The 117184-nt window shown below is 40.1% G+C and overlaps 3 protein-coding genes and 1 non-coding gene across 5 annotated transcripts; 2 read left to right on the top strand and 2 right to left on the bottom strand.

The window, feature by feature from the left end:
• Positions 1-9650: 9650 nt before the first annotated feature.
• On the top strand, positions 9651-83266 carry matn2 (matrilin 2). Of its 2 annotated transcripts, none has more exons than XM_062980151.1 (23): positions 9651-9985; positions 19390-19546; positions 25029-25595; positions 27389-27514; positions 37360-37482; positions 55621-55743; positions 56718-56840; positions 58984-59106; positions 61280-61402; positions 62383-62505; positions 62978-63103; positions 67633-67755; positions 67844-67966; positions 68056-68178; positions 68268-68390; positions 68484-68606; positions 70192-70314; positions 72807-73220; positions 77173-77325; positions 79555-79617; positions 80431-80541; positions 80743-80841; positions 82968-83266. In XM_062980151.1, the coding sequence occupies exons 2-23, from the start codon at positions 19432-19434 to the stop codon at positions 83021-83023; spliced, it is 3306 nt and encodes a 1101-aa protein (XP_062836221.1). In that variant the 5' UTR covers positions 9651-9985; positions 19390-19431; the 3' UTR covers positions 83024-83266. The 2 variants fall into 2 exon arrangements, with proteins under 2 accessions (XP_062836221.1, XP_062836220.1); XM_062980150.1 differs by having other exon boundaries at positions 9652-9985; positions 25026-25595.
• A 1391-nt stretch (positions 83267-84657) lies between these two features.
• On the bottom strand, positions 84658-90810 carry rpl30 (ribosomal protein L30). The gene is made up of 5 exons (XM_003219521.4): positions 90666-90810; positions 90526-90576; positions 87454-87599; positions 85712-85842; positions 84658-84754 (listed from the first exon to the last, which is right to left on the bottom strand). Exons 2-5 carry the CDS (start codon positions 90544-90546, stop codon positions 84705-84707), a joined length of 348 nt encoding a protein of 115 aa, XP_003219569.1. The 5' UTR covers positions 90547-90576; positions 90666-90810; the 3' UTR covers positions 84658-84704.
• Positions 84946-85079, bottom strand: LOC134299078 (small nucleolar RNA SNORA72). Its single transcript, XR_010006217.1, has one exon. It is a non-coding gene; the product is annotated as a small nucleolar RNA SNORA72 (small nucleolar RNA).
• A 9304-nt stretch (positions 90811-100114) lies between the features above and the next one.
• On the top strand, positions 100115-113878 carry erich5 (glutamate rich 5). Its single transcript, XM_003219503.4, has 4 exons — positions 100115-100438; positions 105773-106402; positions 108548-108658; positions 113390-113878. The coding sequence occupies exons 1-4, from the start codon at positions 100348-100350 to the stop codon at positions 113407-113409; spliced, it is 852 nt and encodes a 283-aa protein (XP_003219551.2). The 5' UTR covers positions 100115-100347; the 3' UTR covers positions 113410-113878.
• Positions 113879-117184: the final 3306 nt, after the last annotated feature.

The raw sequence follows: 117184 nt of genomic DNA, 5'->3' as shown, positions 1-117184 counted from the left end.
GTTCCTGCAGAAATGACAGTAGCTATCCTTATAACAACTAAAAGAGGCCTTTGGGAATTCTAACACAAACATTTCTGCACTTTCCTGACACATTGCGCATGCAGCCATGGAAGCTAAGAACATGGTTTTAGTTTTTAAGGCAAAGAATGCAAATTCTGTCTTTTTGGTGATTATTTCATTTTAACTTACAAATTTCTATACTGTGACTTCATATCAAATTTCAAGGTGACACATATTTTAAAAAATTAAAATGCAATACAATAGAACAAAATCTATAAAATTACAATTCAGGACCCTACAATGTGTGTGGTTAAATCAGGTTCACAATTTAGCCTATCTGCAACATTGCTCATCTGTTTTATGTTAACTTGAATCTTGTGTTATTATATGACTCCCACATTGCACTGTATTTAACACTCTTAATTTCTCCTTTTATATAACACAAGTTCATACCTACTTCATTGCAGGTTTCTCTTGGCAGAGCTTTTTTTCCAAGCACCTCATTCCAACTTATATAATTCAGGGTGTTTGAAAAAGAACTCCCTAGTTTTAATGTAAAATACATTAAAACTAGGGAGTTCTTTTTCAAACACCCTGTACATTACTTCACTTGGGTGTGCACATGCAATTTTCCCCCAGGGCACCAACTTTTGTAGATCTCCTACATTCTGAATTATGTATCTCATCTCTATGATCCCACAGGACTATTCAGAAGATCAGCATGGAATTCATGGAGTCATCCCATTTCATTCATTATACATGTGAGGTATATTAGGCTGAAAGATAAATAGTCCCAAAGCTAACTGAGGGAGGTAAGGAATGTAGTTCTATCACATGGATAGAAAAATAAGGAAATGTAGTACTGCAATTACCAGCATTCATCACCATGATCTAAACTGGCTAAGGATGATGAGTCTTGTAATGCTCATGGTTTTATATTTAGCCGCTTTGAGTCTCCTTTGGGAGAGATAAAGCAGGGTATAAATAAATATAATAGTAATAATTATTATTATGTGGTCGAAGGCTTTCATGGCCAGAATCACTGGATTGCTGTAAGTCTTAGGCTATATGGCCATGTTCCAGAGCTTTCTCTCCTGATGTTTCACCCACATCTGTGGCAGGCGTACCTCACAACCTCTGAGGATGCCTGCCACAGATGTGGGCAAAACATCAGGAGAGAAAGCTCTGGAACATGGCCATAAAGCCCAAAATACTCACAGCAACCCAATAATTATAGTCCAACTGCATCTGGAGGACCACATCTTTCTGTTCTAGGACTTCTGTAAAAGCAAAAGACAGTATGGATATCTCCACACTAATTAATGCAATTTCACATCACTTCAACTGCTATGGCTCAGTACTAAGGAATCATGGGATTTGTAGTTTGGTGAGACCCCAGAACTCTTTGGGAGAGAAGGTTGAAAACTCTGTAAAGCTACAGCATCCATGATTCCATCCCATTGAGCCAAAGCAGTTAAAACGGTGTCAAACAGAATGAATTCCACAGTGTAGATGCATCTTAGATCACGCTGTGGAGTATCGGATTTAGCAAAGGACTATCCTACCTCTAGAAAGTGAATGAGGTAAAAGCAGGCTTTCAGAAATTTTTACAGAGAAGCTGAATATTTTCTTTCCTTTTATCTGATGCCATGACACATTAAGCCACCTGAGCTCTTAAGTCATCTGATCACTTAGTTTGTGAAAAGTGTTACAATATTTTTTCTTCTTTCTTTTGTATCCTAACGTTCTCTCATACAGGACTCCATGGCATCTTACAACAAATTAAAACACAGTATAAAATAAAACAAACCTATCATAATCTACATAGGTTTTTCCCCTCTCAGTTGTTGCAAAAGACAAACTTATTAATAATCGTAAAACGGCTGGCAAATGACATTGCTGAAGGGATAAACATTGTAGCCAGCAAGACCATATTAAAAAAATGTCCTCAATTTTATTCCTCAAAACTATTTACAAGACATTCCCGAAAGGGTAAATCTATATTTAGTGCAGCCTGGTGGAACTGCTTCATTTTCTATTTCAAAAAAGCCAATGTCAGCATTACCCTACATTTTAACAGGTCTGTGCTGTATTTAAAGAAGTGGGTTTATATCCACAAAAGTTCATGAAGAATAAAAAAGGGCCTTTAAACTGCAGCTACATTCCTCTCATCATCTCTCCCCATCTTCCTCCTTTTTATGCTGCAAGAGATTAACATGGCAGTTACTTTGAAAACTGTCTGGAAAATAATCCACTTTTAGATTCAGAATCTGTGATCTCTCATTTTAGAAGGTCTACAGAGTATGGACATGGGTACTCTTTATGTATTTTGTTCATGTAACCATTGCAAAAATAACAGCAGTGTTTGGAGTAGATTAGTCAGTCTAGGGCAGGCATGGGCAAACCTTAGCCCTCCAGATGTTTTGGATTTCAACCGGCTGTTAGGAAAGTTGAAGTCCAAAACACCTGGAGAGCCAAATTTGCCCATGCCTGGTCTAGGGAATGCAGGCAGTTTAAATAGGTCTTCTTCCAGCTTGCATCCTGAAGGAAATTAGGACTACCATCTTCAACAGCACAAGTACACATAGTCAATAACTGGGAATGTGAGGCTTGTAGATTAAAATACCTGGAAGGCATAAAGTTGGGAGCCTAACACACATTTCCATAATACCCAGAGAGCTACATTTTATGTCCCTCTGCTCCAAATAATGCAACTACCAACTCAGTATTAATATTTAAAATTTGTATCTCAGCCTGAAACATTGAAAATGCATACTAATTTGAATGTTCTAAAATAGGAACTGACACCATACGAAGGACATCTTGGCTTTGGTACATGTGTCTGGAACTTGCTGCAAAAACTGGCTAGATTTCCATTTCTTGTTCCAGCTGGAACTGGAGAAGACAGATCTGTGACTTTTCTCCTCCATGTTCACCCATTATAGTATAGATAGTATCTTGTATCACCAAGCATTGGAGCGTAATTATGGTACTATTCAGTTAATACATATAAAATTACTTAGAAGCGTAAACAAACATTGTAAACAAATGCCATTTATCTTAAGAGCTGCATGAAAAAACTGCTTGTCATTAGATTAACTGCTGTTAAAACATGAACAATGTCCATGAAGGTATTAAAGTACCCACTTAAGAAAAGAAAAAAGAAAAATACATAAATAAAGGCCACCCTTTAAGACAATGGTTCCCAACCTTTGGGCCTCCAGGTGTTTTGGACTCCAACTCCCAGAAATCCCAGACAGCTTACCAGCTGTTAGTAACTGTAGGAGTTGAAGTCCAAAACATCTGGAGGCCCAAAGGTTAAGAACCACTAATTTAAGTCAAGAGTTTGAATGAATTGCCTTGAAATCTCATTTGGGAGAACTGAACTTTCTGCAAAAGGATCAGTGTCCTCTTTAATCATGATGACAAAAGCCATTCTCCCCAACTTTGCTATTTAGCAGAGATAGTTTCAATTAATCCTTGTAATCCCACTTTTTCCAACTTTTCCCCACTTTTTTCCAGTTGTTTACAAATGTCCCAGTTTTCTTTCCTCGTTGCCCCTCTGCCTTGAGTTTATATGCTGCAAAGGGCAAACGTAGTTTGCATTCCACCAGCTTAGCTAGAAAGAGAAGAGAAGAAGCAGCAGAAAGCTCCATTCCCAACAGGCTCAGGCAAAAGCAAACTGCTGCAGCCCCTCCAAGTGCTGTCTGTTCTTCCTGGTTAATAACTTTCACCACTCATGATTTGGCCACATTCTTTTGATCATGCTCACATGTTGCTTGGCCACATGTGTCTTGGTGTTCAACCATGAAACGTGGAAGGATATGATAATGTCCAAGAGTCCTAAAAAAACAGTTTTAAGACCTATACGTGCTTGTTTTGGTTGTCTGGTGTTGTGTCAACTACTGTATCAATTCTATGAATGCTTAATCAGTATGAAGCCCAATTAAATAAAATGGGAATTACACCTAGCAAAGTGGTTTTGTGGGTGTACTTTCAATATATGACTAAGGCCTCTTTTACACTGCCATATAATCCAAAGTATCAAAGCAGACGATCCACATTATCTGTTTTGAACTGGATCATATAAATCTACACTGCCATATCATCCAGTATTCTGCAATGGTAGAAATTACATTTACAAACATGAAAATGGTCAGTATTGGCTAATAGATCTTCTAAGCAATTTACTGAAGTAATGATAAGATATAACATTAGATTTTTGTTACTTATCTTAATTGGCTTGGGGGGGGGGGATCAATTTTCTGGGTTCAGACCTGTAACAACTTGTGACATCATTTTATACATTTTGTTCTATTTACCGTAACTACTTAGTTCTCCTTACAACAAGGCCCCTTCCTCCATTCTTGAGCTGGCTTGCGGGTTGTGCTAGCAATTGAGAAACAAATCCATTAGGCACCACAGTGCTCAGAATGAGCTTTCCATGTACTTCCATTCACTGCAAAAAGTGTGTCTGATTATCTTTACAGATGGCCACACAATGTGGAAAGATACCATTTCCAGCATCAGTTTTTATAGGCTGGAAGGTGTCAGACCTTGGCACAGTTTTGCTGGAAGATGTCAAAGTTCCTCAGATAAAACAGGGGAAAAATCAGAAGTGTGGCAAGATCAAAAGTAATCATTTTTGTCTATAAGTTTTTCTCTAGTTAATTAAAGATAATAAACATGAAAACAGTTTAGTCATTTAAGGAATCATTGCCAAAGATTGCCGCTTCTAGATTGCACCAAGAATTACAGCACAGGTATTACTTATGGACTGTACTGCAAACAAGAACCCCAAACCTGTAAGGTAATACTCCTGGAAGGAAATCATTATATATCATGCTTTTCTTGGCTGGAATCTCATATCACAGTTTTGAATGAATAACCTGGTGTTATGCACTCAGGGCTGTTACATACGGTAGTATGTCAGTTTCTTCTTTCCCAAGCCCCCACTTACTGGGCGGCAGCTGACTGTCATTGCCACTTTCCAACTACTTACTGTTTTTTTTTAAGGATCCAGAGACTTTAAAAATGCATATTCTAGCCCCTATACTATAGCCCTGTACAGTACAAGATAGTTGTTTTGGCTTACTATTTTTCAGTTTAAAAAAGTTTTGATACTGGTATCTAAATTAACTTTCATGTTGCAAGTTATGTCACTATGATTTTAGTTTTAACTGCCATGGCTACATCAGTTTGGGAAGGGGAGTTTTGAGACTTCAGCCAGAGTTCAAGTCCCTAACAAACCATTCTCCATAGAATGCAACCATAGCAGTCAAACTAGAATAATGGTGCTACAGCTATATAGTGTAACAGGGCCTCAAGGTTTTATACAGTAATGAAAAAGTTGGTGTTGTCAGAGTAATTTGCAGCGCAGCAGTAGTTGGATGGAATCAGTGGAACGCAGAACGAAGAGACATCAGAGACGGATGGTAAAACTATATACAAGTTTTACTGAAAGCAGTAATAAAGACAAACAGACTTGCAGACAATGGAGACAGGACTTGACTTTCAGCAGACAGCACTCGACTCAGAACTGAGAACTGAACTGATGCAATCAGCAATGCACACACACTTGTGTCTGGACACTCAAGGTCATCACAGCTTCTTAGTAATTAACTCTTTCCAGACTATAGTACACTCTGGATGATGCAATCAGTATGCAATACAGGCATGACACAAATTTCATTTAAACACTACCAATACACAAGTCCCACATTAACAGGTGTTGCCATGGATTTGCATAGATCTGGCTGTCCCATAATTTGTTATTGGTGTTGTTGCCATAAGGTTGACTTCAAACTATGACAATCCAATGAATGAGAGGCTTCTAAGGCCCCTTCCACGTTGTCATATAATCCAGATTATCAAAGCAGATAATCCACATTATCTGCTTCAAACTAGATTATACAAGTCTATACCAGGCACGGGCAAACATTGGCCCTCCAGGTGTTAGGAATTGTTGGAACTGAAATCCAAAACACCTGAGGGCTGAAGTTTGCCCACGCCTGGTTTACACTGTCATATAATCCCAGTTCAAAGCAGATAATATGGATTTTATATGGCAGTTTAGAAGGGGCCTAAATCACCTTGTTATCAACAACCCTGTTAGGGTCCTGCTAATTCAGGGCCGTTCCTTCCGTATTGACCTTATTCACCTGCATTGCAGTCTTTCTCTTTTTCTGCCTTCTAACTTACCAAAACACCATTACCTTTTCTATTGAGTCATTTCTTTCCATGATATGTCAAAAGTACGTCAAGTCTCTGCTTCATCATCTTTGCTTCTGGTGAGAATTAAGGCCTGATTTGTTCTTGGACCGGGGGTGTTGTATGTTTTCCAGGCTGTATGGCTATGTTCCAAATGTATTCTCTTCTGATGTTTCGCCCACATCTATGGCAGGCATCCTCAGAGGTTGTGAGGTACATCTGAAGATGGATGCCTGCCATAGATGTGGGCGAAATGTCAGGAGAGAATACTTCTGGAACATGGCCATACAGCCCGGAAAACATACAACAACCCTGTGATCCTGGCTATGAAAGCCTTCAACAACACATTGTTCTTGGACCCATTTATTTTGGTCCAAATAAATACCTCGAGATTATTGTGTCAACCTCTCTGTATCTTAACTTTGTCAAGACTATAAATGCACTACAGAGATCAGAACTGAGATTTTAATGACTGAAGATTTATTGCAAACAGGGTAGGTGTTCCTCTGTATTAGCACCGATTTAATAGTTGTTCCAGATGTACTTTTCATTATGTAATTGCCCTGATTTATTCACAGAATATTACAAGGAGTTCAGCCAACCTTATCTTCAGTTTGTAAGGCCATCTCCTTTTCCCACTACTACTTCTATCTTAATAAGGGGAAAAACTTTGAGGAGAGAAAGCTAACATAACAGCATAGTGTCTTTTAACTGCTGTGCTAAGAACATCTCATCTGGACTCGGCCTCTGTCTCGTCTGTGAAAACAACTTCAGTGTCTCTTGGGAAAGGGCCAAAGGTCTTCCATAGCTTACTTAGTGTCTAGTGATGAAACGATGCCCATTAACTCCATCTGCTCTGTTTCATGAAAAGAAACAGTATATTTTTCCAGTTGATTTCACTCCACTTCCTCAAGAGAACCACAGGATGAACAGAGGGCAAAGTGCATTACAGCAGACTCTCAGTTAACGGCAGTTCAAGCAAACAGAACTCTCAAGCGACTGGCAAAAAATATCAAAGAAATAATGCATACTGTATGCACAAAGCTGTTTTTATAATACAGTAAAATGGTGTTGCATTAAATTACATTTGTCTTTGTCTTAATTTAATTTAATTCTACACCATTTCCTCAATTTTTATTTTTTATTTCAATGTAGTTTTGCTCCACAGCATAAGCAAGATGTTGTTATTATCAGCTTTGGGATTTTTTTCATGTATCTTTTGATGCATCTACATTGTAAAATTAATGCATTTTGGCACTACTTTAACGGCCACAGTGCTCAACACTTGTAGGTTGGTGAGGGGCCAGCACAAGCAGGATTTAGGAATAACTAATTATAATCAACAAGTTAATATGTATTGTCAAAGGCTTTCATGGCCGGACTCACTGGGATGCTATGAGTTTTCTGGGCTAGATGGCCATGTTCCAGAAGCATTCTCTCCTGACATTTCGCCTGCATCTATGGCAGGCATCCTCAGGGGTAATGAGGTATGCTGGAATCTAGGCAAGTGGGGTTTATATATCTGTGGAATGTTCAGGGTGGGAGAAAGAACACTTGTCTGTTTGAGGCAGGTATGAATGTTTCAGTTGGCCACCTTGATTAGCATTGAATAGTCTTTCAGCTTCAAGGTCTGGCTGCTTACTGCAAGGCCAAGAACAAGCCACAGATCCACTCTGTGGAAAAGTGTTCTTACCATACATCAAGGGATGCACTGGCCGCATAGGGAAGCTGATGAAGAAACACAACCCACAAACTATCTACAGACCCACTAAGAAAATCCAACAAATGTTACGTTCAGCAAACAACATGAGGGATCCTCTCACCTCTTCAGGAGTCTATTGTATACTGTGCAGATGTGGACAAGTCTACATAGGGGCCACCAAGGGCAGCATTGCCCAAACATGAATCAAGGAACATTAAAAGGCACTGCAGACTAACTCAACCAAAGAAGTCAGCCAGAGCAGAGCACTTGATGAACCAACCTGGAAACTACATATTATTTGAGAACACAGAAATACTGGACCACTCGAACAGCCACCATGTCAGACCACACAGAGAAGCCATTGAAATCCACAAGCCTGTGGACAATTTCAACAGAAAGGAGGAAACCATGAAAATGAACAAAATCTGGCTACCAGTTGTTTTTTTTAAAAAAAAAACCTCTAAAATCAGGACAGTAAAGAACAACACTCTGAAAACAGAGGAATTTCAGACATGAATCAACCAGGGCCAGCTAACATCTCCCAACAAAGAATCCCCCAGGCAGGAAACAGCCAGGCTTTGAAGGTGCAGGACCATTAAATGCTAATCAAGCTGGCCAGTTGCAACATTCTCACTTCCCTAAAGCAGACAAGAGTTCTTTCTCTCACCCTGGCCCTACCACAGATATATAAGCCCCACTTGCCTAGTTTCCAACAGACCTCACAACCTCTGAGGATGCCTACCATAGATGTGGGCGAAACGTCAGGAAAGGATGCTTCTGGAATATGGCCATACAGCCCGGAAAACTCACAGCAACCCAGTGATTATGGCCATGAAAGCCTTCGATGATTGGCTTTTGCAATAACTAAGGCCCCTTCCACGCTGCCCTATATCCCAGGATCTGACCCCAGATTATCTGCTTTAAATTAGATGATAGGAGTCTCCACTGCCAGACAATCCGGAATCAGATCCTAGGCCCCATGTTATTTGCCCCTAGTCCCCTCGGGGAGATGGGGTGGGGTATAAAAATAAAATTATTATTATTATTATTATTATTATTATTATTATTATTATTATTATTATTATTATTATTATTATTTTATGACACAGCAAACAAGATAGATATGCTGGATTTCATATCACAAAATCACAAGTCGAAGACTTCCCAAGGGTCTAGGACTGTGTGATGTATTTTCGGATGATGTGCGCAGATCCCAGTAGGGTGGCCTTTTGCAGTTGGCAGATCATAATTTTGTCAATGTCTATTGTTTCCAAATGCTGGCTGAGACCTTTTGGCACGGCACCCAATGTGCCGATCACCACCGAGACTACCTGCATTGGTTCTGCCAGAGTCTTTGATTATTATTATTATTATTATTATTATTATTATTATTATTATTATTATTATTATTATTATTATTATTATAGGACATAGGTGTGGAAGGGTCTGCAACTAAGGGCGCCTTTACATGGGAGTTGGAGTTTGGCGAGACCCCAGCCCTTTTTGACAAAGAAGTCTAGTAAGGTAAAGGTTTCCCCTGACGTTAAGTCCCGACTCTGGGGGTTGAGTGCGCATCTCCATTTCTAAGCCGAAGAGCCGACGTTGTCCATAGACACCTCCAAGGTCATGTGGCTGGCATGACTTGCATGGAGCGCCGTTACCTTCCTGCCGGGATTTGAACCTAGGACCTTTTGGTCCGCGATGTTAAACTACAGCTCCGTAGCCTTGAGCCAGAGCAGTTAAAGCGGTGTCGAACTGCATCGGATGCATTCAAGGAAACCGGAGCTGTGCGAATCCACACGGCCCAGATATTGCAGTTTGAAACTCTCCTCCCCTTGACGGCGCAAGGACGGGTCACTCAGCGCCCTCTCGGGGATGGGACCGGCAGGCGCGCCCGGGTTGCCGCTCTCCTTCCCTTCCTTCTCCCTCCTTTGCCTCCCTTTCGTCCTTCCTTCGACCGAGGCCGCCCTCGCTTCCCGCCGCTCCGTCGGAGCTCTCTTTGGGGATTCATTTGGGACTCTAGAGTTGCTGCAGTTGCGCCGCCTCGACAAGAAGGAGAAGACCTGCGCCCAGGTAAGAGGCGCTTTTGCGCTTGGATGCCAAGAGCCTGGGGCGCTGCGCCTCTCACGGGGTCTCCTTCGTCCTGTCCCGGAGAGTTCCGCCTGTGCGTACGTGTTCCTTCCTCAGGGAGGGAAGAGACTCTAGAAGCCTTTGGGGATGCCCAACTTTAAAGGAATCCGTGTACAGGCAGTGCCCAAGTTGTCGGAGGCTTCCATAGCCGGAATCACTGGGTTGCTGTGAGTTTTCCGGGCTGTATAGCCATATTCCAGAAGCATTCTCTTCTGACGTTTTGCCCACATCTATAGCAGGCATCCTCAGAGGCTGTTAGGTATAAGCAAGGGAGGTTTATATTTCTGTGGAAGGAAGAACTCTTGTCTGTTGGAAGCAGGTGTGAATGCTGCAGTTAATCACCTTGATTACCATTGAAAGGCCTTGCTGCTTCCTGCCTGGGGGAATCCTTTGTTGGGAGGTGCTAGCTGGCCCCGATTGTTTCCAAGGCTGGAATTCCCCCATTTTCAAAGTGTTGTTCTTTATTTACTGTCCTGATTTTAGACTTTTTAGATTACCGCTAGCCACATTTTGTTCATTTTCATGGTTTTCTCCTTTCTGGGTTGCTTGCTGTGAATCTTTCAGGCTGCATGGCAATGTTCATAGAATCATAGAATAGTAGAGTTGGGAGAGACCTCATGGGCCATCTAGTCCAACCCCCCCCCCCCCGCTAAGAAGCAGGAAATCGCATTCAAAGCACCCCTGACAGATGGCCATCCAGCCTCAGCTTAAAAGCCTCCAAAGAAGGAGCCTCCACCACAGTCCGAGGCAGAGAGTTCCATTGCTGAACAGTCCTCACAGTGAGGAAGTTTTTCCTGATGTTCAGGTGGAATCTCCTTTCCTGTAGTTTGAAGCCATTGTTCCGCATCCTAGTCTGCAGGGCAGCAGAAAACAAGCTTGCTCCCTCCTCCCTATGACTTCCCCTCACATATTTATACATGGCTATCATGTCTCCTCTCAGCCTTCTCTTCTGCAGGCTAAACATGCCCGGTTCTTTAAGCCGCTCCTCATAGGGCTTGTTCTCCAGACTCTTAATCATTTTAATCGCCCTCCTCTGGACACTTTCCAGCTTGTCAACATCTCCCTTGTTCCAGAAGGTTTCTCTCCTGATGTTTCACCCACATCTGTTACCTCACAACCTCTGAGGATGCCTGCCACAGATGTGGGTGAAACATCAAGAGGAGATGATTTTGGAGTATGGCCATACAGTCCGGAAAGCTCACAGCAACCCAGTCCCCAAGTTGCAAACAAGATAGGTTCTGAAGATTGTTCTTACATTGCATCTTTTTTCCCAACAGGTACATTTTAAAATGTAACTCCAGTCAAATATATATATTTCCCATGCCATCCAAAGCTACGGTATATATATGCACTCCACAGAAGTGTTAACCCTTCCCTGTGCCATCCAAAGCTACAATATTGTCACTTTGGATAGCATAAGGAATGGTTAACACCCCTGTGGAGTTTGTTTTGCTGTCTATGCCCCTGTTCAGAAGATTTCACCTCACTTTCTGTCCCTGTTAGAACTGGGTTTTGAAGAACTTGGCTTGTTGTGGAGACAAGGATTGGTGATAAAGCTTCAGTGGAGAGACACCTTTTCCCCATGATAAGGACTATCTCAGGAGTGAATTTCCCTTCAATTGCGTAAATTCCTCCATTCTCACCTCCATTCTTAACTATGGGTAATTTGTAAGTCGAATGATATGTATATAATTGTTGTTAGAATTATATGTGACTTGTTTTGTACACCATTTTTACCTGTTGTATGTTATATGTGCACCCTTGAGTGCCTTTGTAAGCCACCCTGAGTAGCTTCGGGTGGCATGAGATAAAGTTTATCATATATATATCTCACATATACATATACACATATAGGGGTTCCTTCAAAGTAAGATCTCCTAAAAGGAATCCTAAAACTTCAAGGCAAAATCTTTTTACTTGACGGGAAAGTCAGGATTCATCCACACTGTAGAAGAAATGCGGATTGGCATTGGCACTACTTTTGACTGCCATGGCTCAATGCCATGCAATCCTGGGAATTGTGGTTTGGTGAGGCACTAAAACCTTTGGCAGAGAAGGCTAAATACTCTGTGAATTGTCAACTCCTAGGATTCCATAACTTTGTCATGGCAACAAAAGTGGTGTCAAACTCCATTTATTCTACCATGTAGATGCCCCAGTGACTTGCAGGCAAGAGGTATTTTAATATAGGAGGTCCCTCAAAGTCAAACCTCTCCAAAGGCAAAACTTTTTTCTTGACAGGAAAGCAAAATAAGGGAATAGTTAGATTTTTGCTAAAAGAATGAGTGATAGGGTTAATGCATGGGGGAGTATTTTGAGAGTAACAAATGTATCTAAGGCCCCTTCTACATTTCCATATAAAATCCAGATTATCAGTTTTGAACTGGATTATATGGCAGTGTAGATTTATATAATCCAGTTCAAAGCAGATAATGTGGATTATCTGGGGGGGGGGGGGTTGTGTGTGTCTGAAGTGACCTGATGTGAGAGAATTGGCAATCTGCAAGGACGTTGCCCAGGGGATGCCCAGATGTTTTACCATCCTGTAGGAGGCTTCTCTCATGTCCCCACATGGGAAGCTGGAACTGACAGATGGGAGTTCACCCCGCTCCCTGGATTCAAACCACTGACCTTTTGGTCAGCCGTCCTGCCGGCACAAGGGACTGCTTTGATAATCTGGATTATATGACAACTCAGAAGGGGCCTTGGTCACCCATGTAGACAGTTTTGGATTTTGGAGTATTTTGGGATTTCAAGTAAGGGAGGCTTGACCTGTACTTTGTAATTTTTCCTACCCCTTTTTTTTGGATGTACAGTGTATTTTTAAATGTTCACTGAAATTGTTATGTAACTGCAGTGCCAATTAACTGGGGGCTGAAGAAATTGTCACAGGAATGGCAGAATTCTTATTGAGGGTTAATGCCTTCATTTACCTCCCCCTCCACACCCCTGGAATAGACAACTTTGAAATATTGTGGATAGTGTTTGATCACCACCTGCATCGCACATTGGCTTCCTTGCATGAGCTGTATTTGGAGGGTGAGATCAGGACATAATGCTGCCAGAGGCAGGTCAGCAGTCACCATCATCTCAGCTCCAGTCACACAGTTCTCAAAACTGGTGAAATAGTTTTGGCACCTGTGATACAAAATTCCACAAGTGCCTCCTCCTTCTTTGGCAGTATAAATAGAAGAATAGTAAATGAAATAAGAAATAAATGCTGCCCTTTAAAAACATTCCACATCTGACTTGCAGCAGCCACTTTGCTTTGCCTAATGTTAAGTGGGGCACCCCAAAGTTTCTGCCATTCTCTGAACTCTCCTTTCTTCAATGGTAGAGAATTTGAGCAGTATTTTTTTTTTTGCTGCATTATCTGCTAATGAAGCTTAGTTAGTGCCAGGGCTCCCTGTGACTCAGTCTTGGAACAGATGAAAAGGGAAAGTGGCCTTGAGCAGACCAACTTTCCCCTTGTGTTTATGAGGTTCTGCTTCCAAAGTAATAGTCCAAGTTGATGGGTTGGACCTCTTCATATGGGAACATCCAATTGGAAATGTCATATTAGGGATTAATCATGGACACAGTTTTACTAGAGCTTTTATTTCAGTACACTACAGAAATCTAAAATCCTGTTTATAGATAGATATATCTTAGGGTGCATCTACACTGTAGAATGAACGCAGCACACCACTTTAACTGCCGTGGCTCATGGGAGTTGCATTTTGGTAAGATCTTTAGCCTTCTCTGCCAAATAGTGCTGGTACCTCACTAAACTACAACTCCTACAATTCCACATCATTGAGCCATGTCAGTTAAAGTAGTGTCAAATTGATGTAATTATACAGTGTAGATCAGGCATCCTCAAACTGTGGTCCTCCAGCTGTTTGGGCCTCAAACTCCCAGAAGTCCTAGCCAGCTTGTTCAGTGGTCAGGAATTCTGGGAGTTGGGAGCCAAAACAGCTGGACAGTCACAGTTCAAGAATACCTAGTGTAGATGCACCCTAAGGAATGGGAAATGTAATGTTTCCACATTAAGTCATTTTTACAAGTTTATTTCTGAGTTTTCGCACCAGTAGTTTCTGGCTGATATGACAACAGCAGTCCCAAACCTGTGAACTCCAATTTTTCAGAAGTTAAATCAGTTCCACCCTATTCAACTTGACTTGAATTTGCCAGTTGTATAGTATTGTCAATGTTACATGTTCTCTGGAAACTCTGATGTTGACCACAAATTCATTCAAAGAGATTAGATCAGTCTCTTTGCAAATAATCAGGCTGAAGAAAAGAACTTTTGTCTTAAATAGCTGAATCGGAGTTACCAACAAGGGGAGCACTGTTATTACAAAAACCTTCTTTGGTAAATCTGGCTATTCCACGGCCAGTGGAAATTATGCAGAGTTGACGGAACTGTGGGATTACTGTTTCAAAACCCACAAAATGCTTTTCTGCGGTTCTTGTTTGTACTCTGGCAAGGATCAGTGGCAGGGATTCCGGTAGATCCAGATACAATTGGAGGGAAATGACTTCTGGTTTTCTCAGGGCAGATTGACCAGTGACGTGTAATACTTCACTTCTGGCTTGTGAATCAGAAGCTTTCCCTTTTTTTCTTTTTTTTTGGGGGGGGGGGGTATTTTGGTATTTGAGCAGTAAAGAAAAGTATTTATCATTTGAATGAAATAGATCCAACATCTTGTGCGAAGATGTAGAGTCAACCCTCCATATTCACTGGGGTTAGTGGCGCAGGATCCCCACAAAATAAAAAATATTGTGTGTGTGTGTGTGTGTCTGAGACAACCTCTCTCTAGGAATCTCTAGGCTCTCCAGCATGTCTCAATAATCAGCTTCCAGCAGACCTTGATCATAAAGTTGCACTGGAGGACCTAGAGGTTTCTGGAGAGAACATTTTAATCAAATCCATAAAATCCATAAAAGTCAAACTCACAGGCGTGAAGGGCCAGCTGTCCCCTTGTCATTCAGTTGGAGATGATGTAGGTATCATTCCACATGGTTAAGAAAACACCTTTTTCCAGTTGCTACTGCTGGATATCACTGGGTTATCTCATCAGAATTCAGGGCCGTAGCCAGAAAAAAAATTCTGGAGGGGTTTTGAAAATTTCGGGGGGGGGGGGTTGAACCCCTGACCCACCCACCCCCCGGGTTCAGACCTGTCAATATCTGCTTGAGATAGTGCCTGGAGGGACTCTTAATGTTTTACGTCTCATAGACTTAGCATGGGGGTTTGGTTAACCAGTTAAAATTCATGAGTAAACCAGGTTTTTTTAAAATGAAAAATTTCGGGGGGGGGGGGGGGTTGAATCCCTAACCCCCCCCCCCCCTCACTACAGGCCTGCATCAGATAGTATGTCTGTTATTATGGCCACCTATTTAATAGTGTCTACCATGATATGTATAATGTCATGGATGTTATTTAATAGCTAGCCTGGCCCGAATAACAGACATACAATTCTTACCAACTCCTGGAAAAAATAGTATCAGTACTTATTAGTGATTTTAAAAAAATCCATATTGCATATCTCCTGTCTTGATTTTTTCTCATGAATTTCTAGAACTGGCGTTAACTGGCTGAGTTTTTTCCCCCTGATCCAGAGATTTCCAATGAAAGTAGGAGTAAACTCCCATGCCTGTATCCATTATTTTGTGCCTTCTTCACTTCTGGGTGGTCCCACTTTTGACAGGTTGACAAGGGGCATGACCTTTGCCTGAAAGTTTTCCTCTTAGTTTTCTTCCCTTGTTACATTACTAATTACCAAATTAAACACTTTTGTCACGCCCAAGGCAACGGAGCACTAAGAACCGACACACGGAGGCCAAAAACTATCTAATATCTTTATTAAGGAAATATATAAGAATAATAAAAACAAGTAGGAAATGTAGTCCAGTAAAAGACCTTTCAGGGAAGGTCAAATATAGTCCAAAAATATATTGTTCAATATTTTATATTAGAGTCCAAAGTTAATTCCAAACCGAAACACACTCTATTTACAAGCAATAGAGTGGGGAAGCGTCCAAAGATCTTTCCAAAGTTCAAAGTAAGTCCACGGCAAGAACTGGGAACAAGGCTTGATACTAGAAACAAGGTCCAAGGCTGGAAACACAGCAAGATAGTTCTTGAATACTTGGCTAGGCGAGGCAAGGCAAGGAAACTGGAGTTGCAGACTTTACGAAGTCTACACTTGGCTGGAAACACGAAATCACTCCTGAAGCTGATCTGTTGACTCCGCACGGAATCCTCCGTGTCGGGCACTTTTAACTAAGTCTCATCTTCCTGCAAAGCAGGTGTCCAGAGCTTCCTTTCCCAAGGGAAAGAGAAGCGAAACACATCTCCCTCCAGATGCGTTCCTCCCTAGAATTTCCCAGGGGAACATAGCTAATTAACGTCTTGTTTAGCTGCTAATCTCAAGCTTCTCCGAAACTGCTCTTTTTCTCCCCGACTCGCAGCATAGGACTGTTTCCTAGCAAAAGGGGGGGAGGCAGTAGGAAAGGCCTGCTCAAGGTCTTTTTTAATGGGCTCTTGGGTAGAATCATCAACAACAGGCATCTGGAAAAATTCCGTCTCTTGCTGAGCCGGCAAAAAACCCATGTTTTCGTCATCATCAACCACGATGGCACTGGGATCAGAACTCCAAGGCCCATGGGACATCACAACTTTCCCAGTCCTTTGTTGAATTCACAGTAGGATCTTTTCTCTCTCTTTTTTCAACTTTTGACAAAAAATAGTGCTACAGCAGTGTTACTTCTATGGCATTTTACATTACAACTATACAAATATTTTTAATGTACATGCAAGACCAGGAACATGACTAGGAGGGAAGAAATCCCATTCACACTACAATTAATCACATCTGAAAGCAGGAAAAGAAGAGTGTACAAATCCCCTGTATATATGTATTTGCATTATATGGCAACATAAATGAGGGCCTATGTTAAATAGCATGAGGAAGAAAACTGTGAAGGTTTCCACAGGCCAATAGCCAAAGTGCAACTGGAGTACCACAGCACCACTTTCAGGGCTTATCCATCCAGAGAGAAATAACACAAATAGTGCTTGCAAATTCCATCCAGGAGAACAGTGGTTGATTGTATTGAAAGACATCAAAGATCCAACAGAACCAATAGGAACATAGTCCTTTATCTAATTCCTAGCATAAGTATCAAGGTAACCAGGTCTGTTTCTATCCTATATCCATGAATGCAGACTGAAAATATGTAAATCAGTAATTCCAAAATTAGTGCTCCAGGTGTTTTGGATTTCAGTTCCCAGAAGTTCTCAGTTGACTTGGCCAATGATCAGGGATTCTGAAAACTAAAGTCCAAAACACCTGGAAAACCAGAGTTTGGGAAACACTAATTTAGATAATCCATTGCATCTAAAAGCCTTTTTAACTTGCATGTCAGCACAGATTCCAGTACTATCCTTAGAAATTGAATATTGGTAGTTCGTCTATGGCAGTGGTTCTCAACCTGTGGGTCCCCAGGTGTTTTGGCCTACAACTCCCAGAAATCTCATCCAGTTTACCAGCTGTTAGGATTTATAGGAGTTGAAGGCCAAAACATCTGGGGAGAACCAGGCTGGGAACCACTGATTTATGGTATCAATGGGGTATACAAGAATATTCTTATCACGGTCTCTTTTAGCTCCAGCAAACAACTGACCTCTCCTTCTAATCATGAAGCCAGGCTCAGCCTGGTCTAATTTTTTTTGAGCCAGGAAGGGCAAGGGTCTAGTCACAGATTCTGTCCACATTCTGGGGCTATACAAATTGAAACTTATATCTTATCACTTGATGAGTAGTTGCACTGCATAACTTTGTATAGAAGCAAACTTCCTTGGAGTAGATATGTCACAGTTCAAATCATAAAAATAGCCAAACTGTTGTCGACCGCATTTTTAGGGGATCGGGCCCCTTAAGGAGAGAGCCGATCCGGTCCTGAGAGAACGGACCTTGGCGGAGCCAATAGGAGAATATGAGCCGCAATACAACCTGGAGCCGAAATGAAGAAGGTCCGCCAAAGTTGAAGGAAAATCCGCCAAGGAGTCTTTATTGAGCGATTCAGCTGAAAAGGACTCTAGTAGTGATCATTCAGTCTACTAGGGTACCATATAATCAAAATACAGCCATATTTATACAAAATTTCAGTCTGACAGCCCTTTGAATTTCCCGCCCCGCTCCCCCGCCCATCTGATCGTGGATAGGCTAGAAGGTTGAACGAGGCGGGCTTTCGTTTCCCGCCTTGCTCTGTTGGCCCAATAGGGAGCTGCTTTTTGTCCCCACTCAGGCCAATCAGGAAGGAGAAGGCGGGAGTTATTGAAACAATGAAGTGACAGGGCAGGAAATATCATATTAATTCCTGCTAGACCGATTTCTAAAGGGATTAATGACAGCAATCAAGGGTTCCTGTCACGTATACAGATTTTAGATATGCCTTGGGGTGTCAGAGGTGGAAGTAAGGATGGGTAGTAATGAGCCATATTTACAGGCTCCACAGGGCGCCTTCCTGAGGTGTCCTGGAATTTCCTTAGGATGAGATATGACAATGTTTGCCTTGGGGGCGAATCACCTTTAATTCGGCGACTCAAGCCTTATATTGTCCATGCAATCTGAATTAGATTGGGTTAAGCTGTGGCAGATTATCCTTTTGTTTTTGGGAAGGGAAGCCTGGGTCATAGAAAATGGGACAGGTTCTGGGGTTCAAGTTGAGTTCAAAATATTTCCTATTTGATTTCATGACTTGGCAATTATATGAAATAAAATGAAAAATAAAATAAAGTTGGAATATAAACCCTGCTGGGAAAAATACATATTTTCCGGGGATCCCAAAGAGTACAAATACATATAGGCAGACAGATAGATTTCATGGAAATAAGGGAGAATCCATAAAAGTGAGTTACATTGCATAAGGGGGAATCATGAATGATATAAACAATTGAAAAACATTTGATAAATACGAAGTTCATAACATCTGGGGAACCCAATATGGAAATTCATAAAAGTGGAGTTTTAGCAGCATGATTTTACAATTCATGAAGTTGTTATCTCTTGCCTCAGAGTGCAGGGATAATCCACAGTAAACTCCAGTAAAAAGTCTCAATCACCTTCTACTATAAATATATGGAATATAGAACATAAAGTCTTGACTTTTGAACTATCTTTTACAAAGTCCTGGGGGGGGGAGGGTGGTCATCTCGATCACAAAACCATTGTAGTCCTTAAGAAATCATTTTACAAATATGATTGCTTTTTAAAGCATATTGAATGTAAAAAAAAATTACAATAATTCTAATAGAGACTGCCTGGTGAAAATGTTCATCTCATTTCTTGTTCACACAGTATTGCGTCCTGATTGTATTACTTCACTCTTCTTCCTGAGAAATGGAGAAAATGATCTCATGCTTCCTTTTGCTGGTTGGAGTTTTCCTTATCGCAGCCAGGGAGAGACGTGTTCCAGAGTCACTTTCAAGTCAAAGAAATGATGCACTTTTACTTGGTGAGTTGCAGCAAATTTGTCTCAAAGAAGAAAAAAACCCACGAAACCTTCTATACAAGCCAGGACTTTTTTCTCTCTTAAGAGGATGATTTTATAAGACAAGGAAAGAGAAAAGTAGATAAGTTTTAGAAAGGGGCTTGCTTTGGAAGTATGGATTCAGTATTTAAAGTGCAACAACAACAATTTTATTTCTTACCTGGCTCTCCTTGTGGCTCGAGGCGGGTCACAACATAGTTAAAAACACGTAATCATTGTAAACATTCTAATACAAATATTAAAACATATTTCTATAAAACACACATTTCTATAAAATACATGGTAAAATACACAGAACGAAGATCTGGTTTTTAGAAAGAAAGTTGAAACCTGGCTGTGGAACCAGTCATTTGGGGAGCAGCACAACCACAGTGCAATATACTTCCACAGAGCCAATATAAATGAAGCAGCTTGGAGTATGACTGCGGGACAAAGTAAAGACTTTCTGTATATATTTAAGATTTCAATATTAATGTCAAAAATACATAGTATGATTTTACATAAGATTTGTGCTACATTAGAACAATAAAGACAAATATCACTTAAGTAAAATAAACATTAAATATTAAATAAAAAATCAAATAAGGTGTAAACACTAAGCTAATCTGGGAATCTGCTAAACCACATCCAAAGAAGTGGTTTAAACCAGTATAAAAACAATTGGGATGACTGGGCTGGGCTGTGGCGCAGGCTGGATAGCAGCCAGCTGCAACAAATCATTCTGACCAAGAGGTCATGAGTTCGAGGCCAGCCCGTGCCTGCGTCTGTCTCTGTTCTATGTTATGGCATTGAATGTTTGCCTTATATATGTGCAATGTGATCCACCCTGAGTCCCCTTCAGGGTGAGAAGGGCGGAATATAAATACTGTAAATAAATAAAATAATTAATAAATAAGTACGTTCCAGTCTACTTGGAATACACAAAGCTCATTCCAGAAGCGTGTTTAAGAACTGATCCAAGAGTCCAAAAGAGCTTTGACTCGTGATTAGGTGCAATGTTTTAATATGTTTTTAACAGTTTTTAATTGTATTTATATGCTTTATTTGATTTTATAGTCTAATGTATTATGTATCTGTTTTCTTTTATGTTTCAATGTGGCACTCAATAATTGCCAAAACTAGAAGCTGCTCTGTGTCCCCTTCGAGGTGAAATAGAGCAGGATAGAAATACATTAAACAAATAAATAAAATACAAGACACAAGTTTAAAACTAATCATTAAAACTGACTGGGTAGACCAGGATAGGTTTTCAATTGTGTCTTAAATTCTGACAATAATATAGGTGTTTCCAAACTTTTCTATTTTTTAAAGTTCAGAAAGTGAAAAGAGAATTAAAAAAATACTATTAACTATTGGCAACAATCGGCCCTCAAAAATTAAGAATCCAAGTACCAACTGATCTTTGCAAGCATGACCATGATGGAGTAGAAGTTATGAAAACATTTTAAAGGAAAGAGAGATACAATTCTCTTGAAATATATAGGACAAATACTGCATGCAGTTAACAGTATTCCAATGACCCTTTTAAAACCAAAAATCTTCTTTCAGGATGGCAGTGAGACTGGAAAAGTAGCAAGAGGCTGATGTGGAGCAGGGAAGCAATAGAAAGGAAAAAAGAGCACTCCTTTTTTCAAGCCCTTTTGCATTGGTTTTTACTATTTAGGAATAGTAGCATCAGGCTGCTGCTATGTTCCTCTGTAGTGTAATGTCTAGTTTTACACTTAGAATGAAACATAAATGTTGGGAAAGTGCTGCTGTCAATAAGATTAATTATCTGAATAACCTTGGAATGAATTTCTACAGTGAATCTGTTCTGCCATATGAGATCATACATTTTTCTGCCCTTATTGCTTATGAGATTGCAAATAAACACTGCATTCCCAGTAGAGTTTAAGACTCTAATTTTCAGAAGTTAATTGCATGTTCACAATTCTCTGATCTTTAATATTGCTTTCTTTAGTTCTATCTGAATTATATGAGTCTACACTTAACATATAATGCAGTTCCAAACTGCATTATATGGCAGTGTAGATGGGGCCTTTGTTGAAACGGACTTGTAAACTTAGCTGAGGTTGGAGGAGGAAAGACATTTATTTCTTGTTTCCATAAATGAAGTCAGAGTTAGATTTGTGGGCATTGTCCTTTGAGGCAAGTACTCTTCACTTCCACGTGACATTTGCAATTCTGACCTTGAGGAAAACTTTTCATTTGGCCCAATATCTTCTTATTTCTAAGAATTTGTTTATAGAATCATAGAACATATAAACACTCCTCTGTTTTGGAATTCTAACAGGCCTAGAGGAAGTAATCGTTCTAAGCCCTTTCCAGATGACAATTAGCATTCAAAACCTCAACAATGGTGCCAGCATTCCAGGAGGATGTCTCTTGGAGAAATTAACTAACCCCAAATTCATAAATGTAGCCACAAACCACTCAAGATAGAGTGGAGGATTTTTGTATATTGCCTTAAATGTGAAACCAAATTCTCTATGTACATACATACTCAGGCAAATACATGTTTTTGTTATACTTTTCCTTCCCTGCCCTTCTTGAATGAATGAGACACTGTCTCACAAATACATTCAGAAAAAAACTCATTTCACATTGTGTCATGGCCATTTTTAATCAGTTGTGTTTTTTTTTCATGTTGTGGCTTCATCTAACTCAGGCATGGGCAAACTTGGGCCCTCCAGGTGTTTTGGACTTCAACTCTCACAATTCCTAATAGCCTATTGGCTGTTAGGAATTGTGGGAGTTGAAGTCCAAAACACCTCGAGGGTCCAAGTTTGCTTATGCCTGATCTAACTGAATGTATGAAATGGAACCAATGGTGACTAAAGTACTTTGGGCTCATCTCCAATGGTGACAAGCCAAGACAAGGATGTGTTAATAAATGGTATATCCTTTAAAATGCCTACCTTGGTCTTTACATTTAGCAGAATTTGACCTTATATTATTATTATTATTATTATTATTATTATTATTATTATTATTATTTACAGTATTTATATTCCGCCCTTCTCACCCCGAAGGGGATTCAGGGCGGATCACAATATGTACGTATAGGGCAAACATTCAATGCCCATAAACACATCGAACTGAGACAGAGACAGACAGACAGACAGACACAGAGGCAATTTAACCTTCTCCTGAAGGGATGTTCAATTCTGACTACAGGGGGGAGCAGCTGCTTCATCATCCACTCTGACGGCACTTCCTCACTTCCTCATTCCAACATTGTAAATTAGTTAAACTTGCCTCCCCACTTTTTATAAGTGGTACCTTATTTCTTACTTGATAGATGCAACTATCTTTCGGGTTGCTAGGTCAGCAACAAGCAGGGGCTATATTTTATTTTTAATTGACGGGTGCTCACCCCGCCATGGGCTGGCCTCGAACTCATGACCTCATGGTCAGAGTGATTTATTGCAGCAGCTGTTTACCAGCCTGCGCCACAGTCTGCCCCCAAGTAGTAGTATTCTAAGTAGTAGAATGTTTACATGGTCAGCATGCATGATTTTAAAGTCCATGGCAAGTGAAATGTGAGAGTCACTTTGCTTGGACAAAAGGGGGAAATGCAGCAAAACAGGATAACCAAATGTCCTGGATGGGTTCTAGGTCTGAAGCCATAACATATCAATGAACAGAGAGCTTGTACATAAGGGGGCTGGTTCAAGTTAAAGAAAGAAGATTACCCTGACAATACACTTCTTAGAAGAGAAACATTTCTGTAGGCCCTACAGAAAGAAGTAGAAAGTGCTTCGTTCCCCATGACATCTTGACTAAAAGTTTCATCAGAGACTTCAGCAAATTGGCCAAATGTCCTTACAGTTTTTCCTTCCAGATGTCTATCCCATTGGCAAAGGGAATAAGGAACCATAAACTGACATCTAGTCTTGTAGTTAGTGGTCTGTGCCAACTGCCAGTACATTGACATCATGTCTAATATGGTCCATGTTCTGTACTTGGAGCACTAAATGGTTTCACTGGAAGTGGGTAAGAGAAATGTTTGACCCCAAATCCTGAGCAGTGCGTAAAGCTCTTCTGATTTTTTAAAAATACATCTGAATCAACATAGAGAATTCCAGCTTCAGGCATGATTGGAAGAAGAAACAATAAAGTGGATCCAACTCCTCAGGTTCAGGGCCAGACCTCCTAGTTTGGGCTCATCTCCAGTGGTGACTACATTAAGTGTAGCCCTTCAGATCTGATTTTTTCCTGACTTCATTCCTATAAATATCCCTTACATGTTATCTGTGTGCAATTATTATGCTGTGATCTTTAGTGTTTTATTCTACTTCTATTCCAAAGGAGTAATAATTAGGCCCAGCAGCGAGACAATTATATAGAAAGGGGATAAATATGCCAACATTTCTGCATTGCATTAGAAATGGAATGCCATTATGGTCATTTTGGCACACATTTATTAACCTCCGATTCTGAAAGAGTTAGCAACCTTTCTGTGATCCTGCATCTGAGAAGAAAGCAACATTGTAGCCTGCAAATTAATAAAACCATACAGTTACTTCATAGCCCACAAATAGCGGCCTTGTTCTATGCCCACATATTACTTGAGTTGATGAGAAAATTTTTGGATAAGTCTACTGGAAACAAGGGCATTTCCTGCCTCTCACAGGTCAAGAACCATGCGGTTAGTACATATCTTTCAGCTCCTCATGGCTCAAGGCAGGTACAACATTATTATTGTGGTTATTATTATTATATTTATTTATACCCCACTTTATCTCTCCTGCAGGAGACTCAAAGCGGCGTAATATACACATGGATAAAACACAATACCATTAAAAGACATATATTAAAATACATTGAACAATTATTAAACACCAATACTAATAAATTGAGCCCCTGATGGCACAGCAGGTTAAACCGCTGATCTGCTGAACTTGTTGATCGAAAAGTCGGTGATTCAAATCCGGGGAGCGGGGTGAGCTCCCACTGTTAGCCCCACCTTCTTCCAACCTAGCAGTTCGAAAACATGCAAATGTAAGTAGATCAATAGGCACCGGTTTGGTGGGAATTAAATAGTGTTTCATACAGTCATGCTAGCCACATTACCTATGGACAACGCCGGCTCTTCGGCTTAGAAATAGAGATGAGCACCAGCCTCCAGAGTTGGACACGACTAATGTCAGGGGAAAATGTTTACCTTTACCTACTAATAAATTGGAAAGTTAAAAATCAGAAAATGAAATTTCTTGGGTAAGCCTACTGGAAGAGATAAATCTTTAATTGTGTCTTATTTTGACAGGTCATTTAATTGTCAAATCTCTCCTGGCAGGTCATTCCACAGTTTAGTACATTTCAGTTTTCTTAGTACTAATTTTTTTAAAAAACACTCAGTGGATCAATTCATTTAGATTCAATTTGCCCATGGTTTACGTCATTCATTGCTAGATATTGTTTTATTCTTCTTTCCTTCCAGAAGAATTTTGCAGTGACAAACGTCTTGACCTTGTGTTCATCATTGACAGCTCTCGCAGCGTTCGCCCATATGACTTTGAGAAAGTGAAGGAATTCATCTTAAACATCCTTCAGTTTTTGGACATCCGGCCAGATGTCACTAGAGTGGGACTTATCCAATACGGCAGCACAGTCAAGAATGAATTTTCCCTGAAGACCTTTGCAAGGAAACAGGACATGGAGAGAGCAGTGAGGAGAATGATGTACCTTTCCACGGGCACCATGACGGGATTAGCCATCCAGTTTGCAGTGAACATTGCCTTTTCCGAGACCGAAGGGGCTCGGCCACTCAGCCAGAATGTGCCCAGAGTTATCATGATCGTGACCGATGGCAGGCCCCAAGATCCGGTTGCCGAAATTGCAGCAAAAGCCCGAAACTCCGGAATCCTAATTTTTGCGATTGGTGTGGGAAGAGTAGATATGAATACACTGAAATCCATTGGGAGTGAACCTTACGAAGACCATGTCTTTTTGGTTGCAAATTTCAGCCAGATTGAAACGTTGACGTCTGTGTTCCAGAATAAACTATGTGGTAAGGCTGTAAACTGATCATTTAAAAGACTTCATTGAAAGTATTCAGTTTCTCCAAAGAAAAACAGTTATATCTATATTTGTCGACAGAGATATGCACACAGTGTTTTAAAAAGAAAATAGATATGCTAGAAAGGTTGCATCTTTAATCTCAGTAACAGCAGGTTGTAATCTACTTAGAGAAGAGACAGCTTTCTTGTAATGTACCATGAAGAAGTCCAGATATAACAACAAACAAACAACAAATCGTTTGTCATTATGTGCATAGCTCCCAGGATGTCTGGGACTCAGACTCAATCCTTCTCCTTCACATTTGGGGAAGAAACTGCAAGTTATTGGTTACAGTTTGTAACAAGTCACCTATTTTTATCTGAATATGGTCAAACTGTACAGTCAGCTCTCCACATTCACAAGGGTTAGGGGCACAAGATCCCCATTAATGTGAAAAACCACAAATAAAGAAATCACAGAGAGCTTTTTTACCTGATTGAACACCTCTCTAGGAACTTCTAGATCTTCTAGAACAACCCTGTGGTCAACTTCCACATAGAATCACATTGGAGGATCTAGAGGAGTGCTTCCCAAGCTTTGGTCTTCCAGGTGTTTTGGACTTCAGCTCCCACAGTTCCTAATTGCTGGTCAACTGACTAGTTTCTGGGAGTTGTAGTCCAAAGCACCTGGAGGACCAAAGGTTGAGAACCACTCATCTAGAGGTTCCATGAGAGGAGTTCTCTGTAGAAATCTCTCAGTCCTCAAGTATAATGGGAGAAGGTTGACCAAAAAGTCATGCTGGGAGATCTAGAACTTCCAAAAAAGAACATCATAATTAAATCTGTGAATCATCTAATCACCAAAAGTTAAAACTACAAATTTGGAGTGACAACTGTATTTACAGTTGCACTATAAAACCAAACTATATCTTGATATCCTTGTTTGTTCATTAATTCCAATTTCTGTCAAGCACGATTTCCCAAATTTCAGCTGAAATGGAAAAGTGTGCTTTGTTACAAACCACACCCGGCAGTTTTAAATTTCGTTAAAGAATAAAGATGGCAGGAAAGGGAGGTAGAGCACATGAGCCCAAGGATCCATTTTGAAAGTTTACATAAAGAAAAATGATTTGTCATAATGTCAAAATCAGGTTACGCCTTAATAGAAAATACTGTAAATCAAGTGATGTTATTCATACACCCATATGTTCATGGATTTCTTTATTTTTATCTCTCTGGCTACTATTCAGACATGGAATCTTTGACCTTTATTCCAAAGTGGGATGTGTGTTATTTCCATTTTTCATCCTTCTCACTATGTAGCAATCAAGATATCTTCTGCAGGAATGTCTTTCGTTTCAGAAATGTTTTTTAATTATATTAATCATTCTCATTGTTCATCCTTATGCTTAAAATTTAAATAGTTGAAAAAAGCTATTGAAGATAATAATGATATCCACAGATATTAACACAAAAATTCAAAGAGCTAATGCATTATATACACACTAGCATTTAGATTATCTAAATGCTTTTCCATATATGGAATGGATGTGGTATTAAATATAACCATGTGTATCATATGTTGAATTATTTGACATTCACTGTGATGGAAATTGGCAAAACATAAAAGATTAACAACAATTATATGTTTTTATGCACATATAAATTTATATTTGCATCATACTTAGTGATTATCACATTAATATTTATTTTCTTTGTCTGTTTTAAAATATTTTGGAACTCCAAACTTTCTCATAAATTGTCCATTTGTTGTTCTAACTAGAATATTACTTTTCTTTTTCAGTTCAACACATGTGCAGTGTAATTGAACAACATGGTTGCGATCATTTCTGCATCAACACTCCTGGCTCTTATGTGTGTAAATGTAAACAGGGATATATTTTGAACTCAGACCAGAAGACTTGCAATAGTAAGTTTCATACTGTTGCCTCTTAAATCATATAAACTGGAAAACACATACCATGAATGCATTAATTTTTCATAAAGAATAAGAGAACCAGAATATCAATTTCCTCAAAATATGTCTTATAAACTAAAATGGTTGCATAAAGTGTGTATGTGTGTCCACACTTGTATACATTAATATACAATCTCACATTGCCATCAGTGAACTCAAGGTGACATGCCTTTTGTCCCCATTTTATTCTCACAAGAGACTAGGTCTGCTGGTTGTTATTATTATTTCTATTTCCTGTTTTTATCTCTTAATTGAGGCAAAAATATCATGGAAAGGATAAGGATAATTACTTATGCCTCACAAAAGAAGAGCATTTCAACACATTTCAGCAAACATTTTATTTAGAATTAACAATATAAACACAAGAATGAAACAAGCAGGTCTGGTAAGTCTTGCATAAATAAACAGAAACATTTTGAACTTCATAGAAACTATTTGAAAAGTTCTTTCAAAATATGTCCATGAATAACATTTTCTTTTACCAGCCTCCACTTTTGTTATGGTTTTCATTTTGTTAGTTACAGATATATACTTTTTTTCAACTGGTTGAAGAATGCTGCTGAGTGAGGCTTTGCAGATTTGCTTTTTCTCTGTTTCGCTGCGCACATAAAAACTTCTGGAAATGTTGCCATTTGCTTTGACTATTGTAGACAAGCACACTCTGCTGCTGTAGATTGGCTATTGAAGAAACCCATTTCCCTCATTTGCACTGATTACTACAAACATGCGGCTGGCACAGAAAATCTTGTGTTTCTCTAGTTCTCCTTTACTGCTTTCTTAATGCCAATGCTGCCAGCATACGTATATCCAACTAGACAGAGAAAAGGGGGGAAAGGAGGATGAACAGTCATAAAAAGACTTTGTGTTAAAGTCTTTTGTATAAACAGATAAAATAAAATGTATTATGTATTTCTAATTAATGTATAGAGACTCATAAGGGTACAGTTCAATTATCCGGGTGGAGGCCAAAAGAGGGCGCTAGTGAGAGAAGGATAGTCCATTTTAGAGGGTGTTGAAGGAGTAAGACCATTTCCCCCCTGTTTTCCTGTTATTCCCCCCACCCATGTCACCATTGTGGAAATAACCCTCGCTTATGACATGGGAAGTGGGGAGGGGAAATAACCAGAGAAAAGGGGGGAAATTGTTTTCTTCCTTCTATTCCCCCCACCATAAAATGGACTACCTAGGTCCCCTTGTGGAATGTGCCTGGATAATGGAACAGGACCCAAATAAGTTGCTGGAGTAGGAAATAAAGTTTGAAAGGCAGTATAGCATAGTGGTTTGATTTTTGGGCTAGGACTGTGGGACCATAATTTAGGAAAATAGAATATCTATATATATAAAAGGGTAATGGAATCACGGCACCAGACAAAACAACTAAACTAAACGCCCCACAACCTTGAAAATTGACCACACAACCTCTCATCCATGCCTCTACGTTCATACAAAAAAAAGAAAAGAAAAATTAAGTCCTAGCCACAGCAACGCGTGGCCGGGCACAGCTAGTAATACACACACACACACACACACACACACCTCTGCTATAATTCTCTCTCTCTAGGAAAATATTTTACATTCTTTTGCCTCACATCCACTCTGGTAATGATTCTACACTCTCCTTTATAAGCATTAACCACTCCTAAATGCCATGAATTAGTGGCATTGTTGTTGCTCATCATTTTCTAGAGTAATTAAAGATCTATATACAGTAGAGTCTCACTTATCCAACATAAATGGGCCGGCAGAATGTTGGATAAGCGAATATGTTGGATAATAAGGAGGCATTAAGGAAAAGCCTATTAAACATCAAATTAGGTTATGATTTTACAAATTAAGCACCAAAACATCATGTTAGACAACAAATTTGGCAGAAAAAGTAGTTCAAGTACGCAGTAATGCTATGTAGTAATTACTGTATTTATGAATGTAGCACCAAAATATCATGATATATTGAAAACATTGACTACAAAAATGCGTTGGATAATCCAGAATGTTGGATAAGCGAGTGTTGGATAAGTGAGACTCTACTGTATGTATGTGTGTGTGTGTATGTGTGTGTATATATATATATATATATATATATATATATATATATATATATATATAAAATATTTTTAAAAAAAACTTTGGCCTAGGCTACTCTCCAGTTTTTATCACTTTGCAGAATGACAAAAAAACCTGCAGCAATGTACATCTGTTAACTAGAGCAAAGGGATGTTATGGCACCAAATATTATACAAAAGGTGTCACAGCCTTACTGTAATATATACAACACTGCTGCATATGCACACACAGCACTGAAGTGCCTGAGGAGGCTATTAAAAAGGTCTTGAGTCAAACACAACTAGATTTTTATCCACTCTGTTTAGTTAATGGCTCTTCCTTGCTCTTGGAAGTTTTCCATAAAACCAGCCACAGTCTCCTTCTGGACTGCCTTTCGCGGATGGGACTGAAGAACTCTTTTCTGTAGTGGTTTCAGACCTTCATTGGGAACCAGACTTAGAAAATGATTTGGAGGAATACTTATTTAACATCATGATGATTGGCCAATGGGGTTCCTCTGGGCTTGGTTCTGTCCCACATGATGTTTAATATCTATATGAAACTTCTGGGAGAAGTTACCCAGATATTTGGAGCTTAATGTCCTGAGAGCTGTAACTATACTGAACTCCATAGTTTCGCATTGATGTGGCATTGTGGGCTGTGCAGTGGTGGTTGGAGTGTGGAGGGATGAATGTGTTGTTTTGTGATGTGTGATGGGGAAAGCATTTAATTTTGTTGTACAATGTACAATGATATTATTATTATTATTATTATTATCTGCATTTATATACCACTTTTCTCCCCCCTGGGGGGACTCAAAGCGGTTTACCACATAATGGTGAAATGCCAACCATACATTAGAAAACATAACAGAGTGATCAAATTATAAACAATAAAATGAACAATATCAGGTGTACTTATCGAACAACTAAAAAATAACAAAAATAGAAATTTAAATATATATACAGTAGAGTCTCACTTATCCAACATAAACGGGCCGGCAGAATGTTGGATAAGTGAATATGTTGGATAATAAGGAGAGATTAAGAAAAAACCTATTAAACATCAAAATAGGTTATGATTTTACAAATTAAGCACCAAAACATCATGTTATACAACAAATTTGACAGAAAAAGTAGTTCATTGCACATTAATGCTATGTAGTAATTACTGTATTTACGAATTTAGCACCAAAATATCATGATATATTGAAAACATTGACTACAAAAATGTGTTGGATAATCCAGAACGTTGGATAAGTGAGGCTCTATTGTATATATAAAGCTATTTTGTTCTGTGATATTATGAAATATCTGAAATATTATGTTTATTTATGTTTTATTTTTTGTTATTATTTGGTTAGTCTTATACAGTCTTAGGTTGTTTCATTTTATTTGATCTGATTGAATACTTGTCTGTTTTGGCATTGAATGCTTGCCAATTTGTTATATTGCTGGAAACCTCCCTGAATCTCCTCGGGGAGATAGGGAGGGTTATAAATAAAGAATTGTTATTATTATTATTATTATTATTATTATTATTATTATTCCATTCTAACAGCCAACTCTATCTTTCACTTTCATCTGACTCCAAGGAAGCGGTTTCAGAACAAAAACAGTGTCTACTGTCAGTTGACTAGTAGTGAGAATGAAGAAACCAAGTTAATCTGATACCAATCAATCGTAAGGCAAATCAGGAAATAGGTTTTCATCTTGTGCTGAACAGAGTTACACTTGCCATAGATACGCAGGTTAAGCATACTCCTGCATGTAGACTTGAGGTTGCGTGTCCAGTTTTAGTGGTGGCCAGGGGGTGGCTTTGCTTAGCTAAACTAGCCACATGAACATCTCCAGGGTGCACCAACTGCACAGCTAAAACTAGTGCACCTTGGAGAGATCAATGTGGCTACACTGATACATGTTTTGATTACATCACATTTTGATTGTTGTTGTACACTCTATGAGAGGCTACCTTTGGAAATCGTTCTGAAACTTCAGTACATCTCAAATGCAGCAGCCAGGTTACTAACCTAGGCTGGTGAAAATATCATGTGATTCCCCCTGGCGAAACAACTTCATTGGCTACCAATCCATTTCCACACTTTTAAAGAACTCACCAGTTGGGTCCAGACTGCCTAAAAGACTGCATTTCCTATATGAACCAGCCAGAGGGGAAGGCTTTGCCTCGATCCCAGCGTTGCCACAGGTGCATTTTGTAAGGAGCCTTTGCAGAGATAGCTCCAGGTTGCAGTAGGTTTGGTTGCCTCTTCCTGATTTCTTTTTCTGTCATAGGGCAGAACACTGTTTGAAAATGGTGTGCTGTGCTTTCCCCCCCTTTTTAAATTATGTTGTATATTTTAGAATGTTTTAAATCATATGTTGTTCAACAACATTTATTTATTTATTTATTTATTTATTTATTACAATATTTATATCCCGCCCTTCTCACCCAACAGAGGACTCAGGGCGACTTACAATAAAACACACAAATTGTTGATTAATTGTTTTTTAACTTTTGTAAAGTAAAGTTTTGGCTGCATTTTTAGTTCAAATGATAGTAAGTTGCTTTAGGTCCCATTCCAGGTGAAAAGGCAAAAAAGTCTAAAATGTAAAAATCCATCTATTTTTCCTTTCTAAGCCTACCATTTCTACTTCTGGGTGGGCCACTTGCCATCAGCATTCAAGCAGCCAGATACATAGCTTTCCAAATCTTGCTTTGTGATTTTCCTAGCATCCTCTCTACTCCTTATTTGGCAAACACAAATCCCTGTGCGCCTTTGCCTTTGCCTGTTAGGAGAGCAGCATAGCCAAATATTTTTCTTATCTCTTAAGATTTTAGTTATGGAGTAAAAGCAGTCTAATATATTTTCCAAATAGTTGTCTTTATTTCTTTCCTCCACTTGAAATAGTTATTTCTCTGCTTGTTGAAACAAAGAACCATAGAATTTCAAAGTTGGGTGGGACTATAAGAGCCACATAGTACAGCCCATGGCATTTAAGAATACATAACTAAAGCACTCCTAAAAGATGACACTCCAGCTTCAACTTCAAGATCTCCAATGGAGAATCAACAACCCTCCAAAGCAGTCTAGCCTATTGTCAAATAGTTCTTGGAATACAGATTTCTTTCCATGCCCCATGTAAGCCGCCCCGAGTCCCCGCAGAGAGATGGTGGCGGGCTATAAATAAAGTATTATTATTATTATTATTATTATTATTATTATTATTTCCTATATCCATATTCCCCGTGGATACAGGAGTCTTACTATAAATATAATGTTTTAGAGCTTGAAAATTTTATGGCCAAGATTCTGTATCAGCAATTTAGTTAAGTGAAGTTAACTAATAAGTGTAATTATACTAAGTAAAATATACTGTATAAAGTATACTTAAGTATAAGTAGTGTCTCCTGGCCCAATACTATCCCAAACCTTGTGGAGATCTATTCTGAGGATGTTCAAACACGATTCCCCTGTGACTTGAACACCCTTAGAACAGATCTCTTTCTCAAGTAGTTGGTGCCCAGTAAAGTAGATTGGATGGTACTTACGATAGTGGCAATAATGGTACAGTTGTGACCTCTGCCCTATATCCCAGGATGTCATCCCAGATTAACTGCTTAGAACTGGATTATATGAGTCTCCACTGCCATATAATCTGGAATAAACAGATAACCTGGGATTAGACCCTGGGATATAGGGCAGTATAGAAGAGGCCCGAGTAGCCATGGCACATGGCTACAACTTCATGTTCACAACCACTAATCACCATTGCGACACGATTGCCACAACTGTAACTACTTTACAGCTACAACCTACTTTAATGGGCATGAGCTGCATGAAGAGAAAGAGGTCCATTCTTCTGTCAACTAGAACATAAACTATGGCAATCCTAGTGCTGTGTTCCTCCATGCCAAGGAAAACATGCTTAGTAGCATTGGAGGAACATCCTTCCAACAGCCCTGTTACACCTATTTTACACTGAGGCAACTGTAGAGGATGTGTATGATTGATGCAGATAAATGTAAACAATGTTGTTATTATGGATTTAGGCACAAGTTTATATAGTCCTGGTCAGATTTTTATTGCCTTATTTGTTTTAATCAATCACTTAAAAAAAAACTAACTACTTACTTGAAGACATTTTTCCAGGGTGGTTTACTGAAACGCATCAAGATAAAATACACAGTCTAAAATATGCATTCCAAAAAGTTTATTGGATGTGTCTTTGCTCTTTAACATTCAGGAACATACAAGACCAAAGATGTATTCCTCACTTGGCCTCTAAGCCGAGGCAGAAATAAATCAGGTCTGTTTATATTTTCTGACAATGTGTTGTCAACATAAACCAGATGTATTTAGTTAAATGTGAGCATCAGTTTTCAGTTAATTCTTCACTAAGCTTTTTGTCCTGAAATCATTTATACTCCAATAAACCCTCAAAAACCCTGGACTAAATCCACATTTCATTAAAGTCAGTGGGAAAGTTCACATTGATTAAAATGGTTATTGATTCTGCTCAGTGATTGCATCCTGCAGCCTGTCCTACACTTATAAAGCCCATTGATTTACTATAGAATTTATTCAGTTTGACACCACTTTAACAGCAATGGCTCAATAGCTCTTGCGAGTTGTAGTTTTACAAGCTCTCTAGCCTTTTCTGCCAAAGAGTGCTGGTGCTTCAACAAACTTCAAAACCTGGGATTACATTGCATTGTCCCATGACAGTTAAAATGGTGTCAAACTGCATTAATTTTACAGTGTAGATGCACTGAATTTTCTCAAATATCTTTAACTCTATTACTTTCAGTATTGTATTGTCATTCTTTGATAAGGTGCAATTTGATTTTCAGAGGATTCTTAATGTAAAATGGCTTTTTATATTGTGCTTTTTCTACAGTGAGAAAGTCGGCGAAGCATCAGTAGAGAACGATATAATTTTTTTTGTAATAATAGTTAACATAAAATAAAATACCTTAGAAACAAATGCATTGAGCATTAAGTTTTTCATTTCCTAAGGAAAAGTGTGTTTCATTTATAAAGTACATTGAGAATAAACTTCTTAAATCATACTGTGTTTGAACTAGATAGAAAACAAGCTTATGGCAAGTTTTAATAGGGAAATAATATATGCAGTGCTCTGAGCAAGCCCCATGTTCTTTCAATGTGTATGCAAGCAGCTGCTTTTTTCACCAAATAGTCATATATATATAACTAGTAAGTAAAGGTAAAGGTTTCCCCCTGACGTTAAGTCTAGTCATGTCTGACTGGGGGTTGGTGCTCATCTCCATTTCTAAGCCGAAGAGCCGGAGTTGTCCGTAGACACCTCCAAGGTCATGTGGCTGGCATGACTGCATGGAGCCTTGTTATACACACACATACTAGTTATGGACAATAATAAAACTAAAATTATTTTTAGTTGTAGAAAAACTTCAATGATACAACGTCATGAGAGAATACTTCTGGAACATGGCCATACAGCCATGGCCATACATACAACAACCCTTCAATGATACTGTTTTTTATATATTTATATATATTGAACTAGTGTTTAAAATGACTTGTTTATAACCACGTCTCCCCAACAGTTATCTCTAGATAACTGCAAATATATGGTTAAGGCTGTAAAAACCATCTCAATGTGCAAGGATGAAAACATTTTTAAAGTCACTGAAGGACTTTTGTTAATACAGTAGTGTCTCGCTTATCCAACATAAACGGGCCAGCAAAACGTTGGATAAGCAAAAATGTTGGATAATAAGGAGGGATTAAGGAAAAGCCTATTAAACATAAAATTACGTTATGATTTTACAAATTAAGCACCATTAAGCATCATGTTTTACAACAAATTGACAGAAAAAGCAGTTAAATACATGGTAACATTATGTAGTAATTATGGTATTTATGAATTTAGCACCAAAATATTGCAACATTTATTACAAAAACATTGACTACTAAAAGGCAGACTGTGTTGGATAATACAGAACGTTGGATAAGCGAAGGTTGGATAAGCAAGACTCTATTCTATTGGATTTCTAAACATAGGTTTAAAACCAGTTGTTACTCTCTGCTACTGTAGACTCATTGAATCCATGGGGCTAATATAAGTATCAAATACCAAATTCATATTTATTCAATGGATCTATTCTGTTTGAAAATCACAGTTGAATTCCTTTAGTCCTTTCTACTTTGCCTGGCAACATTTTTTGAATTGCAAAATTCTTATTCAACATCCTTCAAATAGCATTTGTAATACTTGTACAAGTTTGCATTTTGGGTTTGTTGGAGGTAGTTGTAGTTGTGTAGCACCTTGAGTTTTATACTTTTTCCATTCAAGGAACAATGTTTAAACAAATTGCTTGTGTGTATGCTATAGTGGAATTTATGTATGTTACAGAAGATAGAGGGATACATTTTAGTCCTTCTTTCTTCAAACTAACCCCACTCCTAAGTGTATTGGACTACCACTTCCATTATCCCAAGAAAGCATGGTCTGACTACAAATGCAAGGTTAATCAATGCTAATCAAGCTTGCTAACTGCTAATTCACACCTGCTTCAAACAGACAAGGGTTTTTTCTCCCATCCTGGACATTCCACAGATATATATACAGTCCACTTGCTTCACCTCTAACAGACCTCTGAAGATACCAGCCACAGATACAGGTGAAACATCAGGAGAGAATGCTACTGGAACAGAACCATACAGCCTGAAAAACTCACAGCAACTCAATGCCATACTTGTTACAGTACTTGTAGTCAGACACATTTGACTGACACCAGATTAGAAGTTTTAACCTAAGGTACACCAACAGTAACTGGCGGATTCATAAATATTTGGAACAATTATTGGAGAAAGTCAAGGCACTTGAACATTAATAAAGTACATGTAATATACTTATTTTTTTAAAGTAGACATTGAAGTCATTGAAAATGGTTAATCGTTGATCAGAGTGAAGCCAAGAAATTAGAAGATCACTAGGACTTGGAAGGGCAATTGACTTTGACCTACAGTAATCCCATGAATGAGAGACCTCCAAGGCCCCTTCTACACTGCCATATAATCCACTTCAAAGCAGATAATCTGGATTTTATATGGCAGTATAGAAGAGGCCCAAGCCACTCTTATCATCCACAGCCCTTACTGATTTAGGGATATATCTTTTCCAATTGAGCCCATCCATCTGAATTTTTTTCATTGCTTTTCACATTACCAAGCAGTATTGTCTTTTCTAGTGAGTCAGGTCCTCTCATGATACATCCAAAGTTCAACAATATCATCTTGGCTTTTATGAAGTGTTCTGACTTGATTTGCTCTAGGAACCATTTATTTGTCTTTTTAGCATTTACCATATGTTTCCTCAGCATAACATTTCTTATCAGCTTCCTTCACTTTCACAATCAGACATAGAAATGGAAAATATGACGGCATGGGAATTATAACTTTAACATACAATGATATGTCTGTGCACAATATAAACATAAAATATTATGTTGGATCTGTTGAAGCAAAAGCAGCGAATTGCTATAACATTAAATTTATTTATAACCTAAATTCTGGTTAACTAAAATTTGCATTTCATATTATCCTTATCTGACATATTTATACGACTTATTCATGTATCTTTTATTCTCTTGTTTGATTATATATTTCAATTTGCATTTTCAGGCTAAAATGAACAATAGAAAGAATGAGAAAAATAAAACAGTTTGTTATTGACTCTCAGTAACATTATACTCATTTCAATTTTTTGCAGCCCAGAACCTATGTGAGCTCAGAAAGCATGAGTGTGAACAGATATGTGTGAATACACCTGGATCATATGTCTGCCAATGTTATGATGGCTACAAACTCCTGGAAGATGGGAAGAACTGTCTCCGTATGTATGTTTTCTGTTTGCTCTTTACGAATCCACTAGGATAAAAGTGTTAACATTCCCTTTACACCCTAAAAGGGTTCTTATTCCAATATGATGTTTGATCAAAATGTTTGGGATTTTAAAGTTAATGTTGAGTACACTCAATGATTCGTGCAGCAGCAGAAACAATATATTCTTGTCTCCTAACATCAGAAATTCAGTCATATCAGAAATTACTGAAAGTTTTTTCAGTTTCAAAAACAGTTGCTGTGTGACATCAGGTGAAATAAACAGTTGCTGTGTGACATCAGGCTCAATACTATGGAAAGAAGAATGCTTAATATATAATTTATATTCTTCCCTTCTCACCCTGGAGGGGATTCAGGGTGGAACACAACAATTATACAGCAAGCACTCCATGCCAGGACATAAAATAATTATAAATATACACAAATGTTAAAGTCAGTTATATCTAGTATAAAATCAGCTATTTAAACCAACTGAGAACACCATGCTGGCTCCAAATGTCTCTAAAGATCTCATAAAACGAAAACTCCCATGATCCCCTAGCATTAAACCATGGCAATTCAGGTGTTGTCAAGCTGCATCCTAAGTTATTCAATTTTGGAGTTCATATCCATTCTTGGGCAGCATCCTAGTAGTGACATAAGCAGGTGTAACTGGAGGTTATGCTTTTATGTGTACAGCATGCATGTGTATAATGTTTCCCATCATGTAGGATCACATCCTTTAACAACAACCTCTAGCTGAGTTATACTCTAAACAGAAACACCCGAGTAGGTGAGTGTTACTTACCATTAATTGCGGGACCATCAACACTAGTCAAGCCTTAGTATACATCTAATAATTACATTTTATTCTAATGTAAGCATGCATTATTTAAACCCATCATACCTGCTTTTATATGCTCTACTTGTGTGTAGAATGTTAAACAATTACATGTAGAGTATGGAGCTAAATCTGTCAATATATATGTGTGTGTGTACACACACACACACACACACACACACACACTAGCTTGGGTACCCAGCAATGCTTGAGTTATTTGAAAAAGTCATTTTTTAAAATTTGATTAATGGCCCCGTTAAGAAAATGCATAATGTTGTGGGTGAACTCACATCATGCCAGGTTAACCTCCTCAAACTCCATCAGTACTTAAAGTTGGTCATGTTGGGCTTGTGTGGCAAGTCTGCTCCAGATGCATCCTTGGTGGGGTTCAGTGTGCTCTCTGGCAGCAGGATGAATTACAACCCCCACCATGATGGGTCAGTCCCCTCAAAACCTTCCAGTAGGTTCAGTCAGTTGTAGTGATTCTGTGTACGAAGTTTGATCCAGGTACATTGTTGGTGCGAGTCACAATTTCTCTGAATGTAGATGAAATCAAGGTAAATCTCACCCAAACCCCTCCAGTATTCAAATATTGGGTAATATTGGGTATGTGTGTCAAGTACGGTCCAGATCCATCGTCGTTTGGGTTCACAGTGCTCTATGGATGTAGATAAACTACAACTCCTATAAATCAAGGTCAATTTCCCCCAAATCCCCCCAGTATTTTCTGTTGATCATGGGGGTTCTGTGTGCCACATTTGGTCCAGATCCATTGTTGGTGAGGGTAAGAGTGTTCTGTTTTGATGCAGGGTGAACTACAACTTCTATCATGTTGAGTCAGTCTCCCAAACCCCTCCAGTATGTTCAGTTACTGATCAATTCCTGAATAGGAAAGGGTTATGGAAAAGAGAGTGGGCAGGTTCATGCAAATTCCACACCAATGGAGAGGGAGTAAGAAACACTGAAATGTCAGTGGTTGAGAAAACACATAAAATCTAGGATGAAATTATCGCCGTATGAAAGCATTCACATGGTTAGTGGACAGAGTTGTGTTTGTGGAGGACATTGGCCGGGGTTAGTGGCTCTTGAACATGTTCACAGCACTCGCTATAACCTGCAATGTAATTGGAAGGAGGGCCATTGGTGTCTGTGGAAGTGGGAGTCCCACATATACATACATTTTTTCACTTTTATTATGCTTATAGATATAGATTACATTTATTGGTATCAATGTAGCTAAATCTGTCAAATTGTATATGTTCCAATGTAGTCTGTTTCTGTTTTCAGCTGCTATGCATGGTGGAAGGGGCTGTTTTCAATAAAAACCAGATTAGATGATTTAAATATCTAGTACGTTTGGGCTGATCTAGATCTTAACTGGACCACACAAACTTACTTTAGAGTAAAAAAAATCTGGAACCGATTTAGCTGTGTACTATTTATGTAATTTGACTCTTAATTATATATTATGTTCATATCACTGCGGTGTCATGATGGCTTCTCAAAAGTCACTTTCATTCTCATGAAAAAAGTAACATGAACTTTCTGAGTTTATGCCAAACCGATATTTCTGGTTTTCAGTATTCGTTTTGCAACCTGAGATGATCAAAGTGGCTATGGCTGAGTTCCATGAAGTATAAGCTCACAAATTCTTTGTGGAAATGGAAGTCTCCACTGGATGAAAAACGTGACCACAAAAATCTCAAACGTGATATAAACACACATAGTACTTATATGGCAATCGGTGGGGAAAAGGATTCCTGCACGGTAGCAGTTTCCACAAGGAGAGGAAGTCTGGTAGAGGCACGAAAGCCTTACAAACTAACACCTTTGAATAGTACAGATTTCTTGTGCAATGAATAAGAAAGGCTCACGCGGACCCTTCCATATTAAAACTATTGGTCCCTCTCTTTTTGAATTGTTGGTGTTGTCCATAAGGATTGGACCGGGAATATGCTCCATCATTGACATGTAGTATTAACAGTGATACTTAAAATATCATTGCTAATGTCTTGGGTTGATGGGTTGTCTCCATCTCATTGGATTCTTTTATCAGGCTAGATCGGGCATGAGCAAACTGTGGCCCTCCAGGTGTTTTGGACTTTAACTCCCACTATTCCGGACAGCCTCGGGCCCCTTCCTTTCCCCCCTCAGCCGCTTAAGCGGCTGAGGGGGGAAAGGAAAGGGCCCGAGGCTGTCCGGAATAGTGGGAGTTAAAGTCCAAAACACCTGGAGGACCAAAGTTTGCCCATGCCTTTGCTAGATGCCAGACATTTGCCTTTCTCAGGTTCTAGTTTCAAAAAGCATGCAAAAATCTAGTACACCATACTGATTCCATCATGCATTCAAGTGTTTTGTTAAAAAATTAGACTCATAAATTGAGTCACACCCCAAGACTTCTCCAGTTGTAAGCAAAACAGCTGTACATTCTCCTCTGCTATCTTCACATTCAAAGTCTAAAGCCCATAAAATACTCTGCTGTTATAATAACAGCTGTTTTATGTTACCACTTTGCATGAAGAATAGGTCATTCTGAATTGTAATGAAAATCTTTCATGCACTTTCCAATTGCTGAATGCACAAACATGTTTTTATACAAGTGCATGTATTTTTTTAAAAAATATATATGCCTGTGATAGTTTTTCTTGGGTTTTTAAACTATGTACATTTGTTAGCAGTTCGAAAACATGCAAATGTGAATAGATCAATAGGTACCACTCTGGCGGGAAGGTAACGGCGCTCCATGCAGTCATGCCGGCCACATGACCTTGGAGGTGTCTACGGACAATGCCGGCTCTTCGACTTAGAAATGGAGATGAGCACCAACCCCCAGAGTCGATCACAACTGGATTTAACGTCAGGGGAAAACCTTTACCTTTACCTTACATTTGTTAGAATGCACCATGTTTTAGGTCTTGCTGACATTCCTCCAAGACAATATTTTTAATACATGATTTGTTCAGTTTGCATTGAATCTAGTCTTGTTAATCTGCTGGTTGAAACCGTTCTGTGGTACAACTAAGAGCCCATCAACACTGACATATAATACAGTTTGAAAATGCATTACAGTGTTCCCTCACTACTTCACGGTTCACTTTTCGCGGATTCGCTGTTTTGCGGTTTTTCAATAAACTCTAAAAGACTATTATAAATCATAAAAATTACAATTTACAGCCTGAGGAAGGAGAAGCCAAAGGGAGAAAAAAGGAGCCCAAGTGGCAACCGGAGGAGAAGGAGGTGATTTATCAACACACGATTGGTTGAGAAAGACTTAAAATAGTGTAGAACTACTAAAATAATGTATAAATATTAAAATAAATATAGTGTCCCTACTTTGCGGATTTTCAATTATTATGGGTAGTCCTGGAACCTAACCCCAGCGATAAGTGAGGGAACACTGTATATTATTAGTGTAGACCAGGGCTCCCCAAACTAAGGCCCGGGGGCCGAATGCGGCCCTCCAAGGCCATTAACCTGGCCCCCGCCCTCAGTTTTAGACTTCGGCTCGCCCAAAGTCTGAAATGACTTGAAGGCACAACAACAACAATCCTACTTGATTATCTCAGTGGCCAGAAGCAGGCCCACACTTCCCACTGAAATCCTGATAAATTTACAGTTTGTTGGTTAAAATTATATTTATTTTTAAATATTGTATTGTTCTTTCATTTACTAATATTGTAAATAAAATACTGTAAATGAATGATATGGTAATAATATAATATATTGTGTATACATATAATATTGATAATAATATTATAATGTAATACAATATAATATTTATTTATTTATTTATTTATTACAGTATTTCTACTCCACCCTTCTCACCCAATAGGGGACTCAGGGCGGCTAATAATAATAATACAATATAATAATATTGTATAATATAATAATATTAATTATATATTATATATTAAATGTAGTATTACTAATAATATTACGGTATAATGGTATAGTATAATATAGTAATATATAATGCTAATATTGTGCTATGCTAATAATATAATATATTGTATGTACATACAACTTGTAAGCCGCTCCGAGTCCCCTTCGGGGTGAGAGATGGTGGGGTATAAATGTAGTAAATAAATAAATAATTGTTGCTGGGGAGTTTTTTTTTTTTTTTTTTTTGCACTACAAATAAGACATGTGCAGCGAGCATAGGAATTTGTTCATTTTTTTTTAAATGATAATTCGGCCCCTCAACAATCTGAAGGACCATGAATCGGCCCTCCACTTAAAAAGTTTGAGGACCCCTGGTGTAGACTCATATCATGAAGTTAAATTGCATAACACGAGTCTACACTGACCATATAATTTCAGTTTCAAACTGCATTATACAACAGTGTGTAGATGGAGCCTTAGTGATGTGCCAAATTACAGCCAAATCTGTTCTAAAGGGCTAGAAAAAGCTTTTAGTATAGATATTCTGATGGGCTGCTGGTATGAAAGGGGATGAGAAAATTTTGTTATTCTTGTAGACTTCCATTATTGCAATAATGGATTTAATCCCAAATGGACTTAGGGATACAGAGATGGACATTTCTTCAAAATTTTGGATGTCTCACATCTTAATTATATTTTTTATCATCGAAATATCTTGAATAACCACCACGAGACTTTCTGATAGCTATAAAAATTGTAAGTGCATGGATGTGTCAGTTTTTCATAGATTTTGAGGGACTGATTGTAATATCAGTTGATACTTGCCTACTCTTTTGTGGGAAATAAGGACAAGTTTTTAATAATTAGGTAAAGGTAAAGATTTCCTCCTGACATTAAGTCTAGTTGTGTCCGACTCTGGTGGTTGATGCTCATCTCAATTTCTAAGCCAAAGAGCCAGCGTTGTCTGTAGACACCTCCAAGGTCATGTGGCCGGCATGACTGCATGGAGCGCCGTAACCTTCCTGCCAGAGCAGTACCTATTGATCTACTGACATTAGCATGTTTTCAAAGTGCTAGTTAGCAGAAGCTGGGGCTAACAGCAGGAACTCACCTACTCCCCAGATTCGAACCACCAACCTTTTGGTCAGGAAGTTCAGCAGCTCAGTGGTTTAACCTGCTGCGCCACCAGGGGGCCCAAATGATTAAACACCCTCAATACCAAGAGTACCTCTACACTGTGGAATTAACACAGTTTGACACCACTTTAACTGCTACATCTAATTGCTGTGGAATCATGGGAGTTGTAGTTTTACAAGGATTTCTCTGCCAAAGAGTTCTGGTGCCTCATGTACTACAATTGCCATGATTCAATAGCATTGAGCCAGGGCAGTTAAAGTGGTGTCAAACTGCAGTCATTCTATAGTGTAGAGCAGGCATGGGCGAACTTCATCCCCCCAGGTGTTTTGGACTTAAACTCCCACAATTCCTAACATCTGGCAGGCTGTTAGGAATTGTGGGAGTTGAAGTCCAAAACACATGGAAGGGCAAAGTTTGCCCATTCCTGGTATAGAGGCATCCTAAGAAAGCAGGCATTACTCAGACAAGTCCATGCAAACACTATCTGAACTATTATTTACAAGAATATCTCCAAAGATATGTTGCTCAATGGTAATATGTAGAAATCAATTGCTTGAAGTCAAACTATAGAATTCATATGCTACAGCATTCCTTTCAGTTCCATGTTATTTTATCTTGAATTTTATGGATATGTGCACACACATGCACACCACACAAATAATTTATGTGTACATCCTTTTTTATATAGAAAAGACTGAAAATCTGCTAAAACAATAATGATCCAATAAAAAGGAGAAACAGATTATCAATCAAAGAAATACTAAATAAAATAGCAAGACCACAATATTAAATGACATAGGTATGAACCTTGGTTGATGGAAAAAGCAGTGGAAAAGTATTTGAGTAACAGAAAAAGTGTATGACATGTTTGAGCTGAATGCCTTGATTTACTCCATCCTATGAAGGATGTACAGGGTGGTCTCGAATGTTACAGCCCAGTTAGTATCATATTGCAGTGCTATTACTATGAATGGAAATTGTACATCCAGAGGTCATGTTTAGCTGCACTTGAAATGTGAAGCACTTGCCTGAAGGTGATGGATGCCTGGCTTTGCCTGGTATTTTATCCAAGCTGGAGATATGAACAATGGCAGCTAGTGGCTTCCATATGAGTGATGTGGTGAATCCATTTTAGGGTACTTTTTGGAGAAGAAGTTGTAGGTCCTTGTAAAGTACAACTTCCATGATTCCATAAACATTGAATTAGAGTAGTTAAAGAGGTGTCAAACTGTACTAATTCTACAGTGAAGATGTACCTTTACTTACAGGATGCCATTAGTGGAATTAGACATTCTTGTTCAAAATGGTGTTACCCTCATTTCCAGTTTATTACTTTGACCTTCTTCTGACTTAATTTTACTGAAATGTGGCTCTAGTTTGTTTAATGTAGAGGAACTCCATCATTTTTTGCTCCTCTGGGCAATTTAGACTGCAAACATATGCACATCTATATGATAATAAATGGCAATAAACACAATGGGTTTTTCAAGTAAATATGCACAAGATTTGGTCAACAAAGTCTAAACCCTTTTCTAAAATGAACGGTTATGTTTACGTAGGAATAGGTGAATTAATGGGCTACTTCTCAATGAATTTTCTTAGAATTGTGGGTATATTGTACACTTGCTCAAAAGTTTTCCATTCTTTAGATTCCTAATATCCAATCTTGTAGTCCTACCCAAAACAGAACCCAAATGTTTACCTGAAATGCTTATTAATAGCTACTCTTCAGAAAATCATGTCTGTGAAATTCATAGTTTGTTAAATATTCATGCAGCAACTAAAAATGTTTCCTGCCTGAAAATGTCATCAGAAATATGTGCCTGCACTTAGTGGCATAATGTTTACACATGGCAGAAAGCAATACTGATTTAGAACATGTATTCTATTTTTATTATTTTTTGTTAAAATACTTGTTAATGTGGAATCAATGGCTGTTGCGTGGAAAAAAATACTTTAAACAATCTGAAATGATTTCAAATAAAAGCACCAGGGATTGCAGGGAGTTGCTACAGGTAGTTGTTTGTACAAGACTAATTATAAAAAGCTGGACACATTCAAGGAAAATGTTGTTCTCTTCTATTTTTGAATAGTACTTGCTTTCTTTCACACTGGTTAAATGTGCCAAATTAAACATTCTCTGTTAAATATTAATAATTTCAAAGAATTGACTTGAAAGTATGCTTCAACATATCCATATACAGTAGAGTCTCACTTTTCCAAGCCTCGCTTATCCAAGCCTCTGGATTATCCAAGCCATTTTTGTAGTCAATGTTTTCAATATATCATGATATTTTGGTGTTAAATTCGTAAATACAGTAATTACAACATAACATTACTGCGTATTGAACTACTTTTTCTGTCAAATTTGTTGTATAACATGATGTTTTGGTGCTTAATTTGTAAAATCATAACCTGATTTGATGTTTAATAGGCTTTTCCTTAATCCCTCCAAGATATTTGCTTATCCAAGCTTCTGCCAGCCCGTTTAGCTTGGATAAGTGAGACTCTACTGTACCTATCAAAGAAACACTAATCTCTATGAAAGCAGAACTGAAATCCATTGCTTCAATGTGGTACCAAAATAATTAAAATATAGCTAGATTAATGGTTTCTTATTTAATTTTCATTTGCAAGATAATGATGTGGACAAAAATGAAATGCTTTCACAACATTACAAATACACTTAGGTGCAAAAGCCAAAACAGGATCACTTAGGAAATGTAACAAAACATTACTATTGTAGAATGTTTTGTGTGTATATTTTAACCAGCATACCAGTATTCATGTTTTATACTATTTTAAAACTTTTAACCCTAGTTAAAACCCTATTTTTAACCCTAGAAATATTTAACCCTAGAAATATTTTGACCATGACAGAGTTACCATGCGAGGGCCAATTTGTATATTATAATAACTATATGAAGGTTAGCATTTTTTTTAAAAAAAATGGCATTTAAAAGCACCAGGGGGAATATATTCTATGCAGCAACTGCACCAAAATTTGTCTATAATGTTTATCCTACATTATGAGGATATAAAAATGTCCATATGCATGGAAAAATAATAGAGACGGTGTCTGTTAAGAGGATGCATATTATTGTTCAAGTACTGCCAAAATGCTTTTAGAACTTTATAGACTTTTCATTCCATTTATATCTTTGCTTTACTGTTATTAGTTGACTTGGCTGTTGGGGGCCGGGGGGGGGGGGGGGGGGGCAAAGTATCCAACAAACTTGCTGTTGATTATTTTTGTACTGTGTAACATAAGGCAAATCTTTTAAAAAGTATTATTTAACTGTTAGAGAAAGAGCAAGTCAGCAACCTCTTTTGCGGTTTCAGAATAATACTGTGATATATGTTTTCCCATTGATTGGTACTTTAGTGCTGTGGTTAGAGCAGATTGGTGTTAATACCTTTTGGTCTCATGTGTCATCTGGAAATTTGTGCTTGGGTTTTTTTTTTAAGGGAAAGCTCATTATTACTTTTAATTTTCAATAAATGTTTCATGTGACAGTCTTCAGCCTGGAAAAAGGAAGACTTTTGCCAGGAAAGAGGTTACACATCCTTCATGATGGAAAGCCTAAATTGCCTGGATTGAAACCAATTACTTAGTTCAGTGTAAGCAGGAACTCCCATAATGAGATAGAATATCATCATCGGCTTGTCTGATGAAATGAATTTTGGACAGTTCCCCCAAGGTCATGGTAAAGTTATAGTTCTGGGATTATGGGAGAATGCATTAATCTAAACAAACTGACACTGCTAAAAATTAAAAAGAATATAATTTAGAAGTGTAAGATGAAATGTAACAGAATCTAGCAACTTGTTCATAATGGCTTAGTTGGCAATGAAAGGAAAACATCATTCCATGAGGTTTATATGAAACAGAACATGCTGCTTTCATGGGTAAAATTGAAAATGGTGGTTTCTAACTAATCCAGATAATCTTTAAAGAAGTCATTTGGGGATTCTGCATGTAGCCTTTCTTTAACATAAGATATAAATACAATTGTTAGTCCCTAACAAGGGCAAACCTGTTGAAACAATGGAAATTTAGGAAATCGTCATTTACAAAAGTACCACTGATTCAGCGGGACATCTCTAGTTTGAACTAACAAAACAATAAAAACTGACACAGACCTCACAGAGATAAATATAGCTCTCTTTCGAGTGTCCAGAAAGCATGCAAAGATATAGAATTTTCTGCAGGATATGCCATTAACAGTTTAGTGATTTCATCTAGGACTGTGGTTAAGAGGATCTGTGCCTGGTGAGCATAAGCTAAACCAGATAAGCCAGGACAGAGAAACAAACTCATTAGGATGAAGAGAAGCTGTAGAGATTTATTAGAATTCTGCCAAAAGGGATGTGAGTACAAACAATTTGCTTCGAAATGTACAAGCACAAATATACAAAGAAATGCAAGACATCTTATACAGTTCTGACAGCAATTCAAACCTCCTGCTTCCCCCTCCAATAGGCTAAGAAAAGGGCCAGCCAGCATCTGGCTGCAAGCTCTGTTGACGTCACTGCCTCCAGGCGGGGATTCCCTTGGTGAGGAGAATCACAGCAAGGGATTGGCCAAGGTGAGGGCCCAATTAGCCATTGAGACATCCAATTAGCCATTGAGACACCCAATTAGCCATTGAGACACCCAATTAGCCTTGGGAGGGCACAGTCTGTTAAGGAAACAATAGCACAGATATGCTGATGAGCATTTGATTAGCTCAAATGTCTAGTTTCGTGCAACACCAAGATATAGAACTCAGGAAACAAAGGGTCATTCCAGATAGGGCCCAAAATGTGGAATAATTTGAGACAAAACAGGTAAGCCCTGCTTTGTCCCAAATTATTTAAATACCCTATTAGACCCCGGCCTAATCGCTATTCCCCCCCCCCCCCCCCAAAAAAAAAACTGCCGCCCCCTGGCATGTAACATTTATGCGTCAGAAGGGTTGCCGGAGCAGATTCATGAAGACCTGGTAAGTTTTTATTTTATTTTAAAGGTTGGGGGGGGGGGCTTTTGGGATGGCCCGATGCCATCCTGAACGTTTTTGGGATAGCACGAGGATGCCCACTTGGGAAAGCCCAGTTTTTGGGGTGATGTTGGGATTTCTTTAACCTGCTCCAAAGCGGGTTTAAGTCTAGTCTGGAAATGCCCAAAGACTCAAAGGACAAAGGTGTTGATCTTAAGTAATGGAGGACTTGGTTATCAGTAAAAATGATTAATAACTGCACATACTCTAAGCCTCTGTTTCCGCGAAGGAGTGGCAAATTCTCAGCCTCAGGTGAAATGCACAAACATTTTGAGCTTATCTGGCTGGCAAAGAAGATCACTTATTTTTGCATCTACACAATGAATCTGGCTTGGGAAATAGCTAGAGAGATTTTTGCTCAACCTTTTCAATTCCCAGAAGATTATCTAAACAGGGTGACCGGGGGGGGGGGGGGGGTGGCTGTCTCTAGGTTACATTTTGATGTATTTTTAAGAAGCAGTTTATATGCACTTCATATAAGCAACAGATACAGTACACAGTTTAAAGGATACAAGTTACACAGAAATCATCAAATCGATACAATTTATTAAAAGGTTAGACAAGACACAATTTAGAGTTAATAGGGTACAGCTGCTGCTATGTCCATTCCAGATTTTCTGAAGCTTTAAACTTTTGCAACTCCGGACCGCCAGGAAAGGTCTTTAATAAAAGGAAAAAAACATATATTTGTGGGTTTTGGTGAATTATACATCTTTGGGGAGGGGGAGTTACTGTGACTCGATAACAACAGGATATCTGCTTAGTTAGCTTTAGTATGCAGATCACAGGTGGTACAAACCATGTCTTTCAAAAGGTAGTAATTTGGGCACATGTATAAACAACACATATATAAAGAAGATTTTTTTTTATTATCTGTTTTACATGCATAGAGTCTTGTATGATACTTCTTAATCCCAAATAGAATATATCAATTACTGTAAATTTACTGTTGAATGAGGAATCAGCACATAGGTAAATTTCATTGGTTTGGTATGTGTACTCTAATTGTGACTACTGCTTGGATTCAAGTCAAAATCTTCCAAACTATGGGTTTGCGCAGCAGATAAGAATTGTAATCCAAGAACAACAAAACTTTTGCAAAACAAAACTTTGGGTGGGTGTGTTTTTCACACCAAAAACTATTCTTTTCCAACATCTGTCTTACAAGCAGGCTCCACCTTCACTGACCTTTTTAATGCAGTTTCAAATCAATATTGAAGTGCTGGTGACAGGACAGAGAGAATTTTTTCCTGTAAATCTTAATTGAAGGTTGTCATTGGGAGATAGAGTCCTTCAGATAGTCTGGAACCAAGCCATATAGCGCTTAATGGGTCATGGCTACACCTTGATTATGCCTAGGAACAAGGCCTTATCCCTGAAGCTAGTTTAACAGGGGAGTTAAATGCTATAACTGCCTAAAAATAAACAAATGAGAATGATCCATTAAGACATACTACAAAGGATTTACATCATTAGTTTGGCAATACAGAATTAAAGCTATCATTTCCAGTCCAGCAAATGTAGAGTTGCCAGCTCCCAACAGGAGATCGTTGCTCATTCCCTTAAGGGCTCTTGTGTTGGGACAGCATGACAAAATCAAGCTGTTTTTTTCCCTTTTCCACTAGTTTAGTCATGTTCGTTTCTTCTCCACCCCAATTGTTGTCAAGGGTGTCAACCTTGCAGGGAGGGAAAACTGAGGGATTCAAGTTCCCTTTCAATTTCCCCGGAGAGCCTGAGACCACCAGCAGCCTGAGCTGGCAATCTCGGTTCAAATATTTCTTCCAAGAAATCCTGCAACTGAGCTGGAACGTTTAAGTGATTCCTTGGCTGATGTCTCTAAGTTGAAACAAACAGCACTGAGAGGAAGAGAAGGCAATTGAGCCCCTACATTGTCTTATACTCTTTGGAAAGAGAAAAATTTCGGTATGTTAAAAAAAATCAAATAAAGTAAAAAAGCTCAGTTGTGTCTCCATATTAATAGAGTTGGAGGAGATCACATGGACCATCTAGTCCAACCCCCTGCCATTTAGGAAAAACACAATCAAACCACCCCTGAGAGATGGCCTAACAGCCTCTGTCTAAAAGGCTCAAAGGAAGGAGCCTCTACTACACTGCTAGGCAGAGAGTTCCACTGCTGAACAGCTCTTACAGTCAGGTAGTTCTTCCTAATGTTTAGGTGGAATCTCCTTTCCTGTAATTTGAACCCATTGCTCCGAGTCCTAGTGTCCAGGGCAGCAGCAAACAAGCTCCCTCTTCCTTATGACATCCTTTCAAATATTTAAACATGGCAATCATGTTTCCTTTCAACCTTCTCTTCTGCAGGGTAAACAGACCCAGCTCTTTAAGTCACTCCTCATAGGGATTCATGATGTCCAGACCTTTGATCATTTTAGTTGCCCTCCTCTGGACACCTTCCAGTTTGTCAATATCTCTCTTAAATTTTGATGCCCAAAATTGGACACAGTATTCCAAGTGAGGTCTGACCAAAGCAAAATAAAGAGACACCATTGCTTCCCTGGATCTAGACCAGGGGTCCCCAAACTAAGGCCCGCGGGCCACATGAGGCCCCCTGAGGCCATCTATCCGGCCCGCGGCCTACCCTGGGCGGGAGGGAGGAACAGCCAAGAGGAGGAAGGCTGCTGCTGCTACTGTACTGCTTCTTCTTAAGCGGTGCTGCTTCTGCTGGCTTGGCAGCAGGCGAGCAGAGGAGGGACTTTAGGACCTGCTCGCTCTCCTCCTTTTCCTCGCCTTCCTTCCTCTTCTCCCGAAGCAGCCTCCACCATCGCTTTGGAAGAGAAGGCAGGAGAGGAATAGGAATAGGAGGACAACGACGAGCGGGCCCTCCTCTGCCCGCCGCTTTGGAAGATGAGGAAGAAAGGAGAGGAAAAGGAGAACGGCGAGTGGGCCCCTAAAGTCCCTCCCCCGCCCGCTGCTTCAGTCATCAAGACAAACATTGTTTTGAAGGCTTTCATGGCTGGGATCACTGGGCTGCTGTGAGTTTTCCGGGCTGTCTGGCCATGCTCCAGAAGCATTCTGACCTGACATTTCACCCACATCTATGGCAGGCATCCTCAGAGGCTCTGAGGATGCCTGCCATAGATGTGGGCGAAATGTCAGGGGAGAATGCTTCTGGAGCATAGCCAGACAGGCTGTAAAACTCACAACAACCTTTCTTAACAATCACTAAAAGCCTTCAAATTCAAGAAGAACACAGAATTTCAACCCATATCAGACAGGAATCAACTAGGGGCATTTAGCATGTCAAAAATTGCTATAAAGTAATTTAAAATTGGTTGTATAACATAATTATACAATTCTCCTCCCACACTGCAATAGATTAAGAGGAAATTAAAAGTTGAAAATTAATATAAAAACTGCAAGGGAAAATAGGATAAAACAAAATAATATGAAATCAAACTTTTGGGGGAAAGCCACAAAAGCCACAGGCGTCTTTCCCAGACTGGGTTAAACAAAGCTGCTTCTAGTAAGTCAACCCAGGAAATGCAGTATATTGACACAGTGGAGGTGTCCAGGCAAAGGTGATCAACATGGGAAATGGTTATAAACCAAACTATAGATCCCAGTGTTTCATAGGATGGAACCAAGGCAGGTAAAGTGACATCACTCTGCTATAATTACGCAATGCATTTAGCCACTAAGGGCCCTTCCACACAGCCATGTGACCCACAATATCAAGGCAGATAATCCACAATATCTGCTTTGAACTGGGTTATCTGGGTCCACACTGGCATATAACCCAGTTCAAAGCAAATAATGTGGGATTTTATACAGCTGTGTGGAAGGGGCCTAAGTCACCTTTCTTCACATATTACAGGCCCTTCCACACAGCCCTATATCCCAAAACATCAAGGCAGAAAATCCCACAATATCTGCTTTGAACTGGGTTATCTGAGTCCACACTCAGATAATGTGGGATTTTCTGCCTTGATATTCTGGGATATAGGGCTGTGTGGAAGGGGCCTCTGAAAAAAAAGAGAAATACTGAGTTGAGCTTTATCATACATTTAAAATACTATTATTAGTATTTTTTGTTGTTGCTGCTGCTGCTGTTGTAATAGTAGTCATACAGCAGTATTCCTAAAGGAAACACATTGCTAAATTTCTTTGAAGCTGTGAGGTCTGTTGGAAACTAGGCAAGGAAGGTTTATATATCTGTGGAAGGTCCAGGGTGGGAGAAAAAAAACTCTTCTCTGTTAAAGGCCAATGTGAATGTTTCAATTGACCACCTTGATTAATATTGAAAAGCCTTGCAGCTTCAAGGCCTGGCTGATTCCTGCCTGGGGGATCAAATATGGAACTGGACATTGACCATCTTATTAGCCAAAAGCAGGCTCATGAGATAGGTGTAGTGTGCATATACATTTGTTCGTAGTTTTTTAAAAAACTGTAGTCCGGCCCTCCAACAGTCTGAGGGACAGTAAACTGGCCCCCAGTTTAAAAAGTTTGGGGACCCCTGATCTAGACCAATGGTTCTCAACCTATGGGTCCCCAGATGTTTTGGCCTTCAACTCCCAGAAATCCTAATCGCTGGTAAACTGGCTGAGATTTCTGGGAGTTGTGGGCCAAAACACCTGGGGACCAACGTGTTGGGAAACACTGATCTAGACACTATATTCCTTTTGATGCAGCCCAAAATCCCATTTATTTTTTTAGTTGCTGCATCACATTGTTGATTCATGTTCAACTTGTTGTTCACTAAAACGTCAAGATCTTTTTCGTATGTTCTGTTGTCGAGTCAGGCATCTCCCATCCTGTATCTGTGTATTTTTTTTTCTGTCTAATTGAAGTATCCTATTCTTAGCAAAGCTTTACTTAATATGAAATTGCTAAAAATTGCCTTAGATCTGTATAAAAGCAAGAAAAGTTTAACAGGGCCCAAAAGAAATTTCATCTGTTAGCCACATTTGTCTAGATAATTAATGAAACTGCCAAAATTAAAATAATTATTTAAGAAGGTATTTATTTCATTGTTGTAATAACTGTTTTTGTTTCTACAAAGCAAATGTTTGATAGCTTTGCTGCTTTTTTCATGTAAATCCAAGAAGCTGTTAGAGTTCTAAATGATTCTGTCTAAAGTAATGGATGAGAGGGAACAGTGCAAAGCTTAAGCCAGACAAAACAGAGGTGTCCCTTGCCAAATGTAAAAAACACTGAGAATAGGGATTCAGTTTATTCTGGAAAGAGTTACACTTGTCTGAAATGGATTAACAGAGTTTGGATTCAGCCTGAGTCTGTAGGCACAGGTTTTAACACAAGCCAAAAGTAGGGTTGCCACATTGAAAACAGGATAGCACTATTGCTCATTTGTTGATTCTGTGACACACGGCTTCTTAAACGGTGGGTCCTGAACCCAAATGGGGTCCCCTTAGTTCAAAATTGGGTTGTGAAAAATTTGGCAACAATAAAAGGTTTCTCAACACCATCTAGTGGCTGTTTTACACATTTAAACTAATCTGTTGTGCAGTGGTTATAGTAGCCTCTGCAGGAAATGCTTCAGCTGTACTTCATAAAAAGGAAAATCAGTCTTGCAAATGCTGATTATCAGTAAATGTTTGATTTTTATTCCTGTTTGATATATCTATGTATTCAGGGTCACATACAAATTTGTAGGGTGGAAAGGGGTCACAAATGGGAAGTTTAAGAAGCCCTGATAATGAATTTCAGCAAACATTGCTTGTCATGCAACCAGATAATAAACAACATCTACAACTTCATCAGATGGGTTACTTTCGGTGGCATGCACCGGATCTTCTATAGTTTTACGATGGAGCCAGATCATGACATTGGACTACTTCCAGCGGCACTCCATTGTAAAACTGTAGAAGATCTGATGTATGCCATGTGAATGCTTCCCATGCTACATTTTAATCAATAAGGGGAAGCCAGGCAACATCGGCATGGGGTGATGGGTTCCCCATGCCGGGCACTGCCAGATTCACCACAATGCGTGGAGATTCTGGCAGCTCATCTTATGAGGTCACTAGTGAATATCTCTCATCTATAGAACCATTAAAGGTCTGGGATCCCTCTTCATTTTTTGTTCTAGCAACAGTGACCAAGAAATGGCTTTGCCACAGTGCTTGTTCTTGGAGTTGTCTCGTTACTGTAGTGCGATGTGGCTTGGGACCTTGGACCTCATCAGACAGGAAGGGGGAATTTGGGGGAAAGTGGAGGAACTGCCTTCCTTCATTCCCTACCACTTTCCCTGTCTTCTGGGATAGGCTCTCAACCCACATTGTTTCCTCTCCTCTCCTTTCGTTTCCCCACTTCCATCCTGGGACAAATAGAGGCTTTTTTCAAACCCAGAAATGACTGTCAGTCCATTAACCTCATCAGAAAAACACCTTTTCTAGACCTAGAAAGGATGCAAACACCTTGATCTTAAATGACAAAAATCAGAGACATGGGGCACACACAGAGGGCATGATCTTTCAAGTTTCTATGATTTCTTACTCCAGTTGTATGGTGTGATAGCAGACTAATTCTAATAATTGAATCCCTGCTATCAAAGAAGCCATTGTTCTGTTCCAATTGCACATTCATTATCATCTTTCATTCCTTCTAAGCCGTAAATTATCCTGCACAATGATAAATGATATTTTAATATTCCCACCCAGCAATCTGAGCCTGATTCAATTTGCCTGTGTCGTGATATTCAAGGAATAGAGCCCGTTGCTAAGAACTCTGTTAGAATGTCCAAGAAGAGACATATTGTGTGTCAGATGCAAAGCAGGACAATTACTACATTCATGTGCTCTATGTGATCTAAATATTAATAAGGTAGCAGTATTGGCAATCATCTTTCCTTTTTTCCAACCCCTGCAGTCCAGAAGTTAATTTCTCACTAATGTCCTGAAAATCCACAGCTGGTAAGAACCATATGATTCACCAAGTTACCTTCTGCCTCCAACATTCAGAAGGGACATTTCTTTCCTTCCCAATTACACACGACATTAGAGAATCCAACATATCAGAAATCATCATTTGGATATGGCTTAGTTCGTGCATAAATACAGCTATAGATACAATGCTGTGAACAAGATCAGTTTAAATGAGACCTTTGAGTATAATGCAGCTATCCAAATTTGACCAATTCATAATTATTACATTTAAAACAAAAATGTCTGCCACCTTCAGCAGCATCTGAGCCTACCTGTTGCCTAAATGACATTGAGTTTGTAATTTCCATACCCTGGCAAGTATCCCAGATTTGTTCTTGTTTCTTTTCCAGTTGTGAACTACTGTGCTTTGAATAACCAGGGCTGTCAACATGAGTGTGTCAACACTGAAGATTCCTACTACTGTCAATGTCGGAAAGGGTTCATTCTCAATCCAGACAAAAGAACATGTAGAAGTAAGTTGTTCACTTCCTAAGCAATGAGGGACAAATATAATTGCACATGTAAAGAAAGGATGGCAAAACTTAAATACATACTTCTTAAAAACATACTGTACCCCTTTGCATGCAAAAAGTCTCACATTTCCAATGGAAAAGATGTTATAGAGGAGTTATTGGAAGCTTATATTCTATTAGAGGAGACAATACCAGGCTAAATGAAACAAAATTAGCCATTTATGGATGTTTATGCATGGGCTGGGCTTTAGCATGAGCTGGTAAATCACCAGCAGCAATAAGATCTACCAACTAAAAGGTTGCCAGTTCAAAGTTCAGGTCGGGGTGAGCACCTGACTGTCAGCCCGGCTCACTGTTTACCTCAGCATTCGAAAACAGCTTAGAGCTGTAAGTAGAGAAAATATGTACTGCTAAAAAGCAGGGGAGGTATTTTCCGGCGCCATGAAGAAAAGATCAGAAATTACCGGTGACCAAAAGGAAGGAGGAAGTCCTAATGATACAACAAACGTCTTTTCTGTCTGTCTGTCCTGTCTGTCCAAAAGGCATTGAATGTTTACCGTGTATATGTACTGTGAGCTGCCCTGAGTCATAGAACAGAATGTAAATAAAGTGTTGTTGTTGTTATTATTATTATTGTTATTATTATTATCATTATTATTATTATTATTATTATTATTATTATTATTATTATTATTTAATGCTTTCTTGTATGTCTGTCCATATGATTAAGAGTAGCCCATATTTTTCCCATGAACACCATACATGTGTTTGATAGCCTATTATTTTCCTGTTCTTATAGGTATCCCCACAACTTTATTATTTTTATATTGATGGAAAGATAATGTCCTGCTTTTAGATCAAATTGGTTATAGAAAGCTGCTAGCTGAAAAAGAAAAATTTATTTTGATGACAGCATGTATACTTTTTATACTTTCTGCTACTGTTTTTTTTAAACATGTTTTCCTAATCTTCAGGACCAGACTACTGTGCTTTGCAAAATCATGGCTGTCAGCAGGAGTGTGTCAACACAAATGAATCCTATTTCTGTCGATGCCAGCAAGGATTTACTCTTAATCCAGATAAGAAAACTTGCAAAAGTATGTTGTCCTAAAGAGTATAGTAAGTTCATCTGCTTTTACTCTTCAACATTATTGTCAGAACTCCCACTTCAATTGTTGCCTGAGAATATGCTTAATTTCTATGTCTAATTATACAGTTCAACAAAAAAAAATCTTGGTGTCTTGGTGTTTAGGCTTGTTTCTGGGGTTATTTGGGGCATTGATTCAGAAAATTACTTTGGACAGGCCATATCAGCTCTAGTTCCTTAGAAATTGTTAAAGATTTTCTATAGGCGAGCAGTTGAAGGGTGGTGTATATGCCATATGTTCTGTATCTCAAAAATGACTCCAAAATGCGCTCCTTCTTCTTCCCTTGAGAAAAGGAGGCCCAAAGTGACCAGACTGCTTCCTTGCAAACCTGATACTCCCATGCACCATCTCTCTCCTTCCCAACGGAGCAGAGCATAGTGGGTGAACAGCGTCTCTGTCCGTCACAATTTCTGGATTGTCATAAGGTCACTTATATAGCAATATTTTGCTGATGTTGTCCCAAAGTTGTAAATGAATGATAGAGGTCTTCCATCCTGGCTCTATCTCAGTTTCCTGGCCAGATGTTGATTAATTCATTAATGCTAATCAAGGTGATTAATTAAAACATTCACACTGGCCTCCAAGAGACAAGAATTCCTTCTCCCACCCTGGACCTTCCACAGATATATAAACCTTCCTTGCTTTGATGAACCAGCCTGGACACAGAATACTATTTGAGAACACAAAAATGCTGGACCATTCTAACAACTATCATGTCAGACTACACAGAGAAGCCATTGAAATCCACAAGCATGTGGACAACTTCAACAGAAAGGAAGAAACCATGAAAATGAACAAAATCTGGCTACCAGTATTAAAAAACTCAAAAATCAGAACAGTAAATAAAAAGCAATACTCTGAAAACAGAGGATTTCCAGACATGAATCAACCAAGGGCAGTTAACGACTCTAAACAAAGGATGCCCCAGAGGCAGGAAGAAGACAGCAGATAAGCTTTTCAATGCTGATTAAAGTGATTAACTACACAACATTCACACTGACCTCTCTCACCCTAGACTTTCCACAGATATATATTAACCTCTTTGCTTAGTTTTCTCCATACCTCACAACCTCTGAGGATGCCTGCCATAGATGTGGGCGAAACGTCAGGAGAGAATGCTTCTGGAACATGGCCACACAGCCCGAAAGACATACAACAACCCTGTGATCCCGGCCATGAAAGCCTTCGACAACACATCTTCCTTGCTTAGTTTTTTCCAATATACCTCACAACCTCTGAGGATGACTGTCATAGATGTGGGTGAAACATCAGGAGAGAATGCTTCTGGAACATGGCTATACAGCCCGGAAAACACACAACAACCCTGTGATTCCGGCCATGAAAGCCTTTGACAACACAAATGTTGATTCTTCTTGATTGGTGTTGACAAAGAGAAGCCTTGTGTTCACTTCCTTCTTAACAGTTGTAAACATTTCTCTTATCACTGTCACAGTCTTATCACAATTTACCAGGCAGGTTAACTATTTCAGTTCCCATTAGCAATTTTTAATTACAGTTCAGCAAGCAGGTAGCTAATCATTGCAGGCCTTAATATTTTAGAATTGTCTCTTCAAAATTATTAGCTCTCCTTTCCTTCCTTCCTTCCTTCCTTCCTTCCTTCCTTCCTTCCTTCCTTCCTTCCTTCCTTCCTTCCTTCCTTCCTTCCTTTCAAGTCATTTATACCCATGCATATTAAATCCACATTTATCAGATCTGTGCATTATATTTTCATGACACCACTGCCTTGCAAGAGAACACAACCAAAGCACTCCTGACAAATGGCCATCCAGACTCTATTTTTAAAACCTACAGAAAAGGAGACTTCATCACATTCTATGGCAGCATGTTCCACTGCTGAACAGCTCTTACAGTCAGGAAGTTCTTCCTAATGTTATTAATTTTCATAAAGCTATCCCCTTGCACAAACATCAGAAACTTCAAACTGTTTATATGACTTTGATTGGTTAAGAGCTAATGGGGTAAACACTTTAATCACTTTACATGCTGATTTTTAATGAATGCTTTAAAATGTCGTTTGCTTCTCCACATTGTTACCTGGAATTAATACCTACCTGTCTTCACTTTGTCATAGGAATAAATATCTGTGCCTTGGGAAAACATGGCTGTGAACATGAGTGTGTTAATACTGAAAGCTCATATATGTGCAGATGTCGAACAGGATATACTCTGAACCGTGACCGTAAAACATGCAGAAGTAAGTTCATTTAAATTGTGGAAGAGTTCATTTGGATAATGGATTGAGTTTCGAAACAAACAAATTTCTGCTAGAAATATTCTAAGAGTTGTTTTAAAAGGTGCTTTTGCTATTTTAGCAAAAGTAACGTGGCCGAGATACAGCCAGCAAGTGGCTTAATGTGACAGATAAGCATATTGCTGTGTAAGAAGAGGAGCAGCTTGTTATTTGAATGCCTTATCTTTGAGATAATAGTTACAACCAAATCAATTAGAATAGCCCCAAATGGTTTGCATGTTGTTTTTGGACCTTTCTGTTTTCTTTCTTCCACCTCTGATATAAAACAGCTAATGTTCTTGCATGTCAGGAAACACTATATAGTAGGCATGGGTAAACTTTGGCTCTCCAGGTGTTTTGGACTTCAACTCCCACCATTCCTGGCCTCAGGCCCTTTCCTTTTCCCGCTCAGCCGCTTAAGCGGCTGAGCGGGAAAAGGAAGGGGCCTGAGGCCAGGAATGGTGGGAGTTGAAGTCCAAAACACCTGGGAAGCCAAAGTTTACCAATACCTGCTTTATACTCATTGTGCTTAATTAAGCTGGAATACGCTCTATCACAATCATGAAAAAAATCACAGGCAGATTTCTGTGCATTTCTGAAATGCAAGCTGCCTTTGTTGGGATCTTCTTATTTTTATGCCAGTTTTACAGGCATTTCCAACAGGCCAGCTATAAACTAGCAAAAGGTTAACAGGGCAGTGAGTTTGAAAGAGGATTCCCCCCTCTTTCCTTCTCACCACACCCCCACATTTTGGATCTTGTTATTTTTCCCGAAAAAAGTACTAAGCTCTGTGCTGCTTGAGCCAACATACAAAGAAATGTACATTCATAAAAGCACGTATCATCTGAGCCTTCCAATTATTCTTTCTCAGGCTGCAAATCTCTGTTGCGTGAATATCTGGTGTTATGTCTCTTCTGATGGGAATCTGGAAAACATAATCATGATCATGATTATAAGAGTGTTGTTTAAACACCCTCACTTTATCTGCTAAAATTCTAGCCCTACTGCAGTAAAATATGTGTTTTAATGAAGTCGTGATTTCATTGTGAATATCATGTTATACTGGCCTCAACGAAGAGCTTCAACTAAAAATACTTAAACAATCATGAAGTAGAATATCACAGCCCCAGCTCACAGCAGTATTGTCATTCTTGCTGACCAGAAAATGAATTATATTAATACATTTCAGCAACAAAAACATACACAAAGAATAAGTAAATGTAAAGGTTTTTCCCTGACATTGAGTCTAGTTGTGTCCGAATCACATTTGCATGTTTTTGAACTGCTAGGTTGACAGAAGCTGGGGCTATTAACGGGAGCTCACCCCGCTCCCCAGGTTCAAACTGCTGACTTTTTAGTCAGCAAGTTTAGCAGCTCAGCTGTTTAATCTGCTGCACCACTAGGGGCTCCATTAAGAAATTACACAGATAATTACACAAATAATCACTTAAATACTAGCACATTTAATATAGTACAGCTTTTTGTAGACAAGGTTCCACTTCATCAGATGGAGATGTGATCATCAGTTGGCAAATATGTAGAAAGATAAGTGGGATGGGGGATTATTAAAAGTGGAATCAGATGGCAGTAAAATATAAAATGTCCCATATATACTCGAGTATAAGCTGAGTTTTTTAGCACATTTTAGCCCCTCTCAGCATATACTCAAGTGAGGGTTCTGGCTGGCTTATATTTGGGTCGGCTTATACTCGAGTATAGAGTTGGACAGTCTTATTTTATTAAAGTCTTATTATAATGTTAAATTACAGTTTTATGTAAATATTCAAAAAATTAACCTACTCGTGCCTCAATTAATGCAATTCTATTGGTATCTATTTTTATTTTTGAAATTTACCAGGAACTGTTGAATTTCCCACTTTTGGCTTAAACTCAAGTCAATAAGTTTTCCCAGGTTTTTTGTGGTAAAATTAGGTGCCTCATCTTATATTCAGGTCAGCTTATACTCGAGTATATATGGTAGTCTTAAAATGAAATGAGAATTCATAATAAGAGTCCTTCCTGGCTTTGAAGAACTGAATTGGGATGCTCCTTAATTAAACACTGCCTAATCTGAATGCTAATGTTTGAATAAATCCCAGGGCTTTTTTCTCTCTCTTGCAAACACATTATGATTCAGGAATTGACCACTGTGCTGAATCCAACCATGGATGTGAACAACTGTGCCTGAATACTCGGGAGTCCTATGTTTGTCAGTGTTCAGAAGGATTTGTCATTAATGAGGACCTCAGGACTTGTTTGCGTAAGTCTCTTGATCAAGGATGCATATACAATTAAGCAGGTTAGAAAGGGAGATAATTGTAAGACAATGCCATTCAAAATAGTATGCAAATGAATGCCTGCTGATATGTTTCCACGAAGAAAGAAAGCAGTTGTAATCACTTGGTACAACTATGCTACTATTCCTTGTTACATTTATTTTATAAACCCTGCAGTTTCCCAAATCCTATAATTATTTCTCAAGATCCAGCAGAACATTGAATGACATTGCTCAAAGAAGAGGCAGCAACCTTTTACTTCTAGCTGTTCTAATCCAGGGCAGCATGTCTGTTTGAATCCATAAAACAAAACATAACTTGCTTCCTGAAATAGTTAAATCAACCTACCAATGGAAAGAGTTGTTTCCTGGGAAAGAGAGAAAATGTTTATTCATTCTGGTGCTTTATTTTCCTCCAGTCAGCACTTGGGATTTTCATCAAGAGCTCTAACATTATTCATTTACCGCAGGGCTCCTGTGTATTAAGCCTTGATCTTATGATTATTCCTCCTGGATGTTCTTTTTATGTGCCAATACGTCTCACTTATTATTTAGAAACAGGCGCTGTTTGACTTTAGGTTTCCTGCTAAGCTGCTAAAAAGAACTTTCAGGGTTATATTGGTTAAATGGCATGAAAGGACAGCTTGTAGCATGCAAGGCTGTGCCAGGATTTCATGCCACATATATAAGCATCTGTGAGTCTGAGCCGGACACTTACATATTAAACATTTATAGCACTATGATTCTACTTTAAGGGCAGGGGCTATATCAAGCATGGGCAAACTTTGGCCCTCCAAGTGTTTTGGACTTCAACTCCCATCATTCCTAACAACCTCAGGTTCTTTCCTTTTCCCCCTCAACTGGCTGTTAGGAATTGTGGGAGATGAAGTCCAAAACACTTGGAGGGCTGAAGTTTGACCATGCCTGTTGTACCATGAATAATATTAACAATTTTCCTTCTTCAGGGGTGGACTATTGCTTACTGAGTGACCATGGTTGTGAACATTTGTGTGTGAACAGAGAAAGATCCTATACTTGCCAGTGCTTTGAAGGATACATGCTGCGTAGTGATGGGAAAACGTGTAAACGTAAGTTAGCTATTCTCAAATCTTGTTGATTTGTGTACTGTGTAAAATAAATGCACAAGCGGAACACTAACGAATACCACGGGTAACCATATCCCCCATCGAGTAAAAAAATGCAATCCAGAAATGACGTGCTATCAGGTTTGATAAAAGAGAAATTCATAGACACCTTTTTCAATGACTAGGAACTTTTCATAACTTACATAAAACAGGGAATGTGAAATGGTTTGTTATGTGAGAAGTGATATATATCTCATGTAATGTAAAACAGAACATTTCCTCAATAAAATTAAGTTTTAAAAATGCTTCGTGGAAGGCAATATATGCAGATTTGACTAGCACTTTAAGTACTATTCTGAAATATGATGATGAATGCAAGAGGCTGTTGAAAAGCAGAGCCAAACCTTGATGGCCATTTAAATCCTTTGCTCATGTGATATAAGTGTGCTGGAAAAAATGTATTGACTTTTTCTAGATAGAGATGTTTGCAAATCAGTGGCGCATGGCTGTGAGCACCTTTGTGTCAGCGATGATGGCAACTCCTATGTCTGCCAGTGTCATGAAGGATTCATCCTGAGGGAAGACGGGAAAAGCTGCAGAAGTAAGAAAACATGGAAGTAAGATTGTTCATTCTGAAGTTTTGGCTTCAGAGCCAGTTTCAGCACTTTGCTCCCTGTAGCTCAGGGGTGAAGTCTCATCCATCTCATCTTTATCTACTCAGCTAACGGAGTTTGTAAGTGAAGGAGCAACGTGGGCCATGCAAATTGTTCCTCTTGATCACTAGGCAAACACATAGGCATTTAGAGGTGGTGTGAGAAGCAATGTGTGGGGAAAACAATCTCCACTGTAGTATTAATGCAAATCGACACCAGTTTAATTACCATGGCTCAATGCTTTGAAATAATGGGAGTTGTAGTTTTATAAGGATTTTGGCCTTCTCTAACAAAGAGTTCTAGAACTTCACCAAACCACAACGCTCATGATTCCATAACGTTGAGCCATGGCAGGTAAGGGAGCAGCAAACTGCTTTAATTGTACAGTGTAGATGCACCCACAGGGCCGGCCCCACTATGGAGGCACCTGACGCCGCCGCCTCGGGCGCAGGCCCGGGGGGGCGCCGTCAGGCTGGGCGGGAGGCGGGGCACCGCCCTGACGGTGCCCCGCCTCCCGCCCAGTGCGCCCTGGCCCGTCTGGCCTTTTCTAGCTGGCCAGAATGCAGCGGAGGTCCCTGCAGGCCGCAATCGCGGCCTACAGGGACCTCCGCTGCAGTCTGGCCTGCTAGGAAAGGCCAGACGGGCGAGCGGGAGTAGCGGAGGCGGAGCCAGCTCTGACGCCGCTCCCCCTCCCGCCCAGCGTGCCCTGGCCCCGCCTCCCACGCTGCGTGGGAGGCGGGGCCAGGGCACGCTGGGCGGGGGGGCGGCGCCAGAGCTGGCTCCGCCTCCGCTACTCCCGCTCGCCCGTCTGGCCTTTCCTAGCAGGCCAGACTGCAGCGGAGGTCCCTGTAGGCCGCGATTGCGGCCTGCAGGGACCTCCGCTGCACTCTGGCCAGCTAGAAAAGGCCAGACGGGCCAGGGCGCACTGGGCGGGAGGCGGGGCACCGTCAGGGCGGTGCCCCGCCTCCCGCCCAGCCTGACGGCGCCCCCCCGGGCCTGCGCCTGAGGCGGCGGCGTCAGGTGCCGCCCTGACGGTGCCCCGCCTCCCGCCCAGTGCGCCCTGGCCCGTCTGGCCTTTTCTAGCTGGCCAGAATGCAGCGGAGGTCCCTGCAGGCCGCAATCGCGGCCTGGAGGGACCTCCGCTGCTTTCTGGCCTGCTAGGAAAGGCCAGACGGGCGAGCGGGAGTAGCGGAGGCGGAGCCAGCTCTGACGCCGCTCCCCCCCCCGCCCAGCGTGCCTTGGCCCCGCCTCCCACGCAGCGTGGGAGGCGGGGCCAGGGCACGCTGGGCGGGGGGGCGGCGCCAGAGCTGGCCCCACTTTCACGCTACTCCCGCTCGCCCGTCTGGCCTTTCCTAGCAGGCCAGAAAGCAGCGGAGGTCCCTCCAGGCCGCAATCGCGGCCTGGAGGGACCTCCGCTGCATTCTGGCCTGCTAGGAAAGGCCAGACAGGCGAGCGGGAGTAGCGGAGGCGGAGCCAGCTCTGACGCCGCTCCCCCCCCGCCCAGCGTGCCTTGGCCCCGCCTCCCACGCAACGTGGGAGGCGGGGCCAAGGCACGCTGGGCGGGGGGGGAGCGGCGTCAGAGCTGGCTCCGCCTCCGCTACTCCCGCTCGCCTGTCTGGCCTTTCCTAGCAGGCCAGACGGGCGAGCGGGAGTAGCGGAGGCGGAGCCAGCTCTGACGCCGCTCCCCCCGCCCAGCGTGCCCTGGCCCCGCCTCCCACGTTGCGTGGGAGGCGGGGCCAAGGCACGCTGGGTGGGGGGGGGAGCGGCGTCAGAGCTGGCTCCGCCTCCGCTTCTCCCGCTCGCCGGTCTGGCCTTTCCTAGCAGGCCAGACGGGCGAGCGGGAGTAGCGGAGGCGGAGCCAGCTCTGACGCCGCTCCCCCCGCCCAGCGTGCCCTGGCCCCGCCTCCCACGTTGCGTGGGAGGCGGGGCCAAGGCACGCTGGGCGGGGGGGGGAGCGGCGTCAGAGCTGGCTCCGCCTCCGCTTCTCCCGCTCGCCTGTCTGGCCTTTCCTAGCAGGCCAGAAAGCAGCGGAGGTCCCTCCAGGCCGCGATTGCGGCCTGGAGGGACCTCCGCTGCTTTCTGGCCTGCTAGGAAAGGCCAGACGGGCGAGCGGGAGTAGCGGAGGCGGAGCCAGCTCTGACGCCGCTCCCCCCGCCCAGCGTGCCCTGGCCCCGCCTCCCACGCTGCGTGGGAGGCGGGGCCAGGGCACGCTGGGCGGGGGGGCGGGGCCAACTGTGGCCCCGCCCCCCCGCCCAGCGTGCCCTGGCCCCGCCTCCCACGCAGCGTGGGAGGCGGGGCCAGGGCGCGGGAGGCGGGGCCGGTGGCGGGGGCGCTTTTCAGCACCCCCGCTTCCCATTAAAAAATCTCTCCGGCCGGCCCTGTGCACCCAATATCATTTGTGTGTGTGTGTGTGTGTGTGTGTGTATGTGTATGCTTGCCACTGTTCATTATAGCCCCCATGCTATAGCTACCATTAACTACTTTCAGTGTAGTCTACAGAGCACTGGAAGGCCCAAACCACTTGCCCATGCTGCCCAGATAGATTGATTTTTATCCATATGGTGGAAAATCATAGAAACACAGAATTGAAGGAGACCACATGGCCATCCATTCCAACCCCCTTCTGTCATGTAGGAAAAGCACAATCAAAGCACCCCTGACAGATGGCCATCCAGCCTCTGTTTAAAAACATCCAAAGAAGGAGCCTCCACTACACTCCAAGGCACTGAGTTCCGCTGTTGAACAACTCCTATGGTCAGGATCTTCTTCCTAATATTCAGGTGGAATCATCTTTCCTGCAATTGGAACGCAATGGTGTGAATCCAGGACCATCAATAGCATCACTGTGGAGGGAAGTGTTCAATTAGGGCACATCTACACTGGCACTATAATGCAGCTTCAACTAATTTGGGATGAACTGGTTTCATTGCATCGGTGATTAAATTGACTGGTCTGGAACCAATATAAGACCAGAAAGATAATTACGTTTACCATGGAACCTGGTCTCAAATTGCTCTGTGGGTTTTTTATTTCTCCATTTCCAGGAAAGGTCCACATCAGCACTCAAGAGGCATAGGAGGTGGGAAAGGGGGAGAAAGAGATAGTTAGGAGTGGAGGTAACCCATTACCCCTTCTAGGGGACTATTAGCCCCCTACTAGTTAGCTATGTCTATGGGGTTCTTTTCGGCATCCCCCGTTCTATAATGTGTTTCAAGAAGGATAGGTGTCTAAAATGTGCTCCACATTCTGAAGAGCTGATTTCACCCTGAAATCTGGGAGCCCTTTCACACAGCCCTATATCACAGAATCATAGAGTATAGAGTTGGAAGAGACCTCATGGGCCATCCAGTCCAACCCCCTGCCAAGAAGCAGGAAATCACATTCAAAGCACCCCCAACAGATGGCCATCCAGCCTCTGCTTAAATGCCTCCACCAGTATCAGGGCAGAAAATCAAACAACATCTGCTTTGAACTGGGTTATCTGAGTCCACACTCAGATAATGTGGGATTTTCTGCCTTGATATTCTGGGATATGGGGCTGTGTGGAAGGGCCGGGCCCTCAGATACATTGGGATATGCTGCAGTACATTAAGGGGCGTAATTTGCACTTTCCTGCAACTTTCTTTAATGTGCTATATACACTTTAATCTGTACTGCAGTGCACATTGGTGGCATGTATTTTATGACTGCCACAGTTTCCAGTTGGGTTGGAGCCACATTAAATGGTCAATGTATATGAGCCCTGCACCTTTCCGAGAGTAAGTCTGTAACAGTTTTCATAGGAAAAAAGCAAACAGAAAAAAGTGATCTCAATTGGGATTGCTGAGATAGGAGTCTTCAACTCAGGGTTCCTGAGTTAGTAAGCTCAATACAGCCCACTTATAAACAAAAATAGAAAATAAATAAGTTCAGCGAATAATTTGACTGTTAAACTTATTATACTGTTAAAATTCACAGTAATCACAAACAATATTGTATGAGTTTTGTACAATCACTCTGAAATAATATTGACGCCGTGTGTTCTTATGCCGAGTTGAACATGAATCAGCCGACCATGACTGGTTTCGGCCTTACTCCAGGCCTTCTTCTGATGGTAATAGTTACAAACTTGACACTTGTTCTCCTTAGAGATACAGGTTTTTATACATAGTGGAATGGGATACTCTGTTGTGTGTTTGGTTCTAATTATTTATTTTCTATTTTTGTATATAAGTGGGCCATTTGTGTTGAGCTTAAAAACAAACTATGAACAATTTTTGGCAATGAAATGGTTGATAGATCTTCTGTACTTAGAAAGGTAATCTGCAGAAATTACGCACCGAATAGTGCTATGTTATTTATCATGTAGATTCATTTTGACAATTGTATTAAGTCTAAATATGGTTTGAATTTTATTTTCTCTTTCTCATATTAGTCTCTGTTCTTTCTGTGTTACTGTCATCCAACAAACTGTATGAATTATTGAAATTATCTGTAGGGAGAGATCTCTGCAACTCAGTAGCTCATGGCTGTGAGCACTTGTGTGTCAATGATGATGACTCCTATATCTGCAAGTGCCGTGAAGGATTTATATTAAAGGATGATGGGAAGACCTGCAGAAGTAAGCAGCTTGATCTTCATTAGAAAGTCATTGTTGTGACCTGTTGTATAAAACAAATTTTAATAATGAAACTCTTTGATATATTCAGATCAAGATGTCTGCAAGTCTATAAATCATGGATGTGACCAACTCTGCGTTAATATTGAAGATTCATACACTTGCAAATGTCACGAGGGATTTATATTAAAGGCTGATGGGAAGACATGCAGAAGTAAGCAGCTTGATTTGAATTAGAAAATATTTTGTGATGTGTAGCATCTGTAGAAATGATTTTAATGGATAAATCTTGATTATATACAGATCAAGATGTCTGCAAGTCCATAAATCATGGATGTGAGCAAGTCTGTGTTAATGTTGAAGATTCATATACCTGCAAATGTCACGAGGGATTTATGTTAAGGGATGATGGGAAGACATGCAGAAGTAAGCAGCTTGATTTGCATTTCAAAATATTTTGTGATTTGTTGCATCTGTAGAAATGTTTTTAATAGATAACTCTTGGTTATATGCAGATCTAGATATCTGCAAGTCCATACATCATGGTTGTGAACATGTCTGTGTTAATGTCGAAGATTCGTATACCTGCAAATGCTATGAAGGATTTATATTAAGAGGTGACGGGAAAACCTGCAGAAGTAAGCAGCTTTATCTTCATTAGAAAATAACTCTTGTAAACCTGTTGCATCTGCACAAAATGTTTTAATAAGAAAACTCTTTGTTACAATCAGATCGAGATGTCTGCAAGTCCACTAATCATGGATGTGAACACATCTGTGTTAATACTGGAGACTCCTATGCCTGTAAATGCCACGAGGGATTTGCATTACAAGAAGACAGGAAAACATGTAGAAGTAAGTCATTTTAATCCCACTTCATCTTTCCCTAGTGGATGTGAACCTGGTTCAGATAGACTGTTTAATGCAAAACAAGCCTCTCAAACTTTCAACTCAAGCACACACAAACATAAGTTCTCTCCTTGTCTCTAACATACACCAGAAGAGGAACTTGAAAACATCTAGTGAATGGGATAAATAAATTCATACATACAGAAACCATTATCTTTTTCATTTCCTCCTGTAACTCTCCCTGTCCCAGCAGAAATTCAGTGATCCTTCAAGCCCCTGACTGCCAAAGGCATTTGTCATTCGGAAATCACACACAGAGACACAAATGCAGTGCTAGTGACACACAAATAACATGATGTCAAGATGATTGCAAGTTGCTTCTGGTCCTGACACGTAAAAAGAAAGATGATTATAAAGCTTTGGCAAGCCTTTCCTCCTCACCATCATTTTTCCAGAAAAGCTTAGAGCAAGAGTGGGAATCCTGTGGACCTTCAGCTCTTGTTGAACTACAGCTCCCAACATTCATTGGCTGGTTAGGGTTCTGTAGAATCCAACCACATCTGGAAGATAATTCTCACCTCTGTGCTAGAAGATGGGTGTTGCCTTATTACTTGCAGCCCTGTTCATAACTTGGAAAAGTTTGCTTTCTTTCTATCTTTTGCCACTGATCATGCTCCACTCATGCAGTCTAGGATTTTTAATAATAATAATAAAAACTTTCCCAAGCTTTGGCCCCTTCACTTCTTTTTCCTCCCTGTCACATTAGCTAAAGGAGCATGATTTGGAGAGAGAAATACAGTTTGGCAAAAATGGAGTTGTATTCCTATTCTGTTGGTTGTTTACTGCCTCATCACACCAGAGCATGGATCCACTTTAAATCTGGTTTTTGCCTCCTGCAGAATTCTGAAGTTTGTAGTTTGGTGAGGCCCAGGACCTGTCTGGCTGAGCTGTTTAAAGGCCCCTCCCTAAAGCTGATTGGAAGTGGATCCAAACGCTAGTGTGATGAATCTGGCCTAGGGAATCATTCTCTTTAATGCGAGTGCTTGTGGTTGATTAGAAGACCCAGTAGGATTAGGAAGTTTAAAGGTAAAGTTAAAGGTTTCCCCTGACATTAAGTCTAGTTGTGGCCGACTCTGGGGGTTGGTGCTCATCTCCATTTCTAAGCCGAAGAGCAGGCATTGTCTGTAGACACCTCCAAGGTCATGTGGCCGGCATGACTGCATGGAGCACCGTTACCTTCCCGCCGGAGCGGTACCTATTGATCTACTCACATTAGCATGATTTCGAACTGCTAGGTTGGCAGGAGCTGGGGCTAACAGCGGGCGCTCATTCCGCTCCCGGGGTTTGAACCTGGCACCTTTTGGTCTGCAAGTTCAGCAGCTCAGTGCTTTAACACATTGTGCCACCAGGAAGTTTAGCAAAGCCTTAAGAAGGAGGCAGAACCAGGCTGTTTTTTTTCTTTCCTTCATCCTTATAATCTTGTCTGTAAGATTAAAAGGCTTAAAACACCCACGCAGACTACTTCACACTTTTTAAACATATGGGAAAATTTTTTGATATGCATCAGTGAAGGTCTTTATTTTGTTTCCAGGCAAAGATCCTTGCAAGTACATTCAACATGGTTGTGAACATGATTGCATAAATAATAACAATTCATACCTTTGCAAATGCCATGAGGGATTCATACTGGAAGGAAATGGGAAAACGTGCAGAAGTAAGACAACCTTCCTTTCTTTTTATATGTCTTTTGATTTCAAAGATGAATGGACCCAACATACAAAAGTGCCTTAAGATCTCGTCAATAAAATACATTGAAATGATGGAGTGATTTTAGTATTGGCATGATATGATCACTTCTAGATTTTCCAGTAACCAATTTGGATGCCATGTTTTGGGATAATTGAAATGTCAAAACTTGGTAGTCCAGTGCACGCCTTAGGGCAGGGGTCCCCAAACTAAGGCCCGGGGGCCGGATGCGGCCCTCCAAAGTCATTTACATGGCCCCTGTCCTAAACTTTAGACTTAGGGTTGACCTAAGTCTACCTGGTCTTTGGAGGTCTTTTTGCTTACCTATGGTCTTATGAGATCGTCTAGATGGTCATGAAGGTCTCTTTGCTTAGCTATGGCCTTATGAGACCATCTAGATGGCTTTTGGAGATCACATTCCTTACCTATGGTCCTATGAGTCTGTCTAGATGGCCTTTGAGGGTCCCTTTCCTTATCTATGGTTTTATGAGATTGTCTAGATGGCTTTTGGGGGGGGGGCTTTCCTTCTCTATGGTCTTATGAAACCATCTAGATGGTCTTTGAGGGCATCTTTCCTTATCTATGGTCTTCTGATGGCCTGATGAGATCATCTAGATGGCCTTTGAGGGTCCCTTTCCTTAACTATGGTCTTATGAAACCATCTAGATGGCCTTTGGAGGTCTCTTTACTAACCTATGGTCTTAGGAGATTGTCTAGATCAGGGGTCCCCAAACTAAGGCCCAAAGGCCAGATGTGGCCCTCCAAGGTCATTGACCTGGCCTCTGTCCTAAACTTTAGACTTAGGGTTGACCTAAGTCTGAAATGACTTGAAGGCGCACAACAACAACAATCCTAATTTTAGATCCTTCAAGCCCCCGACTGCCAAATCTGTCTAGTCCAGCCCCCTAACAGACCGAGGGACTGTGAATCGGCCCTCCACTTAAAACGTTTGAGGACTCCTGCCTTAGGGTAACTGTGCCATCAGTGTTTGAAACCTCAGTCCACTTGTGGCATTCAGGGAAGCCAGGAATAGATAATGTTTTATAGCTGTACAACACATTCAGCAAGAGTGCACAGTCACTTCCCCATCCCATTTTATACTGCAGCTGAGGGAAATGTATTTTGAGAACATAAAACAAGCAAACAGGCAAATAGGGACGCAACCACAAGGCATGTGGGACCTTTAACAGATTGGAGAATTTCTACTACAATTCTCCATCTCAGTGTTTTTCAAATGGTCTGAAGTGGAGGGCCAGCAATTCCCACACTTCACAATGAGCCAGGGACCAATACCATACTTATGTAAGATTAATATGAGATTCACAAGGTTTCCAATATAAGACCAAATGGGTCTGTAATATGTTTACAATACAACTGTAACCAACTTTTCTCGGTGCATAAAATGTATCCTAGCAGCACCGCACCCAATACCATATTCTTTTAATTTTAAAGTGTCTGTGCTTCATTACAGTATTCCCATTCTTTTGATGTCTTAGTTAATAATGAAAGCTTAGCTCATTTCTAATAACAATAACAGAACTTCTATTATGCTTTCACACTGTTGAGTTGAGCTTCAATATTTTAACCAGTTTTAACATATTATCCACAAAATAAACTCCTCAAAATAAGTAAAGATAGGTGCTACTCCTTCTGGACCCAACTGCTTGATATAATATTTCCAAAACATCATTGTTTCCACTTCAGGTTTGCTCCCTTGCCCTTCAGCAAACACATCTTTTATAAATTTCCCCCATATTTTCCAAAAATCGTTTAATTTCCAAATTCCTTTTTTAGTCTTAATACCACATGTCAATTTATCATTAATCACTATATTCCATACTTCTTTGTACCAATCTTCTAACTGAAAATCATGCCTTTCTTTCCAATGTTTAGCTATTATCGGCCTCATTGCTGTTAGTAAATTTGAGATTAACTCCTTTATTTCTTGTGGTGTTTTAATATTATCATATATCGACAGTAAAGCTATTTCTGGTGTGCTCATTATCTCAAATGTTGTTATCCCCCTTACATATTTCCCAAAATTTTTGTATATATTTGCAAGTCCACCACATATGTATATATGAGCCTATTTCTTTGCATCCTCTCCAACATTGATTTGAATATTTCTTATTTATCTGGTTCCATCTGAGAACCATTAAGAACCATCTCCATATAATCTTGTAATCGTTTTCTTTAATCCTTACTTACATACTTTTCAAAATACGCATATCCCATATTTTCTTCCATAATTGTACAATCAATTTTTTATCACAATGTTTTCCCCATGTTTCTGTTTAGCTCATTTCTGATACCCTTTTTTCCTTTTCATTTACTTGCTGTTAGTATACCATTTTCAGAAGAGAATGAGAAGTCTCTAAGTTGCACAAAGAGGCAATTTCCACCTGCTCTTGATCTTGTTTCTTTCATTAGTTCTTCCTTTTCCCTCTTTTATTTTAACAGGATGCACTGAGGGCCCAGTTGATCTGGTATTTGTGATAGATGGATCAAAAAGTCTGGGAGTGAATAATTTTGAGATTGTCAAGGAATTTGTATTGGGAATCTTGGACTCTCTTACCATATCACCCAAAGCTGCAAGAATTGGTTTGCTGCAATATTCCACACAGGTCCGCACAGAATTTACACTGAAACAATTCAGCACAGCCACAGATATGAAGAAAGCAGTGTCCCAAATGAAATATATGGGGAAAGGCTCCATGACCGGACTTGCCCTGAAGCAAATGACCGAGAGGAGTTTTACTGAAGCCGAGGGGGCCCGGCACTTGTCGGCCAAGGTGCCCAGAGTGTGCGTGGTGTTCACAGATGGACGGGCCCAAGACGAGGTCTCCGAATGGGCTGCTAAAGCAAAGCAACGTGGTATGATGAAAATGTCCCTAGAGTTACAAATTGTAAGGCTAAAGTCCTGGATATCACTTTGTATATCAGATTTATTCTTTGTACATTTGAACTAAAAGTTTCTAAAGGTGTGGTGCATACTCTCCAATTGTCCCAATTTGGCTGGAACAGTCTCTTTTAATCATCTCTCATCCTACTTTTCCTGCAACTTCTAAAATAGACCAATTCTTTCTCTTTCTTCCACTTTCTCCTTTTATCCCCAGCCTACTCCCATTGGTGCAAACTAAGTTCAAAGAACAAAAGTTGACTCTGAGGAAGAAAGAGAACTGGAGGAGACATCTTTCCTCTTGTAAAACTCTTCCATGACTGAATTTCCCTTCTGAGGGGAAGATTTCTCTCACTTCCTGTTGTCTCATCCCATCTCACCCCGTTCTTAACTACATTGCCATATAAAATCCAGATTATCTGCTTTGAACTGGAATATATGGTAGTGTTGACTGCTATAATACAGTTCAAAGTGGATAATGTGAAGTTTGAAGCCTGGGTCAGGGTGAGCTCCTGACCTTTAGCCCAACTTCTGCCTACCTAGTGGTTTGAAAGCAAAATGTGAGTAGATAAATAGGTACCGCTTAAAAGCGGGGAGGTATTTTAAGGCACCATAGCACCCCACCCCCTCTCCCCATGGCCAGAACCGAGCACAAGCCTTCAAGATGCTGAAGATGGGGAAAGCCTATATATATATATATATATATATATATATATATATATATATAACCTCTTTCTATTTACAATTGTCTGTCTTGTCAGTGTATAAATGGCATTGAATGTTTACCGCATATGTATGTTCTGTGATCCGCTCTGAGTCCCCTTCGGGCTGAGAAGGGGGAAATTAAATACTGTAAATAGAAATAAATTATCTTCTTTGATAATCTGGATTATATGGCAGTGTAGGAGAAACCTGTGAGTCACTTGTATGTCAGCTATTGTAACTCAGGGACTGCCTGTATATGCCTATTCTTGACTTTCATTCTGGAGTCTTCCAGAGACTGATTAATTACTGATGAATTACATAATTTCTGGGGCTGTATCTGGGATGTCTATACCTAGTCACATTTATACATTATTGGGAACTAGAGTTATCCTCTGTGGCTGAGAAAATGTCTTTTCTCCAGGTCTCAATATATATCCAAATACATATATTGAACTTGTTAATTAAATCTGATACGTGCTGCTACTTTCCACCTTGCCAATGATTATTTAATACTTTATTTATAACCCGCCCTATCTCCCCGAAGGGGACTCATTTGATTCTATCAGAATGAGTCTTACGAGATTGCATAGCCTCAGAACAGCCAGTGGAGTTAATGTTTACAAAAGGAATTTTGATATTTCACAAAGAACGGACCCCCAGCATTAATAATTCATTCATAAAAATAAAGCAAGTCTTAGGAAAGAAATTTAAAATGTTTCTGGTCCTGGCTAATAAAGGTTTATTTAAAGTATTTTAATCCAGAAAGTCAAAGCATGAAAGAAGTAACAGCTTTGTTTTCCTGGAACAGAAGCAAAATGGCAGAAGGGATTGGCCATGCAGTTATTGCTGAATGAATTCACCCTTCCCCGGGGTTTTCACTGACGGCAGCAGCTGTCTTCCCCTATGTTTGAAGATCTGTTTAGTAATAAATTGCTCTAGGTATTCTTCTTTTCTACAGATATACTATGGGGTACTCCATATGATTAATTAAAGGCAATGAACAAAGCATACTTGATGAATCAGATATTCCCAAGAGGACCTACTAATATGACAGACACCTGGAAAAATGATCTAACACATTGGCTCTGATGTTTCTGGCTCCATAGAAAGCCTCCATTAATATCATAAGATTTTACAAAGATAAATATGTAACACTAACATGAATTCTAAGGAAATAGAACATTGCAAATCAAGATGCTTTACACGGCTTCCAAGAAAATACTCAGATTTGGTACTTCTTAAAGATAGGCAGCAGTTTATGAATGGATGTAATCATTCAATTTTTCATCATTCACTATTGGAAGATTTTCCAGCTTAATGTTAGGACCTCTGAGAGTTTTTCCACACAATCCATAGACAGATGGATGTTGTCATGTAAACTCATGTATTTGTTGCAAAGCAGCCTCAGAGGGAGACTGTTTGAGCAGAGAAGAGATATAGGTTGTTTAAATATCACCCCATTTGTCCTGTTCCTACTTCAAGAAAGAAAGCCTAGGACACTCTATAAAGTAAAAGTAAAGGTTCCCCCTTGGCATTAAGTCTAGTCATGTCCAACTCTGGAGGCTGGTGCTCATCTCCATTTCTAAGCCAAAGAGTTGTCTGTAGATGCCTTCAAGGTCATGTGGCTAGCATGACTGCATGGAACACCGTTACCTTTCTGCCAAAGCAATTGATCTACTCATATTTGCATGTTTTTGAACTGTTAGGTTGGCAGAAGCTGGGGCTAACAGCGGGAGCTCACCCCACTCTGTGGATTCAAACTGCCGACCTTTCGGTCAGCAAGTTCAGCAGGTCAGCTGTTTAACCCACTGTGCCACCATGGGCTCCTGACGCTCTGTATCAGGTTATTAAATATGATTGTCAGGCTAAACGTGTATCTAGGGGAGGGCAACCTATGGTATTCCACATGTTGTTGGACTGCAATGCCCATCAGTCCTGGCCAACATAACCCAGAGAGAGATGATGAGACTTGCTGTCCACCAGTATCTGGAGTGTCATCCCATCTAAGCCTAGAACCTCACTGCTTGATGTGAGGAGGTGAATGAAAACAACAGGGTTTATGCACATGCAGCTTAATTATTTGTATGTGCATATAATGTATAGATAGATCCTATATTCTGAAATTTAATGTGATTTGAAGTTATTTTAAAATGCATGCTTGGCATTGATCTATGATGGTTCTATTCAGATGTTAAAGTCCTAGCATATATATGTGAACCAGTCCTTGGAACAGCACTGTATATGGATTTGTTTGCACTTGAAATCCCCTGGTTGTGGAGGTGTTAATTAAATTAAAACAATACCATCGGCCTTTCATATTTGCGGGTTGAATTTTTGTGAATGTAATTTAATATATTCTCTAGACCAGGGGTCCCCAAACTAAGGCCCGGGGGCCGGATGCGGCCCTCCGAGGTCATTTACCTGGCCCCCGCCTTCAGTTTTATAATATAATATATTGTATATACATATAATATTGATAATAATATTATAATGTAATACAATATAACACTAATAAAATACCATATAATAATATTTATTATATATTCTATATTACATATAATATTACTAATAATATCACAGTATAGTGGTATAGTTCAATATAGTAATATATAATGCTAATATTGTGCTATGCTAATAATATAATATATTGTATGTGCATATAATTTGTAAGCCACTCTGAGTCCCCTTTGGGGTGAGAAGGGTGTGATACAAATGTAGTAAATAAATGCAGTAAATAAATAATAAATAAATTTTAGACTTAGGCTCACACAAAGTCTGAAATGACTTGAAGGCACACAACAACAACAACAATCCTAATTAATTTGACTATCTCATTGGCCAGAAGCAGGACCACACTTCCCATTGAAATCCTGATAAATGTATGTTGGTTAAAATTGTTTTTATTTTTAAATATTGTATTGTTCTTTCATTGTTCTTGTTCTTGTTTTTGCACTACAAATAAGACATGTGCAGTGTGCATCGGAATTTGTTTGTATTTTTTTTCCAAATGATAATCTGGCCCCTCAACAGTCAGAAGGATTGTGGACCGGCCCTCGGCTTAAAAAGTTTGAGGACCCCTGCTCTAGACATTTGTAAGTCTCCCAGGCCAAATCTATGGTCAACGTTCAGCGAAATGAGATCATAGGGTCATTTTCAATTGCCTACGCTGTGTCTTAGCAACGTGTTGTTGCTTATAATGAAAATATGCAATTTCTTTCTTAGGAATCACTATGTATGCCATTGGAATAGGGAAAGCAATTGAGGAAGAACTGAGAGAAATTGCTTCTGACCCTCCGGAAAAACATCTTTTCTATGCAGAGGATTTCAGTGCCATGGGAGAGATTACAGAAAAACTCCAAAAAAGAATGTGTGAAGGTATAAAGTATCATGTTTTTTCTTCTTCTCCCAGATACAACAAAACTGGATGAACCATTAAGACAGATAGAATTCAGGATCTGATGGGAGCAGTCTGACAATTTGCTCTGAACATCTGCAAAATCACAGGGAGACGTGTAGAACATGAGGAGCAATAAAGTGCCAGAAAGAGTAATATGTCAGCTATTTATCACTGAGGGAATATATAACTTTAGTCTAAAGCCAGGAACATATACAATCATTTTTATTTCTTCTGCCATGTACAAAATGTGCAGCTCAAGAATCCAAAAGAATTAATAACACCCTTTCCCTCCCATATCCTGCAACAAGAGCATCTGTACAGCTGAAAAACACCGTGAGATATTATTTTGGGAGCTTTGAGCAAACACTTGGTAATATTTACAATATTTGAAATGGCTTGACGGTCAGTATTAATCCCATTTGATGACAAAATAAAATCTTGTTGTCTTTCACCATGACTTTTGCCAAGCTTACTAGTTTTAATGGACAGTTTGTTTGTGCCTCCTTCATGCTCCCTAATTGCAGATCTTACAAGCAATGCCTCTTATAGGCTTCAAAATGAGAAGTAATTTGGTTAATGAATAGGATCTAAATGTTCTTTGTAGCTCATTTCCTGGAAATATTCTGCAACTTCCCTGATGTTACTGGGCACCATTCTATAATGCAAGGGTCTTTTCCATTCTTTTACTCCCCTCAGTTTATTTCTTTCTGGAAATAAAAGTAAGCTCCACATCAGTTAGAAATAAACTCTGATTCAGCGTGTCACATTTTCTCAGCCTTACATATCTTCACACTACACAAATATAGCATTTTGATACCATCTAAACTACCATGGCTGCATCCTAAGGCATCCGTAGTTTTGTGGGATGTTTAGAATGCTTTCTCATCTAACTACAAATCCCAGTATTCCATAAGTTGTGGTCATTGCAGCTAAAATGGTTTTAAAGTGCTATAATTGTGTAGTGTGAAAGATATCTTAGTGGGAAGATTTAAAAAGCAATCACGTAAACCTAATGTACCAGTAAATACTGAATTTAGATTCTCTTCCCTTCCCAAGAATAGCACTTGTTTCATAGATACTTTATGCAATTATTTCTGCGATACTGGAAACATTTTCCCAGTTTCTAGAGTCATTGAGGTTTCTGGAGCCAAAAAGATCCATGAGTTCCCAAGTCACATTTGCATACAGCTGAAATATCACTGGAAATTATTTGGCCAAATGTACAACTAAAATTGTTCAGTTTATTTTCCTGCCAGAAAATATCTCTAGGCCATTTTTAAATTACGAAGTCATTTGCGCTACCACTTTCGTTTGTATTGATATTCCTGATTTGTGCAGTATATCAATGCTTCTCAGGCTGTGTGAGAGGGACTGGCAGTCATTTTTCCTCACTCTACCAGGGACCAACATCCTATTTGTGACCATTAGCAACAATTCTTTCTTTCTGTCCTATAAACTTGACAGGGATTTGGTAGCTAATGGCTCAGGGACCTGAGACCAATCCAGAGCCCACCACTTGGAGTAGCACTGCAGTATATATTTATTTATTTCATATAACCTCATTCAGTTTTTACTTCATTTAGCAATACAGTAGAATCTTTCTTATCTAATATAGTCAGCAGAATGTTGGATAAGCGAAAATGTTGGATAATGAGGGATTAAGGAAAAGCCTAGTAAATGTCAAATTATGTTATGATTTTACAAATTAAGCACCAAAACATCATGTTTTACAACAAGTCTGCCACTTCTTTGGGTGCGTGGCTGTACTTGTGTTGTTGTTGGGCATGTTGGCCCACTGCGCGTTGCATTGACAAAAAACAACAGGAAAAACTCAGCCGCTATCAGGACCTCAAGATTGAACTTCAAAGACTCTGGCAGAAACCAGTGCAGGTGGTCCCGGTGGTGATGGGCACACTGGGTGCCATGCCAAAAGATCTCAGCCGGCATTTGGAAACAATAGACATTGACAAAATTACGATCTGTCAACTGCAAAAGGCCACCCTACTGGGATCTGCACGCATCATCCGAAAATACATCACACAGTCCTAGACACTTGGAAAGTGTTTGACTTGTGATTTTGTGATAGGAAATCCAGCATGTCTGTCTTGTTTGCTGCCTAGAGAAACAGCTGTGGATCCGGGCAGGATAATACAGAACGTTGGATAAGCGAAGGTTGGATAAGCGAGACTCTACTGTATGTCTTTCAGGTCTGAAGAATCACCAGGATTTACCAGAAGATTTGCTTCATTCAACGGATTCATATTCAGAAGGTTTGAGATTTGCAGCCTATGTATGGTACAATTCCATATTACCTGGTTCTTTAGTGAGCAGTTCTACAGCACGTTTCAGAGAAAGCCCCCACCTATTGTAATGCTTTGGTTTTCTATTTTGGTAGATCAGTTTTTTGTTACTGTTTTACATGCTGGTGATTGCCTGGAAAGGCAGGCTAGTCTCCCCTTTTTCTTGTTTTGCAGTTCACACATGTTCAGTAGGGGATTTTGGAGCCAGATGCTATTCAACTTCGTGGCTGTAGGCAGATGCACACAGCTACAGTGGTACTGGCTGGAAAGGAAACTGCATTCTGCCTTAGCTCAAGATTTATTGCATGGATTACTCCAGACACTGCTGGAGAAATCCCTCCCTCCATCATCTTCTTTGTGCTGATGCTTCTGAAAAATCTTGCAGCTAGATAGAAGATCAGGAGGAAAGTGTGCAGGGAACAGGCCAGGAATAAAAAATACCTTGTAAAAAAGAGCTTCTTTGTCAGATGCTTTGTTAGCAGAGGAATGCCAGTATTGCTTCATATAGCATGTGCATTCATAGGTGTATGGCAGTATCTTTATACTGTTTTAAAATGTTTCTACCCAAACCATTCTAAAATATGAAGTCACATATAGATATTTTATAAATGCTGTATTTTCTCTTTGCGTTATTTAAAAGCCTTTATTTTGGAAAGTAAGCAACCATTTAAATAAAAAATACATGAAAAAGGAATTGGATGGCAGTGAGGACTAGGAAACTATATATGAAGCAACTCAATGTGTAATTCTTTTAATTATTCTTCTCTCTATGGTTTACTGCAGAACCTGGAACAACTACTCTAGAAATTACAGATGTTCTTGCTTGTCCCAATATTGCAGTCCACCACAAATATCTATTTCAGGAAAAACAAATGGGATCAACAGCAACATCAGGTAAACCCGTTTCCGTTCTGAATTAATGTGATTGAACAAAAGTCCTTGTTCAAGCAGTGGTTATTGTTATAGTTTTCAGTATTTTGGTCTTAGTTGATCTAGATTGTTTATTGATAATTATATATTAGTGCATTGAAACTAGAACAGATATAATATTGATTTGCTACATATGAAAAAACTCCCTCTGATCTTACTTTTCAGGAAAATCTTCAGACGATAAGAAAGACCCTTGCAAATGTGAAAATCTTGTGACTTTTCAGAATTTTGCAAATGCTGAAGTTCAGAAACTAACACAACAATATATCCTTTTTTAGTACCTCTTTCTATTGCCTATCTTCTAGGAGAAAGTAAAAATAATGTGCATCCAAAGCACACATCCAGATGAATACTTAATCATATTTAATCTAACTTAAAAACATCTGAAGCTGTCACTTGGTTTTCAATCCCAACTACTCATATATTTGCAAATCTTTGCTGGTGGCAACAGGAAAGGAATGAAAGTAAAACTATTTTGCATGCTATATCTCTCTCACTGAACTGCACCCCTCTGCTGTTCTCTTCTATAATGCAAATACTCTCCTGCCAAACGCCCCCATGGGCTGTTGTTGCATATGGAGCATTTAAAGAATAGTTGTCGGTGACCTGACAACTTCAGGGTTTGCAGTAACCTTCTGAAAATAGGCCATTTTTCCTATATATGTAAAGAAGTGCCAGAATCTACTTCTGACTTCTCAAACACTGCTGTCGATTGGTAGGAGCACATTAATGATTACATGGGTATGCTCAAGGATAATCAGAAGTATTGGCAATTAGTGTTATCTGTCATGATGGCTGTGTATTGTCTCATGCGCCATGCAAACAGGAAGGTTTGGTGAGACACAGCATGGATCTTTTCATGTCTCCCCTGTTTCTCATCCACCGCAAATTTGCTACACTGGATTATGGCACATGCAGGTGCTCTGTAGGAGGGGGATGAAAGGCACTTTGAAGAGGAAGCCAGTTACACCTGAAACAATAGTTTTAATATACTGTTTAACCTGGAACTTAATCTGCTAATATAATCTGACCCTATCATAGAAGTGTGCAGGGCTCCAGGTAGGTATACCTTCCTCTAGGACACTATGATTGTAGCTACACATTTTCCTTCTCTCCTCTCCCCTCCAGTGGATGTTTAACATTCTCTGGTTTGTAGAAACCACTGACTGTTTTGTGAGGAGTACAGCCCCTTATTGCTGAAGTCCAATCCTATCAACATAGTAAATTATTATGGATGACTGGAGACATAGTCCAACATCATCTGGGAAGCCAGTTCCCTTCTCCAAATTAAAAAACTTGAAGCACTATCCTTGTATTTATTTTGCAACTGACATTTAACATTCAAATCCATACTGGGCAGTTATTTACGGCGTGGGATGAATACCTATTTACTTGTTTTTCTTATTTATTCTTCTGCTGCTGACTTCAGAATTCTCTGTGCATCCTGATAGCTTCTCAATTTCTCAGGGCTGCTCTGGCTTCAGTCCTGATGCACACATCCACTCAAGCTGGTTATGACAGGAAACAATGATAAATGGATGCTAAATCTCAGTGTTTGGTTCTTGGATGTAGTCAACTAGTGCAGTGGGGCAGTAAAGCAATGTGTCACTTAAAATCATTCAGCCATACTGAAGCATTCTAAGAAAGGAAGCATGCCAGTGAAATTAAATGTGAGGCTCTAACTCCCCCTAGCTGCATTTTCAAAATTTAGAACTGCAGAACTGTAGGTAATGGTATACAATAAATTTAGAACTGCAGAACTGTAGGTAATGGTATACAATAAAGGGACACAAATCCAGAGAAATTGTTTGTGTTGGATAGATTTATATCCAACAGAGTTTTTATCATCAAGAAGGCAGGAAGAAATTGCTAATTTCCCATCACCGTTTCAGTGAAAGAATTTCTAGTAAAGTTGGGAGGATCCTCTTGAACAGTAGGAGGTTGTAGGGGTGGGGGAGAAATTGGTGCAAAATTGCTACTCCACTCCCTTCTAGTAGGAAATTTCTGAAATAAAAGTTTGGATTTAACCGAAATGAGGTTTTTACCCAGATCCACTGTATCAGTTATGGAATCTCTGGTGACAAATAAGCAATCGCAATTGGATATAATTTCTGCTATGCCAGTGTTATCAACAGTACTGCTACTACATGTAGGAAGTAACCTCCCTCTACACATCATAGAAATTGCTACTTGGAGATCATTACTACTGAACTAAGAGCATTTATGCTGGATTAGACCAACAGCATATCCTCTTTCACCCAGTTTCCCAGTGACATCCACAAATAGGTCACTTTTAATGCAGGTAAGTATTGGATTCCCAGACCAAAATGTCATAATTATTTGTATTGAATAATCTGATGCTTTTTCATATTTACCTTAACACATGCTACTAGGAGAAATGTCAAAAAGAATGGAAGCCCTGGAAAATCGATTAAGATACCGATGAACATTAAGATACTTCTCAACAGAAGTTTACAAGTGCGTTGGAAGAATGTACCAAAGCTATCAGCAAAACGTCCAGATTCCCCCATTAAAGGAGAATTTATAACTCCAGTACTTTAACAAAGTACATTATATTGCATTTTTGCATTGTCTGGGAATAAAATCTATTTGTATGTTTTTTAAACTGAGATAAGCTATTCCACTTAATAAAATGGTGCTACAGAAGGCATTTTAACTAGTTTACGAATCTGCAAGGATACAGATGTTTTTTTATTCTAATGCACAATGTAGTCATGACTTAAAAAGCAGTCTTGTGGAAGTCTATTTTTGTGCCATGCAACTTTTCCTCAGACGTCTAGAAAAGGATCTGTGAAACAAAGCCTTTAAAGAGAAGACTCTTCTGAAATATTTGTCTCCGATACACATTACAAAGCAGTTTCCCACTGGTTGTACTTGTAACTGTACTAATATAGAGGTATCTCCAGGAAAGAGTGCTTGTCCAGCAATTTACTCATATGAATTAACCATTATATGGGGGAAAACATTGGACTCTTCCTATTTACCTAATTTTTGTTAAATCAGCTGATGTACATTTCAGAGCTATATAAAGTGGCATCATTTGTAGTTCTATCATTAGAATGCCTTCCATGCTAATTATAAAAGCCTCAGATTTTATTTTTGAAAACACATACATTAGGAAGAACTTCCTGACAAGAGCTGTTTGACAATGGAATGCACATACCTCACTAATGCAGTCCTGCTTGCAAATGCAAGACACTAACTGTCCAGAATTGATTTTCTGAGAGAGCAATGTCATGCCAGACAACTGAGATGACAAAATCCCAGACAATGCTGTCAGCTGCCTTTCTAACTCGCTGAATTGTTTTATACATTTTTCAGTATGTTTTGAGCCAAGCATACTGGTTGTTCCTGTGTGCCTTGTTTCCAATTTATGGTAATTGTATTATGGGGTTTTGTTGGCAAGATTTGGTCAGAGGGTGATTTCATTTGCCTTCCTGAGACTAAGGGAGTGCGACTTGCTCAAGGTCACCCAGGTTTGCATTTCCAAGTTGAGGTTCGAACCCTGGTCTTGAGTCTCAGTCCATTTACACTACACTAGCTTTTGAGCCAAGTATAGCAGCACCAATATCAGCACAGGTTTGAGTTAAGATGTATCGCACTGTAAGGCAATAGATGGCAGCAATTAAGGCTGGGCCTTAGCATTCACTGCCAAAGGCAAAGCACCACAGCTTCAGAACTTTTACTATGCTAGACATCAAATAAAGTTTCAATATAACACTTATGCAGTTGTTTCAATCTCAAAACGATTTACATCTTATTTTATAACTGGGCTTAATCCACCAAGAGTAAATGTATTGAATCAAAGGGACTTACATAAGTGTTTTGACTTAACAAGTTCTATTGATTCAGTAGGTGTACTTGTAGCATATATTTAAAGGGATGCACTGCATAGCTGCATTCTCTGGTTTCACTACCATACTGACCCATTTATTTCCCAACTAAATTATATCATCTTGCTTTTTCTTTAACTTCCAGCTTTACCGGATAACTGTTTTTCATTTCACCAAAACTTCCACACCTTCATGCATTCAACTCATGAAAGCTCATGCCGACAACAGAATTATAACCAATTTTATTACATAAAATGTAAACTTCTGCCAAGTTTATTTTTCTGCAGTTTGCTCTGGCATGCTTCGAATGATGTCAGAATCACCTGTTGGGAAGAAAAAAAATCAGTAGCATCAGTGGCTTTAGAGCAAAAGTGAGTTCCATGATGAAGATGTCTAAATCCTGAATGTAAACTACTAGTGCAAACTCACATCCTTTCTTTTATACACAAATATTGTTACGTATTTTCAAAACACTGGTAGATTTTAAGTATGATTTCAAATTATTCCAGATGGTACATGTTACTTGCAGTTAAAAACCAGGACTAGGGAGAGGAACCAACCCTGGGGACACACCGCATAGTAATAATATAGCGAATGTCTAGCCTGCCCTGATCACGGAAATATCAGGACAGCGAGAATTATTCGCATTGTTTTCACAATTCCACATTGTGATCATTTAGAAAGCATACTTTGAATGTAATTGATTTGCACATGAAAATGTTAGATGTACTTTGTGCTTAAAAGAGGGCTGCAGGATGGACTACATTTAACCTGCCATTAAATACTTTCCAATGTCTATTGAGAATTTAACACAACTTTGATGCATGTTCTGTGACAGCAGATGTCCTGGATTAGCATTACCCAGTTCTACTGAGTTCTATAAACCATGGGTTAGTTTCAGAAAATCCCTGATAAAACAAGGCTTTTAAAGACATTTGTGCAAAATCACTGGAAAATGTTTGGGAGTTTTGCAGAATGCAGAAAAAAACCTCGGAAAAACTCATAAAATTCAGCCAGTAAAGAATTTGATATTGGCAACAGTCATCACAAAATACTGATTAACTGTGGAGAACATCCCTAGAAGTTACAGTAATAATTTTGGATGCAACAAAACCCACAAAATATCTATAACTATGCCATCAAAGTGATGTTGCTAAATCAAAGCCAAGCCTGAGTACTGGAATCAGGACAACTTTCAGAGAATCCTAGACAAGAATAGACACATTTAAGGACCTCAAGTGTTTTTAAGTCTACAACCCACATACAACACACATACATACCTGGATCAATGATGGCCAATGTACATACTCTGTAGTATTTTCCACATGCTGTACCCAATTCAATATTGTTGCCACTGTAGTGGTGTACACCAGTCTTGGCCAACATTGCATAGTACTCAATTTCTGATTTCCTAAAAATTAAATCCATATGAAAGTTAACCTTTGGAAATTCTTTGCATAGCAGCCACACTAAATCAATAGTATTTAAATCAATAATATTGTAACCAATTCTTACTTTATTAAGGCAACGACAAAGATAGTGGGCAATACGTGTCTTGAAGGTCAAATGTGCCCCCATAGCTGTTTTTGTAGCATTACTGCCACAAGTTACTGTAATTGGTGATAAATGTGGCAGCACCACAAATAACCATTTTTACTACAGAAGGATGGCTCTGCCATGCCAATCTGAAACTCTTATGGTAAAAATAAGCACTTTTCACACCTTCCTACACCATATATGGCTGCTGCAGATGCACAATACATGTCATACTAGATGAGCAGGAAAACCTCCAAAGAACCCACTCTATTGTAATAACGAAGCCCACCTATAATTTAAGAGTGAAAAAACATCTTTCTATTTTATTAGATCGCCAGATGTTTTGGAACTCATTCTCTCTAAATTATATACAAGAGATGCTTCTCTAGAATATTATTTCCAAAAGGATATTAATTCTAATAGTTTTTAAATGTTAAAAGAAATTTTTATAACAATGAAAAAATTACATAAACACAGCCCAGCTAAAGTACTACTGCATACTGCTGGAAAAAAAAACAGAAAGAAGAGAAGTAAGAATTTTAAAAAAATTGTTCCATAATGCTACAAAAATTATACCAAAAAATATAGTTTCAATAATTCCATCATGAGGTTAAATTTCTATTGCTTCTCCCATCAACTTTCAGTAAAAAGAAAAAGCCAGCCTCAACCTTATTTTTGCAGAAAGCCTGGAGAGTTGGACATGGGCGCAAAACTATCCCGCAATTAACAAACGAATACCCAGCTCAATTATGGGCAAGTATCCTATGAGCTCCTGATGGTGCAACGAGTTAAACTGCTGAGCTGCTGAACTTGCTGACCGAAAGGAGCACAATAAGCTCCTGCTATTAGCCCCAGCTTCTGCCAACCTAGCAGTTCAAAAACATGCGAATGTGAGTAGATCAATAGGTACCACTCCAGCGGGAAGGTAATAGCACTCCATGCAGACATGCCAGCCACATGACCTTAGAGGTGTCTACGGACAACGCCAGCTCTTTGTCTTAGAAATTGAGATGAGAACCAACCCCCAGAGTCGGATACGACTAGACTTAATGTCAGGGGGAAAACTTTACCTTTAATTATCCTATGACTTCAGAGAGGAAAGCTCTCAACGCTCTAAATGATGCACTTGGCATGCAAAATAATAACTGCAATAATAAGTAACATGCTACTTAACAACATCTGCAGTTACTTATTTTAATCTTTATGAAAGATCCACTAAAAGCACAGCTCCAAACACATTTACTCTGACATGCCTATTGAGTTCAATGGGGCTAATTTCCAGGTTTGTTTACATTAACATCAGCACTTTTGACATCCTCCTACACCACAGTTAGCTGTAGACGCACTGTACATGAATTCAATAGGGGTAATTTCCAGGGAGCTGTGCAATTACTTGCAATACAGTTTGAAGATTACTGTATGTTAAAAAAATCTAAACAAGCCGTTTGTTTACATTAACATCAGCATTTAGTAAATACACACTTACCTCAAAGCAGGACAATTGTTGGCCAAGATGACCAGCTTGGCTTTGCCCTGCCGGATCATTTTCAGAGTCTGCTTGTATCCAAGTACATATTTTCCACTTTTCATAACCAATTGAAGTCTAGAGTTTATGGACTCCAGGGACTTTTTCTAAAAGAAAAAATAATAATATACAGCTTTCAAAATTATTCCAGCATTACAAAGTGCATTTATAAATCTCATCACACACAAAAGCGGGGTTCCTGGACTTTCTTATACTGTACCTTGAATACCGGGCCTTGTAACACTAAGTATATCTCACTGGAAACTGTTTAACAATAACAATATAACTTTAAACAACAACCTAGTTAGGTATTTTAACTCACTTCAAACCAAACTAGGAATAATAATCATAATCATAACTTGGACTTGGAGCGGCTTACATATGGCACAAGGTGCCTAAAACAACTCATAAAATAAACAGACAATACAATACAAAATAAAACCACGAGTATATAAAACAACAATTTGAACTCAGAACAGCGCCCAATAACATCTGTCGTGGCCAACTGGGTAATTTGAACAGTCACACATTCAAGTTTTAAAACTAGTCTATGGAAAGAAAAATAATCATGACCTAAAGAAAAACACTGTTTAGTACTATTCTAACTACCTCTAGTCCTCAAAACTGCTTTGTGGAAATAGTCAGTCCTCCGTATCCACAGATTCTGCAATCACAGATTCTACCATCCACTGCTTAAAAATACATCCCATCTAAAAAGCATCTTGTTTTCTCCACTTTATAAAAGGCACACAATTTTATTAAACAATCATATATACAGTAATGGGATTTCAGCATCTATGGATAGCCATGGGGGTCTTGAAACTAAACCCCAGCAACTACCAAGGACCATCTATACAGGTTATGCAAGTATGTTTGTAATATAGGCTACTTAATGACTTAGAATGAGTTACCAAGTTATCATGCACTTCTCAAGTATTATATATTTTTCAAAAAAAAACCCTTCCAAGACACATGTGACTACTTTATATTTAAATCCTAAATCTACACCAAAATCCTGTTAATGTCACATCTTCTGACATCTTATTATTTATGCTTATAATTCCACAATAAATTCTCCCTAGATCATGTTTTCATTCACCCATCAAATTCACAGCAACTATTCAAGAGCAACTAGCCTTGTTTCTGGGTTGCTGAGTTATCCGGGATGTATGGCCATGTTCCAAAAACATTCTTTCCTGACGTCTCACCTGCATCTATGACAGGCATCCTCAGAGGTTGTGAGGTATGTTGGAAACTAGTCATGTGGAGTTTTTATATCTGGAAGGTCTAGGGTGGAAGAAGGAACTATTGTCTAGTTAAGGCAGGCATGAATGTTTCAATTGGCCACCTTGATTAGGATTGAATAGACTTTCAGCTTCGAGGTCTGGTTGCTTAATGTCTGGAGGAATTATTTGCTTGGAGGTGTTAACTGGCCCGGATTGTTTCCTGTCTGATTGTTTCCCGTTTTCAGAGTGTTGTTCCTTATTTAGAGATTTTTTAAAATATTGGTAGCCATATTTTGTTCATGTTCATGGTTTCCTCCTTTCTGCAGAAATTGTTCACATGCTTGTGGATTTCAATGGCTTCTCTGCAGAGTCTGACATGGTAGTTGTTACAGTAGCTTTATTTCACTGGCAAAGTTTCATTAATCAGATAAATTCAGGCCGCTTCCACATTGCCCCTCTATTTGAGGCTCTGATCCCAAATCTCTAGCAGTGGAGACTCATATAAGCCTGTTAATGCAGATAATCTGAGATCACATCCTGGGATAAAGGGCAGTGTAGAAGGGTTAACTGTGGACATTTGAAACCCCATTTCAGGTGTGCTAGAAGCTGCACATTCAACTGAGGAGGGAAGGAAACAAAAAGCTGGGTTCAAAAGACAGCACTTATACACCACTATCACAGAGAAAATAATAGATAGCACCCATGGATTTTTATATCCGGAATCCCTCCATAGATTTTTGTCCGTGGAGATGGGTGGGATATAAATAAGAGTTCATTTACTATTATAAATAAACTGGAGTTAAAATTGCTGGAATAAACCATAACCACCTTAGATATGCAGATGATACTACTTTGATGGCTGAAAGCATCAATGAAGAAAGTGCAAAAGCTGGGTTGAAGTTAAAGAACAAACAAACCAAGATGATGGCAACCAGCCCGTTTGATAACTGGCAAACAGCAGGAGAAAACATGGAGGCCGTGACAGACTTTGTCTGACTGCAGTCAGGAAATAAGATTTTTACTTTTTGGGAGGAGAGCAATGACCAATCTTGATAAAATACTGAAGAGTAGAGACATTACACTGTCAATGAAGGTCTGCATAGCGAAAGCAATGGCATTCCCCATAGTAACCTATGGATGCGCAAGCTGGACCATAAGGATGGCTGTGTGAAGGAAGATAGACGCTTTTGAACTGTGGTGTTGGAGGAAGATTCTGGGCGTGCATTGGACCGCGAAAAGATCTAACCAGTCCATACTCCAAAAAATAAACCCAACTGCTCACTGGAGAAAAGGATGTTAAGGGCAAAGATGAAGTACTTTGGCCACATAAGAAGACAGGAAAGCTTGGGGAAGATAAAGATGTTGGGGGAAATTGAAGGAAAAAGGGAGAGGGGCCGACCAAGGGCAAGAAGGATGGATGTTATCCTTGAAGTGACTGACTCCACCTTGAAGGAGCCACGACCGACAGGGAACTCTGGTGTGGGCTGGTCCATGAGGTCAGGAAAAGTCGGAAGCGACTGAACGAATAAACAACAAAATGTATGTATTCCAACAGATGGCAACCCAGTCTCTGTTTGAATATGGAGGCCGCATATCCCAATATTGAGTAGTTCTTCCTGTCAGGAAATCTTCCCAATGTTTGGGTGGCATCTCTTGAATCCTTAGCTCCATTACAGCCTAAGCTCCCCTCTTCAGTGTGACTCCCTTTCAAAGACTAGAGCACGGCCACCCACGAGGCCTCCCTCCGCCCGCCACGTGAAGGCCCGCTCGCCTCCGGCCTTCCCTCCCGCTTTGCTGGGACACTCACCGTCTTCTTGGCGGCCACCATCTTGCCGGCTCACGTCGGCCCGGGCGTCACCTGAGCAAAGAACAAAAACAGGAGCGTTACCACCGCTTCCACCCGCGCCCCGCCTTCCCACCCAGGCCCAAACCCGGAGCCCCGCTCACCAGAGGCGCCTTCAAGATGGCTGGGCAGCGAGGAAAGGAAAGAAGGAGCGCCCACAAGGCACCGCGCCTGATCACCTCGCGAGGACGGATACGCTCGCGAGAAGGGGATAGCCTTCCTCCACAACCGCGGCGACACTGAGCATGCGCGGCTGTGCGTCGCCTGGCCTGAAGAGGGCACCGACACCACGGAGAGAATATTCTTCCGGCTCTCAATCGAATATTCATCGAATGTTTCTATAGTAGCCAAAAAGAAACCATGGCGTGCATCTACAGCAGGCATGTGCAAACTTAGGCCCTCCAGGTGTTTTGGACTTCAACTCCCACAATCCCTAACAGCCGGTAGGCTAGGTTGATATGAGTTTTCCGGACTGTATGGCCAGGTTCCAGAAGCATTCTCTCCTGACGTTTCGCCTGCATCGATGGCAGGCATCCTCAGAGGTTGTGAGGTCTGTTGGAAACTACGCAAATGAGGTTAATATATCAGTGGAAAGTCCAGGGTGGGAGAAAGAACTCTTGTCTGTTGAAGGCAAGTGTGAATGTTGTAATTAATCACCTTGATTAGCATTGGAATGCCTTGCAGCTTCAAAGCCCTGGCTGATTCCTGCCTGTGGGAATCATTTTTTGGGAGGTGTTAGCTGGCCCTGATTTTTTTCATGTCTGGAATTCCACCGTTTTCTGAGTGTTGTTCTTTAGATTTTAGAGTTTTTTTAAAAAAATACTGGTAGCCAGATTGTGTAGGCTATTAGGAATTGTTGGAGTTGAAGTCCAAAACACCTGCATGACCCAAGTTTGTAGTTTAGTGAGGCACCAGCACTCCTTGCCAAAGACCTTGTGAAACTATAACTCCCATGATTCTATAGTATTGAGCCATGGCAGCTAAAGGTGTCAAACTGCATTCGTTCTGCAGTGCAGATGCATCCTGACTTGCAGAGTGCTCTTGCACTATTGGAAATAAAGAAATAGACTCATGGAATTCAAATACATTAATGTCAAATGCTATCAGAGAGTGTGCATAAACATGTATAGTCTGCCTTTATAAAGACCAGAAGGACAACATTCTGGGCTATGTGTTTATTGGGATTTTGCATGCTGCGGCTACAACATTATTAGAGTAAGAAACATGCTTTCAATACACAGTCATAGGCTGCTTTATGGTGATGGTGGGACCCATGGTATCAGGCCCAAATAGTAGACAGTCTCCTTCAGAAGTGGGGCAAGTAAAGATAAAACCCACCCCATATTTGTCCCCTATTATTCAACCAATGGTGAGGCCACAGGAGAGTGTGGCCCCATCTGCACTGACCATCTAGTACAGTTTAAAGCTAGCTTCAAACTGTGGCAGCCAGACAACAAACTCCCACAAATGCATGTGAAAGAAAGCCCTTCATATGCAGCAGTGCTCTGTGGCTTATTTCACCACCATCCAGTTCCACAATTGCCTATCTGCACACTGAAAACATTTTCTTCAATACCAATTTGAAACTGACTTAAGTGGTCAGTGTAGACAGGGTCTAGGAGGTCCACAGGAGACAGCCCTTGGATACTACATTTTTATGAAAAGGAATAATGCAAGTGAAAATATTAGTCATTTATATATTTATATATTTATTTATTTCATGCCAAAAGCATTGCATAATAAATAAGTTTTAAAGTGATAAAATAAAGGAATCACAAGCGGCTAAATAGTTTTAGACCAAAAGTGGGCAACAGCGACCGCATTGTCCATAGCTTTAAACAACTCCTCCTCGGTACATGAGGCAGGACATTGTGGGCAAGCATACATATGCTGAGTTGTTTGTTCAGCTCCACAGTCACACAAGGTGGAGGATTCCTCCAGGTAGTGCCATCTTGCCAAGTCGTCTTTTGATCTGCCCACTCCACTTCTGAGTCTGTTTAGGGACTTCCAAGTTGCCCATTCTTGGTTTGCCCCTGGAGGAAGACCCTCATGGGGGGCCATCCAGTTGGGATTGCCTGGTTTATCTGCCCAGAGAGATATTCTTGCTGTTGCTGGGGGAATAGCAAGAGGAGTGGTGGTTCTCATGAAGCTTTTCCTTGATTTGAGTCTACTGGGAGGAGGCTGATAGTCATGCAGAGGATGGTTTTCACAATGTTCAACTTTATTTCTCTCACAGTTAGCAGCAACTTCCCGTCGCACGTCAGGAGGGGCAATGCCAGCTAACTTGTAGAGTTTATCAACAGGTGTAGGTTTAAGGCATCCTGTGATTATTCTGCATGTTTCGTTTAGTGCTATGTCCACCTGCTTCGCATGGGCAGACTTTTGCCAGACAGCACAGGCATACTACTACTCAGCAGTTGATTAATTAAGATGTGTCCCCTAGGATTTTGGAGAAAAGGGCAGAGTTCCCTTTTGCAATCAGACTCAACCCCTGCAGATTCCTGCCCTGCTACTTTATTTTAGACAGTAAGCAATAAATAGTAACAGATAAAGATTGATGTTAAAATGAAAAGTCTTCCCTCTAGTGGAAAATAACTATCCCGGCACTCTCATAATAAGCATGAAGAAGTGTAAGGAAGGGTGCATCTGCACTGCAGAATTAATGCAGTTTGACACTACTTTAACTGCCATAGTTCTGTGCAATGGAATCCTGGGATTTGTAGTTGGATGTAGTTGGCACCAACATAATGGGAAACATAGTACTAGTTGGAATTTGGGGTACTAATAGGGATGGTATTTGCTGAATCCACTGTGACAGTTCTTGTCACTCAGCTGCCCAAATAACAGGGGGTTTTTTTAAGGCAGGAAGGAAGCTAAGGATATTTAATTCTAATGTTTTCATCCAGATTTCTCTTTTGAAGCGCTGTTGATTTTTATGGATGGATGTTTTCCTATTGATTTCCATGGATATAGCTTGAAGTAATGTTGTGAAGGATTTCTGCCTTACAGTTAGTTCTCCATATCCACGAATTTGCATCCACCAATTAAACCATGCATGGTTTGAATATACTGTATTCCTCTCTACAAAAAAGAAATATCCATATAGCAAACCTTTCTTTTGCCATTTTGTATAAGGGATGCCCTTTTACTACACCACTGGATATAATGGGACTGGACCAACTATTGATTTTGGTATCAAAAAAGGATCCTGGAACCAAACCTGATCAGATACCAAGGGCCCACTATAATTCTATTGTATTTCTGAGATGCCATCAATGTTGTCAAACACAGCACCCCCCATCCCGGAGATTTATAGTTCTCCTAGGGCACTAAACCAAAATGTGAATTTTCCCTCCTTTCTGCTGAACTGCAATTCCAGCAAAGGACAACATTGGCAGATGGGCTAGTACTAACTTCTCTCAAAAGTTCATGTTTTATGTTTGTCTTTTTATTAAAGTCTGCAGATATGTACTGAATTCTTCTAAAGACTTTATTGTTTCCCAACACTTTAATAAAATGTATCTTTGCTTGTAACTCTTTGCCTATATTGTATCCTTTGCTCCCTGCTTTACTCTTATATGTATACAATCTATATTAAATAATGTAATTTCTGACCGAGCAAGCCACAGGGGTCACTGCCTCCTTGCTGACCTGACTGATTATTTTCCTGGGTGTCTAGACCTGGGCAAAATCCCTAGACAAAGGTGTCAATCGAGGCCCATTGCGTACATGTATGAATCAGCAGACGATTTCGGCTCTAGATCTGATATTGTTGGCGGATACTTTCCCAGCTGATTGTTTCCATTGGGCTGAGAGATGACTGGCTGCAGAAACCGAGACTCAAAGTATGTACACTCATTAGATTCCTTTATTTAACATCCAAGACTTGTTCCGAGGCTCCTTGCTTTTGTCTTTCCCAGGATACTTCCTCATCACCAAGGACTAAAATAATTAAACCAGTCAAAGACCCATTTACATTTCCCGATATGGACATGGACTTTCCAAGGCTTGCCTCCTCCTAAGAGAGCTGCCCCCCAACAACTGCTTGGCCCTCCATCTCCTCCCTACTTCCTACTTTTAATGTTCAGTTAAAAGTGTTTAATTTTTTTAAAACCAATCTCTTTCCCTCCACATCAGTCCAACATTACAAAGTAAAACAAACTCCATGTTGAGAGAGAGATCCTTTCCTGCCTCTTCCTCTCTCATATGCAATGAATATCTAGCCAGAAGGTCAAAACATAGTATTTTCATGTTGTTGTCCTGCTGTACTCCTTTCCTAATCTTGAACCAGTCTGTTCAGTTCCATGGTTTGTTCTTACTGTTGCTACTTAGTCATTATACAGGAGACAGACAATTCATATTCTTTTATATAAAGACAGGCTGAGTTTTTTGAAAAAGACAACAGCGCAAAGTTAGTCCTAGTAAGGTTTAGCCTATTTACTACCTACTAGCCCTTTATAGAACTGGTCCTACTAACTTTTCTCTCCTAAATCCTAGGATTCTGCAAAAATTATCTTGATGTTTATAATGGGAAAACTCCTGTACTGGTATAAATGTGATGAATATACATAAGTGCAGCTTTCTGCTTTGCTTCCCCTGCTATGTAAACACATTCTTAAACTTAAGCATCCCTCTGAAGAATGCTGTGCTTCATTAACTGCAAACAAGTAGGTACAGGTTGAGTGTCCCTTATCCAAAATGCTTGGAACTAGATGTTTTAGATTTTTTAAATTATTATTTTAGAATCAGTGTGTTGTATTTATTGAGGGTTTGCCCTTTTTCTTTTTGGAAACCGCCCCAAGTCCCTCTGGCGAGAGAGGGTGAGATTATGATTATGAATATGATTATGTCATATATAGAATCATAGAATCATAGAATCATAGAATAGTAGAGTTGGAAGAGACCTCAAGGGCCATCTAGTCCAACCCCCCGCTAAGAAGCAGGAAATCGCATTCAAAGCACCCCCGACAGATGGCCATCCAGCCTCTGCTTAAAAGCCTCCAAAGAAGGAGCCTCCACCACAGTCCGGGGGAGAGAGTTCCACTGCCGAACAGCCCTCACAGTGAGGAAGTTCTTCCTGATGTTCAGGTGGAATCTCCTTTCCTGTAGTTTGAAGCCATTGTTCCGTGTCCTAGTCTGCAGGGCAGCAGAAAATAAGCTTGCTCCCTCCTCCCTATGACTTCCCCTCACATATTTGTACATGGCTATCATGTCTCCTCTCAGCCTTCTCTTCTGCAGGCTAAACATGCCCAGCTCTTTAAGCCTCTCCTCATAGGGCTTGTTCTCCAGACCCTTAATCATTTTAGTTGCCCTCCTCTGGACGCTTTCCAGCTTGTCAGCATCTCCCTTCAACTGTGGTGCCCAAAACTGGACACAGTATTCCAGGTGTGGTCTGACCAAGGCAGAATAGAGGGGGAGCATGACTTCCCTGGATCTAGACGTTATTCCCCTATTGATGCAGGCCAAAATCCCATTGGCTTTTTTAGCTGCCGCATCACATTGTAGGCTCATGTTTAACTTGTTGTCCACGAGGACTCCAAGGTCTTTTTCGCACACACTGCTGTCAAGCCAGGCGTCCCCCATTCTGTATCTTTGATTTCCATTTTTTCTGCCGAAGTGAAGTATCTTGCATTTGTCCCTGTTGAACTTCATTTTGTTAGTTTCGGCCCATCTCTCTAGTCTGTCAAGATCGTTTTGAATTCTGCTCCTGTCTTCTGGAGTGTTAGCTATCCCTCCGAGTTTGGTGTCATCTGCAAACTTGATGATCGTGCCTTCTAACCCTTCGTCTAAGTCGTTAATAAAGATGTTGAACAGAACCGGGCCCAGGACGGAGCCCTGCGGCACTCCACTTGTCACTTCTTTCCATGATGAAGACGACGCATTGGTGAGCACCCTTTGGGTTCGTTCGCTTAGCCAATTACAGATCCACCTAACCGTAGTTTTGTCTAGCCCACATTTTACTAGTTTGTTTGCCAGAAGGTCGTGGGGGACTTTGTCGAAGGCCTTACTGAAATCTAGATATGCTACATCCACGGCATTCCCTGTATCGACCCAACTCGTAACTCTATCGAAAAAAGAGATCAGATTAGTCTGGCATGACTTGTTTTTGGTAAATCCGTGTTGACTATTAGCAATGACCGCATTTGTTTCTAAGTGTTTGCAGACCACTTCCTTAATGATCTTTTCCAGAATCTTGCCTGGTATTGATGTGAGGCTGACCGGACGGTAATTGTTTGGGTCGTTCTTTTTTCCCTTCTTGAAGATAGGGACCACATTCGCCCTCCTCCAATCTGCTGGGACTTCTCCTGTTCTCCAAGAACTCTCGAAGATGATTGCCAGTGGTTCTGAAATAACTTCCGCTAGTTCCTTCAATACTCTTGGATGTAGCTGATCTGGCCCTGGGGACTTGAATTCGTTTAGAGTGGCCAGGTGTTCCTGGACAACTTGTTTCCCTATTTGGGGTTGGATTTACCCCAATCCTTCGTCCATTCCATGTTGCTGAGGTTGAAGATGGCTTTCTTTTTGTGAGAAGACCGAGGCAAAGAAGGCATTAAGCAGTTCTGCCTTTTCCCTATCCCCTGTCACCATCACCCCATCTACTCCTTGCAGTGGCCCTATCGCCTCCTTTTTCTTCCTTTTTCTACCAACATAAGCAAAAAAACCTTTTTTGTTGTTTTTTATGTCCCTGGCAAGCCTGAGCTCATTTTGCGCTTTAGCCTTGCGAACCTTTTCCCTACAGGAGTTGGCTATACGTTTGAATTCTTCTTTGGTGATTTCTCCCCTTTTCCACTTCTTGTGCATGTCACTTTTGAGCTTTAGCTCAGTTAGAAGTTCTTTGGACATCCATTCTGGCTTCTTTGCACTTGTCTTATTTTTCTTCTTTGTTGGCACTGTTTGCATTTGCGCCTTGAGTATTTCACTTTTGAAAAACTCCCATCCATCCTTAACTCCCTTGTTTTTTAATATCGGCGTCCATGGAATGCCGCTCAGTACTTCCTTCATTTTTTGGAAGTCAGCTCTCTTAAAGTCCAGAATGCGTGTTTGACTTGTCTTAGTTTCAGCATTCCTTTGTATTGCAAACTGCAGGAGCACATGGTCACTTGCCCCTAAGGATCCAACCACTTCAACTGTATTGATCAGGTCTTCCACATTTGTTAAGATTAGATCAAGAGTTGCTGATCCCCTTGTTGCCTCTTCTACCTTCTGGACCATAAAATTATCTGCAAGGCAAGTGAGGAATTTGTTGGACTTTGTACTCTTGGCTGAGTTTGTTTTCCAGCAGATATCGGGATAATTGAAATCGCCCATGACTACTATATCTCTTCTTTGTGCCTGTTTGGTCAGCTGTTGACAGAAGGCTTCATCAAGTCCTTCATCCTGACTCGGAGGTCTGTAGTAGACACCCACGACAAGATCTTTTTGAGTCCCGGTTCCCTTGATTCTTATAGGTATCAGCTTTCTTCACTGACTAGCTTTCAGAACCATACCTATATCTTCGAGATGGGAACTAAGTCTCATTTATGTTTCTTATACATCTTATACATATCAGCTTCCTTCATTGCCCAGCCTTCACAGATATAAATAGAAGTGGGAAATACAATGGCAGGAGCAAACCTTTAGTATTTAATAATACAGCTTGACACTCCTGGATTTTGTCAAATTCCTCCATAACTGCCCTTCCAAGTCTGTCTTGGTCTCCTTTCTTGACTACAGTCTCCATTGTAATTAATGACTGAGTCAAGATGTGGAAAGTTGAATGTGTTAATTGTCTGCTATAATAATATTTATTATTATTGGAAAAACTCTGGCACAAGCCAGTCAAGGTGGTCCCAGTGGTGATCGGCACACTGGGTGCAGTGCCTAAAGGCCTTGGCCTGCACTTAAACACAATCGGTGCTGACAAAATTACCATCTGCCAGCTGCAGAAGGCCACCTTACTAGGATCTGCTCGCATTATTCACCGATACATCACACAGCCCTAGACACATGGGAAGTGTCCGACGTGTGGTCAAATTCAACAGCCAGCAGAATGTCTGCTATGGACTCATCTTGTTGTGTTTCAAATAATAATAATAATAATAATAATAATGATAATAATAAATAAATAAATAAAGACTTGGAGAAGATAAGACCTGGCTATGGTTCCCGGATGGGACCCTGAAGAAGGTGACAGAAGGCCTGATCCTTGCAGCCCAGGAGAAAGCGATCTTGCAATTAAGGTCAAGATAGAAAAATCAGCTGATGACCCAAAATGCAGACTCTGCAAGGAAACCGAAGAAACCATTGATCATATCCTCAGCTGCTGTAAGAAAATCGTACATACAGACTACAAACAGAGGCACAACTATGTGGCCCAAATGATTCATTGGAACTTATGCCTCAAGTACCACCTCCCAGCAGCAAAGAACTGATGGGATCACAAACCTGCAAAAGTACTGGAAATGAACATGCAAAGATACTGTGGGACTTCCAAATCCAGACTGACAAAGTTCTGGAACACAACACACCAGACATCACAGTTGTGGAAAAGAAAAAGGTTTGGATCATTGATGTTGCCATCCCAGGTGACAGTTGCATTGACGAAAAACAACAGGAAAAACTCAGCCGCTATCAGGACCTCAAGATTCAACTTCAAATACTCTGGCAGAAACCAGTACAGGTGGTCCTGGTGGTGATCGGCACATTGGGTGCCGTGCCAAAAGATCTCAGCCGGCATTTGGAAACAATAGACATTGACAAAATCATGATCTGCCAACTGCAAAAGGCCATCCTACTGGGATCTGCACGCATCATCCGAAAATACATCACTCAGTCCTAGACACTTGGGAAGTGTTTGACTTGTGATTTTGTGAAACGAAATCCAGCATGTCTATCTTGTTTTCTGTGTCATAATAAAATAATAATAATAAATATTTTTTATTTATTTATTACAATATTTATATTCCACCCTTCTCACCCAACAGGGGACTCAGGGCGGCTTACAAAGAACACACATATAAAAATTATACAGTGCAATATAAATCAGTTAAAAATTATTATTTACTTACATCAGTATTCATAAAACACATTATAAAATACAGATAGGCGTGTTCAGTTCAAAAAACTGGGTCTGTCGATTGAGTTCCAGCGTACATGATAATAATTAAGGCTGCCAATTGTTTATATCCTGCTTCTCTCCCTCATGTGACCCAAAGCGACTTACAGCATATTAAAATCATGTAAACAACAATCCAAATACATCAATAATAAATATAAAACATCACAAAATACTTGAAAACAAGAATACTATAGGGTTGTTGTATGAAATTGCACAGAAAATTAAGCGGCTGAGGGGGAAAAGGAAAGGGCCTGAGGCTGTTAGGAATGGTGGGAGTTGCAGTCCAAAACACCTGCAGAGTCCAAGCTTGCCCGCCCATCCATGCCTCAGCAGCAGAACGCCATAAAGCTGGAAGCATTGCTAGCGAGAATGCGAGAACGCGCGCGTGCGACGTTCCCTTGGCAACCGAGCGCGAGCGATAAACACACTTTCCCCCCGGCGCGAGGGAAGTTCCCCTCCGGCACGTGCGGCATAAGGGAAAAGAAGGCGGGCGTGCCTTGTGCGCAGGCGCGGGAGGAGAGGTTTTCCACCTGCCCCGCTGCCCGGGAGGGAGAGAGAGAGGGAGAGGGAGCGCGCGCACTCACCCACTGCCTCCCTCCCTCCCTCTCTCGTGCACGCGCGCTGCCCCTTCGCCCAAAGAAGGGAGAGAGCGGCGCTTCTTCCCTTCGGAGCGCTCTTCTCCCCCAGCCATGGGCTGCTCCAGCAGCGTTCAGACCCACGTCAAGGAAAAGAGCCGCCTGGCTTCCAAGATCCCGGACCCCGACGGGCTGCAGAAAGGCGGTGAGTGACCAAAGTAGGGTGTTATCAACACTCTGCAGAACTGAGGCAGTTTGACGCTTCTTTAACTGCCCTGGCTCAGTGCTGTGGAACTGAGTTTCATAAGGTCTCTCGCCTTCTCTGCCAAAGAGTGCTCCTGCCTCACCAAAGTTCACATCCCAGGACTCAGGGCCCTTCCACACAGCCCTATATCCCAGAATATCAAGGCAGAAAATCCCACATTAGTAAAGGTAAAGGTTTTCCCCTGACGTGAAGTCCAGTCATGTCTGACTCTGGGGGTTGGTGCTCATCTCCATTTCTAAGCCGAAGAGCCGGCGCTGTCCGTAGACACCTCCAAGGTCATGTGCCGGCATGACTGCATGGAGCGCTGTTACCTTCCCGACGGAGCGGTACCTATTGATCTACCCACATTGGCATGCTTTCGAACTGCTAGGTTGGCAGGAGCTGAAGCTAACAGCGGCTGCTCACGCCGCTCCCAGGGCTTGAACCTGGGACCTTTTGGTCTGCAGCTCAGTGCTTTAACACACTTTGCCATGGGGGCTCCTTAAATCCCACATTATGGGTCATTATGGGTCCCACATATGGTTAATGACCACTTCATTAACCCAGTTCAAAGCAGATATTGTGGGATTTTCTGCCATGATATTCTGGGATATAGGGCTGTGTGGAAGGGCCCTCAATAGCAATGATCCATGGCAGTGAAAGTGGTGTCAAACTTCATTAATTCTGCATTGTCGAGATGCACCCTCTGATGCAAAGGAGTGGTGGGCAAAGGAGGGCATTGCCTCTCCATAAGAATGCGTGTCCCCTCCTTGAAATGTTCCTTCATGCCTCAAATTTCTGTCATTGCAGGAAGGCCCCATCCACACAGCCCTATATCCCAGAATATCAAGGCAGAAAATCCCACATTATCTGAGTTCATTAACCCAGTTCAAAGCAGATATTATGGGATTTTCTGCCTTGATATTCTGGGATATAGGGCTGTGTGGAAGGGCCCTCAATAGCATTGATCCATGGCAGTGAAAGTGGTGTCAACTGAATTAATTCTGCATTGTCGAGATGCACCCTCTGATGCAAAGGAGTGGTGGGCAAAGGAGGGCATTGCCTCTCCATAAGAATTTTATTTATTACATTTTATTTCATCATTTCTACCCCACCCTTCTCACCCCTCAGGGGACTCAGGGCGACTCAGGGGGACAAGAATGCTTGTCCCCTGCTTGAAAAGTTCCTTCATCCCTCAAATTTCTGTCATAGCAGTAAGTCCTCTTCCACACACGGAATAAAAGGCCACATTATCTGCTTTGAACTGGAATATATGGCAGTGTGGACTCAGATAACCCAGTTCAAAGCAGATATTGTGGGAGTTTCTGCCTTGATATTCTGGTTTATACAGCTGCGTAGAAGGGTCCTAAGTTAACACTTCAGTTCGGAATTTAGATGCATAGTGGGGTCTTGTTATTGGCTGAGGTTTGGTTCCCCTCCCTCCCAGGTTTTAAGGGGGGGCTTGATTAAAGCTAAGTGCAGGTAACTTGAATACAAAGATAGTAGTAAAGATAGTAACAAAGATAAGATTCAAATGGGCATGAAAGCATCTGTAGAAGAGTGTCTGAACAGTTTTCAGTGTATTTTTCTCATCATTTTATTTTTATTTATTTTCGTGTCAGAAGCAAACTGAGGGCACAGTTGTAATATATTTAAAAACACAAAGTTAAAAACTTGGCATTATACTAAATGTCTTTCGACCAGTAGCTGGCCACTTGGAGTGCCTCTAGTGTTGCTATAAGAAGGTCCTCCATTGTGCATGTGGCAGGGCTCAGACCACATTGTAATAGGTGGTCTGTGGTTTGCTCTTCTCCACACTCGCATGTGGTGGACTCCACTCTGTGGCCCCATTTCTTAAGGTTGGCTCTGCACTTCGTGGTGCTAGAACTCAGTCTGCTCAGTGCCTTCCAAGTCGCCCAGTCTTGTGTGTGCCCAGGAGGGAGTCTCTCATTCAGTATCAGCCATGGCTTGAGGTTTCTGGTTTTAGCCTGCCATTTTTGGACTCTCACTTGCTGAGGTATTCCTGCAAGTATCTCTGAAGATCTTGATTTAAGGCGTTGGCTTGCTGGCTGATATCCGAACAGGGAATGGGCCGGAGATGTCACTGCCTCGGTCTTTTCATTGCTGACTGCTACTTCTCAGTGGATGCCAGGTGGTGCAATACCGGCTAAACAGTATAGTTTCTCCAGTGGTGTGGGGCGTAGACATCCTGTGATAAGAGCCGCAGCCACTGTTTTAACATGGTGAGATGTATTCCACACTGGGCATGCATATTCAGCAGCAGAGTAGCAAAGTGCAAGGGCAGATGTCTTCATTGTGTCTGGTTGTGATCCCCAGGTTGTGCCAGTCAGCTTTCGTATGACATTGTTTCTAGTACCCCCTTTTTGCTTGATAGTCAAGCAGTGCTTCTTATAAGTTAGAGCACAGTCCAGGATGACTCCCAGGTATTTTGGTGTGCTGCAATGCTCCAGTGGGATTCCTTCCCATGTAATCCTCAGAGTTCAAGGTGCTTGTCTGTTCTTAAGATGAAAAGCACACGTCTGTGCTTTAGATGGATTAGGAATCAGCTGGTTTTCCCTGTACTAGGCAGTAAAAGCACCTAAAACTGCATAGAGCTTCTGTTTAACAATTTCAAAACTCCCTGCTTGGGCAGTGATGGCACAATCATTAGCATAGATGAAATTCTCTGTCCCTTCTGGCAGTGCTGATCATTTATGTAAATGTTAAACATTGATGGAGAAAGCATGCTCCTCTGAGGTAGGACATTTTCTCTGCAATACTAGAAATGTGGGGGCTCAGGGCAGAAATCTTACTGGAAAGGCCCTATAGCTTTAAAAAAAAGGAGAAGAGAGACATTCTTAGAGGTGCAACTTGTCTTATTCCTATGTGACAAAGTGCAATTTCTCATTCTGCACCACCAGAAAGAGCCAAGGAGCCCTGTCCTCTGCTGTCCGAATTTACTTTTTCCTCTTTCTTTACAGTTTTTTCTTTGTGCATACATGGTCATCGGTTATTTCTAGCCATGTCTTCCTCAACCCAGGGCTCTCCAAATGTGTTCCCCTTTTCCTGAGACAGTGTCATGCTGGATGGAGTTTTGAGATCTGTAATTCAATACTTCTTGGAAGCAGACTGTCAGACCACAAAGGCAAAGGCTTAACACTGTTCCCCTTTGCTTTTCTGGTCTCAGGGGCAAAAGAGGCAAAATACAACAGAGAAGCTATCATCCCAATACTTGCTTATTATAGCTCATCATATTGATAAATCTACCAGTCTGGGTATTTGGGACAAGTTCTTACTGATATATTGGTGACACAACTCACATAATGTTTATTTATGTAAACAATCCAGCTGTAGCAGTTTGTGTATATGATGGACTGGATGGTGGTGTATAAACTGAAATGTAGACCAAATAACATGAAATTGCTAATGATGGAGGCTCAGGCCCCTTCTACACTACCATATAATCCAGATTATCAAATCAGATAATCCAAATTATCTGCTTTGAACTGGATTATATGAGTCTATACTGCCATATAATCCGGTTCAAAGCAGATAATTTGAATTTTATATAGCAGTGTAGAAGAAACTTGAGAAAAAATGGTTTCAACTGTTTTACATGAGGCTATACATCAAACATGGATCATTCCTAGTTAAGGTTTGCGCTGAATCTTCAGGTGATGGTTATAGTACATTTTCCTTCTTTTGGCTATAGTTTTGAATATCAAAGTTCTTGCCTTTATTATCTTTTTTCTCTTTTCCTCTTTCCTTCCTTCTTCCTTCCTTCCTTCCTTCGTTCCTTCCTTCCTTCCTTCTTTCCTTCCTTCCTGTCTATCTATCTATCTATCTATCTATCTATCTATCTATCTATCTATCTATCTATTTCTTTCTTTGCTTACTCTGTTAATTTTTCAACCAACCAACAAAGAAATTCTGGAAAAGAATTATTAAAATGTATGAATACAGGTAAAAGAAACTGTCATTTCATTTTGGGGTTCTTAAGCAAAATAGGAAATAATTAAAACTTAGTGCATGTTTGACAAAACCTGAATGGAGATAAACACACTTTAATGGAGATAACAAAGCATGCATGTAAAATTCAAATGGACATGAAACCATCTGAGTTTCAACTTGATGTGTGATATCATACCAGGTGGAGTGGAAATGGCCAATTTTTATGCTTGGCAACCAGTTTTCAGGAAATGTTTGTAATAAACAACCTAATTTTCCCAGAGGCTTTTTTGCTCTAAACACTTTTTGCAGGACAGCTAAGAGTTGCTTGTCAAAATTAATTTGTGTTAGAAACTATGTTTGCTTTGGTAACTTATTCAGACAGTTGGGACAAACAGGGAGGCAATATCTGTACACAGACTACCACATCTCTGTTTTCGGGCTACAACATGATAATCTTTATTCTAATTTCCTGCTTTGTCCAGTAGCTGCTATGATGATTATACAAGATATTTGTGGAAGGTAGGATGCTGATATTTGGAGGATGGTGGCCATTTGATATTGGCCCCAATACCAGAGTGGCACTTTAGTATTCAACAGAAGTAATTGGAAATAGCATGGACCCACTTGGGAATACCAATACTTGGGAACAATCTTAGTAAAAACAGTGCAGGTTTTACATGTATCTCTTAGTTAAATCTAACATTATGATTAATTTATACTCTGCCATAGGATTCAAATCAGATGCCTGAAAATGTGTTTGCTTTAATTTTCTTGAAAAATGAGTTATTTCCTTGCTTACCTGGAAATGACCTATTGAACACCATGGGATGTTATTTCCAGAACGGTTTGTGGTGAAGATAGATTGTTGGAATATTTAAAGGAAGAGATGCTATGCTGGTTGGTTCATTCAAGGAAGTAAGCTATAGTCCACAACCTCTTTAGCCAAAGAAAACTTATCAGTCTCCTGGGGGCCACTAGATTCCTATATGAAGGTCACCAAAACATAAGCCACGAAGTTACACTGATTTATAACTTCAGACTTGTTTCTGTTCCAACTCACAAACCAATTCAACTTTAGAACAAACCTAAAGAACCTATCCTGTTCATAACTTGGGAACTGCCTGTATTATGACATAATATTTTATGGACTAGAATCCTCATCATCAGATGTGAAATATTTTTGTGGGCTGTAGGGCTATATACACATAATAGAACCAGGGGAGAATAAAGTTTTTAGAGGGAGATGAAATGGAGAAAATACTAACAACTACATTATTTAAAGTGACAACCTGTGATAAATTTTGTTCCTCCCTTTATTTCTTTTCCAAAACATCGTTGAACCAGATGCCAACTTACCCATCGCAGATGAGAATGACACAATACCTGACCAGACCAAACTTGGAGCAATTGACGAAGTGGAACCTGGGTCTCCTGGAAGAAAGCAAAGTGAGAGTCTTGCCAAAGAGGTGGCAGATGTTTTGATTCCTGGACTGACAAACTGTGCCCTTTCCACCTGTCAAAGAGTGGATCCGGAGGGCACAGAACCACAGCCGGTGGCAGTAGAAGAAAAGCTCAATGCCAGCGGGCCTTACCCTGCCAGTTTTATAGAAGCTGGAGAGCTTCAGTATGTGAAACCAGTGGAAGAAGAGGTCAGTGAGCCTCTAGCTGTCCATGAAGCTGCCAACAATTTGCCTCCAGAAATTGTAGAGAACAACATGCCTGAACCTGTTGAATCATCTCCAGAAATTGTACAGAACAATACGCCTGAACCTGTTGAATCATCTCCAGAAATTGTACAAAACAATACACCTGAACCTGTTGAATCATCTCCAGAAATTGTACAAAACAATACGCCTGAACCTGTTGAGTCATCACAGGAGGACCCACCTGAGCCTGTGGCAGAGGAAATAGTTACCCTTGTGACAGAAATCGTGAAGGAACTAGAAGCGGATGAAGTGGAACTGCTAACTGAGGGTAATAATTGTGTGAATGCAGGTTGTGTGACAGATTCTGACTGTTTGTCAATTCCATTGAGATTTATAAATTTTTGATTAAAATAACTTAGGGCCCAGTGGGTTGGATATACGATTGGTAAATGTAGTCACTGAAAGCATGTTTGCTTCAGATATAAAGAGGGTGAAGAGCTGTTATGAATATGATACCTACCACACTTGGTTCCTTGCATTCTCATTACCATGCGGTGACGCAATGGGTTAAACTGTTGTACCCTTGGACTGCTGACCTGAAGGTTGGGTTGCTGATCTAATGGTTGCCGGTTCGAATCTGCAGAATGGAATGAGCTCCTGCTTATCAGCTCTATCATGCAGGAACATGAGAGAAGCCTTCCCAACAGGATGGTAACACATCCGGGCGTCCCCTGAGCAATGTCTCTGTAGACGGCCAATTCTCTCACAACAGAAGCGACTTGCAGTATGTTCTCAAGTCGCTTCTGACATGACTCTCATTTCAGGTATTTCCTCCCTGCCTTCTAATGTCCACTAATTTATACTAAATAAGATTGCAAATAGATAGTGGATGCCTGTGGAGGAGGAGATACACAAAATTATTTCGAAAGAAATGTGCTCTTGTTTTAAATACCAAATTGTTGTGTCAAAATCCTTTGACATCTGTGTATTTGTAGTCTGAACTATGTCACTCTGATTCAGTCTGTTAGTGCAACATAATGACTTCAGAATTTCAGAGCTGCACTAGATCAGGAATCCATCTACCTTGTCCAATTTCATCTTCAGCAATGGCTAAAAATGCTTTTTGTAAAGCCAACTGAAAGGAAAAAGTGATAGCAACTTGAATATTCTTTGGTCATAACATTTGGCAACTGGAAGCATGTTGCTTTTGGTCATGAAGGTTTAGGAACTCTTTTGTTCTATTGTTAGAGGGCTCAACACTGGCAGACATGCTGCTACTAATGTTGTCTGCTTACAGGTATTTTCAAGAGGAGTGCAAATTACTTTTTTCATTCACCATCACTGAAAAACCCTTAAATATGATGGCTCTTACAATGCGACCTTTGTCTGTTCAATGTACCTTCTAATCTTTATTATTTCTGAGATGCCTCAGTGACAATGGCTGTCTTCATATTTCTTAGTGTTTGATCACTTTAATACACTTCTGATTGATAACACTATGTAACAAAATTTGAAAAAAATTCTGCTCCTGGTTTGAAAGTGTTATTTCTTGTTTAATTGTGCAGTACTTACTTTGAAGGTAATTGTTATACTCAAGAAACTTCAGGGGTTTTTTTGGCTAAGAGTAGTACTATTATTTTCTTCAGTCTAGGCACTTGGTTTGCAATTTCCCTTGATGAAAATATGCCATTTAACCTTTCAATGTACAGACCACAGCAAGATTTTTTTTCCAGTTTGATACACTTTGTCCACGTTTTTATGACAGAACTAATTACAAAATGACATTTACTGTATAACCCAGGAACAAAAATCATGTTACATAGTGTAATACACAAGGAACTACACTTGAGTTATGTATGCTACATAGTGGTCTGGGTGGTCCCATTTTTTCCAGATCATTTCAAGGGGAGCTCAAACGCCTTATTCTTGGTGGATAGGGGTTATTAGCTCCCCATCCCATCCTGGGTCCCTGGAGATGTTTCATGGAGGCACAATAGTTGTTGTCCTTGAGAGTATCTTACTGCACTGTTTTCATACCATTTACGTGGCAGGAGCTCTGCAAAATGCACTTTGTAGCAAACAAGGTTGTTTGAATTGGACAGCATCCAAACTGATTAATGCCTGGGTGAATAGGAATTCTGTTTACATAGACCCACATATCTGACACAACAATTGCAGATAGACAAAACTCATAGAATGGGCTTCTGAAATGCGATTGTTAACTTACAAGTTCCTTTTTTTTAAATATATGCATTATTAGCAGACTAAACTGAAAGACAAGGACAACAGGGGACAGCAACAAGATGAGATATGTCTGCTGCAGGTTCTTGAATGCCTCTTGTGCTGCTTTGGTCTCTTTTTCCATGTTTTTAAAGGAAAACATAAGGCAAACCAAATGGTAGTCCATAAAGTGCTGGTGCATCCAATACTCTTTCAGTGTTCCCTGCCTTGATCTCTATGGTTACTGTTCCAGGTGAGACAGGAGAAAAGATGGAAACTGAGAAGCACTGTGAGATAGTAAGCGAATGCTCTGAAACAAAAGAAGAAATGGGAGAAGCTACAGCCTCAGCAGCAACAGAGATAGGTATGTTGATGGAGAAGTGAAGTACTACTATATGAGGAGCTCACAAAGTTGCATTAGTGTTCATTTCCAAATCCTGGGTGGTTCCTGCCTTAGGAGATGCTTAAACAACATTCTGTAGGTAATTTCCTATTCATCCGTGCATTTGTTTAGATTTTGTTTGAATAAAGGTTTAATTAGACATGGCACACACACCTGTCGGGATATGTCCTAACCTCATAAAAAGAATGCAGAGCTTGCCAACATTATTGTTTCAGTTTGCAGCTCTAGGTGGCCTAGGGGATAAAAAGCCTTGTGACTTGAAGGTTGGGTTGCTGACCTGAAGGCTGCCAGGTTCGAATCCCACCCGGGAAGAGTGTGGATGAGCTTCCGCTATCAGCTCCAGCTCCATGCGGGGACATGAGAGAAGCCTCCCACAAGGATGGTAAAAACATCAAAAATCTGGGCATCCCCTGGGCAACGTCCTTGCAGATGGCCAGTTCTCTCACTCCAGAAGCAACTCCGGTTGCTCCTGACACAGAAAAAAAAAGCTCCCAAATCCCCAGCCCAAGGACTATACTGATAGATAGAAGAATTCTGGGAATTGTGTAAAAAAAAAAAAGCAATTTTGCCAGACTCTGAAAACATGTGCCTCTTTTGAAAATCAAACTAAATACACTAATGCAGAACTCCTCTGCTTTCTGCATAGCTTGCAAAAAACAACTTTTGTCAACTGGGTGTAGCCTGGAATTAGAGCACAGGTGCATATAAATATACAGTGGGACCTCCAGATCTGTGTTTTCCAGTGACCACAGATCGTCACATCCTATATTATTAAATTGCAGTGATGTGAACATGATAAAGTATGCATCTTCACTTTACCACCATTAAATAATAAAGGACATGATCATCTGCATTTTTCTGTATTTGTGTAAAGTTCCAGATCCAAATCCATGTGGATAGGGACAGATGCCACAAAAGCAAATTGAAAGCTGTGTGGGTACTCTGTGCCTCTTTCCCCTGCTTGCTATTAAAATTAGACCCCTACTTTCAGGGTAAATGTGATGTCTCCAGTACCAACCTAAGTCCTGAATTCAATCATCCAACTAAAAGGTTTCAAAGGACATATATTTGAAAAATGAGGCTTAAATAAGCCCTTTTATCTCCCGGTTACTATTTGCCAAACATGATTTATTAATGATCAGATTACCGGCATGGCTCAGGGATTTACCCATTCTCAGTCTGCTCCTTTTGTTCATTGGTAGTGGGAACAGGGATGGGTCAGTTTCAGGAGTTAACTTCCATGCTTGTGTGTGGCTGTGTGTGGAGGACAAACAAAACAAGGCACAGGTTGATTAGGGACAGAAGAACAGATGAAAAGGAGAGCAAAGGTGTTCATCACTCAAGCAGACTCTGAAATTACAGCTCTTCAATTTACCTCCGTCATACCTGAGAGTAGAGATTTCCTTTCTGTGAAACTGAAGCCCTCATATTCATCATGGTGGAAACTGGGATTAAAACACACACACACAGAGCAGACAATGAAAGCATAGCAGCAAGGCCCAACCTTTTGGGATGTACAGGGACATTTCTGGCTTATAAACATTACTGGGGGCACAACCACAAAATGTTTTATATGAGATGGGATGGCCAGTCATAAAATGTTAGGCGTGCAGTTTCTTGCCCCTCCTCACTCCAGCTACAAAAACAGAAAGGCGCTAAACATAGAGGAAATTGAGATGAAAGCAAAGTGAAGGGGAAAAAGAGGAACAACAAGGGGAAAACATAGTATTGGAAAAATAAATTTGATGAGAGAGCATTAGTGAATAGATTCAGGAAGACACACAGATACGTAGTAATATGGAGAGGTTTCTTTCCTCCCAATATCTCAGGATCTTGACACTTGGATATTTCCATTTCTGACCAGTATTCCACATAAGGAAAGGTTTTATTCCTTTTATTCAAGTGAGTGATATTGCTGTAAGAAGTAAGGTGGTTATAAAAGGAGAGGAGGCGGCTATGTTCCACTGTTGCTTCAAGTGGCATCTCGTACCCCGTGCTTCCCATGTTGCAGTGAATGGAGACATAGCTTCATGTTTTCCTACTGTCCCAATTTGGTAGGGACAGTCCATAACCACCTTACTTCTTACAGCAATATCAATCACTTGAATAAAAGGAATAAATCCTTTCCTTATGAGGAATATTGGTCAGAAATGGAAATACTCTAATTCTGTGCCATCCTGCTTTTTCAGCTGCTTTTCAAATGTCCTAATTTTTATCTCCTCTTCCATTTATCTCTCCTTGTACTCAGTTCAAAGTACAGAAGTGGCAAGATTTTGCCCTTTCCAGTAAGCTCAGGCCAAAGCAAACTGCTGCAGCCTCTCCTAGGTTGTGTATTCATCCTAATTAATAACTTTAGTCTTCTTGACAACACTCTGATGTTGCATGGTTACCTGTCTCTGCTTTCAGTCTGTGAAATGTTGAAGGGTGTGTTGCTCCTTTCTTTGGAAATGTGAGAAATTTGGTCCTGCCTGCAGTTGAAGCCCACTAGGAACCCAAGAAACCACGAGAAAGAGAATAGATAGCAAGAAAAGGCTCCATTTATCCTCCATCCATTTATCTCAGCTGGAATTTTTCCCTTTCCACCTACTCCATGAAAGAAAATGACATGAAATAGCTTGTTACGCATCTCAGTTTAGCCTTGCAGGTACAGTGGGTGCCTACTTCATGACACCAGAGAGAAAATGATGTTTTGATGCACAATACATTATTTGTTTCAGAGGAATTGTATGTTATACAGGTAGAGTGTCCCTTCTCTGAAGTATTGTACCTGGCCACAAGCAATAGGGAGGGGCAGGTAATAAGTATTATTATTATTATTATTACTATTATTATTATTATTATTATTATTATTATTATTATTTTCAAATTTTGGAATATTTGCATATATGTGAGATGTCTTGGGGATAGGACCCAAGCCTAAATACAAAATTCATTTATGTTTTATATATATCCTATACATATAGCCTGAAGCTAATTTTATACACAATATTTCTATTAATGTTGTGCATGAAATTAAGTTTATGTATATTGAACCATCAGAAAGCAAAGGTGTCACTATCTCAGCCATCGAGCTGGATGATTTTGGAATATTTTGGATTTTCAGATAAGGAATGCTCAATGTCTCTATATAGAATCATTGAGTTGGAAGAGACCACTAGGGCCATCTAGTCCAACCAACTTTGTAGTAGTAGTAGTAGTAGTAGTAGTAGTAATAATTTTATTTCTTCCTCACCTCTCCTCATGGCTTAAGGCAGGTTACAACATGTAGTACAATGTGTAGTACTACAATCATGTAGTATCATAGAATCACAGAGTTGGAAGAGACCTCATGGGCCATCCAATCCAACCCCCCTGCCAGGAAAATTGCATTCAAAATACCTCCGACAGATGGCCATCCAGCCTCTGTTTAAAAGCCTCCAAAGAAGGAGCCTCCACCACACTCTGGGGCAGAGAGTTCCATTGCTGAACAGCTCTCACAGTTACCAAATCTTCTTTCCTGTACTTTGAAGCCATTGTTCCACATCTCAGTCTCCAGGGCAGCAGAAAACAAGCCTACTCCCTCCTCCTTATGACTTCCCCTCACATCTTGATACATGGCCCTCATCATGTCTCCTCTCAGCCTTCTCTTCTGCAGGCTAAACATGCCCAGCTCTTTAAGCCACTCCTCATAGGGCTTGTTCTTCAGACCCATTATCATTTCAGTCCACCTCCTCTGGACACATTCCAGCTTGTCAACATCTCCCTTCAATTGCGGTGCCCAGAATTTGACAGTATTCTAGGTGTGGTCTGACCAAGGCAGAATAGAGGGTTAGCATGACTTCCCTGGATCTAGACATTATACCCCTATTTATGCAGGCCAAAATCCCATTGACTTTTTTAGCTGCCACATGATATTGTTGGGTCATGTTTAACTTGTCCACGAAGACTCCAAGATCTTTTCCATACGTACTTCTATCAAGCCAGGTGTCCCCATTCTGTATCTTTGCATTTCATTTTTTCTTCCTATGTGGAGTATCTTGCATTTGTCTCTGTTGAACTTCATTTTGTTAGTTTTGGCCCATCTCTCTAATTCAACACATTTACTCTTGGTGGATTAAGCTCAATGGGTTATAAAATAAGGTGTAAATCATTTTGAGATTGAAACTACAGTATAAGTGTTAAAAGTATAAGGGTTTTACATGAAATTCAAATACATTGAAACTATTTGATATCTAGCATAGTAAAAGCTTTGAAGCTGTGGTGCTTTGGCAGTGTATGCTAAGGTCCTGCCTTAATTGTTGCCATCTATTGCTGCCTTACAGTGTGATACAGCTTAACTCAAACCTGTGCAGATATTGGTGCTGTCATACTTGGCTCAAGAGCCAGTGTGGTATAAATGGACTGGGACTCGAGACCAGGGTTTGAACCCTAACTTGGAAATGCAAATGCTTCCCCCTCCCTATGACCTCCCCTCACATATTTATAACATCATTAAGTTGACTACGTTTCTCCACTATTTTCAGTTGATCCTTTATTCCACATAATGTATTTAAAGTTACAATGTTGGTGTTATGGTTATGGCACAATACATAACAGAACAAGCAATTATTTCTTGTGATTTGTCTACAAACACAGTAAAGATATTTGTATCAATAATCTTTGCCACATTTAACATTTTGGTGTTGTTGTTTTTTTGTTTTTTGTTTTTTACAGAAGTTACTAATGAAGAGTGACTCAAGGCATTTGAATGGACTTCATCTGTGGTTGCACAAATCATCATAATGCTCCAATTTGAGAAAACCTGTTTTTATAACAGCTTATTATATAGACTTACTGCAATAATCGAGCACAGTGAGAACATTATAAGGATTTTATTTGAGAAAGTCAAGTTGCCAAGACACTGCTGAGGAGCTGCAATATAAAACCTTCATGTTTGCCATAGAGTGCCTTCTGCAGACACATAAATGAAATTACATTTCACAAAACAACTTTGCCTTTCAATAGAAAAATTAATGAACATGAAGGGAAGTTTAGGGAAGTCTATCAACAATATTAAGCGTAAAAGCCGGTGCAGGTAACATTAAATAGCACCAGAAGACTGTGCATCATCTAAAGAGGGATAAGAAACGTCAAGTGCTAACAGAAACCTTGCAGTCATGAGTTATTTAACTGCACAAATAAAATTACTGCATGAATCTTCAATTTTGTATACTCTTAACAGCGTTAGAGCTTTGTGTTGTTGTTTTGGGTACAATCTAGAGATAAATCCATGACTTCACATTTTCCAAAGTAATGAAAACAGTCATTGCAATCATCAAAATACTTGGAGGAAGAGAACTAGTATGAAATGATTGTATTCTGCACACTTTCATAATTATTGGCTAGCAGATAAGGAAATTGCAATTCATTGTCATTGGAATGTGATGGCAACTTTTAAAAAGTAGTATTTACAAACCTGTAATTCAGAATTCAAGCAATCAAAGTCCTCCTGTCAGTCTGTGCTATCTAAAGAATTGCCTTCAGAGGTAGTTATTGGCATGGACGTGTAATGCCTACATATTCCTTGAAAATGATACCACCCCAAGAGTATTTATGAATTCACTGGGTTATTGTGAATTTTCCGGGCTGTATGGTCATGTTCCAGAAACATTCTCTCCCGACATTTCGCCTACATCTATGGCAGGCATCCTCAGAGGTTGTGAGGTATTTTGGAAACTAAGCAAGGGAGGTTTATATACCTATGGAAGGTCCAGGGTGAGAAAAATAACTCTTGCCTGTTGGAGGCCAGTGTGGATGTTGTAATTAATCACCTTGATTAGCATTAATGGCCTTGCCAGCTTCAAGGTCTGGCTTCTTCCTGCCTGGGGGATCCTTTGTTTGGAAGTGTTAGCTGAAGCTGGCGCTGATTGATTTATGTCTGGAATTCCTCTGTTTTCGGAGTGTTGTTCTTTATTTACTGTTCTGATTTTAGTTTTTTTAATACTGTAGCCAGATTTTGTTCATTTCATGGTTTCCTCCTTTCTGTTGAAATTGTCCACATGCTTGTGGATTTCAGTGGCGTCTCCGTGTAGTCTGGCATGGTGGTTGTCAGCGTGGTCCAGCATTTCTGTGTTCTCAAATAATATACTGTGTCCAGGTTGGTTCAAGTGCTCTGCTATGGCTGACTTCTCTGGTTGAGTTAGTCTGCAGTGCCTTTCATGTTCCTTGATATTTATAAATTCAATTTATTTTAATAACTAATTGTATAATGGGGCCCCTGGTGGCACAGTATATTAAAGTGCTGAGCTGCTGAACTTGCGGACCAAAAGGTCGCAGGTTCAAATCCAAGGAGTGGAATGAGCACCCGCTGTTAGCCCCAGATTCTGCCAACCTAGCAGTTCAAAAACATGCCAATGTGAGTAGATCAATAGGTACCACTCTGGTGGGAAGGTAACGGCACTCCGTGCAGTCATGCTGGCCACATGACCTTGGAGGTGTCTATGGACAACGCCGGCTCTTCGGCTTAGCAATGGAGATGAGCACCAACCCCCAGAGTCGTATACGACTGGACTTAACGTCAGGGGAAACCTTTACCTTTTACCTAATTGTAAAATAAATGAGAGAAAAATGAAGACTTCAAGACTGCTTTAAAAATAAGATTTACTGAAGTGCAGATGTGAGTTGAACAGTAGAGAAGAATTTCACATTCATACAGAAAGAGTGGCAGCTATTTAGTACTGTATATGGATACAGAACTCTAAATTAGTGAACTTGAGCAGAACTGATTTCCACCCAGCTTGTGTCTGAATGAGGAAATCTGTGCAGTTTAGGCAACACACAGTTGGTTCTTAATCATCTTTAAAGTGTATAAAATGGAATTGTACACAGTAAAATAAAAATACTTAGTGTTTGATTTGGCATGAAAGTAATAGGGAAAAGACTTGTCACACTTGCATTAAAGCAAAAGATGAAAGTAATGAAGTGGTTGAAGGAAAAGTTATATAAATTCTAGGGGCTACCACAGTTGCTGGCTTGTAGGGAGAGGGAGATAGTTTATATTTTAGTCTCCTACGGAGGCCTTTTCAGGGTGTCACACGATTGTAGCCTCAGTAATAATTAAATATCCTAATATGTTTATATATTAATATATTAAATTTATACCCTGCTTTCCTCCAAAAAGTAAATACCTCGCATAAATTTTAGTTCCAGCTAAAACAGGTCCACAAACTCAGGAGGAATTTGCTAAATTTAGAATTGTGTAAACACAGATTCAATTAATTTGAATTGGGAACAATAATTGGATTTAGGCTTTGCACCCTCTTCACATATATTTCTGTCAGTCCCTCTCTGTCACCCTATACGTTTGTCTTTGAGGTACGTAGGAATGTATGTGGTGGGAAGAAGGATCTCTAAATGCAAACCTTTATCATTTCCTCTGAATCTCATTTTGGAATTTAGAGGAATGGCCTGCAACCATATTCCTAATAGCCTTTTGGAATATGGGCTATTGGGAATATGGGGGCAGGCTATTCCTCTTGTCTTTGTCACCTGCTTATTTGATAATGCCATTCCAATACACCAGGGTGGAAAAATTTACCATCACACTGCCCCCCAACATACATACCAAAGAGATTAGGAAATTTGTGCCTCAAAATACCCCTAAATGTCTTCTGAGAGCATAGAGGGCATCTTGCCATGTAGTAAGCCCAGGACGGGGGACGTTTGCAGCATTTCCTATTATAAAAAAAAGATCTCTTCCTAACTCAAAATTGTGTAGTATGTCCGTGGAGCTTTCCCATCCTCTAAATAAATAAGTAATCACTAAAATAAAGAAGATTGGTCTGGCATGATATACATTCTTGACAAAACCATGTAAATTCCTAATAGTCAACACATTGTTTTCTAGATGCTCACTGAGCACTTTGTGAACAGTTTACGAATTTTCCCTTGGTCTGATGTCAGAACAACTGGTCTTTGGTTTCATGTGGCCTTTTCCATCTTCCTGAATTGAGATTTGAAGATATACTTGTACACCAGCTATGAATTTCCTCAAGTTACAATACCTATTAGACCAGGGGTGTCCAACGTTTTGGCTTTCTTGGGCTGTGTTGGAAGAAGAAAAGGGATGTTGGGCCATACAAAAAATATACTAACTCTAACAATAACTGATGAGAAAAAGAAAGTTTGTGTATCTGCAAAATATAAGCAAGAAATCTTTGCATAATCCTAATTATGTGCCACCCTTTTCAGAGGTTTTAAAAATCATCACGCAGGTCACAAGTTTGCAATCATTTATGAGTATATTATTATTATAAAAAAGAGGGCAATATAAAACTAGTGGGATTTGTTTTGAGAAGCTAATACATCAATGTTAGGTTTAATAGAAGTAGTTGCAATTATCAATGAGTTCTCAAAGTGCTCATCGGATACTTTGGTTTTAATGTTACTTTTTGTGTTTCATCCATAAAATAGTTGTTTACAAATGGAGGTGCTGCTAAAAACACGATGATGTAAATAAGGCATGATTGT

The sequence above is a fragment of the Anolis carolinensis genome, chromosome 4 (assembly GCF_035594765.1).
Source record: "Anolis carolinensis isolate JA03-04 chromosome 4, rAnoCar3.1.pri, whole genome shotgun sequence".
In the NCBI taxonomy this organism is placed as follows: Eukaryota; Metazoa; Chordata; class Lepidosauria; order Squamata; family Dactyloidae; genus Anolis; species Anolis carolinensis.
Note: the sequence above shows the minus strand (reverse complement) of the source record. Positions and strands in the feature narration are given on the sequence as shown.

Excerpts from the sequence above, each read along its gene's own strand:
- matn2 (XM_062980150.1), top strand. The coding sequence starts at position 19,432 with ATGGAGAAAATGATCTCATGCTTCCTTTTGCTGGTTGGAGTTTTCCTT. Across the intron at positions 67,756-67,843 it reads TGATGGGAAGACCTGCAGAA|ATCAAGATGTCTGCAAGTCT; the intron begins GTAAGCAGCTTG and ends TGATATATTCAG. Across the intron at positions 70,315-72,806 it reads AAATGGGAAAACGTGCAGAA|GATGCACTGAGGGCCCAGTT; the intron begins GTAAGACAACCT and ends TTATTTTAACAG.
- rpl30 (XM_003219521.4), bottom strand. The coding sequence starts at position 90,546 with ATGGTGGCCGCCAAGAAGACG. Across the intron at positions 87,600-90,525 it reads TGGTGGCCGCCAAGAAGACG|AAAAAGTCCCTGGAGTCCAT; the intron begins GTGAGTGTCCCA and ends TTTTTCTTTTAG. Across the intron at positions 85,843-87,453 it reads AACAATTGTCCTGCTTTGAG|GAAATCAGAAATTGAGTACT; the intron begins GTAAGTGTGTAT and ends TTTAATTTTTAG.
- erich5 (XM_003219503.4), top strand. The coding sequence starts at position 100,348 with ATGGGCTGCTCCAGCAGCGTTCAGACCCACGTCAAGGAAAAGAGCCGC. Across the intron at positions 100,439-105,772 it reads CGACGGGCTGCAGAAAGGCG|ATGCCAACTTACCCATCGCA; the intron begins GTGAGTGACCAA and ends TCGTTGAACCAG. Across the intron at positions 106,403-108,547 it reads AGTGGAACTGCTAACTGAGG|GTGAGACAGGAGAAAAGATG; the intron begins GTAATAATTGTG and ends TTACTGTTCCAG.